The sequence below is a fragment of the Dromiciops gliroides genome, chromosome 2 (assembly GCF_019393635.1).
Source record: "Dromiciops gliroides isolate mDroGli1 chromosome 2, mDroGli1.pri, whole genome shotgun sequence".
Classification (NCBI taxonomy): Eukaryota; Metazoa; Chordata; class Mammalia; order Microbiotheria; family Microbiotheriidae; genus Dromiciops; species Dromiciops gliroides.
Genome location: NC_057862.1, coordinates 254,266,069 through 254,376,183, shown reverse-complemented (window position 1 = coordinate 254,376,183; position 110,115 = coordinate 254,266,069). Strand labels below are relative to the sequence as shown.

The 110,115-nt window shown below is 38.9% G+C and overlaps 1 protein-coding gene across 1 annotated transcript; it reads left to right on the top strand.

The window, feature by feature from the left end:
• Window positions 1–3,951: 3,951 nt before the first annotated feature.
• LOC122739854 (coiled-coil domain-containing protein 170-like) lies at window positions 3,952–57,521 on the top strand. Its single transcript, XM_043981566.1, has 9 exons — window positions 3,952–4,098; window positions 10,489–10,617; window positions 40,297–40,553; window positions 42,343–42,487; window positions 46,987–47,301; window positions 49,055–49,255; window positions 53,088–53,330; window positions 54,573–54,791; window positions 57,345–57,521. The coding sequence occupies exons 1-9, from the start codon at window positions 3,952–3,954 to the stop codon at window positions 57,519–57,521; spliced, it is 1,833 nt and encodes a 610-aa protein (XP_043837501.1).
• Window positions 57,522–110,115: the final 52,594 nt, after the last annotated feature.

The following is a 110,115-nucleotide window of genomic DNA, read 5'->3' as shown; positions in this document are numbered from 1 at the left end:
TGGTGAGTCACACTACTGAATTGTATATATTATACTTCAAAGGCACCCCAAACTGTTCAGTTAATATTTGGGGCCCACTTTATGGCTCAAGGTTTTGGAGATAGGACTAAAACCTGCCATATGGGACAACTGAGTTATATTGAGACTTTTCTGATATATTCAACATATTTAAGGGGACTTAATACATCCATGCCTGGGTTTTTTATCAGAAGCAAAATCGGGGCAGCTAGGTGGCACAGTGGATAGAGCACCGGCCCTGGAGTCAGGAGTACCTGAGTTCAAATCCGGCCTTAGACACTTAACATTTAACTAGCTGTGTGACCCTGGGCAAGTCACTTAACCCCAATTGCCTCACAAAAAAAAAAAAAAAAAGAAGCAAAATCAATGAAACTCTCATTAAGAAAAGTTTGCCTTTGGAGCACAAAAGATTTGTAAAATGGGAACATAGAAAAATGAAAAAGAGTTTCCTCAAAGAATATGTCTCCATTTGTGTGTAGGTCAGGCCTAAGCAGTCAGAGTAGGAAGGTGTCTGCATGATATATAACCTTGGAGAATGTTACAACTTTTGAGCCTCAGTTTCCTCAGCTGAAAAGTGTGTATGTGTGTGGGTAATAATAGCTTCCCTCTCTACTTCATAGAATTATGATGAGGATCAAATTAGACAAGATGAAATATCTTTGAAGGAATTTTGTGAACAGCAAAAGATTAACCAGTAGAAAGGTATTATTAATAAGTCATTGGTAGGGGCAGCTAGATGGCGCAGTGGATAAAGCACCGGCCCTGGATTCAGGAGTACCTGAGTTCAAATCCGACCTTAGACACTTGACACTTACTAGCTGTGTGACCTTGGGCAAGTCACTTAACCCCCATTGCCCCACAAAATTAAAAAAAAAAAAGAATAAGTCATTAGTATTTTTTTCCTTTGGTGAGGCAATTGGGGTTAAGTGACTTGCCCAGGGTCACACAGCTAGTAAGTGTTAAGTGTCTGAGGCCGGATTTGAACTCAGGTCCTCCTGAATCCAAGGCCAGTGCTCTATCCACTACACCAACCTAGCTGCCCCAAGTCATTAGTATTTGAGGGACAGGCACCAGAAGACCCCAAATGTCTCAGTCTTTCACCTTACTCTTACCTTTCACTCATTATATCATACTAGAATCATCCCTATCATGAAAATTCCTTAGGCTGAGAACAGTATTACATTAATGGTCATTAGCATAATGGAACAAATTCGTCTAGCATTTCTCTAGAATACATCAGGGATTTGTTAGAACCTTTGGGACTGAGCAAGGCTTTAAGAAAAGGTTGGAAGAGAGGTGTTTTGGAGATGGTAGGACAAAATGGGGTCTGACAATGAGGGTTGGGGGTATTCTGGGGCACTGGATACCCCAGGGGAGAATGCTAAAAAAGAAATGAGAGGACACCCAAAACATACATTGTTTAGTTACAGCATCAAATTTCCCAGGGATACCTTGCCTGTTTAATCTACTATTTTGCTCTACTTGAGGTCAGTCCCATTAAAGAAACACAACTGTAAATACTTCGCCATTTTGCCTTAATCTAGGATAGTGACTTTGAGGAACACTTAGAGCAAATAATCTTTCTTGGGACCAGTCCAAAGAGGCCAGGACAAAGTCCCCTCCAGAGTTATAATGAAATGCCCCAACTAGAACAATTTTATAATGAAATATACATGGGTACCCACAGCATGTATACATTTTATGTTTTAAAATTTATTTAGAATTCTATTTTTCCCCAATTACGTGTAAAAACAAATTTTTAACATCCATTTAAAAAACATTATATTCCAAATTCTTTTCCTTTCTTTCTTCCCACCCTTCATCCCACTTTAAGGAGGCAAGCAATTCAATATAAGTTATATATTTTTAGTCATGCAAAACATTTTCATGTTAGGTTGTGAAAGAAAACAGACCAAAAAAAAAAAACCCTCAAGAAAAATAAAGTTACAAAAATATGCTTCAATCTGTATTCAGACACCACCAGTTCTTTCTCTGGGGATGGATAGCATTTTTCATCATAAGTCCTTCAGAGTTGTCTTGGATCATTGTATTGCTGAGAATAGCCAAGTCATTCACAGCTGATCATCTTACAATATTGCTGTTACTTTTTACACAGTATATTTCACTTTGCACCAACTCATGTAAGTCTCTCCAGGTTTTTCTGAGACCATCCTGCTCATCATTTTTTATAGCACAATAGCGTTCTATCATAATCACATACTACAATTTGTTCAACCATTCCCCAACTGATGGGCATCCTTTCAATTTCAAATTCTCTGCCATCAGAAAAGAGCTATTATAAATACTTTTTGTACATATAGATCCTTTTCCTTTTTATTTTTTATCTCTTTTTGGATACCAACCTAGTAGTGGTATTGCTAAATCAAAGAGTATGCATGGCTTTATAGCCCTTTGGACATAGTTCCAAATTGCTCTATAGAATGGTTGAATCAGTTCACAACTCCACCAACAATGCATTAATATCTAATTTTCCCCATATCCCTAGATCATTTGTCATTTTCCTCTGCTATCCTATTATCCAATCCAATAGGTATGCAGTACCCCAGAATTGTTTTGACTTGCATCTCTCTAATCAATAGGGCATTTTTTTTCTTATGGCTATAGATTGCTTTGATTATTTCATCTGAAAACTTCATATATTTTATCATTTATCAATTGGGGAATGGCTCTCATTTTAATAAATTTGACTCAGTTTTCTATAGCATGCTTACATTTTAAACAGGAATGATCCTATGCTAAATTGTGAAGAAGGTAAAGTTTGTCTCCAGGAAACTTTTTCCTTCTACCCCTTCCCCCTACTTACATTTCTTTGTAACTTTCCTTCTTTTTGGAGGTGATGACCAGTTGCTCTCTACTAGTTTAGGGATTGTCATTATGTTTCACAACCAAGTCTGCCCTCCCAGTTTGGATTATATAATCCCCAGACTGAATTATGTGTTTCTCCCTTCTCATCCAGGAAATTTTACATGACTGGCAAGATTTTGTTCTCAGGAACTGATTGATTATAGCAAAGATATAAATGACTGATGTTGTTCCTTTCAGGTATCACTTGTTTTAGCTATATAGGCCTACCCTATAGGCATCTTCTGTTCTGGCCAGAAATTCTGAGCATCTTCCCCTCCCAGACAGATTCTTTTGTGAAGATAAAGAAGTCCATCTTTCGCCTCAATCCTTACCTAGCCTTAATTACTGAAAGGGTGTTGCCTCAGATAAACTGAGACCTGGGAAAGGCTTTAGCTTAAAAAAGCCATGGTCTCCCACTGTATCTGGGGCCATCACCAGTCATCCTGACCTATGTCTCGCCACTGGACTCTGATGACTCTGGGGGAGAGTAGGAGGCTAATTACTTTGCACAGCCCTGCCTCACTTAAATCCAATGCATTTGTAAGTCAAAGCATCACCCTCTTGATGTCCCTGTTCCTATTTAAGAATGAAGGATGAATAACAATCAATGCCTATAACCCAATTGTCTAGGTTAATATAATAATGCATATATATAAAGATTGTATTATTTATATTATATATTTTTATACATGGTTGAATTGGTGACATCATATATATGTAAATATATACATATATATGTATATATGTGTGTGTGTATATATATATATAATGTGTATATAAACACAAGTTACTGCAACAATTATGATCTAAACATGGTGTTTTGATGATCTCTTTAGAAACAAAGCCTACCTTCTTGGCTCCAAGCAGCACAGGTAGCACAGTTCAACTGGGACAGCTCCTATGAGAAGTTGCTAAATAGTAAGAAAGAGATTGCAGTGGAACCTCTCTGAAGACATTGTTGTTGACTCTAGACCTTGTGGCCTCATCATCACTGACATATATATTGGCTCCTTCGCAGAACCAGCTGTATCACCAGGAAATCCATCTCGTGCATCTGCTACTGCTGGCATGGCAGATCCTCACCAGTTTTTAAGCCAATCAGATTCAGGAAAGTCTGTTGCTGGCCGAAGCAAAGGGCAACACGAGACCATGGTCCCCAAAGTCAGGCATCCATCATCCCACACATCCCGGAAAAACAGTGCAGTGGTGGGTCAGGTACTCTGACATTTTTTTTTCCACTTACTTTCCACACCCTTACAAAATAAAATATTGTACAATTGTTTTCTGCAAACTTCGTTGGGATTTTAGCTCATTTTTTCATTGAAAAAGAAAAAATGTCCTGTTGGCTATCCATCTCTCCTTATCTGATGAAGCTCCTTTTCTTTACACTTACTAGTAAAAGTCACTAGAGTTAAGAGTCTTGGAATCCTCACCCCTATATAATCCTTGGCTTCATTGCTAGAATCTCTGAAGCAATTAACAAGGAAATATTTTCTTCCAATGAAAAGTAAAGCGGGGTTAATTTTGTTTCAGTACTTATGATGCATTTTATGGTTGCCTCTAACTCTAGAAAAAGTAACCAGTTAATATTGACTCATTCACCTCATCAATATATTTCATGGCTCATATTCTGAACAGAATGGCCTAGAATTCAGTAACGAAATATCCTGTAGGACAAGAGGCAAGGGAAAAGGGAATGAAAAGTCTGAAAATGTTAACTCTATTCCTCACTCTATTGAGGGTAGGGTCAGTGACAATCCTACTTACCAGTTAATCAGAGATACTGTATGCATGTGTGCATTTTAAAAAATAAGACAACTTAAAATGTTCTAGTTCTATTATTTAATCTAGGATTATGCCAGAAGAAATAATACCCAGTATTAATCCAAGTCACTAGGAAGAGATAATATACAGATTTTATTCTCTCCACCTTTAAAAAGAATTGGATTAGGATTCAAGAAGATTGAGGTTTAAGTCCTGGTACTGTTACTAACCTTTTGTGTGACTTTGATTGTTTGTTTGGAGAAGAGATAATTTAGTGGGGCAGCTAGGTGGCACAGTGGATAAAACACCTACCCTGGCTTCAGGAGGACCTGAGTTCAAATCCGGCCTCAGACACCTAACACTTACTAGCTGTGTAACCCTGGGCAAGTAACTTAACTTTCATTGTCCTGCAAAAAAAACCAAAAAACAAAAAAACCCCGAGAAGAGATAATTAAGAAAAATATTTTTGGCTAGTTCAGATATTTAAAGGGTTGTCATCTGGAATTGGTATTCTACTTAGTGTCAAAGGGAAAAATTAGGAAGCTACAAGGAGGCATGTTTTTACTCAATATAAAGAGAATCTTTTTGACAATTAGAACTTTCAAAAGAAGAATAGGCTACCTTTGAGGTAGTGAGCTCTCTTATCACTGGAAATCTATGCAAGTATACATTTAATACCCTCTGAGTTCCTTGCTAACTCAATATTTTTGGATGTTTCTTCATTTAGAGACAGCATTGTATACAAAACTAAAAGACTCTACCAAAAATAAAATCCATAGAGACAGCATTGTATTGTGGAAAGAGTACTAACCAGTCTTAGTCTTAGGAGACTTAGGAGCTAGTTCTGCTACTGTATGACTGTTTTCTTTGTCCACAAAACAGTGATCTCTAAGAAGGGTAAATTGCATATTATTTTTCCCTCTCACTATCAGCCAGAGGCCTCTCAGTAGCCAGGCCCTGACTCACCAACAGAAGACTGAAAGTGCCAATTGATAGTTGGTATCTATCTAATCCAATTTTTCTTTACTATTTCCTCATTTCTTTCCCTCAGAAACATGATGCACATGCCATATTTCTGCTTTTTTCATCATTCACTGCTCAGACCTCAGTTAATTCCAACTCAAGTAATCTTTTGTTACACAAACACAATGATGTCATTTCTAGATCAGTGAGTACCTCAAGAGGACCGATTGCTTGATTTTCAGATACCCTTTTACCTCCTTTCCTATCTACCCTAATTCCACTAAAGGTGATAATGGTTAAAAGTTAAAGCAAATTAAAATGAAATTTTTATGGATTATTTTATTATTTCTCCTGAAGTAATGGTAGCTGAACAACCAGGATACTTACACATAGATAGAGTTAGGCAATTGTATAAGTGGAACAAGTAAAGGGATACTAGCAATATTTCCTATCATCCAGAATCTTTAGTAACAGAAGGTCAAAAAAAAAAAAAAGATCAAGCCTTTTAGAGTAAGTATTGCCCTCAAACTTGCATAAAGGGCTGGAGGGTTTTTTGTGTTTTGTTGTTGTTGTTGTTTGTTTGTTTTTAATTAAAGTGCAAATGCTCTTGGAAGATGTAAAACACCTTAATAAAAACTAGCTCATCAGACCTTCTATCTGAGTAAGAGTCCCTGGGTTCCTTTATATAGGAAAGTCATTGAAAAGGAAAGAGTAAGACTAAGAAAGAAGTGTTTTTCCCTGCTATGTCATATTTACTTGTAATACATTAAAAATCTTCAAATTTTTCCTTTCTAGCTATGACTCCTCCATCATCCTGTACTTGTTTATTTAAAAGTCTTTATTGATGCTTTTTTTTTTTTTTTGCGGGGCAATCGCAGTTAAGTGACTTGCCCAGGGTCACGCAGCTAGTAAGTATCAAGTGTCTGAGGCAGGATTTAAACTCAGGTACTCCTGAATCTTCAAATTTTTCCTTTCTAGCTATGACTCCTCCATCATCCTGTACTTGTTTATTTAAAAGTCTTTATTGATGCTTTTTTTTTTTTTTTGCGGGGCAATCGCAGTTAAGTGACTTGCCCAGGGTCACGCAGCTAGTAAGTATCAAGTGTCTGAGGCAGGATTTAAACTCAGGTACTCCTGAATCCAGGGCTGGTGCTTTATCCACTGAGCCACCTAGCTGCCCGTATTGATTCTTTTAAAAACAACATTGCAATTTCTATTATGTACACCTACCAGAATCCTCTTTCACAGTAAAGGTGAAGGTGGGGTGGGAGTTGGGGTGGGGGTGGGAGTGGTGGTAACTAAAACAAACCAGTTCAGGAACCATGGCTGACAGCATTTTCAAAAATATGGACCTGTGGTCTTATACCATGGTGCAATGTGTTTTGCTATCAGTTCTCTGAAACTAAGATTAGACCTTCTTTCTATAATCTGTAGGATTATAGGAGGTCATTGAGCAAAAAAGTTCTATAATCCAATATACTAGCCGTCCCTCCAGAGTTTCATGTTCATATTTGATTAAACATTCCACTTAAGTCTTATTGAAGATTTAGAGGTCATTGAATCTAATCCCCTCATTTTATAGTCTCTCAGATTCCAAATCCAGCATTCAATTCATTACAGTATATCACAATGTCTGTGTGTCCACCTAATCACGTCACATCTTTACATTATATCTCCTCTCGGGGGACTCACTTTAGCAATCTCTAGGACTGCAGGTACTAGAAGTCAGGGGCCAGCCTCCACATGTCTGTGGCTCCAGAGAGATCTTTCTGTCATTCAAAAAGCCCAAATTTACTTCTCCTGGTTGCCTCTTCCTGGCTGCAGAAATTCTGCCTCTCCTCAGGCAGGTGTTGTAGTTTGGCATTCTCTCAGCCAATCAGGAGGGATCAGCACACAGATCATAGGAAAATAAAAGACAACTCTGTTAAGATGTATAGTTCCTCCTATAACTTGGCCTGAACAGAAAGATTCACCTATAAGACTCTCACTACTTCACCTTCTCTAAGTTATAGACTTTATACATAAAAGGCACACTTTGCTTATTCCAACTATTTCAAATTCTTATTCAGTCTCTAACTCATTTCTCTGCCTTAGTTAAATTTTGAACTAAAGGCACTAAAAAAAGCAAATAATTAATATTTCCGCAAGACCTCTGAAAAATAGTTCTGAGGTATTGTTGTTGAGATCATTTGGGATCCATACTTAATTTCTCTATATTTTTTCAAATAATCTGTCTTTGTGAAATGTTCTATTAGAGTAGTTCATTTTCCTTATCGTTGTTTTTCATTTCAGCATCTCTAATCAGAACACATTGAGAAGCAAGAGGAGTTAGTAACTCAGGACTGAAATGTGCTTGGTCTGAAAATTTTTTCATACTTTAGAATAAAACTTCCATGATAGTCTCAATTGTGCTGCCAGTGTGCCTAGTTGATGGCTCTATAATGTGGGTTCCAAATTCTAACTGCCCAGATAAAACCGATGAGCAGAGAACACTCAGGAGACAAAAGACAAATCCAGCCTCAGATACTTGACACTTACTAGCTCTGTGACCTTGGGCAAATCACTTAATCCTCACTGCCCCACAAAAACAAAAAACCAAAACCGAAACCCAAAGAAACAACAACAAAAAAGAGTTAATGGAAGTTTTCTTTTAAGGTAAGCAGGAATTAAAGTATTGGCTTCATTCCTAGATTTGGTCTAGGAAAAAGGAAGTTCTGGATTTGAGAATTCCTAACTGGGTATTTTACTCTGTAAATAATGATTTCTACTGAAATTATACTACCAGGTAGGGGAATGACAGTTTATTTAATCTGTCACATTGCTTCCACAATGGCTAGTCCCTTACCTATGGCATCAGGTCTTCCTTCCTTCCTTCCTTCTTTCTTTCCTTCTTTCTTTCTTTCTTCCTCCCTCCTCCCCTCTCTCTCTTTCTTTCCTTCCTTCCTTTCTCTTTCTCTTCCTTCTCTTTTTTCCTTCTCTTCCTCCTTCCTCCTCCTTCTCTTCCTCCTTCTAATTCTTCTCCTCCTCCTTTTCTTCCTTCTTCCTTCTCTTCCTCCTCTTCATCTTTTTCTTCCTCTTCCTTCACTCTTTTTTTTTTTTTTTTGGTGAGGCAATTGGGGTTAAGTGATTTGCCCAGGTCACACAGCTAGTAAGTGTCAAGTGTCTGAAGCCAGATTTGAACTCAGGTCCTCCTGAATCCAGGGCCGGTGCTTTATCCACTGTGCCACCTAGCTGCCCCTCCTTCACTCTTTTTTGAAACGTATTCTCTGACTCTTGAGCCATGATCTAACTAGAAGATGTGTGTGTATACACATATATATTTAAAACTTTAATACCACTTTTGGAACATTTTACTGGGAACGTTGAAATTGTTTACATTTCATCTCTTTGTGGTCTTTCAGCTCCTGGAGATTGAGATCAGCCCTTTGAACATTGTCCATATCCTTAACTTTAAAGAAACATTATTGTTGCCTTTTGCTTTTTGCATAAAGGTAATTTCCTCTTGATATAACCCTACTTCTTTTGTTTTGTTTTGTTTTTGTTTTTTTAGTGAGGCAGTTGGGGTTAAGTGACTTGCCCAGGGTCACACAGCTAGTAAGTGTTAAGTGTCTGAGGCCGGATTTGAACTCAGGTCCTCCTGACTCCAGGGCAGGTGCTCTATCCACTGCGCCACCTAGCCGCCCCAAAACCCTACTTCTTTTGAACCCTCCTTTTGTAACAAACAAAACAATTTAAGGAAAATCAACCATAACTGCAACCTAATATGATAATACAGTCTATACTCTGCTTTTATGATGCTCTACCTCTCTGAGAGTAATATTTGATTATCTGTTCTCTAGTACTAATATTGGTCATTACAATTTTATTAGGCTTTAATAGACCTAAAAGCTTGAAAACATAACTTTAGGGAAATATATTTTGGAGTTTGAAATTTCTATTTCATCAAGTTTCATGTGATCAGTTCATCTTCATTTGATGGTTGTTTGAATGATAGTAGAATTTTTTTCTTGTATTTTACTTTTATAATTTTTTTTTAGTTTCATAAACTTTCAACAAAAAGTTAATTTAACTGACAGTTTAGAAATTGTTCTTCCTCTTGTTTGACATTAGGGGGAGCTCTTGTAATAAAGGAAAAATAGGTCTTGGCAAGTTAGCAGACAAAATACCAAATTGTAGCTCATAAGAGATAATGATGATGATGAAGATAACCAATTAAATTAGGTGGAGTTGAACAAAACGAGCAAGCCATGTTATGTTGCTGGGCCTCAGTTTTCTCTCATTTTCTCCCCTAAAGTCCTCTCCAGTTTCAAATTCTATGATCCTGTGGAATTAAATGGTATCTGCCTAGTAACCAAAATAAAAAGAATTCTTCTATAGATAATCCAGTGTGGCTTAAAGTCATTGTAAAACTTTTATCAGATGTTAGATACATTTTCCTTAGGTTTTTTATATAAATTTTCATAGATCTTGTATCCCAGAGATCTATTTAGGTAGGCACATTCACTGGTATAAAGGTCGAGTTAAGTCACCCGACACTTATTAAGCGCTTTGTGTCAGTCACTATGCTAGACATGGGGGATTCCAAGAAAGGCAAAGGACTTTCCCTCTCCTCAAGGAGCTCACATTCTAATGTGTAACTATGTACACACAAGACAAATGTTCAGTCTTGTTTCTCAGAAAGAAGGTTAAGATGCTAATTGATATCAGGTAGGACTGTTCTTTTGGGACCATTAATAACGTGTGTCAGGTCAGCAGGGAAGAACATCGATGTTACTTATTTCCTATTTGAGTTACTGTGATGGGATGGTCAGTTTTTAGTTCAGTCCATAAGGCTGGTGTTAAAGGCTCAAATACTTAGGGTTCAATTTTTCTTTTCAGTCTCCTTTTGACCCGCCCCTTGAAGCAGTTTCCTCTCCAAACCCTATGCTGTACTTCAAAAGGGGAGCTGATCCAGTCCATACTGACTATGCAGGCCTGTTGGTGAAAAACAAGACTCTTCAGACAGAGGTGTGTGGATCATTTACAAACAGTTTTCAGGGGAAATTCTTCCTCAATAAATGTGAAAGAAAAACATGCTGATTAGTGGTTACTCTGCAACTTCCTAACCATTTTTTTTTTTGGGGTGGGGCAATGAGAGTTAAGCAACTTGTTGAGGGTCACACAACTAGTAAGTATAAAGTGTCTGAAGCTGGATTTGAACTTAGGTCCTCCTGAATCCAGGGTCAGTGCTTTATTCACTGTGCGACCTAACTGCCCCCCAACCATTTTTTTTAACAGTACACCACTGGCAGTGTACTATCTGATCATGGTTTTTGTAAGACACAAATTTCTCTTTCTTCTCCAAAAAGCAGCTTTGGGGGCAGCTAGGTAGCATAGTGGATAGAGCACCGGCCCTGGATTCAGGAGGACCTGAGTTCAAATCCGGCCTCAGACACTTGACACTTACTAGCTGTGTGACCCTGGGAAAGTCACTTAACACCAATTGCCTCATTTAAAAAAAAAAAAAAAAGAAGCTTTGGATTTTGTGAGTGGTGAGGTGGCCTTCAGGCAGAATGCCATATATGGGAGAATGAGCAAGCCGATTCTTGGCAGGCATGAACCAAATAAAAACAACTGACGATTACACAGGGCTTTAATTTTTTAGGGTGTCCCAAAAGCTATTAAAGTTTTAAACTGCACTAAGACTTCTGGGACACCCTTTATGGAACACTACATAGCCCTATTACAACTTTGTAAAGTAGGTACTATAACTCCATTGGACACATTAAGACACTGAGTCTCAGAGAGGTTAAATGACTTGCCCATGATCACGCAACTGATTTGTTTTAGATGCCAACTGAACTCAACTTTCCAACTCCATATCTATCACTCAATCATATCAGGATGCCTCTTCTCACCAAACTGAGCAAAGTAACCAACTGAATGTAAGAGAATCAGATGAACTCTTCCCTCTACTTCCTATTGGAAAGGATGAACTCTCCAGTTCAAATTTCACCTGTATATCAAATATCTACTTGCATCAGTGAATGTTTTATTAGATGAAGCAGTAATATAAGCAGATGGAAAATCAATAAAAATTTCTGTAGGAAATAATGTGCCTCTTGTTCCGTGTTGTATAACTATGGGAGCTGTTGATAGCATTTAATTAACCACAATTTGCAAAAGGCTATCTAATACCCGGGCATGTACTCCAAGGAGATCAAAGTCAGGAAGAATAGCTAGGTGGCCCAGTGGATAGAATGCCTGTCCTAAAGTCAGTAATACTAATCTTCCTGAGTTCAAATCTGGCCTCAGACACTTACCAGCTGTGTGACCCTGGGCAAATCATTTAATCCTGTTGGCCTCAGTTTCCTCAAAATGAGCTGGAGAAAAAAATGGCAAACCACTCCAGTATCTCTGCCAAGAAAACCCCAAATGGGGTCAAGAACAGTCAGACACTACTGAACAAGAACAATAAATGCCAAAATATTCACTGCAGAACTTTTATTTTTGTGGTAGTACAGAACTGGAAATAAAGTAGATATTTACTAGTTGGAGAATGATTAAATGGATTTCATAAAATCCAACAAATATGAAGATTGCATATCCACATGGGAAGACTTAAATGAATTGATACAGTATAAAGTAAGTAGAACCAGGAAAACAATATACACAATGACTTAAAACAATGTATGCAGAAAAATAAAACAAAACTGAATGTTATGTGATTGTAACAAACTAAGAAAATTGAGAAAATGTCCTTCACTCCCTTGCAGAGGTGGGTGGGAGACTATGGGGGTAATAATAGCACCTACCTCACAGGGGTATTGTGAGGATCAAATGAGATACCAAGGTGGAGGGCTTTGCAAACCTACAAGTTAGCTGCTGAGCCACTTTTTGCTGTCAACCAGGTAGTTTGACTAGGCCAGCTCTTGGAATGTTACTGCCCAGCTGGTTCCCTGAGCCCCATCCTACCCAGCACATTCACATGATCCTATTTTTCATTCTCACTAATCCAAAACCAGATTTTAGTTTCTATAAGTAATTTCCTTTCTATCTTTATGTGATTTACCTTTTAAAATATTACTCTGAGGTGGCAGCTAGGTGGCGCAGTGGATAAAGCACCAGCCCTGAATTCAGGAGGACCTGAGTTCAAAGCTGGCCTCAGACACTTGACACTTACTAGCTGTGTGACCCTGGGCAAGTCAACCCCCATTGCCCCACAAAAAAAAAACCCAAAAATAAAATATTACTCTGTTTGCTTGGGTAATTAATAGTTGATTATGTTTTATCTAATGCCAGTGAAATGTAACTTGAAAAAGGATAGTAAGTATAATGGACTGGTTACATAAAAGAGAAGTGACTTTTATACATACAGTAATTTTCCTTTTAAAAATCATTGAAGGGGGGGCAGCTAGGTGGCACAGTGGATAAAGCACTGGCCTTGGATTCAGGAGTACCTGAGTTCAAATCCAGCCTCAGACACTTGCCACTTAACTAGCTGCGTGACCCTGGGCAAGTCACTTAACCCTCATTGCCCTGCAAAGCACTGGCCCTGGATTCAAGATGATCTGAGTTCAAATTTGACCTCAGACACTTGACACTAGCTATGTGACCCTGGGCAAGTCACCTAAACCTCATTGCTGGCAAAAAAAAAAGAAAATCTTCACTTCTTCACTTGACCCTCATTGCCCCACCCCCCCAAAAAAAAATCATTGATGGTGATCTCTGGAAATTGTGATATTAATATGATTGATTCACAACTCTGGGAAGAGGGAGGATTGAATAGCATATTTTAATAGTAGTATGGGACATATTTATTTAGGATTTGTCTTAATTTGCACATGAGTTGGGATGTTTGCCTTTGTATTGTCTATGAAGAAAAGAATTACTAATCAAATTAATTATGTATATCAAAGTAATTATGTGCCTTTGGAGAAGATTGTAGGGGATGTGGTTAATCGAATTATTAGAACAGTTTTCATGAGATAATTAATATGTTAATTACAAAGTCATTCTTATTTCTTTATTAAAGCAGGTCCACCAAAGAGATTCAGCCTCTGTGAATAACTTTAAAACACCGCATAATTCAAATTGGTCTTCTCTAGAGTTAATTCCACATTAGTCGGATTTTTATTATACATAGACAAAAAGTCACAAGAAAGTCTATTTTTTACAATATGGCAAAAACCTCCCCTGTCCCCACATTACAATCCTGTAGGAAGTGTACTTAATTGAATAACTTTATGGAAATAAGCTTTGCCATCAGCTACTTTCCCAGCTTATGTAAGGACATTTCAGAAATATTTATGATCAAATACACAGGGAGCTTTGAGAAGAGATGATAAGCTGTGTAACCTTGGACAAATCAGTCAATCAGCGCTGATTAAACACTGACTTTGTGCCAGGCATTGTACTAAACACTGGGGATACAAAAAGAGGCAAAAGTATTTCTGAGCCTTGGTTTCCTTATATGCAAAATTAGGGGTTTGGATTTGTTGATCTCAAAGGGCCCTAAAATTTCATGTGACTCTATAACTATAGTACCTGGAGGGTACAAAGAACATTTGGTCTTCAAATTCAAATGACTGACTCCTGTTGACAAGCTCTATGAAGGATAACCCTGGTACAAGCAACTAGGAGCTACCTGGTGATAGCAAACAATTGTATCTATGTTCAAAAAAAAATTAGGTCTCAAATGCTATGGTAAGTAGGTTTAGTTTTTGAAACCTCAGTAAAATATATTCATTCTGTTCTACTTCAGTGGATCTGTGCCTCAGTAATGTGAATCATCCTTCTAGTAGGGCAAGTCATAATTCATTCTCAGTTCTCATATCTCCTGAAGCATTATCAAAAGGTTAAACTATACCCCAGAACCACCCTGTGTGAGCCAATAGGTCAAATTGGAAGAGTAAGACTGGAAATTTTCCATTGGTTTGTCTTAGACCAAAATCAAGATTTTTTAGTGCTGTTTTTTGTTTTATTGCTTTGAAATTATTATTTTAAAATTATCTTCAACTCTCATGCTTTTAACACTGATGCTTGATCTCCAAATGAATCATCTCTTCCCTTTTCTCCTAACCCTAATCATATATAAATTACATTTTCTTGCCAATGAATTTGTTTTTCTTTTTGGATGCCCTTTTAAATTTTTCCCTGAAATTAACCTAGTCTATTTCTGGAACATAGCAAATGAGCCACTGTGAACTTTTGCGGAAGAATTAAGCAAACAGTGCCCATTGGGAAAAGCCATATGGTAGATGAATGATTCTCTGGGCATTTGGTTGGTGACTGTCATGTCTTAGAATAAGTCAACATTTACCAACAGGCCTGGTATAATGCCAGGTAAATATATATACTACTGAGAAATGTGCAAAAGTAGCTTGAAATAAAAAAACACTATTAACATGCCTTAAAAGCCCAGAGTTGTAAATTGAAATATGTCGCTTAACCACAATTGCCTTAAACATCCAGGGCCATCTCCAGGTGTCCTGATATTTATCTTGCCACTGGACCCAGATGGTTCTGGAGGAAAGAGTAAGGTTGATGACCTTGCACAGCCCTTCCTCACTTAAATCCAATTCACTTCAAGTCATGACATCACCCTGATGTTATGGTCCTCTTCCAGAATGAAGGACAAACAACAACAACTGAAGAGATGCTTTGAGACACTTGCCCAGGGCATAAGACTTCCAAGTTATAACTCTGATTGTAATATCTTTCTTTCAGTCTCTTACATTCAAAACCTTATTTTCTTGGACTCTTTCTTCCCTTTCACTTCTCATTTGAATGAATGAAAAAGTATTGATCAAGCCCTTACTCTGTGCAGAGTTGTGCTAAGTACTGAGGATACAGATAGTCCTTCCTTCCTTCCTTCCTTCCTTCCTTCCTTCCTTCCTTCCTTCCTTCCTTCCTTCCTTCCTTCCTTCCTTCCTTCCTTCCTTCCTTCCTTCCTTCCTTCCTTCCTTCCTTCCTTCCTTCCTTCCTTCCTTCCTTCCTTCCTTCCTTCCTTCCTTCCTTCCTTCCTTCCTTCCTTCCTTCCTTCCTTCCTTCCTTCCTTCCTTCCTTCCTTCCTTCCTTCCTTCCTTCCTTCCTTCCTTCCTTCCTTCCTTCCTTCCTTCCTTCCTTCCTTCCTTCCTTCCTTCCTTCCTTCCTTCCTTCCTTCCTTCCTTCCTTCCTTCCTTCCTTCCTTCCTTCCTTCCTTCCTTCCTTCCTTCCTTCCTTCCTTCCTTCCTTCCTTCCTTCCTTCCTTCCTTCCTTCCTTCCTTCCTTCCTTCCTTCCTTCCTTCCTTCCTTCCTTCCTTCCTTCCTTCCTTCCTTCCTTCCTTCCTTCCTTCCTTCCTTCCTTCCTTCCTTCCTTCCTTCCTTCCTTCCTTCCTTCCTTCCTTCCTTCCTTCCTTCCTTCCTTCCTTCCTTCCTTCCTTCCTTCCTTCCTTCCTTCCTTCCTTCCTTCCTTCCTTCCTTCCTTCCTTCCTTCCTTCCTTCCTTCCTTCCTTCCTTCCTTCCTTCCTTCCTTCCTTCCTTCCTTCCTTCCTTCCTTCCTTCCTTCCTTCCTTCCTTCCTTCCTTCCTTCCTTCCTTCCTTCCTTCCTTCCTTCCTTCCTTCCTTCCTTCCTTCCTTCCTTCCTTCCTTCCTTCCTTCCTTCCTTCCTTCCTTCCTTCCTTCCTTCCTTCCTTCCTTCCTTCCTTCCTTCCTTCCTTCCTTCCTTCCTTCCTTCCTTCCTTCCTTCCTTCCTTCCTTCCTTCCTTCCTTCCTTCCTTCCTTCCTTCCTTCCTTCCTTCCTTCCTTCCTTCCTTCCTTCCTTCCTTTCTTTCTTTCTTTCTTGGTGAGGCTTGGGGTTAAGTGACTTGCCCAGGGTCACACAGCTAGTAAGTGTCAAGTGTCTGAGCCCGGATTTGAGCTCAGGTCCTCCTGACTCCAGGGCTGGTGCTCTATCCACCGTGCCACCTAGCTGCCCCCTAGTCCCTTCTTTCAAGGAGAGAAAAACACATATAAGAAATTTCATCTGTAAATCAATTGTTTATTAACTTGGCTTGACTTGTAAATGATCTATGGGTGCGGTGGCAAAGCATCTATTTTCTGTAATGTTATTTTCATTCATATTCATTTACAATGTTGAACCATTTGACAGTGGCAAAACCTTTGGTGGGGATAACTTTCTTTTCTGGATCTTAAGTAATTGTTATTACTGAGGAGGTGGGGACTTTAGCACTTAAAGAAGTAGATAACAGGTCCCATATTCTACATGGGTTGCTTTCTGGGATGATGACTTCAGGGGCTGGGCTTGAAAGTGGGACTGGTTGGTCTAGGGAGTGTTTCTGCTCTCTGGGTTCTTGGGCTTACCAGTCTATCAGTGGCAGTTGGTCAACTGTTGGTGGTGGTGAGGAAGGTGGGCCCTTTCTTGACAACAATTGCTCCTCTCATTTATGGCTTCAGGGCCTGGGCTAAAAGCAGGACCAGTCTTCTAGGGGACAGTGATACTCCTAAGGGATCTTGGGTTCAGTGTCCTGGGCTGTCTTCATTTGAATCTTGGGGGAGGTTGTGGTCGAGGTTCTGGTGGTGGCTTGATTCTCTCGGCACAGAACACTTTCTGTCTCTCCCTCCAAGTGCCTTGCTGCTTTAGTTAGGCTGGCTTACTTGCCTTCGAGATGTCAGTTGGTTGGCAATTGGTTGAGATGATTTGCCCTATATCAATAGAAGCTGCTTCCCTGGATGATAGGGAACTTTAGGATTTCCAGCCAATTTACAAGTTTTTTAAGTTCTACCTAGGTAGTACCTTTCACACATAGCCATTCCCCTTCTTTCTGTTTCTACTGTCTCCATTCTAGTTCAGACTCTTATGTAGATCAGTAGGATATTTTTCTAAAAGGTCCTGCAACCTCAATTTCACCCCCTTCCAAACTCTCATACCTTTGCCAAGAATCTTCTCTGCCCCATAGATCTGCTCACTCTACTCTTCTCAAAAACCATTAGCATCTTCCTATTACCTACCAAATGAAGGTCAGACTCCTTTCTCTAGCCTTTAAGGTCCTCCATGATCTCACACCACCCAAAATTTTTCAGCCTTATCTCATGTACCTTCTCTCCATGTACATTGTATGAAATCCTAGATATCACATAGATGCTGCAAGCAAGCAGTGAGCTGGGAATGAAGATTGAAGAAGATTAGGATAGACAACACTGGAAGACTAGATAGTGTTCTTAATGATCCTAAGCTTTTCACTGCTGCAAAAGCTCATCTTTTTAACACTACTATTCTTCCCAGTGATGCTCTATGGTCACAAACCATGGAACACAACAATCTTGGAAAAATCAAAATCACAGAAATCTCAAAGAACAATGGAGAGATACAGGGTGGATGTAAGTACTGTCATCTGTAATGGATTACTAACAATGGCTTGTGTGCATGATGTGCCGTGAAAGATGTCATTATACATGTAGAGCAAGAAAAGGAAGTGGGTTAGTCATAGGATGAGAACAAGGGATAACAAACATAGAAAACTCAAGTACAGCACTAGTAACCATGAAATATTAAATTTCAATTCATCATACATTTATTTATTTATTTATTTATTTTTGGAGGGGCAATGAGGGTTAAGTGATGTTAAGGGTTAAAATTCCAGCTAAACTGTCTAAAATATCTAATGAGTGGTCGCCAATAAATTATAAGCTTTAGCAAGAGTTAGACTTTTAAGCATTTATTAAGGAGAATAAGAATTTGGTAAAGAGAGAGAGAAAGGCCTAGATTCCTATCTATTAAAGGGAGAGCACATTTCTAGCTCCGCTCTCCACCAGAGTCCAGAGGAAAGAAAAGCGAGACTGAGCGCCAGTCTCTTCCTTCCTCCTCCCACTAGCCCGCGTCACTTCCTGACTCCTGGTCTTGCCCTCAAAGACCTTCCCTTCATGGGCAGAACTCCTCTACAGTAAGTATCCAGCAGGTGGCGTTATTCCAATCGTTACAGTCCCCCCTGTTGTTCCTCAAGAAACAAAATGTTTCCTTGACGGAACAGTAAAAACAATATGATAACTATTGCTAACTAATAATATGTGAACAACAATATAGAAAAGGAAGAGAGGAAAGTTTTGTCCAGAGGGGCAATTTTTTTTTTGTCCTCATGAACCGACGCTTTGACATTAGTCTTGCAAAGGGAGGGCCTCTGCAGAGAATACATGTTACAGATGGTGTATATTATAACAGAAAGAGAAAAAAACCAACAAAAAGAACAAATCAAAACTGTTCATTTAAAGTCTCTGAAAGTCTTTTCTCAGATGTCCTCTAGGTGTAGTCGTGGAATGGAAGTCTTTTCAGGGGTTGATGTGTGGATGCTGGTAATCAGCCAGGAAAATTTCCTACAAAATTGAGCTTAACACAACTTTAAAATAGCTTTGTCAATAATCAAATCAAACAATGAAAGTTCTCAAAAACATGTCTAAGGGAATTCAGAATCTTAGTTGTTACACATGAAACATATAATAAAACAAAAATTGAACCATTCTTTAAAGTTATAATATTACTATAGTCCCCCCCTTATGGAGGGTAATTGAGAAGACAATTGCTGCGATATTAATTATTAAAAATAATTTTTTATCTTTGTTTCATCACTTTTTGCATCATCTGCCTAATTATCCTCATGCCATTATGAGAAATTAAAAAATCTAATATAATTGGTAACAGGTGTCAAGGCCAAATTCAACACTGTATTTATCATGACACCTGAGATAATTATGGGGGTTACCATAAAAGAACAGAGAAATGATGGGATATGAGCATTCCCACACTTGAGCGATATGTACTGCCCATACAGTATGCCAGGCTTAAAATAGGTGGATGGAATATATGTCCATGCCACCGAACATATTGGAAGAAACTGAGTCAGACTTAATCAGATGCATGGGATTGAGATGTCCATGGCATCAGGCATATAGGAGGGAGCATAGAAGCCAGGTGTAGAAGTGAGATGGGTGGGATGAATACTTCCAGCCATCTGTACAATATTGTGGGGAAAAAGAGAATAAAATATTAAACCAAGAGAATCCAACCTCAACATTTGTCAAAAGCCGTTCCCTCGGCCATACCTTGACTTCATGCATGTCTCCCCTCATGTGACAGTTCAGTGTCTGCTCTTGCATGTATTCCTCTTGTGATTGGATGGCATCTTGGCCAACTGGCATCTGATAACTCAGAATAAAGGCAATTAATGTCTTAAATGATAAGTTCCCATAATCCAAGTCTCATATGGATTTAAAATTGAGGATAATAAATGATTGCAAAAAATGTGAATACATCTTGACTCAAAATATAATATATAATTATGCAACAATTTCAAATAATACCCTTTTTTTTTACTTAGTATACAATTACTTTTGTGAAAAATCAGAACATACTTAAATACAAGTTAAAGCACAACAGAATCTCAAAGAACTTTTTTTTTTTGAAAAAAGAAAACTTTTACAAATGTTCCCCTCTTTTTTTTTTTTTTTTTGGAATATGCTTATCAAAAATAATACTTCTAGAATCAATTTACACTTGCCATGGCAACCAATTTGCCAGGGAAATGCTTTAAAGAGTTTGATCAAATAATCAGTTGAGAAAAAATAACAAAAACAAACAACTCAGAATATGGGAGCACAATACTCCTAGAATTAACATTGTATTATGAAATCAAAACCATCTTGCCATGTTTCAAAATTAGATAGACAAATGAATAGAAGAAAATACAAATGGAACAATAAAAGACAGTGAAATTCAAACTAAGGAAATCTAAATGAATATGAACTTAATATCAATAAGAGTATTATAAAATATAAACTTGATCACATGACTATAAAAAGCTTTTACAAATATTCTCCTTGTTTTAAAAACTAAGTATAAGACACAATCTCAAAAGCATGAAAATCTCTATGAAAATAAACCCATACCATTAATTTCAAAATGTATATATAATAGCATAGAAATCCTATGTAACCTCTGAACTGACATTAATACTCTGAGTGAATTCAGAACACTTTTGATTCCGATATCTAAAATCCCCAACACTCGTATCAATACCTTGCTGCTTACTTCTACATTTCTCTAAAATATATACCCTTCCATGGCAAAAGAAGCAGAGTCTTGAACTATGTTGATGGTTGTCATTCTTATTCAGTTTAAGTTTTTCTTCTTTAACCCCTTTATATTGTCTGTCAGTCTTTTCACCATACAAATGCTTTATAAGATTACTAATTAAAGACAAAAGCAGGTTAGCAAAATTATGAACAAAACAAGCATATCTGGAATTTAAAGAGTTTTCTAAGATTGTCTCAAAAGCACAGCCAGGCCGGGGAAGGGCTGAGCCTGAAGCTGCAAATGCAGGTAGAGAAAGTTGAGCATGCGCATCAGATCTCTGGACTTCCCAGGCAGGGGAAGCAATGGGCTTGGCCATAGGAGGAGTAGAGGGTGGGGTCTGGAGAGGAGGGGAGGGACCAGAGCAATTTGAATCAGACTTGATTTTGAACTCAGGCCTGGATTCCTCTTCCCCCACTTTGCCTCCAGGTGCTAGGGGATTAAAAGCTTCTAGAGGGTGGGTCATTGCCTCCAGGCATGCAAAATTAGAGCAACAATTAGTGTTAGAACTGGGAAAAGCTGCGGGAATCTCTTCAGGTTTCTCTGAAAAAGCATGGTTGGGAGAGGGAGAGATATTTCCTTGTGTGAGTAAGTTGCTGGCTCTTTTAACAAAAATAAAAAGAAAAATAGAAAATCCACAAAAACAAAGCATTAACATGATCTTATCTCCCATTTGTCTGGTTAAACAGACCAAAATCAAAAATAGGATAATTAGGGAGTTTAAAAGGTCCATTCGAAAAAATTCAAAGGAAAAACACAGCCAGTACACCAGTACTTAGCAGTTAAAGGGAGAGGGAGGGGAAATTTCTTACCCAACCAGCAGATCAGAAGAAGACTGAGGGTTAGCTTTCCTCTTCGTGGTCAGCCATCTGTTAAGGGTTAAAATTCCAGCTAAACTGTCTAAAATATCTAATGAGTGGTCGCCAATAAATTATAAGCTTTAGCAAGAGTTAGACTTTTAAGCATTTATTAAGGAGAATAAGAATTTGGTAAAGAGAGAGAGAAAGGCCTAGATTCCTATCTATTAAAGGGAGAGCACATTTCTAGCTCCGCTCTCCACCAGAGTCCAGAGGAAAGAAAAGCGAGACTGAGCGCCAGTCTCTTCCTTCCTCCTCCCACTAGCCCGCGTCACTTCCTGACTCCTGGTCTTGCCCTCAAAGACCTTCCCTTCATGGGCAGAACTCCTCTACAGTAAGTATCCAGCAGGTGGCGTTATTCCAATCGTTACAGTGACTTGCCCAGGGTCACACAGCTGGTAACTGTCAAGTGTCTGAGGCTGGATTTGAACTCAGGTACTCCTGAATCCAAGGCCAGTGCTTTATCCACTGCACCACCTAGCTGCCCCCATCATACATTTATTAAGCCTACTGTGTGTCAGGCATTGTGCTAGGTACTAGGGACACAGAAAAATGAAACTCTCTCTGTCCTCAAGGCATTTATGTTATATTTCACAATACAATGTATTTACTCTTTACAAAATGTAATAAACATTTTTATTTATGGTTTTGGGTTCCAATTTTAATCCCCCCTTCTGTCTCCTCCCCCCTTCCTGAGGTGGCAAGCAATCAGATATGGATTGTACATATGATTATGTAAAACATTACCATATTTGTCATTCTGTATAAGAAAACTTGATTAAAAGAAAAAAATGAAAGTGAAAAATAGCATGCTTCAGTGTGTTCCACCACTATTAGTTCTTTCTTTGGAGGTGGATAGTATGTTTCATCAATAGTCCTTTGATAGTCTTGGATCACTGTATTGTTGAGAATAGTCAAGTCATTCACAGTTCTTCATCAAACAATATTGCTGTCTCTGTGCACAATGTTTTCTGGGTTCTGCTCACTTCACTATACATCATTTCATACATGTACACTCTTAAGGAGTGTTAAGGAGTCCACTGAGTTTGTCTTTTTGCATTGCCATATTTTCATAGGAGGCCCTGAATGTGTCAAGGGCAAAACCTGACCTTGATCTAACAGAGACTGGACCCCACTGTGTGTCCTGGGGACTCAAAACCGGTGCCAGTCAATATGAGCTAGGCTGAAAAACTCCTTGTGTAGCTGGGACCCTTGTAGATAAGCAGACCATCCTGTCCTTATCATCTAGCAGTTCCCAGGGAGGGCAGTTAGGTGGTACAGTGGATAGAGCACTGGTCTTGGAGTCAGGAGGACTGGAGTTCAACTCTGACCTCAGACACTTGACACTACTAGTTGTGTGACCCTGGGCAAATCACTTAACCTGATTGCCTCAAACAATCAGGGCCATCTCCAGTCATCCTGATATATATCTTGCCACTGGATCTAGATCCTCTGGAGGAGAGTGAAGCTGGTGACTTTGCACAGTTCTGCCTCACTTAAATCCAATTCACTGCAAGTTGTATTATTACCTCCTGATGTCATGGCCCTCTTCAAGAATGAAGGACAAACAACAAGTAAGTACCCAAGGGAAAAGAAGGCTGCTTTTGCCATTGCCTTGCTCCCCCATTCTGGAGGGGGAGATTTATGTTATCCCCCCTTCCTTTGTTGTACTGTTATAAAAGGCAAACTTCTGTATGGATTGTGAACTTTTTGAGTTACATATTCATGTTAATTTCTCTTGTGATAAACCTAGTTTTCACAGTAAGTTTTGTGAAGTTGTGATTGCCCATTGATAACACAAGTAAACGCAAAGTAATTTGAGGAAAGTGAATACTACTAGTGAGGTGGGTGGGAGTGGCTTCACATACATAGAACATGGCACTTGAGCTGCCTCTTGAGGGAAACTAGGAATTCTAAGAGACAGAAAGAAGTAAGGAGGGGATATGTTCCAGGCATAAAAGGCAACCAGGCAAAACATGGAGAAGGGAATATAGGGAACAGCTAGTAGGCTAGTTTGCCTGGGATGTAGAATGCATGGGGGAAGGGAAGGGAGAAATATATTGTATAAAATGATTCTGGAATGGTTGATTGGACCCAGGTTGTGGAAAGTTTTAAATATGAGACTGAGAATGTTGTAGTGAAAAGTAATGTGTGATAGTTGAGCTAGGAGTCAGGAAGACCTAGGTATGAACCCTACTTATTATACTTAGTAGTTGTGTCACTATGGGTGAGTCACTTAAACCCTCTGAGTTTAAATTTTCTCATTTGTAAAATGGGGGATGATGATAACTATTTATAGTTCTATGAACCCTTTTTATAGTATTGTTGTGAGACTCAAAGAAGATAAAGATTTTAAAGTGTTTTGAAAATTGCAAATGTTATATAAATGTCTATTGTTTTACTCCAAAGGTAATAGGGAGCCACTGAAGATTTTTGAGCAGGGGAATGACACAATCATATCTGTTTTAGAAATATTATTTTGGTGACTGTGTAGTGGATGCCCTAGAGAGGGAAGAAATTGGAAATAGGTACACCAATTAAGAGACTTTTGGGAGTTCCAGTGAAATGAGATGAGACCCTTCACTAAGCAGTAGTCATGTGAGTAGAGAGAAAAGGGACAAAAGCAGAAGCAAAAATATTTGGTAAATTAATAGATATGGAGCTAGGGGATAGGGGGCAGTGAGGGATGACTCCAAGGTTACAGACTTGGGTGACTTGGAGGATGGTGGTGTCCTGAGTAGAAATAAGGAAGTTTGGAAGAGGAATGTATTTAGGAGGGGGTGACATAAATTTGATTTTGGACATATTGAGTTTGAGATATACATGCAATATCTAGGTATAGCCACCCAATAGGCAGTTAGCAATAGGACTAGAGTTTAGTAGAAAGATTTCAGAACTGATTGTTTGACTCAATGGGTTTTCCTGTCTGTAGATCATAATCTAGGCAATATGCACTTCTAGGTCATGACATGGGCAATATACATTTTGCAGTGAAATGAGCTAAATAGGAAGAAAGCATACAGTTGGCCTAGTCAAGTCACTACGTCCAAACAAACTACAACCCAAGGTACTGAAAGATCTGGCAAATGTGACTGTTTAGCCACTGTCAGGTATAGGATTGTAATTGGGGTAGATGGAACAATGATAATGAAGAAGAAAAAGAAGGCAGAAAATACTCTGGTACTAAAGAAGCACTCTGGCTCTGGAGTAAGAGGAGCTGGGTTCAAATTCATGTTATTTACTATGTGACCTTTGGCAAGTCATTTAACCACATGGGCCATAAAGTGTGGGATTTTAAGCCAAATGCTCCTTGAAATTCTTTCTAACAATTGATCTATGATCTTTTGAAATATCATAGAAAACGAGAAAGACACTATAGGGTCAGTGAAGAAAGCAGTTTACAGGGAATTTTAACAAATCACAATAGCATTTTATTGTCTACCATTTGCTAGGAGTTGAAGATGCAAAAAACCAAAAACCAAACAAATGGTCCCTGCCCTCAAGGAGTTTATAGCCTATTAGGGGAAATGACATATATGCAGATTAAGCGAACATGATGTGGGATGGAATTAGGGTCAGATTGAATTTGAGTCATTCCAAAAGAATTACAAAACTCAGTTTCTCAAGTTTTATTGTAATACTGTTGGTAAACACAGGGAGAGAACCAGAAAAGTGGAAAGGTATCTCTCGAATTAGGAAAGGAAAGATAATTATATTTATAGTATGGATAAATTGATTATCAGTATCATTATAATAATCTCCACTTTAGGGAGGTACAGAAGAGGACCTATCCTAATTTGGAGTTCCTGAGCGCTTAAGCCAACCCCTGAGGCAGGTACCTTTTTCTGTGGAGGTGTGTTTTTGGAGTTTATACATCATAAGGTGAATCTGGGGACAAATTTGGCCTTTTCTGTGCATGTCTCTTTCTGATTCCCATGCTTAGTTTCAAAACATCTTCATTTTTCATTTATTTCTAGTTTGATTTTCTATAGCCTATCAGTATATTATTGTTATAGTTTAAGGTCTTCACGGCCTGCCTCCCTATGTTACCGTTATGAGTACTGAATTAATTCTGTGGGTAAGAGAACCTAGCTTATAAGTTATAAGTTATCCATTAACTGGGGTCTGGATCCCTCTTAGAGCTCATGTCTGAATTAGAGTTTAGGTCTTAGGCTTTTCTGTTAACCCCTTTTTTGCCTCCTACATCAAACACAAGGTAATTTTGAGGTGGGGGAAGCATTAACAATCAGAGGAATTAGGAGAGGACTCACATAGGAGGAGACACAAGCTGGGTTTTGAAGGAAGCTAGACATTCTAAGATGAGGAGATGAGGAAGAAAATCATTATAGGCAGGAGAAACAGACTTAGCAAAGGTGCAGAGGTGGTAGATGAAATATGTATGGTATGTGAGGGTCAGCAAGCCTGCAAGTCTGGCTGGCATATAGAGTGCATGAAGGGGATGTGTAGTAAGCCTGGAGCCAGGTCATAAAGATTTCTGTCAATGTCAGATGCAGAAGTTTGTATTTTAACTAAAAAGCAATAGAACCAATGGAATGTTTGTTTGTTTTAAACAAGTGATTACTGTGGCTGAACGTGTGCTTTAGGAATATTTTTGTGGTTGGGGTAAGAAAAGGGTGGGGAGGCAGGAAGGAAACAAGTGTTTATTAACTACTGTTGAATATTAAAATATAGTTTTTACATCTGCCTGTCTCCTGCAACAGATCAGAGAAATAATGTTTAATTTCTCCTATAAAATTAATAAATAGATCAGAGGAATTATAATATCTTATAATATCTCCTACCAAAACCAGATCAGAGAACATGATATCTTCTAAAAGACAAACCAGATCAGACAGACAGAAAAACATAATATCAATTTAGTATTTTGTCCCAAGAAGAAAGACATAACATATGATGATGTGGAGACTTCAAAGCTCCCCTTCTTTCTAAGGGTTTTTAAGGTTTCTTGCTCACTGGTTACAGGGTGATGTCAGTTTTATTAGTATGATACAAATTAACTTAAAGCAAATACTACAACAGGCAGCTTAAAGACACAGGAAGGATTTACCAAGGACAAGGATGTCTAGATATTTGCTAAGGAGAACAATAAGATCTATTTACTCCCCCCCCTTTTTTTTCCAGGGCAATAGGGATTAAGTGACTTGCCCAGGGTCACACAGCTAGCAAGTGTCAAGTGTCTGAGGTCAAATTTGAACTCAGGTCTTCCTGAATCCAGGGCTGGTGCTTTATCCACTCCACCACCTAGCTGCCCCCAATCTATTTACTCTTTAGGGAAAGAAGATAGTGAATGGGGACTCATTAGTTGAAGTTTAGTCAAAAGGGGCATTTTGATTTGTTTACTCTCTTGGGGAGAGAAGTTAGTAAATAGGGACTTATCTACTAGCTGTCAGGGTTCAGCCTGAAGTTTTAGCCAAAGGGCATTTTCTATTTGGATAGTAAAGTACCTCCATCAAATCCAGGTGATCCATATATTAATTTTTAAAAAAATTTTTAGTGAGGCAATTGGGGTTAAGTGACTTGCCCAGGGTCACACAGCTAGTAAGTGTTAGGTGTCTGAGGCCGGATTTGAACTCAAGTACTCCTGACTCCAGGGCTGGTGCTCTATCCACTGCGCCATCTAGCTGCCCCACCATATATTCATATTAACACCACCAACTATGTGCGAAGCACTACAGATATTATCTCATTTGATTCTCACATAAACCTTGGGAGGTAGGTGCTATTATAATCCCCATTGAGGAAACTGAGGCAGACAACTGACTTGCCCAGGGACACACAACTAGTTTAAGGCTGGATTGGAATTTAGGGATCCCTGACTCCATGCCCAGCCCTTTATCTACTGCCTCTAAACAAGGGGATAGGAGAGCTCTTTAGGAGTAGGTGCTGGCAGGGAAGAATTTGCTGAGTTTGAAAGTTTAACTGTCACTTTAAATATTTAATTGCTATGCTTTTCAGTATACATACATTTAATATTGATGTTGTATTGTCATTTGTGAAGCCATGAAACATGAATGGTTTTCCTCTCTATTTCTTTTGAAGCTTTCAATTTTGAATTAGTCTCCCTTCCCCCAAGATCTCACACACACACACACACACACACACACACATTTCCTTTTCAATAGAATTCATCAGCATTTGACAATCAATTTGTAGCTATGGTTTCCCAAATGGTCCTTTTGCAAAATGTCTAAGAAATAACAGTTTCATGACATATCACACAATTGACCCATATCCATTCTTTATTCTGAAGTTTCTTTACCTTGTTTTGTGGTGTGCTACATTGTTGTTGTATATTTCAAATGCCCTTTCTGGGTCTGGATTTTTCTGTGGGAATGCCTGGAATTCCTATGTTGAGTTGAAATTTTTTTCCTCTCTTGGAAAATGTGTTCAACTTTGCAAGATAGATGAGTAATTTGGGGATAAAAGTCAGTTTCTCTCAAATTCCAGTATATCACAGTCCTGTTCTATTGTTTCTTGTCCTGAATGAGAAATCCTGCACAATTAAAATTGTTTTTGATATGTGACATATTTTTTTTTCTGGATGCCTGCAAGATCCTCTCTCCGTTGATGACATTTTGGAGTTAGATGCTAATATGTGTCCTTTATTTTCACTAAGAGCGTGCCACTGGAACTTCCTAAATATGTGGAAATACCAATTTGGCTAAAAGAATATTTAATCAAACAAGGAATGAAGGAGATTCTCTGTCTCTGTCTCTGTCTCTCCCTCTCTCTGTCTCTGTCCCTCTCCCCCCCCTCCCAATGTCCCCTCTCTCTTTGTCCCTGTCTCCTCTCTCCTTTCTCTTTCTTTTCCATCTGGATTTGGGATTTCCATGATATTGAGGAAATTTGAGAGGTAGAGCTCCCTCCACCAATGCAGATCTGTAATTGTTTTGTAACTTAGTCTTACAGAATTGCCTGAGGCACTGAGGTTAGATGACTTAGTCAGGCTAACATAGCCAGTAAGGTACAACTTAAATTTAGGTTTTCTTGGCTCTGAGGTCAACTCTATATTGTTATGCCACATTACCTCTTACTTTAATTAGTGAACTCATGATCAGTGTTGAAGTATCTTTTGATAGAGACAGATTCATTTCTAGAGCCAAGACTTATTTCATCATTTTTTCCTACTACAATCTTTTTTTTCTTTCAGTTTCCTTTACCCCATGGTGTATATTCATACTTCTGAAGTCTTTTTACCCCTTATCTTGCTCATTTCTTTGTTTTTTCCACTCTTTTCCGTGAGTTGATTTTTTAATTAGAATTTTTCAGTTGTTCTTTTCCCCCTTAATTTGATATATTTGGTTTTGGGTTTTGAGGTATAAAGAGGGAACTATGCTCTCTGGCACATTGTTGAAAATCTCTTGAAAACTGTTTTAAATCCTGATCTGGAGGCATGTATGCTAAGTAAAGATTTCCTTGAAGTGAACTTGTGTCATTAAAAACTTTTAGAAGTCTAAAGCTCAAGTATCCATATTTTGCTCTTTTTTTTTTTTTTTTTTTTGCAGGGCAATGGGGGTTAAGTGACTTGCCCAGGGTCACACAGCTAGTAAGTGTCAAGTGTCTGAGGTTGGATTCGAACTCAGGTCCTCCTGAATCCAGGGCCAGTGCTTTATCTACTGCACCACCTAGCTGCCCCCTGCTCTCTTTTTTAAAAATTAATTTTTCCATGAACAAAAATCCATCTTCACTCCCTTCTATCTTCCTCTCTCCATTGAAAAAGAAAGAAAAAGAAAACCCTTGCCACAAGTATGAATAGTCAAGCAAAACAAACTCTTGTATTGATCATGTCCAAAAATATACCTCTCAGTCTGCACCCTGAGTCCATCATCTCTCTGGCAGTAGGTAGGAAACATGTGTTTTCATGAGTCCCCTGGAATTATGGTGGTTCATTGCATTGATTATAGTTCCTGAGTCTTTCAAAGTTGTCTTTGCAATGTTGTTGTGGTAATATAAATTTCACTCTTTATCATATAGGTCTTCCCAGGTATCTCTGAAACCATCCCCTTTTTTCATTCATTCACATACAAAAACCAGTATAATAGTATTCCATCATATTCGTTTCTTGCTTTCATATAGAATTTGTGGTCCACATGTCTTAAATTCTAAATATCCTAATCTCTTTAAAAATATTTTGTCTTCCTTGAGAAGTCTATTATAATACGGATGGATGTATCTTGCCTGCTATTTCTGTCTTTGCAGCTTAGATTTTTTTTCTTTATCAAAGTGTTAGTTTAAGAAAAATGTATCTAGGAGAGGTAAATTGTTGGTTCTTTCTTGTTGGTATTTTGTGGATTCTTTCTAGTTGTTTATTATCATTTTTTAAAAACCTTGGAAGTTTGCTTGATTATTTCCCAGATAACATTTAAAAAATTATTTTATTTTCTTAATTTTCTGGGATAACAATGATCCTGAGGTTTCACTATCTTGACCTGTGGTCCAGATTTGTCCCTTGATTTTTGATGTTTTCTACTACTCGAATTCTTTTAATAATACAGTAGTTTCTGAGCCTGTTTTCCTAGTTTATTATCTCCATTGTAATTGCTTTCCACTGTACTGAATCTGTTGTTAGTTTATAGTTTTTTAAAGTTTTCCATTATATTCTCTATATTTCTTACTTAAAAAGTAATTTCATTTCATAATATTATAAGATCACAGAATTATAACTTTAGAGTTAGAATGGAGTTTATGGTCATTAAGATCATGGTTCAACTCCCTCATTTTACATATGAGGAAACTGACACCAAAAGAAGTCCTGACTTGGTTAAGATGCAGCAAGCTCATAGTTGGGGATTCACACCCAATACAACCCTAGAACAAAATGTCCCTTCCAGGATAAGCTCAGTCTCCTAAAGTGATCACCATGCTGCCAACTCAAGCCTTGATCACTCCCTTCCCTTAGCCTTCTGATTGGAGGACTGGAATGCTTTCCTTTATAGAGGGTAGAGACTGGCCTCTCAACTCACTTTACTTTTGCATCAGATACCCTGCCTGGTTTCAACTTCAAGGAACAAGATAACCCACAAGAAAACCTCTGGTGTCTGTCCCAATTTCCTGCTTTCCAGCCTCCTCCTTTGTGTTGTCAAACACTTTAAATTGTAAGCTCAGGCACTGTCTTTCTTTTCATTCATTATATTCTTAGCACTTAGCACATTGCCTGGCACATAGTAGTCTCTTTAATAAATATTTATTGGATGGATTAGATTTAAGATAATGAAATAAATATAATGTAATATAAAATGTCTCTTTGTTATTGTTCTGTCATTTTCCAGTCCTGTCTGACTCTTTGTGACCCCATTTAGTGTTTTCTTGGCAAAGATACTGGAATGGTTTGCCATTTCTTTCTCCAACTCATTTTGCAGATGAAGAACTAAGGCAAACAGGGTTAATGACTTGCCCAGGCTCATACAGCTAGAAAGTGCCGCAGGCCAGATTCAAACTTCAGGAAGATAAGTCTTCTGGACCCAGGCCCAGCACTATCCACTGTGTCTCCTTGCTGCCCATTGCTATTCTATTATAATCTATGTAATCTGATGTAGCCTAATTATAATTTGGTATTTTTATAACCTCATTTGTGATTAGAAACATCACAAAGAACCCAGTAGAATGTAAAATCCTTGCAGGAAAGGATTATTATTTTTTTTAATCCTTAGCACCTACCACAGCTTTAAGTATTAGATACTTAATAAATGCTTGTTGAAATGCCTATTAAATAGAAGCAAAAATGTGTATTTTCATTAAATGAATGTAAAATTAATATCAGATTCCTTTGAATGCTAGACTGAGTGGCATTTGACAAGAATGTTATCTCCCAAACTGAATGTTCTGGGGAACTTTCATATCTATTTTAATCTTCCTCCATAATGATATTAACAGAACAAACACAGTATAATGATTTGAGAAATTGACTAAGGATGAATATTTCCTTATAATCTTTCTTTCTTTCTTTTTTCTTTTGGTGAGGCAATTGGGGTTAAGTGACTTGCCCAGGGTCACACGGCTAGTAAGTTTCAAGTGTCTGAGGCCGGATTTGAACTCAGGTCCTCCTGAATCCAGGGCTGGTGCTCTATCCCCTGTGCCACCTAGCTGCCCCGTAATCTTTCAAAAAATCTTTAATTTTAACTATAGCAATTCTCATATTTTTTTATTTTTACAAATCCTTCTTTATTCTGATTTTCATGCCAGTGTTAATTTTGGATTGATTTCCTATTTACTAAATAAATTACTACTAGTAATTTATCTATTTAAGGTTGTGTCTTGGAATGTTCTGTCTTGGTTCTTTTCCCATCTATATTCTTTTTGGTACTCTACTTACTTCCATTGCTGCATTTAAAAAATTGTGTCTGCACTTTTTTTCATTTTCTGTTTTGATTTTTATTTTTTGTAGTGCAATTTTAAAAGCTGCTTTTCTTGTTCTCAGTATTTCTATTGTTGTTGCATTGTTTTTGGAGAGGTTTATGACGACTCTGGCCCTTTTTAAGCCCTTCCCTTCGTCATCTTGACTGGCAAATCCAAAATGGACTACATCTTAACATAAAGAAAATGTCTGGTTGCCAATTCAGGAACTATTTGAGAATCAGCTATCTGTGTTTAGTCATAACATTGATTGTTTAGAGCAAAAGCCAAAATCAATACAAAACTAGGAGAAAGGATAAAGATGAGAATTTATTTAAGCAAGCTATCAAATCTGAGAAAAAAGAAATGGACAAAAATAATAACTTTGACATTATTACCATTTCTTAGAGACAACATATGCAAAAGTGCTGTCTAAGCAAGAAGCCCAAAGGGTCCAGGAATCCCCACAGATAACCCTTGTATGTCCTTCCCATGCAGAAAGATATTGCAGACACATGCAATATCACTTAAGAGTTCAAACTCATTTATAAAACATTATGGAGAAGAATGATAGAAAATTATGAGAAGTATCACCTCACAAAATGATGAAATGCAATAAATGAAAGAATGAAAAAGCATTTATCAAGTGCTTATTATGTGGTAGACACTGGGCTAAGCACTGGAGACAAAAACAAGACAGTCTGTATCATCAAGGAACTTACATTCTAGTGGGAAAGACAAGACAACACATATAAGAGAATGGGCAGCCGGGAGAGCTGTCCCCTCCCAACGATGTGGGGCAGCTAGGTAGTCCTGTGAATAAAGTGCTGAGCCTGATTTCAGAAAGCCCTGAGTTAAAATCTGGCCTCAAACACTTACTAGCTGTGTGACCCTGGACTAATCACTTAACCCTGTTTGCCTCAGTTTCCTCATTTGTAAAATGAGCTGAAGAAGGAAATGGTAAAACCACTCCAGTATCTTTGCCAAGAAAACCCCCTAAAGTTGAACAGGACTCAAAAAGAGTTATCTAATTCTAGGTCACTGCCACAACAGGGAAATTGACCTGCTGCTATTGTTTCAGTCTAGTCTATTCCTAATCTGAGGGTAAAAATTGCTTTGATGTTTTAATTTCTTTCATACATTGCCTTTGTGGTTATTCCATTTTAGCTGATCATTCAACAGCTACTTAAGTATCCTGTCCTTCCTTATAACATTTTTGCTTGCTGTAATTGTTGATAATTCAGTAGCATTACTGAATTCTTTGACCTACACTGCATACCACCCCCAAATGCTCTAATATAATGGCTTTCTATTTGTCATGAAATCTCAAGGTTCTCTGAAAGAGACCTATATGACTCAGTGAATAGAATGCTTGCTGGCTCTGGGGTCAGGAAGACGAGTTCAAATTCTGTCTCAGACACTTACTAGCTTTTGACCCTGGTAAAATCATTTAACCTCTATTTGCCTCAGTTACCTCATCTGTAAAATGGGGATAATAATAACTCCTAGGGATAATAATAGCACCTGTTTTCCAGGATTGTTGTGAGGATAAAATAATGAGATGAATGAAAAGCCTGAGAGACAGAGTTTCTGGGTACTTAATAATCAATTTATTAATTAGGCTAGCTAGTAATCAATACATTGATGTTCAGAGTTTATCTCTATAACCAAAGATACCTAAGGGAGATGCTGAATGCCTTAATATACTTTTAGAAAATGGGGTGTCCCTGACAGGTGAAAATCAACCCTTATTACTGAACAATTAATGAGGGGGTGGACTTTCAAATGAGGAGGTGAGCTGAAAGCCTTCAGCTCCTCCTGCTGAGAACATGGCTTGATCATGAGACTCAGGCATCTCCAGCAATCTAGACAAAAGAATCCATCTCTACCCAGACCACTCTGGTTGGTTTTCCCTTTCATTAGCTGAGTTACGCTAAACCACAGTGGAGGGGTGCAAAGACATGGCCTTAATTCTTTAGGGCTGGGATATACCTAGGTTATATTACAAATAATTTACATTATTTACACTATAAACAAAAGTAGTGTCTCCTAGTTGAATGGTATCTTGCCCCAAATCAGGAAGTATGTATCCTGAGGTATTATCCTTGTTCTTCAGAGATTAGCTGAATGATCTGTAGGGGCTGGTTCCTAAATAAGGATATAGGAAAAATCTTAATCCTAATTTAATAATTGGTTATTAACAATAGAATAATAATATAAAATAATTAAGAAACACTGTCATGAACAAAGAGGATTAAAAACAGAAGCCAGAGAACTAGCATATCCTTTGGGAAGGCTTGTTGATAATATTACACTGTGGAATGTAGGCTAAAGATCTAGGGTAGTGTCCAGCCACAGTAAGATGCAACCATGGAAACCCTACTTGGTTTCTCGAATAGCTTTCATCAGTATCATAGAATATTATATAGCAATGTAGCTTCCCTCCCCTACCCATGACTCCAGACTCACTGTCCCAACTCCCACTTAAATTGGTTGGCCAGGTCCCCAGAGGATGGCCAACGACTTCTGTACTAGAGTCCTAGAGGTAACCCTAAAGGGATGGGGTGGTTTTGTAGTTTAATTTCCCCCATCCAGTCTGCTTCCCCCATTAATTATCAATTAGAAAGCCAGAGTTAGGGGGCAGCTAGGTGGCACAGTGGATAGAGCACCGGCCCTGGAGTCAGGAGGACCTGAGTTCAAATCTGACCTCAGACACTTAACATTTAACTAGCTGTGTGACCCTGGGCAAGTCACTTAACCCCAATTGCCTCACTAAAAAAAAAAAAAGCCAGAGTTAATTAGTTCATAGAAAAGGGTATTTACAAAAAGAAAAAGAAAAAGGTATTTACTAATGTGGTAAATAATAAGAACAGTTGGTACAAAACCATCCTTCTATAAAAGTCTGGGATACACTTTCCAACACAAGTATGTACAAAAACCAGGGGAAAGAGGTAACATACAGTACCTGGTGTCTTTTCTCCCTTTGTGCAGTCCTCATGAAGTTCTCCTTTGGTGAGCTTTGGTCTTTGCTGGGCTCTAAGGGTCGGTGCCCTTGTAGAACCCTGAGGCTATCTTTCCTTGGTGTGTCTTCTTTGTCCTGGCTCCTAGTGCAGATGCAGTCATCAGCCACTGTTGTTCTGGTGATATGGCTACCAACAGCCAATAAGAAGTTAGTCCAACTCCTTCATCTTTTTGTTGTTTTTGTTGTTTTTGTGTTTTGTTTTGTTTTTTGTTTGCAGGGCAATGAGGGTTAAGTAACTTGCCCAGGGTCACACAGCTAGTAAGTGTCAAGTGTCTGAAGTCTGGATTTGAACTCAGCTCCTCCCGAATCCAGGCCTGGTGCCTTATCCACTGTGCCACCCAGCTGCCCCTCCTTCATCTTTTTGAAGCTCCCAAAGACATCCTCTGGTCAAGGGGGAGGGAGAAAATACACAGACTCTCTCCTCTTCTTCCTCTGTCTCCCCTTCCCCCAAGGGATTCCCTCTTAAGGGCTCAGCTGGATGAAGCTTTTTGACCATGAAGCTGGCCTGATATTGGAATATTGGATTCTGAATTATCTTCTTGTTTTATCCAAACTCCATAGAGGATGACTTTTTCTTTCAGCAACTATATTTCCTGTCTCTATTTGTTTCAATGAATCTGAACTTACTTTACACCTTTGATTGATTCAATAGATTTGTCTAGGCATTATTCACACTGAGTTCACACCTTTGATTGATTCTGAAACTCAAGGAGGCATTCTTATCTGTTGAAGGTATCAGGGCATTTTTTAGATACATTACTTGGGGTTGAGGGGTATTGGACACCCCTCTTACAGCAAGGCAAAATAAAATGAGGTCTTGAAGCATAGTTCTTAGTTTGCATTGTATTTGTAAAGCACTTAAAATGTTGAATGTTTCAGGACTGGCATATGTGTTAATGCTCAAAGATGTGACCAGTTGTGACAATGTTGGACTTCATGGTGATTTCCATAGAAACAGGCATGTTTTTTCCCTGATCAAATTGTAGCTCATAGCTCTTATTTAATGCTCTGAATGCACCTTTGTCTCAATCTTCTACAAAGTTATGCTGTTGTAGCTGAGCCCTAAAAAGCACTTGGACTCGGGGCAGCTAGATGGCACAGTGGATAGAGTACCGGACATGGATTCAGGAGGACCTGAGTTCAAATCCGGCCTCAGACACTTAACACTTACTAGCTGTGTGACCCTGGGCAAGTCACTTAACCCCAATTGCCTCACCCCCCCTCCCACCAAAAAAAAGATATCAAAAAGCACTTGGACTAAGTGTTTTTCAGGGAAAAACATATTTTCAAATTAATTTAGGGAAGTACAATCAATATTTTCAAATACTGGGGATTGTAAATTCCTAGAGGACATAAATAATTCATTCTTCCCTATAAACTTTCTTTAGTAGGTTAAGGGATTATAGCATAATAGGTCAAGAAGACCTGTGTTCCAATCCTGCCACTGACACATACCAGCTGGGTGACCCTGGGAATGTTACCTAAACAACTCTGAGCCTTAGTTTTCTCACCTGTTAAATGGGGATAATAATGCCTGTAGTTATCTCCTAGGTTTGTTGTGAGGCTCATATTATATGAGATATGTACAGTCTTTTGTAAAGTTTAAGTACTATACAAATGTCAATTTTTTATGTTGATGGAACATTAATATAAGATCTGTTTTGTGTGTATCACAAGTACACACTAGCTTTTAGCTTGTTTTATTTTTCTACTAGACTTCTTAAGATAGAATAAGGCACCCTCCTTATTCTTTCTCTGAATGCAGTCTAAAGTAGAAATCTGTGGCTCAAAGCACCTAGTCCTTAGGTCATCTTTCCTGTTAGGCATTACAATGCTTGTAATTGATGCAATTTCTTCCAGTAACAAAATGTTCCTGACCTTTTTCTGGTTATAAAGCAAATGTTCTTTTACAATGTCAAGTAAAAGCAAATTTGTCTTTCTTTCTCCTCTCTTACTAGTTCTCGAGATCACACTCAGCCTAATAAAGAAATTTGAACTGGAAAATTAGATTAAGGTTTCATAGTTAAGGGCCAACTAAATGCAGTGGTAGCTCAATTTTCCTTCATTTAGAGGACTTTCTTCACTTGGTCAGACACAAGGAAGCAGAAATTTCAAAATTTTCCCCAAAGATAAGTTCTAATAACCTATTACTCTTTTCAAATGTGGTTTAAGAAAAATGAACAACTCCAAAAGATTTATTAATGCTGTGCTTGGTGAATCTTATATCTCGGGCTAGTGGAGGAGAGGACAGTATAATAGGAAGGGACAGCCTCTGCTATTCACTGTGGGGTTTGATTAGGGACTAAACCTAAGAAAAGGTAGGCAGGAATGGGGGTGGCCATGGAAGAGGAAATTAATTGGGAGATATGTATTAACTACCCTCATCATGGTTATGGAATCTCTTCCAGAGTTTTCAAAGAAGGGTAGGCAAAGAGCTAGTTGTCTGTGATGATCTGAATAAAGCACTTCCCAGATTGAACTAGAGATCTCTTTAGATATATACCATGTTTTTCATCCTCATTTTAGTTCCATATCTACAACTGGACACAAATACCCAAGGGAAGAACTTCTTTGGGTTGGGAAATACCCTTCGGCAAATCCTTTGGAAGGGATTTTCTCTCAACAATGTCACTATTGGGGGGCAGCTAGGTGGTGCAGTGGATAAAGCGCCGGCCCTGGATTCAGGAGGACCTAAGTTCAAATCTGACTTCAGACACTTGACACTTACTAGCTGTGTGACCTTGGGCAAGTCACTTAACCCCCATTGCCCTGGAAAACAAAAACAAAAACCAATGTCACTATTTCCTCTTTGCTTTTTGGAGCTTTGAGAACTTCAGGGGTTTTTACTCCCTTTTCCTAGCATTTAGGAGAGGACAGCTAGGTGGCACAGTGGATAGAGCGCTGGAAATCTGGCCTCAGACCCTGAACAAGTCACTTGACCCTGTTTGCTTCAGTTTCCTCGTGTAAAATGAGCTGAGCTGAAGAAGGAAGTGGCAAAACCACGCCAGTATCTTTGACAAGAAAACCTCAAATGAGGCCACAAAGAGTAAGACAAGACTGAAAAATGACTGAACACCATCAACAACACTTAGGAAATTAGTGTTAAATGGCACTTGACACTTCTAGAATTGGATCTGGAATCGAATCCATAGGTTCTTTAACTCAGAGTACTACCAGTGTGATTAAGAAATGTTGAAAGATACCATTGGCTGACCTGAGACACCAGTTGGGGAGAAGAAAAAAAAGGAAGAGAAAGAAATTGACAGGGAAAAGAAATTGGTGGGAGAAGAGTATGAGAGAGAAGAAGAGAAAAAAAAAGAGAGAAAACAGTGAGAAGTTCTTCAAGGGAAGTACTTTGACTCAGGTTACTGATACTCGGTGGCACCTGAGTTGAGGTCACTGGTAGCTACTGTTCTAGAACAACCCAGGGAAGAGGGAGTTTGCAGTACATGGGTTGCTTGGCTGTTTCCTTTCATTTATTTTACTGAGGCTGCAAGAAATGGCCTGAAATTAAGCCAGCCTACCAATGAGAAAGAGGCAGCTAAGTGGCTCAGTGGATAGAGAGCTCAGCCTGGCATCAGGAAGACCTTGAGTTCAAGTCTGGCCTCAGACACTCACTTGCTGTGTGACCCTGGGAAAGTCACTAAACCTCTGTTTGCTGGAGGCAGCTAGGTGGCTCAGTAGATAAAATACTGGGCTTGGAGTCAGGAAGAACTGAGTTCAAATCTGGCCTCACACTTATTAGCTGTGTGGCCCAGGGCAAGTCACTTAACCTCTGTTTACCTTAATCCACTAGAGAAGGAAATGCCAAACTACTCCAGTATCTTTCCCAAGAAAACCCCAGTCACAAAGAGTTGGACACCACTGAACAAAGGATCAAATGAGATTTGTGGGGATCAAATGAGATAATAATTGTAAAGTGTTTAGCACAGTGCCTGTCAAATAACAAGTGCATATAAATGATATCTATTATTATCAGGGCAAAAAAACACATGCACCATTTCCTTTCCTGTTTATTACAGAAGGAAATGTCCTTGAGATTCAGAACTCTTATATTTTGTATGTCATATCATATCTGATCACAGCCCAAAAGGCCAAAGTTATTGTAGGATACATTAGAAGAGACATAGGGTCCAGAAGGACAGAGCTAATAGCCAGTCCAAATCTGGAGTACTGTGTTCAATTCTAGATGCCACTTTTTAGGAACAACATAGATGAGGTCAAGGTACATCTAGAAGACCGCAACCAGAATGGTAATATCATGCCATGCAAGGAGAAGGGATGACTTAGGAGGCAGGGGGATGGAGGACCTGGTAATTATCTTCAAATATCTTCAAGTATTTGAAAAGTCACCATTGGAAAAGGTGATTAAAGTTGGTTTGGTTGCCCTTTAGAGAGAAAAAAAACTTGGAGTAATGGGTAGAAAATGGTAGGCTGGCATCTTAGGGCTTAATGTACAAAAATGTAAATGTAAAATTACATTTATGTAAAAAAATTAATGTAAAAAAACAAAAACAAATGTAAAACATTAATATATTAAAAAAAAACTTCTTAATAATTACAGTCAGTCAAAAGTGGGATGAGCTTTGTAAGGGGCTAAAATTCTAGCTATACTGTCTAAAACATCTAATGAGCCAATAAATTAGAAGCTTTAGCAAGAGTATTTAAGTATTTATTAAAGAGCATTAGGATCTAATGATCAGAGAGAAAGGTAAAAATCTAACTATTTCTAAGAGACCCCATTATCCGACCTGCCATGGCGAGGTCAGTAACAAAAAGGACCCAACGCTTCCTCCTTCCTTCCAGAAGCCTCCTGTGAAACTGGGAACATCCCATCCACATGCGCACACACATCTCCAAGCTAATTGGCTGGTAGCTTTTATAGACAGTACCCACAAGCAAACGTCACTTCCTGACGCCAAGGAAAAGCCGCATGGATAATGGAACTTTCCTATAGTAACTCTCCAGCAGGTGGCGTCACTCCAATTGTTACAGCTTAATGAAGAGCTTCAAACTGAAGAAGGATGCCCACTTACTGGAGATGCTGGAGAAAGAATTCTTGTTCAGGTCTAGATTGGACTAAATGAGCTCTGGATCTTCCTAACGGAGATTCTGGGATTCTGTTAACTAAAGCTCTATACTAAGTAGTGTTAACATGAACAATTTCATTCATGCTATTGGGTCTCATTGGATGCCATGATTTTATTTTTAAAATGTGGTTAACTTTTTTTAATGCAGGGAGGTTTGATTTTAGTTTATAAAATAATATCTGCTATCTGGTCATGAATTTCTAAAAGTTAACAATCAAAGGCTATTTAAAGTTTTCTGGTATGAAGGCTAATACCATTTTTGTATTTTTTCTCCCTGTATAGGTAAGGAATCTTCAAAACAAGCTTCTCACGAAAGAGTCTTCATTGCAAGAGATTAAATCCGAGCTGGAAAATTACAAAGAAAATAACGCCAGACAGTTCTCCCAGATTATGTCCCTGAAAGATCATATCAGAGATCTAGAGGAAATCAATGCTTCGGCCACCAGAATAAAATCTTTGAAAAATGCCAGCATTCAGAACCTTGAAAAAGGCAACTGGGACTTAAGTGAAAGAGTTGCAGAACTTGAAAGCCGTCTAAGGTAGGATGTTTTCTGATTTGTATGCCTATTGGGTGATGTGGTGATAAATTCACTGGAAAGGTGGAGACCTGGGTCCTGATCCTGCTACTAACTTGCTCGATGACTTTAGGTAAGTCATTTTATCTCTCTGAGGTTTAGTTTCCTCATCTGTAAAAGAAGAGAATTGAACTCTTAAGGTCTCTTCCATCTCTTAAAAATTCCACGATTCTAAAAAACATTTCATCATCAGCTCTGTACTCACTATGGATCATAGAGTTTAAATCAGGTCAAATTGCACATGCTTTTGGATTCAGCATTATGTAAAACATTTATTCCATTTTTTTTTGTTGGGTATAGAGATAAAAGATTTGAAATTGTGCCTTGGGCTTCCTTAGGAGGAGAACCAGAATTCTTTTCTGGGTGTGTGTAGAAGGGTGTGGTTTGGGGGGTGCAGTGGATTATAGTCTACATTATTTACAAGAGATATTTGAAGAAGTTCCAGGAATTACTATCATAGGAAGAGGCCTAGAAATGATTCTGTCCAAAGCAGTCACTTAAACTGTGTCAGTATCCCATTTCTAATTCTATGTTGCTTATAATGTCACGCCATCCAACAATCTGATTTTTCTTCTGACACTTGCATTTCCAAATTGTTTTAGAAGAGAAAGTACTTGGAGCCAAAAATTGAGTTGGGAACCAAACTTTTATGAGGACCAAGAGATGAGTATAAACTTAAGGGCCAGCAGGAGGGAGAAAAGGATAATTCCGTCTGGTTGTCCAGATGCTGTCTGAAATGTGGCATAGTCTAAAAGAAGAACCTATCAAAGGCAACACATCATTAGAATGACCCCTGTGTGGTAGATTATCTCTTGAAAGTAAGTCACATTTTCTGGTAGCTTGCCCTTTGCCTGAGTGCCATGTCTGCCCCTCCATTTGGCATGGAGAAGGCTTCAATACAATTTCTAAATAAAAAAGAATATAAAGTGATTCACCATTCACCTTCTTCACCAAGAACTTAAGAGTGCTCTCTGTGTCAGATTATTGCTCTTCTTTTAGGAGTCTGTCAGCATTTAAATGGAAAAGAAAATGACCAGCTAAAGTTCTTGTAGAGTAGACTTTGGGGGATAGATTTTTGAAGGCATGACAAGTACGTGTTAAGGTGGAAAAGGCACAGAGCTGCCTGAAGTACTAGATTGCCCTCCTGGGGCCCATAAGAGGGAACATCGGGGTGCTTTCTTGATGCTAAGAATTGGTGGAATAGGAATGGTTGGAAGTAGGCCCCTGTGTGTTTGCTAGGACAATGTGTAGAACAGAGTTTGAGTGTATAAAGAATGAAGGGTTAGCATTTGACTTGAGTGGCTTTATTGCCGCAGCAGCCCCACTGAGAAGGCTGCTCTGTGGTCTACTGAGTTGCGTGACTCTGGAAAAGTTACTTAACATCTCTGTGCCTCAGTTTCCTCATCTGTAAAATGGGTGTAATAACAGCATCTACCTCCTAGGGTTGTTGTAAAGATAAAATGAGATAATATTTGTAAAGTCCATTGCAACCCTTAAAGCACTATAAAAATGCTAGCTAATATTTTTCCATCTCTCTCCATCTATTCACATACACACATATCACTTGTAGAGAATTATATATTTTTTGCATTTCCTGTGCTATTTCTAGTTTCTCCCCATAAATGGTTAATTTGCCATAGCAAGGAATCCACATTCTTCTTATGGAAATGTTCTACTTTAAAGAGAAAAACCATTTGTTACACTTAACATGTAAGAAATGTATAAGATTAAGACTTGTTAATATTATATACAGAATACAGTTGGTTGAAAGAGAAAAGGCAGAGCAAAAAGCAGCCAGCTTGGAGAAAAAGTTGGTGGATGCCACACACAAATTGGCCTCTTTTATGAGTCTGGATATGAAAGGCCAAGATGATCCCTTTGCGGTTTTGGTGATGAAGGTAAGAGTATTCTACTCATGAGGAATTTTCAAAGAGATAATAATTTTATTCTCCTATGTTTTTCCTTCCTGTATTCTATTTCTAATGGACTAGTTCTGTAGAAAACTGAGCAAATGCCCAATGACCCTTGGGTTAGTTCATCTTTTTCAAAGTGAAGAACACAAGTAGCTGACTATTGATCCCCACATGTTCCCTACCACGATTTGGGCCCCTAGAATTTCTTCTGTGGCATCAAAGAAATTAATCAGATCTTCTGGGAGAAGGCAGTTGAAAAACATCCCTAGGTAGTCTCTCATCTCTCAGGTACCTTTGGAAACATAAGCAAGTGGTAGAAGGAAGAAACAAAGTGGGGAGTGGGCTAGTGGGAGAAGCTCTGGAATTCAGGAGATTTGGATTATAGTCTTGGCTCTGTGTTTAACTAGTTATATTATTTGCCTTAGTCAAGTCAGTTAATTTGCATAATTCTTTCCTCATCTAGAAAATTAGAATAAAAATACTCATTCTTCCTTCTTTGTTATAGGATTGCTATAAAGGTAAGTGAGATATTAGATGAAAAATCACTTTTACAGTTCAAATATTTTTATTATTCTCTTCACTATCATCATCATCATCATTATTATTATTACTATCATTATCATGAAGTGGTTTAGGAACTAATTTAACAACAGTAGAACATCTGGGTGGTACAGTGGAGAAAGTGCTGGGACTGGAGTCAGGAAGACATCTTTTTTTTTTAAACATACATTTTTTTTTTTTTTGGTGAGGCAATTGGGGTTAAGTGACTTGCCCAGGGTCACACAGCTAGTAAGTGTTAAGTGTCTGAGGCCGGATTTGAACTCAGGTACTCCTGAATCCAGGGCTGGTGCTCTATCCACTAGGAAGACATCTTTTTTTTTTTTTATGAGATATTTTATTTTTTCCATTACATGTAAAGATAGTTCTCAACTTTTGTTTATACATGCTTTACAATTTCAGATTTTTCTCCCTCCCTCCCCTCCCTCCCCCCCTCCCCTAGACAGCAGGTAATCTGATATAGGTTAGATCTATATATCTCTATACATAAACATATATATATATATATACACACACACATATATATACACATAATAGCATTAATCCTATTTCTGCATTAATCCTGTTACAAGAGAAAGAATCAGAGCAGTGATGCAAAACCTCAAAATAGAAAAAAAAAACAACAGCACCCAAAACAAAAGAAATAATATGGTTCAATCAGCATCTATACTCCACAGTTCTTTCTTTCTTTTTTTTTTCTTGGATTTGGAGATCCTCTTCTATCATGAGTTCCCTGGAACTCTTCTGTACCATTGCATTGGTGAGAAGAATATAGTCCATCACAGTAGGTCAACACTCAATGTTGATGATACTGTGTACAATGTTCTTCTGGTTCTGCTCATCTCACTCATCATCAGCTCACGTAAGACCCTCCAGGTTTCTCTGAACTCTTCCTGCTCATCATTGGAAGACATCTTCTTGATGTTTGCAGGGGAATGTTGAGAGAGTTCAGATGGGTACAGTACAGAGTACAGCCTGTACTCTGACATTTTGCCTCCGCTCCCCATCTAGACCGCTCTTAATGAATGTACTTTTTTGGGGGGGGGGCAGGGCAATGAGGGTTAAGTGACTTGCCCAGGGTCACACAGCTAGTAAGTGTCAAGTGTCTGAGGCCAGATTTGAACTCAGGTCCTCCTGAATCCAAGGCTGGTGCTTTATCAACTGTGCCACCTAGTTGCCCCCAACTTCTCTTAATGAAGATTAATATTACAATAACTTTTTTGGGCTACTATATCACCATGTTAACTCATGCTCAAATGGATCTATGATATCATCAAAATTACAACGCATTCACATCTGCCCATCCTGTATGACTCTTTTCCATGTCCCCCTATAAGTTTCTCATGAAGGGTTCCCCACAATGTATTGAAGACCTTCCTTAGTTTCTCTTGACATTATGAGGACATCAGTAGAGTAAGTCACTTGGTTATCTGTCAGATACCCCTCATTCTTATCACACAACCATTCCATCTTATTTTTTGTTTATATATTTCCTTAATGGTATCCTTTACTTGGCTTCTCCTTCACAATTCCTTGTTTGTAATGTGCAGCAGACCAATAAAATGCACCAATGCTCATCTCCATTGCTCTTTGAATAGTCTTTAATTTCAAAACTTTAGAGCCTCTGGTGTTCTGTGACTCGTGACCACATGGAAAGACTTGACATTCATCTCTATGATATTTGTCTGGTGACATTCAATCTAACTTTTTAGCCTGTAAAAATCTTTATGGCTCCCAATGCCATAATTTAGTATGATAGTGTTTTCTCCCAGCTTTATATCTCACCTGCAGATCTCATAAATATGCCGTGCCATCTGTGCCTCTATCTAAGTCATTGATAAAGAATGTTAAACAACATAAGGACAATTGCAGATCACTGGGCTACTCTACTATCTTTTTTTTTTTTTTTAGTGAGGCAACTGGGTTAAGTGACTTGCCCAGGGTCACACAGCTAGTAAGTGTTAAGTGTCTGAGGCCGGATTTGAACTCAGGTCCTCCTGAATCCAGAGCCAGTGCTCTATCCACTGCGCCACCTAGCTGCCCCATAATGTTTTGCACTGAGCAGGGCTCTCAGGAGATGCTGTAGGCTTATCTCCAGCCAAGACTTTGTAAACACATTTGACTGACCATCTCTCTATCCTTTTTTTTTTTTTAACAGTTTTTTTTTTTAATTTAGTGAGGCAATTGGGGTTAAGTGACTTGCCCAGGGTCACACAGCTAGTAAGTGTTAAGTGTCTGAGGCTGGATTTGAACTCAGGTACTCCTGACTCCAGGGCTGGTGCTCTATCCCCTGGGCCACCTAGCTGCCCCACTACTCTACTATCGACTTTCCTAACCTACTATAATCTACTCTTAGTGTCTGGTCATTGAATTGGTTTCAGATTCACACAGTTGTATTTCATTCTATTCTACTTATCTCCATTTTAATCATCAGGATATCCAGAGAGACTTTGTCAAATACTTTGCTGGAATGTATGTTTATGGCATTCTCCTGATCTATTGGTCTAATAATTAGGGGCAGCTAATGGATAGAACTTGAGGAAGACATGAGTTCAAATACAGTCTCAAACACTTATTAGCTGTATTACTCTGTCTGCCTCAGTTTCCTCATCTATAAAATGGATATGATAATGAAACCTGCCTCCCAGGGTGAAAATCTAATGAAATAATGTTGTAAAGTGCTTAGTACAGTGTCTGACACATGGAAGGCTTTTTTTGGGGGGGGGGCAGGGCAATGAGGGTTAAGTGTCTTGCCCAGGGTCACACAGCTAGTAAGTGTCAAGCGTCTGAGGTCACATTTGAATTCATGTCCTCCTGAATCCAGGGCTGGTGCTTTATCCACTGTGCCACCTAGCTGCTCCCACATAGAAGGCTCTAGATAAATGCTTGTTTCTTTGTTTACTTCTAGTAACCATTTCCAAAAAGGTAAACAGAATTAATTCGGGAGATATTTTGCTCTACTATGTTGGTTCCATAGGTCTCCTCATTGATAATAATAGTGATGAGAACAAAAAATGTTTCCATTCATATAGTACTTTGAAAGCATTGAATTTTTCAAAGTGGTTTTATATGTATTGTGTAAGAAGATAGTACAAGTATTCTTATTCCCATTTTACAGATGAGGAAAAGCACGATACAAAGAAATTAATTAATTTGTTTAAGGCAGGTCCTGGACTCAAGACTCTTGGCTCCCAGCCTAGTGGGGTTTTTTGTTTTTTTTTTTTTTTGGTGAGGCAATTGGGGTTAAGTAACTTTCCCAGGGTCACACAGCCAGTAAGTGTTGAGTGTCTGAGGCCAGATTTGAACTCAGGTCCTCCTGACTCCAGGACCGGTGTTCTGCCCCAAGCCTAGTGTTTTTTACTACTCACTTGCACTAGGCTTCTGATTCTTCATCTCTAAAATTAAGGGATTGGACATACTATCCACCTCCAAAGTAAGAACTGATATTGATGGAACAGACTGAAGCATGCTAGTTTTCACTTTCTTTCATTTTTTTCTTTTAATCAAGTTTTCTTGTACAAAAATGACAACTATGATAATGTTTTACCTAATCATACATGTATAACCCATATCTGACTGTTTGCCACCTCAGGGAGGGGGTGGAGAAGGGAGGGAAGGAGGGATAAAAATTGGAACTCAAAACTATAAATAAAAATGTTTATTATTAAAAAATAAAATTAATAAAATAAAATTAAGGGGTTAGATCAGATGATATCTAAGATCCCTTCCAACCCTATAAATGAAGGCTCTAACAACTCTTTATGTATGGTCCATGGCCTTGTACTCCCAAATAAGAGTCTATGGCCTTATTTATATTCAGAAAAAAAGATAAGGAACATCCTTTAACCTTAAAGAGCATATTAGAATGACTGTGAAATCACTCAATTTGAAAGACAGAGATTTAATGTATATATTGGCATGTTTAGGACAACGATGAAGCTACCCTGGCCAAGAACTTGGAAAGAGAAAATATTTTTCTCTTAGAGAGACTGAAAGAAGGGCAGAAGGTTTGGGATAAATGTCAATATGATTTGTTCCACAAGGAAAAGCAAATGTCTACAATAGATCAAACCCCATTCAACCTCAACTGGGAAACAAAAACTACCCAGACCCAGTACCAGAACTTCATCAATCAACTTGCTACTCTTTTAAGCAACACCCTTATCACTGTACCAGCTACAGAGGAAGCTGTGAGAGAAAGGATACAAGAAATTAGTACTAATGAACAGTCTTGGAAATATGTAAGTATTGTGGCAGAAAAGTTGTCATTTTAAAATTTGGGGCTTATGAGGTTGGTTCCTCATTTCCTAATACTTTGCCTCATTTTACACATTGAAAGCCCATTTTTGTTGTTGGGCTTTCACTACAGTAAGGCAAGTGAAGGACTAAGAATTTATTTTGTCTTTGTTTTGTGGGGCAATGAGGGTTAAGTAACTTGCCCAGGATCACACAGCTAGTAAAGGACTAAGAATTTATAAAGCCAATTTTTCCTATCATGATGGTTTCAGTTGCTAAAACCCTACAATGCTGCTTATATCATTTCTGAGGAAGATCTCCCAAAGTCACTTGGAAGCATATCTAGTGAATATGTGATGACTGTCAAACTTTTGCTCCCTGTAGAAGCAGCTACTGTATTTATTTATTTATTTATTTTTTGGAGAGGCAATGGGGATTAAGTGACTTGCCCAGGGTCACACAGCTAGTAAGTGTTAAGTGTCTGAGGCCAGCTTTGAACTCAGGTCCTCCTGAATCCAGGGCCGATGCTTTATCCACTGCGCCACCTAGCTGCCCCTTGCAGCTACTGTATTTAAAACCAAAAAGGTATCAAACAGATTTTTTTAACAAGTCAAACCAATTGTTCAATTTCATCAGAATAGTTGAACCAATAGACTCATGTAGATAATTCACAACCCTGAAATTATAGTAGCAAGAATTGTTTCTTCCTCCCCTCCACCTCCAATTCACAGAAATGTTGATGTTTATTTTGGATTGAGTATGTGTTGCAGAGGCTTTCTACATAAAAATCTTGGTTTTGCTTAATATTCTAGGTCCTTTCATTGTGGAGGGTTCTCTGGTGTTTTGAAAATTTATTAGATGGTTCCATTATTATTATTATTATTGGGTGGGGCAATGGGGGTTAAGTGACTTGCCCAGGGTCACACAGATAGTAAGTGTCAAGTATTTGAGTCAGATTTGAACTCAGGTCCTCCTGAATCCAGGGCCGGTGCTTTATCCACTGTTCCACTTAGCTGCCTCCCAGATGGTTCCATTACTAAATTTAAACTGAAGTATTCTATTTTCATACACCAGCCTCCCTTCTCTTCTTTTTTTTTTTTTTTCAGGGCAATGGGGATTAAGTGACTTGCCCAGGGTCACACAGCTAGTAAGTGTCAAGTGTCTGAGGCCGGATTTAAACTCAGGTACTCCTAAATCCAGGGCCGGTGCTTTATCCACTGTTCCATCTAGCTGCACCCCCCGCCCTTCTCTTCTATTAATTTCTTTTTGTTTGTTTGTTTGTTTTAGTGAGGCAATTGGGGTTAAGTGACTCACCCAGGGTCACATAGCTAGTAAGTGTTAAGTGTCTGAGGCTGGATTTGAACTCAGGTACTCCCGACTCCAGGGTCGGTGCTCTATCCACTGCGCCACCTAGCTGCCCTCTTCTATTCATTTCAACCAATAATCTACACTGCAAATTTCCTTGAGGGAGTGTCTTGGCAGCATAATGAAATCCATATTTTGACTATAATAATTAGACTTGGGGCAACTAGGTGGCGCAGTGGATAAAGCACTGGCTCTGGATTCAGGAGGACCTGAGTTCAAATGCAGCCTCAGACACTTGACATTTACTAGCTGTGTGACCCTGGGCAAGTCACTTAACCCTAATTGCCTCACCAAAAAAACCCCAATAATAATTAGACTTGCATGTTTGGCTTTGAAAGGAAGGCACAACCATAGAATATAGAAACAAACACCAGTTTTGTAATTTACCTGCAGAAAACTGATGTCCTTCAGCAGGAGGTCCAGTTGCTAACTCGTCAGGTTGAGCAGTTGCATCAGCTGTATCAAGAAGCTGTGTGTGACTCATCCCAAACTGAAGAAAAGCCTCTGGAACAAAAGAAAGCCACGAAGCTCTCAGAAGGGACAATTGCCACTGATGACTTCTTTCAAGGGAAATGGGATTTAGACAAGAAGAAAGTAAGATTTCACTGAAGTACATGGCAAGGAAAATGAATATTTAATAGTCCCAATTCTGCCCAATGAGCATAAAATATAATATCATTATTAGCATTCTTTATTTTTGCATTATTAGCATTCTTGAGGGTTTTTTTTGGGGGGGGACAACAAATCTATTATTCCTATGCTCCTTTATTGTGCAGAAGTTAATGAAAAGTCCATACTCCCTCTTCATCACTAAAAACATATTTGATTTGTGGAGTAAGGAAATTTGTTATGTAATTTTATTTTATTTTTATTTTTTGGTCATGTAATTTTAAAAGAAGATCCTATAAAAATGATTATGTAATGGTGGAATTTCAGGTGTAATAACAACTAGATGGGAGAGGTATTTTTGAACAGGGAGCATTCCTGGTGAAATTATGGACTGTCAGTCAATAAGTGCCTGTCGCTAGAAGCATGCACAATATACTCTGGCTGATGCAATTTCCTTCATGGATATTTGGTGAGCCTGTTTCTGGGCACACCCTGAAGAGGAGAGTAGGGGCCTCTATCACTCCATACTTAGAAACAGGTTCCCTCAGCTTACCCATGAGGGATAGTTAGCATCAGACCAAGCACACTACACATGCTTCCTAAGGATTGAGCTCTCATTGGCCAGTCATGTTACGCTGCTACTATGCTCCATGAATTCATAATCTAATGGGGGACTCAGCTTACAAATAACTTAGGGCCACTTCAAACCAAACCACAAACAGTCACAGGTCATCCACTTTACAGTGTTGTTGTTTTTTATACCATTCATGAGAGGCAGCATGGTGGAGCTCTATAGATGCAGTACTTAGGATAAGATCTGAATTTGGATCTCAGCTCCACCCATTAGTTGTTGGGTGACCTTGAATAAACAGCTTCAACTTTTAGGGTTTGTTTACTCATTTATACAATGGGGGTGATAAGACCTAACCTATAGGATTGTAGTGAGGCTCAAATGAACCTACGGATCTGTCAATGGATCTAAAATGCTTCATAAATCTTTGCAAGTGCCTTGCAAATGGAAAGCATTATTATACCTAACAAAATTCTGTGCCACTCCAAAAAAGTGATTGACCTGTGGGTAACACACTAGCAATAAATTTTGTGAATTCAGTTTTTTTGGTGAAGCAATTGGGGTTAAGTGACTTGCCCAAGGTCACACAACTAGTAAGTGTCAAATGTCTGAGGCTGGATTTGAACTCAGGTCCTCCTGACTCTAGGGCCTGTGCTCTATTCACTGTACCACCTAGCTGCCCCATGAATTCATTTAAAAAATAACCTATGTGTATAACTAAACAATTTGGTTGCGATTGATGAAAATTAATGTGGAGTAATGTTTTGGAAATCAGATGATCTGGTTTGAAAATTTTTAGTTTTACCAAATTAAAAAAAAATTTTTTTTGAATGTGAACTTATCTGAGGAGCTAGTAGCTAGTAAAGTTTTTTTTCATTGTGAAAGAAAGTTGGCCTGTGCTATACTTTAAGAGTGTCAGTATACAGGGTGGGTCAAAAGTCACCAATATTTAATAACTCCTTTATTTTTTGTTTTTAATTTACAATATCATATCATCATATACAGTATACATAGGAAATGAATTTACATTACATGTGAACAATCACATCTTTTAAGTGGCAAAAAAAGAAAGAAAAATAATTTTCAAAAAGTTACTAAAACATTAGATCCCTTTGTGACTTTTGCCCCACCTTGTATATTCTTTTCTTCTTCCTCTTCCCCTTCCCTCCCCAAACCAGGTAGATTTAGCATCAACAAAGGCTTCATCAAAAATAATTATTTTAGGGTCCATTCTAGTATGGTTACATAATTAAATGTTTGGGCTATTTTTTGTCTCATAAGGTAATATGTGTACAGCTCTTTGCAAACCTTAAAACACTATATAAATGTCAGCTCTCTTACTCAACTTGGTGAGTGCACAGGGTGATAAATAAGCCTTTGTTTGGGGCCGATTATCTTTTATGGAAGGTGTGAGTATGCCCACTGGCAACACTCTACCGCCATCTAGTGGTTTGGATTCTCCTAGAGTCCTGTTGAGAGGATTGGATGCTTACCAATCAGGAACCATGGTTCCAAGGATCAGTGGGATCCCATTGCGTTAACCTTTAAAGGGAGTCTTCCATCTCATATTTAATCTTTTCTTTGTTTTTTCTCCTTTCCAGAGAATAGGCTGGCATAATAGAGAGAATCCCAATCCTGTAGGTGGCCGGAGAGGGGTAAAGGTGGGGTGGGAGAGAGGATATATTACTCTCCCAGGAATCCAGTAATGTCTCTCTTGAGGCAAAGGCCCATGAGCCCCTTGAATTCTCAACCATGTGGCTGGAGAATAAAGCCCCAGACCACAAGGTAAAATAGAGAAGAAGGAATTCTCTGGACCGCATGATCCCACAATCCATAGATTTTTATCTAGAGAAGGTGACTTCCTGGCTTTGGGATTGTCTTGATAGGAGAAGAGAGTCACGCAGATGGCAGCAGTGGAAGCTGTGCCACAATAGAGGGGAGCAAAAGACCTGAACTTTCACCCCTAAAAGTTACATTGGCCTGTTACTGGCCAATGTAGACAGGTCTGTCTGTCTAGAAGCCCCTTCCAAGAGAGTGAAACCCTCAGATAGTACCATAACTATGAAGTTCAGTCTGCATTTCTGGGGCTGAAAAAGGAATATGAGTTTGTTTCCTCCTTATTAATTCCAAATTAATTTTCTCCTACAGGAAATCCAAACAACAGAGTTTCTCTTCCATGAATCTGGAGGGCATTATAAGCCTGAGGAAAAGGTGAAACTCATTAGAAGGGGAGGAGAATTGTGGAGCTTGTTGATGGACTATGTTCTGTGTTTTCTGAGGGGTGGAACAAAGGTTATCCTGTGTCTAAAGTGCACATTTCTTTTCTTAAGGGCCTTTATCCACATCTGTAGGCACTTAGATGTGTGTTATATTCAAATACCATGCTGACATTTTCCTTGGAGGCAACACGGGAGAGGCAATGTAAACCAAAGAGAAAATTATTTTTGATGTTCCCTAGATTGAATCTGGTCTATTTAAGCCCAGACAGAGCTTGGGGCTCAGATTCATGAGTCTGGACCTAGTTGGGCTCCTTGATTTGTCTCTGTCATAGTGATCCAATTAAAAAAAAAGAACACAACAAAAACTAATGTCACATAGGTAGTGAGAGCCAGAATTTGAACCCAGTTCCTCTTTCTACAACTCTAGGGCCCTTTCCACTGTCTTTGAATCAACAATAAAGTTAATAATAATAGTAATAAAAGTTGGAGCTAACATAACATCCTATCCCAACCAAGCCAGAGGTTGATTTCATGGTAATGTTACCAATTCTTGGGTGCATAAATGGAACTCAAAACATCAACAAGAAAGTTACAGCTTATACAAATATGACTTTTCTGTTATAAAGCACTTCACATATATTGTCCAATCTGACCCTCACAATAAATCTGTGGGGTAGGAAGTACAAGGATTATGAGTCCCATTTTACAGATGAAGAAACTGAAGCCTAGGGAGGAGAGACAAAAATCTGGGACTCAAAACACAAGGCTACTTTATTCCTTCTCTAGGACTCTGTATGGCTTGCTTCTGAAGTGGATGTTGGTTGTATTTGTTAATGAATTTAACCTTGAGTTAAAAGAATGACTTACTAATCAACCATGGCTCTAGTGTGGGTAACCCCAGAAACATTAAGTATTTTTTACTTTTTACTTCTCTCTCTCTTTCTCTCTCTCTCTTTGGATTTGCCCAGGGTCAAACATTAAGTATTTTAAGACACTCTTAAGGACCCACTCCTTTGTTCCAATGCAGGGAGAAGCTCAAAGGGAAAAAAATGAATTGAAGACTTCCCAGACAGAAGAGTTGGACAAGAAGTTCAGGAAGCTAGAAAAAGAAAAAAGACAACAGATTCGGTTGCATATTGAACAGAGCTTGCAGAACCTAACAACTCTAAGACTGGAGGGCAAGATGGAGAAACTTGAGAAAGAGCTCAGTGAAATGAAATTGTCAAATCAAAACATGAAAACTCAACTGACAAGAGTCAACGACCTCAAAGTAAGTTGAGATGGGGGCAGCTAGGTGGTGCAGTGGATAAAGTCCTGGATTCAGGACGACCTGAGTTCAAATCCAGCCTCAGACACTTGACACTAGCTGTGTGACCCTGGACAAGTCACTTAACCCTCACTGCCCCGCAAAAACCAAAAAAACAAAGTAAGTTGAAATAAGCAAAGTTGTTTCAGAAACTCAACCAGGGTCTTTGACTCTCACTATTTCATGAAGCCCCTCTATTTCATTTAAACAAACAGGTCCCCTTTTAGCTCTTCACTTAAGGGAAATTTTCCAAACTATTAGTCATCTTATTGTTTTCCTCCAGACCTTCTCCAAGTAAGTTCTCCACTGAGTGTTCCAGTGGTGGGGTCCCCAAAATAAATTTCTAGATTACACCAGTTATTGTCATTCAATTCAGAGACAGTTGGCACAATCCATAGAGGGCTAGACTTGTAGTCAGCCAACCTGAGTTGGGATAATAAGCTCTTTGACCCTGGCAAAGACTCCAAGCCTCAGTTCCTTCACCTGTAAAATGGGACAACCAGACCTGTATTATTTATCTAATAGTGTTGTTGTGAGGTTTAATTATAAATAGCAAGTTCTATATAAATGGTGGCTGTTATTACACACTTATGGATCAACCAATGAAATTTTCAGCTTACTGGCAACAGTCTGGCCAGACTTTCCCTCTTGTTTCTCTGTGTGTGGTTAGCACAGACTATAAGCTTCTTGAAGTCAGGAACTCACCTTCTACTTGATATTGAATTTCTGGTATGAGACACAACATCCTGTATACTTCACTGTGAGTAGACTCTTAATGATTATTTTTTTTATTTGTCAAGAATGATGATATTTATGATTGTGTATTCTTCCTCCTCAATTATGAGCAACTAGGTAGACCAGTGGTTAGGTCCTTGGCCTTAGAGTCAGGAAGACCTGACGTGTTCAAATCCAGTCTTAGACAATTACTAGCTATGTGACTTACAGTGCTAACCTCTCTTCCTCTGTTTCCTCAACTGTAAAATGGAGATAATAGTCAAACCTACTTCCCAGGATTGTTGTGAGGATCAACTGAGATGATATTTGTAAAGTGCTTAGCTCAGTGCCTTGCTCTTAGTAGGCACTTAATAAATACTTGTTCCCTTCCCCCTTTTATATTTGCCCAGCATTTTGCAGGGAAGATACGCAAATTTGCCTAGCATATAAAGGAGAAATAGAATCTTAGTCATTTTCTCCCTGCCCCCACAGGACAAAACCATTGAAAAGCTCCAGAAATCTTTAAAAAAGGTTGAAACGATTAAAGAGAAAGCAACCAAAAAAGTGATTAATTTGAAAACAACATTAAACTGCACTGAGCAAGAAGCCAGAGAGGACAAAGAAAGGGCCTATCAGATGCTTGAAGCTGTCACTAATGAGCTATACACAGTAAAAAGAGCACTTGAAGAAGTTGTAAGACGAGAAAAACAGGTACTTTTTTTTTCTACTTCCTAATAAGAACCATTTAAAAGAAAGGAATGTCTAAAGGGTTACTCATAATTTAGCATTGTTTCAATTAAAAGTCAGTTTCTCATATTTGCTGTGTGTAATTTAAGATTCTAAATGTGGATTCTAATCTCTTCCCCCAGTTTTGGGGGAAACTGACTAAAATCACTGATAAAATGAGTTTAGGTTTTTAAGGGTTTATTGAAAAATAGAAAGAAAAAGATTGAGAACAGAATTCCAGCAGCCTGGCATTCCTATCTTTCCTCAAATTTCCTGTGAAGTCCTCTGCCGCCACCACCACCATCAAGTCAGGAACCCAAAAGAGCGAGAGCTCTCTGTGCAGGCCCTCTTTCCTCCTTCCTGTCTCCTCCCAGAAAATAGGAGGCTCCTCAAGTTGATTGGCTGATAGCCTTGATAGACAGCACCCATGAGCAAACGTCACTTCCTGACGCCAAGGAAAAGCCACATGGTCTTGCCCTCTGAGGCATTTTCCTCATGGCGGAGTTTTCCCACAGCAAGTCTCCAGTAGGTGGCATCATTCCAATCATTACAGCTACTTAGGAAGTTATAGTCTTATTCAATTACTATGGAAATCCCTTTTTATTTTTTGGTCAAGGATTCTTTATCTCTCAGATGACCAAGTTTCCTAGAAGATTGTTATTTTCTAGTATGAAAGGTCTCCATAAAATATTTCATTTTCAAATGTTTCTTAATATCTAATTCAAAATTTAGTAGGTGCCTAATAGTTTCACAACAGCAATGAAGTTAAGTCCATTTTATATTAAAATATTTCATTATATTTTGTGTTCTTCATATGTACTCATTATGTACTACATAGTATTATTCAATTCAACAAACATTAATCAATTATTTTATGTGGTCACACTGCATTTTTTTTTTTGGTGGGGCAATGAGGGTTAAGTGACTTGTCCAGGGTCACACAGTGAGATAAGCATCAAGTGTCTGAGGCCAAATTTGAACTCAGGTCCTCCTGAATCCAGTGCCGGTGTTTTATTCACAGGGCCACCTAGCTGCCCCAGTCACACTGCATTTTATTAGGGGTATTCAATATAAGGCAGCTAAGTGGTAAAATGGATAGAAAGCTGGACCTGAAGTCAGGAAGACTCATCTTTCTGCATTCAAATCTAGTCTCAGACACTTACTAGCAGTGTGACCCTGGGCAAATTGCTTTAACCCTGTTTACCTCATAGGATAGGTGAGCAAATATAAGGTAATTTGAAGAGGGAGTGTGCATTAAAAAATAGGAACAGAAGTTTTTTGTAGGAGGTGTCATACAAGAATGTAATAAGGAACCTGAAGATTTTTGAGAGCAAGAGCGATAGGGACAGTTTCTGGTCTTAGGAAGACTATTTTGGCATGTACATCAAGGGTTGATTGGAGATAGAAGGAAATGGAAGCCAGGAGAACAATTAGGAATCTTTTATGGGGGGGCAGCTAGGTGGCTCAGTGGATAAAGCACCAGCACTGGATTTAGGAGGACCTGAGTTCAAATCCAGCCTCAGACACTTGATAGTTACTAGCTGTGTGACCCTGGGCAAGTCACTTAACCCTCATTGCCCCGCCAAAAAAAAAGACTCTTTTACCATATTGAAGGTTAGAGGTAATGAGGGCAGTAACCACTGAATATAGAGAAGAGGATGCAAAAGAAATTTTGAGGCTAGACTTAACAAAACTTGGTGAAGGATTGGATTACAGCTGCTTGGGTGTGTTTACTAGACTGTAAACTCCATGAGGACAGGCTCTACCCAGGGGTCCCAAAAGTCTGAATGTAGTTTTAAGATATTGAAGCTTATTCTCAGCAATACATTGATCCAAGTTAATTCCAAAGGACTCAATGAAAAATGCTACTTATCTCCAGAGAAAGAATTGATGGAGTCAGAATCCAGGCTGAAGCATACTATTTTTCTTTATTTTTTTACTCTCATGTTTTTTTTCCTTTGGATCTGTGTCTTTTTTCACAACATAACTAATATGGTAATGTGCTTTGCATGATTAAACATGTATAACCTATATCAAATTGTTTACTGTCTCAGAGAGGGGGGAGGTAAGGAAGGAAGGGAAGGAAGGAGAGAAGGAAGAAATTTGGAACTCAAAATTTTTAAAAAATGTTAAAAATTATCTTCACATGTAATTAGGGGGAAAATATTAATTTAAAAGGTATTGAAGCTTTTGTTATTATTCTTATGATTAAAACTTTAAAATGCTCTAAGATCTTTGGGATAGACTGTATTTATTCTAGTAAAAACTCTACTTTTGGGCTTAGAGGGTAGATGCCTAATAAATTTTGAATTAAATATTAAGAAATATATTTGAAAATGCAATATCATTCATGGAGACCATACCAGAAAAGAAAACTTCTCTAGGAAATTGTTTAAAAACCTTGTTTGATGCTCTATGTTACCACTGTTCATTTAAAAAGTGGTTCTTTTTAGGAGTTGTGTTAAACAAGTGAATATCAAAAATCCTGTGCCACTGATACTATTTTTTCTTTTCTTTTTCTGTGTGACTTTTTTGTAGCTCATGGATTTTAGAGAATCTGTTTTGAAGATGATGGGCTTTAACATCAAAATTCCAGACAAGGAAGTCATTAATCAACTCAAGCCCATCATACAAGCTTATGAAATTTCTTTAATTACATCTAACAGCAGACCAAAGGTTGCTGGTGATTGTAAGACCAGCCAAGAGAATGAATGACAAAGAAGACATTTGGCATTTTCCCCACTTTGTTGCCACCAACCAGACCTAAAATGACAGACTGTTTTCTGTTACAGTTTGAATATAAGACCTGTGGAAGATGGCTAGAGAATGAATAAATATGTTTGGCATTTTAATTTATTCAGTCTGTAATGTTTGTCATTTGATTCCTTCCCACTTTCTCATATTTCACTCTTTTACTTTATTTCTCTCAGCTTTTGCTATGGTTTATTCTTGACTTGTCATCTGTAATTTGTTTGAGGTAGTTTGAACCTAAGATTTCATCAGTGTGGGAACTCCACTAATGCATATCAACAATTCTGTAATTTATAGTATTGACCTATATTTATATTTTATCCTGTAACTTATTGTCTTAATTACTCGAAATGCTGACAGGTTAGATCGCAAACCCAGAGTAACATAGCTAGTATGTGGAAGAGGTAGGGTTTGAACCTATTTCTGTCTCTAAGGCTAATTCTTATTCCACTAAAAGTTATTAAAAACAGGATACTTATTCTATAATATTTTTGTCCTCTTTGTGCATAGTTTGATTATTTTTAACCCATAGTTAGAGATGTATGTATTGCCAAGATGAAAATTTATTGTTATGCTAATCTCTCTAGTAAAGATCAAATACAGGGGGCAGCTAGGTGGCACAGTGGATAAAGCACTGGCCCTGGATTCAGGAGGACCTAAATTCAAATGCAGCTTCAGACACTTGACACTAGCTGTGTGACTCTGGGCAAGTCACTTAACCCTCATTGCCCCGCAAAAAAGAAAATTAAAAAATTAAACATTTAAAAATTAAAAAGAACAAATACAGATGAGAATTGTAGGGGTTTTTTTTAGTTGATATTTCTCTTTTGACAAAGATGAGCATTTGTGTTTCAAAAACTGATTATCTCCTTTGTAAGGGGCTAAAATCCTAGCTATATTATCTAAAATATCTAATGAGTGGTCGCCAATAAATTATAAGCTTTAGCAAGAGTAAGTTTTTAAGTATTTATTAAAGAGTATTAGGGTCTAATGATCGGAGAGAAAGGTAAAAATATAACTATTTCTAAGAGACCCCATCATCCGACCTACCATGGCAAGGTCAGGAACCAAAAAGATCCAACGTTTCCTTCTTTCTCCCAGAAGCCTCCTGTGAAACTGGGAACATCCTGTCCACATGTGCACACACAACTCCAAGCTAATTGGCTGGTAGCTTTGATAGACAGTACCCACAAGCAAACGTCACTTCCTGACGCCAAGGAAAAGTCACATGGCTTGCCCTTAGACACCTTCTCCTCATGGCAGAGCTTTAGGTGGCGTCACTCCAATTGTTACACCTTAATACCAATATAGCATGGTTGTACTGGCCGTAAGGGAGCCGGTTCTTGGAACATGCATGGGTATTCCCTACCTGCTTCTAGTCCAAGTGACCACATGGAAAATTGTGGATAGCCTGTTTCTTCTGGCTGTGCCTAAGGGGCTTGTGCTATGTATTGAAGAAGAATCTTCTAACTGGCCCTGAGAACTGATGACTAGAGTTTCCAAGTTGAACTCAGTGTGCATATAAAGGGAATGACCGAACTCTCTGGTTCTCTCTCTGTGTCTCTGTCTCTGTGTCTCTGCGTCTCTGTCTCTGTCTCTTTCTGTCTCTGTCTCTGTCTCTGTCTCTGTCTCTGTCTCTGTCTCTGTCTCTCTGTCTCTCTCTCTCTCTCTCTCTCTCTCTCTCTCTCACACACACACACACACACCCTCCCTCCCTCTTGGTTTTGAAGCAAGAAGGCTTCCTGAAGACCTAGCTGGAAGAAGAGTGGCTTCCTGGTCTCTTTGTGTACCACTCGGACACGGTAACTGTGAGCATATGTCTACTTCTGTCTTTTTTTTTTATTGTTCTTTCCTGATCTTAGGCAAATAAGCCTTTTAAGATAGAAGTATTTGTATAACCTGATGATCTCAGAAGATCCAGAAAGAAAGTAGAAAGGGATAAACTCTCAGGATCTAGGCAAAAGCTATATGGGAAGCTTTATGAGGATTCTCCACAGGAAGAAAAAGACTTACACTGCAGGAGTTTATAAGTTATCCCTTTGCCATGTGTTCTCCTCACACGTGCCTCATTGCCATTGTTAGAGCTCTCTTTTCACTGGACATAGTATTTTTTTTGAGGGACAATGTGACCCAGGTTTTTTTTGGGGGGGGATATGTTATACCAACTCTTCTTACTTAGAATTTATTTGATGATTGCCTTTTCTAAAAGCTAATTAAATCTGGCTGACTTGATTGTTAATAAGGAGCATGTATGTCAATAGGGACTCATGAACAGTAATGCTAGGAGAAACAGCCCCTCTCAGTTTTTTGTCAGACATTCAATAAACATTTATTTTTCTTTTTAATTTTTTCTTGCAGGGCAATGAGGGTTAAGTGATTTGCCCAAGGTCTCACAGCTAGTGTCAAATGTCTGAGGCTGGATTTGAACTCAGGTCCTCCTGAATCCAGGGCTAGGGCTTTATCCACTGCACCACCTAGCTGCTCCTCAGTAAACATTTATTAAGCACCCACTACTTGCCAGGCACTATGCTAAGCCCTGTGGATACAAAAAAAAAAAAAGTCAAAAGACAGTTTCTATCCTCATAGGCCTCACAATGTAATTGGGGAGACAACAAATAAACAAATATGTATGAACAAGCTACATACAGGATAAATAGGAAATAAAGGAAGGAAGGCACTACTATTAAGAGATATTAGAAGGAGCAGTTAGGTGGTACAGTGGATAGAGCACTGGCCCTGGATTCAGGAGGACCTGAGTTTAAATCTAACCTCAGTTGTTTACTTAGCTGTGTGACCCTGGACAAGTTACCTAACCTGGGTTGCCTTTTAAAAAAAAAAGAAGAGGTGGCATTGGAAAATGCTTCCTGTAGAAAAGATGGGGTTTCAGTTGGGATTTAAAGAAAGCCAGGAGGCAGAGATGAGGAAGGAGAGTTGTTTGTCCTTTATTCTTTTTTTAATTTTTAAAAAATTTTTTAGTGAGGCAAGTGGGGTTAAGTGATTTGCCCAGAGTCACACAGCTAGGAAGTATTAAGTGTCTGAGGCCGGATTTGAACTCAGGTACTCCTGACTCCAGGGCCAGTGCTGTATCCACTACGCCACCTAGCTGCCCCATTTGTCCTTTATTCTTGAAGAGATCCATGACTTCTGGAGGTGTTGTCATGACTTGCAATGAATTGGATTTAAGTGAGGGAGGGCTGTGCAAAGACACCAGCCTCACTCTTTCCTCCAGACCCATCTGGGTCCAGTAGCAAGATATACATCAGGATAATTGCAGATGGCCCTGGATGTTTGAGGTAATCAGGGTTAAGTGACTTACCCAGGGTCACTCAGCTAGTAACTGTCAAGTGTCTGAGGCCAGATTTGAACTCAGGTCCTTCTGACTCCAGGGCCAATGTTCTATCCTCCTGTGCAACCTAGCTGCACCAGAAGGGAGAGTATTCCAGGTATGGAGGACAGACAGAGAAAATGTCTGAAGTTGAGAGATGGGAATGTCTTGTTTGTGGAATAGCCAGGAGGCCAGTGTCAATGGATAGACTTATGTAGGGGATAAGAAGACTGGAAGGTAAGGGGACAAGATTGTGAAGGGTTTTGAATACCAAATAAAGAATTTTGTATTTGATCCTGGAGGTAATAGGGAACTACTGGAGTTTATTGAATAAGGAAAATCACCTTGGTTACCTCTAGAAACCTAGGAAGAGTAGTCACCTCTTAGCGGACCCAGCCTGCCAGTGCTGATGTGAGTTGGGAGAGTGAGTCCAGAAGAAATAATATGTCACTGTGTCCTTTGTATGTCTCTGCTCCCGATGCGGATGCCTCCAATGCCACCACTGATTATTGCTTTGAGGATGTTATGATTGTCTCCATTCAGTCACCATGGGAAATCACCAGGTCACTTAGATGGTTTCATCACAGAGAAAGAGGAGGCCATATGCTACTAGCCACCATGACCAAGTGGGAGATAAGGCATCCAACCCTTCTTCTTCTGTTAGGGCTAAAATTCTAGCTAGTCTGTCTAAAATATCTAATGAGTGGTCGCCAATAAATTATAAGCTTTAGCAAGAGTTAGACTTTTAAGCATTTATTAAGGAGAATAAGAATTTGGTAAAGAGAGAGAGAAAGGCCTAGATTCTATCTATTAAAGGGAGAGAGAATTCCTAGCTCTGCTTTCCGCCAGAGTCCACACGAAAGAGAGTGAGTCAGAGCGCCAGCCTCCCCCTTCTTCCTCCCACAAGCAAACGTCACTTCCTGACGCCAAAGAAAAGCCACATTGTCTTGCCCTCAGAGACCTTCTCCTCATGGTGGAGCTTTCCTACAGTAAGTCTCCAGCAGGTGGTGTCATTCTAATCATTACACTACTAAGAACTTGAAGAGGCAACTCAGCAAAGCTCTCTCACTTCAAAGCCAAGTGAGGTGCCCTGCTAAAACACTACACAAGGGGGCAGCTAGGTGGCGCAATGGATAAAGCACAGGCCCTGGATTCAGGAGGACCTGAGTTCAAATCTGGCCTCAGACACTTACACTTACTAGCTGTGTGACCCTGGGCAAGTCACTTAACCCTCATTGTCCCACAAAAACCCCCAAAAAACAAAAACACTACACAAGGGGATGCCTACTTTACTTCTCCTCATTGTTGTTGTTCAATCATTTTTCAGTTGTGTTTGACTCTTCATGACCCCATTTGAGGTTTTCTTGGCAAACTGACTCTTCGTGACTTCATTTGGGGTTTTCTTGGCCAAGACACTGCAGTGGTTTGCCAATATTTTCTCCTGCTCATTTTACAGATGAGGAAACTGAGGCAAACAGGGTTAAGTGACTTGCCCAGGGTCACATAATATCTGAGGCCAGATTTGAACTCAGGAAGATGAGTCTTTCTGAATTTAAGCCTGGCACTCTCTTTACTGTACCACCTATTTGCTTCTACTGCCCCTTATATTCTTTAAATGTGGTAACCTCAAACTCAAAATATGGGAGCCCTGTCCCCAGTATTTGTTATAGTTAGGCAACCACTCCATCAATGCATAATACAACCCTATATGCCTGAACAGATTTACATGTGAGGAACCTTTTTATGAGACATAAATAACTTATGTGAGAACCCAAGGTAGCAGCTGCCCTTTGGGTACTCTGAATGTAAGTAGGGCAAGTAAGCCCCATCATGGGTGCAACTCATGGGTTCTTCATCTGGGATATATTTGGGTGCCCATTAAAGAGGCCAGGACACATTGGAGACAGTCTCCACACAGGACATGACAGGGCTATCTGTATGGACTACTTAAAAGAAAAATCACAGCATTATTTAAGCATTCAGGACCCTGCCCCACACCCCCTAAGTCCCAGGGTAGTTGGGAGACACTTATGATGTATGCTTTTATAGTGGTAAAAAAACAGGTAAGTCCTGTGGTAAGCAATTTGAGGCTATAATCATTCTAGATGGTCTTGTGTGCATTAGTTCTAGAGAATCCCTGGGGTAGGAGGGGTCAAGTTAGACTAGACCCTAGAGGAATAGCAGGTGGAAGAAAACAATCTTCTTGATTACTCATTCAAGAAGGAAATAAGAACCACCTACTTGCAAAAGCAGAAATTTCCCAAGTAATTGAATGTTATCCTGAGTAACTTTATTCATCCTCAAATTGTGATGTTTTGTGTAGTTGTGTCTTATTAAGGTGTTGTGGCCCAATCATTTTTTTGACAAGATAAAATGTCACTATTACAATGAGACTATTTTCCTGTCAGAGGAATCCATTTATCAAATTAGAGTCTGAATCACATTGAGTGATCAAAAATACCCAGAATGTACTGAGTGTGTGTATGTTAGAAAGAAAATTTAAAGTCTTGACTTGGAGCAGAGTACCCCCAGATACCAATTTTACATATGCTGTGTCTCTTAATGAATACAAAAATTAAAATATTAAATACCATCCTTTTAAAACAGTTTAACTCCTTGTGGAAAGTTAACAGTCACACTTATTTTTGGCTCCAAATAGATATTTTAGCCTTGAATATTATTCCATAGATAGAATGAGTCATGAAGTTTCTTGTTTTTTTGTTTTTGTTTTTGTTTTTATTGGCGGGGCAAAGGGGGTTAAGTGACTTGCCCAGGGTCACACAGCTAGTAAGTGTCAAGTGTCTGAGATTGGATTTGAACTCAGGTTGTCCTGAATCCAGGGCTGGTACTTTATCTATCGCGCCACCCAGCTGCCCCCGAGCGATGAGTTTTGCGAGCAAAAGAACCGATGAAGTGTTCAGAGCTATACCTTTAATAATGACCTTACATTCCCTTACTCTTTCTGGGAGGCAGAATCAGTCTGGTTTCCAATTAGGTCAATTCTGCCAGTTAGTTAGCCTGAGAGCAATTTAGTTGATTATCTGGATGGTCTTCAAATACATTCCATTTAGGAAAGCTGCCACCAGTTGTGACAAGAACTGTAATTATCAGTTTTTGCAGTGAGAGAAGGATTGCAAAAGCACCCTCAGATGTTGCTTGAGAGGTTGCCATGAGATTAAGGAGTGGGTAAGAAAAAGCTCAGGGTGAGGGGTGCCTGCCTTTGGTAAAAGATCTAATTATTTATTAATTATGCTGGCTAAATGAATGCTAAGTGCAGCTGTTTCTATGCTTCCAAAGGACTGGAAGAGCTTAGTGGGGGTGGGTGGAAATAACTATTTTATTGAGCATGTGCCAAGCACTGTGCTAAGAACTTTTTACAAATACTATCTAATTTCATCCTTACATTTCATCCTTACATTTTAGAGTTGAAGAAACTGAGGCAAACAGAGGTTAAGTGACTTAACTGAGGCTAGATTTGAAATGAGGTCTTCATGACTTTAGGCCCAGTGCTCTATTCACTGTGTCACCAACTGCTTCAAAATTTAGTAGCCATTAAATTTTTGGACATGGGATAAATCCCAAACACCTCGCCCTAGTTTTGGTTCTTTCTTGGGCTATGACAATAGCGTGGAATGAACAGGCAGAAACTGTACAGACAAGGAAGGAAGAACTCTTGTAAGAATTGTCTTGGCAAGGTTGCTTTATCCCAAATCTAAATTGCAACTCAAGTTTCTTATACTTCTTCTAGTGTGTCTCTTTTACCCCATAATGCAAAGTGAAGTGATTTTCTTGAGCATCATTTAATCCTTCACAATCACTGAAATAATTTGATAACAGATCTGCATTGGTTAAGATTTGCTTACTTTCCCCCTGGACTATGGGAAGCAAGGTGGCGCAGAGGATAGAGTGCTAGGCCTTGAATCAGGAAATCTGAGTTAAAATCTGACTTCAGATACTTACTAGCTATGTAGCCCTGGGCAAGTTACTTAACCTTGTTTGCCTCAGTTTCCTCATCTGTAAAATGACCTAGAGAAGGACACGAGAAACAACTCTAGTATCTTTGCCATGAAATCCCCAAATGGGGTGACAAAGAGTCAGAAATGATTGAACAATATACATTCAAAGTTTCTCTTTGTTATATTTTTTTAACCTTTTATTTATTTATTTTAAATTTTAATTTAATTTTATTTTTTGGTGAGGCAATTGGGGTTAAATGACTTGCCCAGGGTCACACAGCTAGTAAGTGTTAAGTGTCTGAGGCTGGATTTGAACTCAGGTCCTCCTGAATCCAGGGCTGTTGCTCAATCCACTGCGCCACCTAGCTGCCCCTCTTTTTTTGTTATCTTAAAAATAGCACCTAAACCAATGTTCTTTTCCCTTCCTAGATTTCAAATCCAGCTCTAAGTTGATATAAATTCAGGAGAATAGTGAGTAAAACCTCATAAAAAAATGGCTCCATTTGCTGGGAGGGTGCATTGGGTAATTGACAGAGAATGACCAGGAACAGAAGGCACGAGTAGGTCAGACAGATTGTATTGTTAAGTATTTCGAATGCTCTGTAAATGAGAGCTTGAAATCAATATGCCATTTGAGCTGTATCTAATGGGGACTTTTGAAGAGAGGAGAAGCACAGGAAAGATATAATGACATAACATGATTTAAACTGCCCTGTTCAGACCTCCTGAAGCTAGTGAATGTAAGTCTCTGGATGGTCTCAGAAAGAGAATGCAGTCAGGTTGAGATAGTAAGAGCTGGTTTATATGGTGCTTTAAAGTTTGCAAAGCACTTTCTATATGTTTAGTCATTTGGTCCTCACAATACCCTTTGAGGTGGGTGCTATTATTAAAACCATTTTACAGCTAAGGAAACAGAATCACAGAGATTCTAAGGGACTTCCTCAGGGTGCCGAAACTAGTGTCTGAGGTACAACTGCAACTCAAATCTTCCTGACTCCACTTCCCATACTCTGTCCACTGTATTACCTAGCTGCTTCTGACAAGCTGGTTGGTTGATTGGAGTCCTTTGTGCTCAAAGGGGACCAAAATGACATCACTATGTCGGGTTCAAGGTACAGTATGTCCAATTGTGACTGATCAGATCAATACGCGCTCAGAAGGCTCTATCCCAGTGGGGCATAAATAGTCCATGGGAAAATTTGGAGTGGGGGTGTCTTTAAAATTGGGCATCTCACGTTTCTTTTGAACCACTGCAGTTCTGCTTTGCTCACAGAGCACAGTGCATTCTTTAATGAGGGTATGCCATGCTGGGCAATACTGTGTGAGCATCCCTGGAAAGGACACTGCCAAGGCAAGTGAATTTATCTAGAGCATTCAACATTTCTCCATTTGCTGTAACTGATGGTAAACTTTTGGGATAAGGATGTCTGTGAGAAGTTAGTAAAGATTTATTATGAAAAGCTTTGCTGTACTATGTATAACAATGAAGGATTTTTGTTCTTTTAAAAAAATTATTATTTATCTAGTTTAGATTCCAAATTCTCTCTCTCCTTCCAGCCCCTCCCCCACATACTGAGAATACAAGCAATATGATATCAATTATACATGTGAAATAATGCAAAACATATTTACCATGTTGCAAAAAAACCCCAAGAAAAATAAAGTGAAAAAAGTATACTTTAATCTGCACTTAGAGTTCATCAGTTCTCTTTCTGGAGACATAGCATTTTTCATCTTGAGTCCTTTGGAATTGTCATGAGTCATTGTATTAACCAGAGTAGCTAAATCTTTCACAGTTGATCATCTTTACAATATTGCTGTTAATATATACAGTAATTTCCTGGTTCTGTTCACTTCACTTTGCATCAGTTCATATAGATTTTCCCACATTTTTTTCTGAAATTATCACCCATATACTACAGATTTCTTCAGTCATTCCCCAGTTGATGAGCATCTCCATAATTTCCAATTCTTTGCTCCCACAAAAAGAATTGCTATAAATATTTGTGTATATATAGGTCCCTTCCCTTTTGATGAAGGATCTATTAAAATTTCTATGGTAATAAAATTTTTTTAATTAAAAAAATTGCTATGGTATCTTTGATTAATTATGACACTAAACTGAAACCTTTGCCAAATCTAGAATCTGGGATACCTGCAAGAGCATTCCCAGCAATTACTGTGAAGCCCTATATAAGTAACTATCATTGTATGTTAATTCTCTGATTATTTCTGAAGCCATTTGGGGGGAAAAAGTCTCTTTCTACTAATACTGAGCTGGCAAATCTCCGTTCATCCAAAAAATGTAAGGGAGGGGGCAGCTAGGTGGCACAGTGGATAAAGTACTGGCCCTGGATTCAGGAGGACCTGAGTTCAAATTCAGCCTCAGACACTTGACATTTATTAGCTGTGTGGCCCTGGGCAAGTCATTTAACCCCCATTGCCCAGCCAAAAATAAATAAATAAATTTTTTAAAAGAGATAACCAGGAAAAAAATGTAAGGGAAAGGGAAACTAGAATCAGGCTAGATAAATGTTAATTACACTTCACTAGAGACTAATCCAAACTGAGAAAACTAGTTCTTAATACTTTCCCTACTCCCCCAAAAAAGGATAACCCTAAGAATATCTTTATTTCTCTGCCCTCCTGGCCCCCCACAAAAGAGATAACCCTGTCTGCAGGATATCTTTGTTTTTCTCTTTTCCTTTAAACCAAGGTGTCTTAACCTTGGGTCCATAGTCCCCCAAGGATTGGTTTCAGGAGGTCTCTGAACTTGAAAGGGAAAACAATGACATTTTTATTTTCATTAACCTCTAACTGAAATTTAGCATTTCCTTGTACAAACCACAGTAGTACCTGTGACTTTGTCACCAAAAGAAACAAGAAGCATTTTCTTATCATGTAGATGTTGGAGATATCTCAAAATATTGTTCACATTCATCATTACTTTGAAATTGCTGCACTAGCTATATTATAGTATCACAAATTTGTTTTTTAATGTTTTGCAATTTCAATATGATTGGTTCCCTTCGTAGTCCTCTGTATTTTATTGTATGAATTTAAAAACATTATACTTGAGAAGGGGTCCATGGTCTTCACCAGATTACCAAAGGAGAGTCCATGACACAGAAAGGGTTTAAATGGAATTAAATGAGGAGAATTTATGATCAATGAGAATTTTCTATTTAATAATAACAATAATAATAGCCAATATTTACATAGTTCTTACTATGTGCTAGGTACTGTGCTAAGCACTTTACAAATATTATCTCATTTGATCCTCACAACAAACCTAGGAGGTAGGTCCTATCATTAGCCCCATTTTACAGATGGGGAATCTGAGGCAAACAGAAATAAAGTAGTGTTTGCTGTTGAACTCAGGTCTATCCTGACTTTAGGCCCAGAACTCTGTCTACTGTGCCACCTAGCTGCCCCATAACTGTTGAGGAAAGAATATGGAGAAATACTTATTTACTTTAAAGATAAGGGTCTGCTACTTTCATTAAGTGAGATTGACTCTATTCACTAGGTTGTTCCCCATAGGCAGAAGAATTCCTCTGCCTGATGATCCATGAGCTGAAGGAGAAGCTGTATCAGAACTCTGGAGAGAGCAATCAGCAGCATCGTTAATTAGGATCTAGCTCAAATCCCTTTCTTTATCCGAGTGTATTTCTTTTTTCTTTTCTTTCTTTTCTTTTTTTTTTTTTCAGGGCAATGAATGTTAAGTGACTTGCCCAGGGTCACACAGCTAGCAAGTGTCAAGTGTCCAAGGCCAGATTTGAACTCAGGTCCTCCTGAATCCAGGGCCAGTGCTTTATCCACTATGCCACCTAGCTGCCCCCGAGTGTATTTTTGAGAAGCATTGCTCAAAGGCAAAAAAGAGCAAATAATGACAGACTAGTTGTGAAAGTGCCAAAGTGAAAGTGGGTTTTGTGATGCAACAAGAAAGGGGGTGAGAAGCAAGTGGGGGAAGAGTTTCAGTTACTGACCTTTACATTTCACATTTTCTTTCCATTTCAGACTTACAGCTAAAAGAAGAATATGGCAGCTGTTGCATTTCCAGTTCTCTCTTCAGGTACCCAATGGAGCCAACACCAAACCTATTTCTTTATTGAAGCTGCTGATGGACTGTCACCACAGTGAAACAGGCAAACAAACTAGCTGAGTTAAGATAGATAAGAAAGAAGAGAGAGGTAAGGAGAAAAAAGTGACTGTTGACTATCTTTCCTCTATTCTTCATTCCTCAAAATGATGATAATAATAATAATGAACTTATTTATATTTATATTTGTTCTTTTCTTTTCTTTTTTTTAAGTGAGGCAATTGGGGTTAAGTGACTTGCCCAGGGTCACACAGCTAGTAAGTGTTAAGTGTCTGAGGCCGGATTTGAGCTCAGGTACTCCTGACTCCAGGGCCGGTGCTCTATCCACTGCGCCATCTAGCTGCCCCTATATTTATATTTGTTGCTCCGTCGTTTCAGTCATGTCCCACCCCCTAATTTTGGTTGTCCCCCGAGGCTCTGTCCTGGGGTTTTGTCACTTCTCTACACATTTTCTTACTTGGTAACTCCATCAATTTCTTTCAAGTTGATATTGGTTCATTAATGACAACTTTTTGGTTCTGGTTATTCACCCAATTCCAGACCAAGATAGTAAGGGGAATACAAAACATGTCCTTCAAGAGACTGCTTGAATAAATATTCCCCCTAGAAAAGAGAAGACTTAGGGGGTACGTGAAACCTGAGTTCAAGTATTTGACATATCCAGCCTTACACTGATAAGGGATTATACTGCTTCTGCTTGGCCCCATAGGGTTAAAAATAAGAGCCACTGGTAAAAGCTGCAGGAAGTAAATTCTGCTAAAAATAATGGAAAGGAAAGATTTATTGATTAGTGCTATTCCAGAATGGAATAAACTGCCTCAAAGAATAGTGAGTTCTCTGACACTATAAGTATTCTAGCAAAATCTTGGTGACTAGTTGTCAGGGATGTTGTAGAAGAGATTAATGCTTCAGGTGTGGGTTGGACTAAGACATCATTTGAGGCCTTTTCCTATTCTGTGATTCTGATAATATTTTTAAAAGTGGTCCCCAAGCTTTTCCTTATGAGCTAACTAAAAAAAAAAAAATCTTAGGAGTTTTACTGATGGCCTGTGTTGAAAATGCTGACACTTCAGGGGAATACAGTTACCTACCATTGGTTGTTTTTCCCTCCCCAGTGGAAATCTTTATGAGTCAATGATAAGCAGTGCATGGCACTCATACAGGCTCGGAGATCACCTAGATGATTTGAATTTAAGGCTTGTACCCTGCTTAACTGCAAAAGTCTCATGGGATCATGGCTTTAGAGCTGGGAGGAAGCTCTTAATCTGACTGATGCATTTTGCCCAGTTGCTCACCTTCTCTTGAAGACTTTCTTGTCTTTGGGTTTTCATAATACTGCTCTATTGGTTCTCCTCCTGTCTGTCAGTTCTTTCCCAGTCTCCTTTGCTGGATTTCCATCCATGTCACAGCCACTGACTGCTGATGCACCACAAAGCTTTGTTCTGGGTCTTCTTTCTTATCTGTATAGAGGTTCTTAGTCTGGGATCTATGAACTTGGTTTAAAAAATTATTTTCAATCTTATCTAAACAAATGTTGAAAACTAAAAGAAAGAAAGAAAGAAAGAAAAGAAAAAAATTTTTCATAATTGTATTTCAACATAGTTGGTTTCCTGTGTCTATGTATCTTTCTACATATCTTATTTTATGAATTTTAAAAGTACAGGAACATATTAGGAACTATTCCTGGCAATGCTTAGGAATACTATTCAGTGAGGGTAATGTTTCTACTCTGAATGAAAAGAATTCCTACTTATAGCCTAGATGGATGCCGTCCTAGGAAGATTGGTTAGTTTTTTCAATGCCCCTGAGAAATTTTCTGGTTGGATTACTAATTTCCATGGGTTCAGCTGAAATTAACTCAGTTGAAAATATTTTGGGGTATCTGTGCCTGAGTGTTCCACTCTGACTATATCAAAGTAGCCTTCCTACTCTCACTACAGACCTGATGGACAACTACCAGATGCACAGACTTTTTAAAAAAAGATTTTATTTTTATTTATTTTTTGTTACATTCTAAATTCCAAACTGTCTCTCTCCCTTCTTCCCTACTCCACTTTAGAGGCCACCATTTCTCACACACACACACACACACACACACACACACACACACACACACACACACACACACACACAAAAGAAATGAGACTGAGTCAGAAGGACTTTAGAACCCTAGTGGAAATAGAAGTCCCAGGATAACTGAAGGCACAGGACATATGGCTAAGTGGGAAGACCAGGGTTGAAAACTGGGACCAGGGATCTGAGATGTAGAAGTCACATGAAGATCAAGTGATATGGGAGCAAGAACCAAGTAAATAGTAGTACAGTGCAATTAAAGAGGAGAAAGGGTTGTGGAGAGAGGGGAGAGGAGTATAAGCTGCCTAGCCTGGTGCTATGACACTTGGTCAGAATCATATATGGTAAGGTCCACTCTTAAAAACTGCAGAATTAAAAGCACATGTGTATGTCATGAAATCCAGCCTTCAAATGACAAAGAACTAAAGGTGCCGAAACTAGTTCCATTGGATGCCAACTGGTCAGTGTCAGACATTGAATCATCCTAGTGTCAGTAGGACACATAACGTCCTGTTAGAAAAGGAAATCAAGGGGCAGCTAGGTGGCTCAGTGGATAAAGCACTGTCCCTGGATTCAGGAGTACCTGAGTTAAAATCTGGTCTCAGACACTTGACACTTACTAGCTGTGTGACCCTGGGCAAGTCACTTAACCACCCCATTGCCCCACAAAAAAAAAAATAAAGAAAAGGAAACCAAATAAAAATGAATGCTTGGCTCTCTTAATTTTCATATCACTGTCAAAAAAGCCAGTATGGTAGAATTTCAGATATAGAGACATAGACCCTCAAAATCCAATCACTTAAAAGTAAGCCTTAGGGGCAGCTAGGTGGCGCAGTAGATAGAGCACCGGCCCTAGATTCAGGAGTACCTGAGTCCAAATCCGGCCTCAGACACTTGACACTTACTGGCTGTGTGACCCTGGGCAAGTCACTTAACCCCCATTGCCCCACCCAAAAAAAAAAAAGTAAGCCTTAGGCACGCGCATGTTTAATAGAATGGTCATCATACATCTCATCTACTATAGTCTCTTTGCAGAGACTCCCAGATCTATATACCCAGTCCAGTTTTTCTCCTGAGCTCCAGTCTCAAATCACCAAATGCCTCTAGGATATTTCAAACTACAGTCCTATAGACTTACCAAACTCAACATGTCCAAAATAGAACTCATTATCTTCTCACACCCCACTTCTGAACTCTATGTTGAGGGCACCACCCATCCTACCAAGTCTTCCAGGTTTGCATCCTTGGTACCGTCCTTAAATATCTAGCTCTCTCTTATTAGAAAATCCAATCAGTTGCCAAATCTTGCCATTTCCCCCTCCACAACATCTCATTTTCCCCCTCTCCACAACATGACCTTTTCTTACTATTCACACAGCTACTACCTTAATTCAACTCTCATCACCTTTTACCTGGACTATTGAAGTGGCTGCCTAATTGGTCTCCTTGCTGCCTTTCCTTCTTCATTCTCCATTCATCAGCCAAAGTGATTTTCCTTAAGTTCAGGCCTAACCCTATTGCCTCTAAGATAAAATATAAAGTCCTTTGTTTGGTTTTTAAAACCCTTCACAACCTGATCCTCATCTATTTTTCCAGTCTCATTATACAAGTGCCCTTCCCTTTCTGCTTGATCCAAACAAACTGGTCTTCTTGCTGTGTCTTTTTTGACATCCCATATTCCATCTCTGTTCCTTTTCACTGTCCATCCCTCAAGTATAGAATTCAGTCCTTCCTCACTTCTTAGATTCTCTTACTTTAATATTTAGATTAAGCCCCATCTTCTACAAGAAGTTTTCCTGATCTCCTCTCCCCAGCTGCTAGGGCTACCTTCCTTCCCCAAACGACTTTGCATTTATTTCACATTCCATATATGCTAATGTGTGTATATTTGAGGGTGGTATTGATGTAGGATGGAATTTGGGGTCTAATTGATTGTGAGTTGTCCCAAAAGAATTACAAGGCTCAGTGACTCAATTTCCTAAGTTTTATTGAAATAAATGTGGGTGACCACAGGGAGAGAACCAGAATATTGGAAAGGTATCTCTCAAATAAGGAAAGGAAAGACAGTTATATTTATAGTATGGATAAATTATCAGTCTCATTATAATAATCTCCACCTCTGGGAGGTACAGGGGAGGGCTTATCCTAATTTGGAGTTCTTGAGGGTCCTAAGCCAACCCCTGAGCCTGGTACCTTTTTCAGTGGAGGTGTGTTTTGGGGGTTTACATGTCATAAGGTGAATCTGGGGACAAATTTGGCCTTTTCTGCACATGTCTCTTTCTGATTCCCATGGCTAGTTTCAAAATATAATAATTTTTCATTAGAATTTCTATAGGTTGTCTTTTTTTTTCTTCCTTTTTTTGGCAGGGCAATGAAGGTTAAGTGACTTGCCCAAGGTCACACAGCTAGTAAGTATCAAGTGTCTGAGACTGGATTTGAACTCAGGTCCTCTTGAATTCAGGGCCAGTGCTTTCACCTAGCTGCCCCCTATAGGTTGTCTTTTTCCTTTATTGTTATTTCGACCTGACCCATTCTGGTCCATTATGGATGTTGATCACTATGGGTATGAGAACCTAACATAAGTTATCCATTTACTGAGATCTGACTCCCTTTTAGAGCTAATATCTGTACTAGAGCTTGGGTCTTAGATTTTTCTATTAACCCTTTTTTGCCTTCTACATCAGTATGATCAAGGTGATGTAGGAGGCAAAAAAAAGGTTAATAGAAAAACTTAAGACCCAAGCTTTAATTCAGATATTAGCTCCAAAAGGGAGTTAGACCCCAGTTAATGGATAACTTACAAGTCAGGATGCTAGGTTCTTTTACCCACAGAAATCAGTGCTCATAACAGAACAGAGGGAGCTAGGCCGTGAAGGCCTAAGACTACAACAATAAAGGAATTGACAGGCTATAGAAACTTAGACTAGAAATAAAAGAAAAATGAAGATATTTTTTAACTAGTCATGGGAAACAGAAAGACATGAGCAGAAAAGGTCAAATTTGTCCCCAGATTCACCTTATGACGTGTAAACCCCCAAAACACACCTCCACTTAAAAAGGTACCCCCCTTGGGGGTTGGCTTAGGACTCCAGGAACTCCAAATTAGGATAAGCCCTCTCCTGTACCTCCCAAAGGTGGAGATTATTATAATGAGACTGATAATCAATTTATCCATACTATAAATATAACTGTCTTTCCTTTCCCTATTCGAGAGATACCTTTCCAGTATTCTGGTTCTCTCCCTGTGGTCACCCACAGTATTGCAATAAAACTTGGGAAACTGAGTCACTGAGTCTTGTAATTCTTTTGGGATGACTCACTATCAATTTGACCCCAAATTCTATCCCACATCAAAGGGATGCCTGATCAATTGAGCCACCCCAATCTACTTGATTAGGTGACTGGGTTCATGGAGCAGTAACAGACAACAAGAAGGCCTATCTTTTCAGACTTTGATCAAATTTGCAAGTTGTAAGGGTGGGCCTTTTTTGAGTGCACTTGAACACCAACATCTTTCAGGTTTTAAATAGCTCAGCTGGAATTCCTTACTTTATTGTTAGAAATGCTTTCTAACCTGGAGGGTCTTACTGAGCTGATGATGAGTGAGATGAGCAGAACCAGAAGAACATTGTACACAGTATCATCAACATTGAGTGTTGACCTACTGTGATGGACTATATTCTCACCAATGCAATGGTACAGAAGAGTTCCAGGGAACTCATGATAGAAGAGGATCTCCAAATCCAAGAAAAAAAAAAGAACTGTGGAGTATAGATGCTGAATGAACCATACTATTTCTTTTGTTTTTGGTGCTGTTGTTTTTTTTTCTATTTTGAGGTTTTGCATCATTGCTCTGATTTTTTCTCTTATAACAGGACTAATGCAGAAATAGGATTAATGTTATTATGTGTATATATATATATGTGTGTGTGTATATCTATATCTATATGTCTATGTATATAGCTATATAGCTATATAGATATAACCTATATCAGATTATCTGCTGTCTGGGGGGGGGAGGGAGGGAAGGGAGGGAGAAAAATCTGAAATTGTAAAGCTTGTATAAACAAAAGTTGAGAACTATCTTTACATGTAACGGAAAAAATAAAATACATTATACGTTAAAAAAAAAAAAAAGAAATGCTTTCTAAGGCCCTCTTGACTTCATTCTCCAGGTTGTCTGGCTCTAGATCAGTGACTTCATCATCAGTTTACAGGTGATGTTAACATCTTTCTTGTATAGTTCTTTAGTGTATTCTTGCCTTCTGCTTTGGTTAAAGTCCTACTATTTTGTCTTTTATCATGCCCATTTTTGCATGAAACTTCCTACATATCTCTAAAATAGCATTTAGGGCCTCTTTTAGACTGTAAGCGGTCAATTTGCATATAAAAGGATCTGAAGCTCACAAGAGAAAATGCAAAGAAAATGGATCTGTGTGATTTGATCCGTATCTACAATTTCCCTTCCCTCTCCTAGGTTAAGATAGTTCTTTCCCTGCAAGGCAAGGAAGCTCTCTCCTAGACTTGATTCATTCTGGGGACCAACACTCAAACCATATTGATACAGCTTCCTGGTAGCCTCAGTGTGTTAACTCATTTTCCTTGTCATTTATTGCCATAAAAAGATGGGGTCTATTTGTTGTGGGAATGTAGAGGACCCCAAGAAACGTAAAGATCTCAACCCCCAAGGAATCCTTGAACTTTCCCAGCAGGGAGGGGCAGCTCTGTCTCCCATCTCAGGAATGGGTGTTGCCTAAATCCTGACACACTGATAAGCAATACCAAGGTCTGCAAAATGGTATGCAAGATATGGATGGATGCTGCATATCCTACTGATACCCCATTATTCAAAGATCACCTCCCAGTTATCTTGCCCTTCCCTCCCCTTTGTTTTGTAAACATTTCTTACTTCAGTGGGACAGTTTTCCAGAGTGATCTATCCCAGGGCCATGTATTCCTCTCTCCTAATAAATCTTTTTATTTTACAAGATTCATGATGAGCCTCCAATTCTTTGGGTGAGCTAGTTTGTCAGATCCAGGTCGCAAATCCCCCCAACATTTTGTCAGGATCTTATAGACTAGGCTCATGTGGCTGGGTGACCAGAATAGTTTCCTTAAGCCCAAGAAAGGGACTGTCTACTTGAATTGAGTGCTGTTTCCTTGTTGAGTATCCTTTCTATACTATGGCTAATGACCTAAGAGTGTATCCAGGGGTGTACTAGAACTAGCTTGAAATGACTCTAGAAGAGCCCTTGTTAAATTTTCAGTGTGAACATTTATACCTTTGAAATCTGCAACAAATCAGGTGCTGGTTTGTTACTTTTTTGATTGTCTATACTTAAATGTTATTTATCCTTCATTTTGAAGAGGACCAATGACATCTCCAAGTGATGTCTTGACTCATGGGTGAATTGGTTTTATGTGAGGCAGAGTTGCAAAGTCATCAACCTCACACTCTCTTCCTGAGTCATTGAAGTCCAGTGGCAAGACAAAAGTCAAGATGACTAGTAATGGCCCAGGATGGGGTAGATGACCTTGGTGTCTTTCATGCCTTGTGAAAGCCCCGAAAGCTCCACAGTGCGTCAGCTTCCTTCTTGGCTGTTGGAACAAATTGTTCTCATCTGTTCATTCCACTGGGGGAAGGAAGTATTCACATGCTTGGGGGTAGACATCCCCCTAACTCACTAATGGGTTTGAAGTCTGTCAGTTAGCCTAATCTGGTTTAGCCTGTCTGCCAAGATGGTTTTATCAGGGTGTGGCCACTGAACATGTTACAGCTTCTTGGATAATAGACTATAAACATAATAGAGGCAGCTAGATATCTCAGTGGATAGAGCCCTGAGCCTAGAGTCAGTAATACCTGAATTCAAATCCTGCCTGAGACACTTCCTAGCTGTGTGACCACTTAACCTCTGTTTGCCTTAATCTACTGGAAGAGGAAATGGTAAATCACTCCAGTGTCTTTGCCAAGGGTCCAGGAGTCCACAGGCCATGACGAGTTGGACGTGACTGAACAAAAAAACAACACAAATAAACATAATGTCATCAGTGTGACATGGGGATCAAAAAAGCTAATGAAACCATAGGGAGATAAAACATTCAAGGTAACATATCTGATGAGTGATCTTTTAGCTTGAGAAATGATAACTGCAAATTTACTGAGAACTGACTGATCCCCTCCTACTCCCCATTCCCAGGCCAATGAATTGCCTGGGGCTAATCAATCTTTGACAGTTCCACACTCTTGATCAACTTATGGGCCTTCCCCCAAGCAAAATCACCCCCCCCCCTTACTTCCTAGACTTTATGTTATTTATTTAAAGGGGTCCACCTACATTGAGTAATTTCTATTTAGAGTTAAGTAGCACCCACAATTAACTCTGGAGCAGTGCTATAGTTTCTTTTGTTAAAGGTTCATTTACATTAAGTAGTTAGTAGTTTCTGTACCCAACTCTGGAGCAGTCTTTTGGTTCTCTTTGTTCCATTACCCCATAAAAACCCTGTCCTTGGTTCCCATCTTTGGGTATTCCTAGCTTTTTGCTTTGGAGTACCACGAACTATAGTTCCTCTGCCCTGACTAAAGACCTTATTTTCTCCTATATTGATTTTCATTAATTTACAGGTTAACAGAACATTCAATGAGAGGGAAACCACTGCTTTTCAAGGCAACCCACTCTGTTCCTTTAGTTTATGGATAACCGAAAATGTTACTCATTTTTTCCTTAAATCAAGCCTAAATTGTTCACTGCAGTTTATACTGTGTACCCTGTGGGGTCAAATGAACAAGTTCAATTCCTCTTCCATGTGGCAGTCCTTTAAAAGCTTGAAGAAAACTTTCAGGGTCTTCACATGGTTTTTCATCTGTAGAACAAATATCCCCATTCTATCAATCATGATGATGATTATGGAGATGATGATGATATAATAGTTAACATTTATGTGGTATTTACCATGTTCTGAGAAATCAAGAACCTTTGCCCACCAGCTGCTTCCCTCTTTGATTTCTCTCCAGTTGGTCAATGTGCTTCCTAAAATGTGGCATTCTAGAGTTGGTCTGAACAGTATTAAAGACAGTGGAATTGCCACCTGTACTTAAGAAAGTGATAGAGAAAATGTTAATAATATAGATTAAATTTTAAAATGTTTTGTACATACATCCTTTGAGAATGGGTCATCAAATATTTACCAATATACCCCTGAATGTATCTTTCATTCTAATAGTAAACTTAAATTAATTGGGGATCTGTCTGAATCAGCATAGTGTGAGTAACTTATTTACATTATGAATTCATAATTTCAGTGTTAATTTAGGATGTTAATGTTAATTTAGGATGAACAGCTTCATTTTGTTTTAAGCCTCCATTTTGTGACTGAATAGTTGCTATGTAAATTGTTTTTCTGTAATAAGATAAAAGGACTTGAGTAGTATAGTTTGTTGATTACATGTATGGCCCCCAACTTTAGCAAACAACTTGTAATAACATTTGTAAGTTCCCCAAATTTGGTAAGCAACTATCCCCCAAATTTGGTAAATTGCTAATGAAATGATGTTAGGAAACTAATATTGTTTCTTTATAAGCTTAGGTAATTGATCACCAAACAAAACTTAGAGGCATTCTGTAAACATTCTTGTCCAAAATCCTAACAACCCAGTGGTGGCCCCAGCCTTCAATCTGCTTCTGGGTAGCCATGAGAACTGACTCCTGTATTTTCCCCACTCAGAGATTTGAGCATTCTGTGTTCACTTGTGAGCAGTGCTAATTGATGGAGATTTTACAGAATGATAGCTTGCAGACAAATAGCTTTCAGCTGGGCAGAGAAGAAACCTTATCATAAGCTCTTGTATATGAAACACTCACCTCTGGGAATCTCTTTGGTGGTTTGCTTCTAAAAGGGTGATGTTTGCATGCATTGATTAAGAATCTTGATTATATGCATTGAGAATTGTAAGCCTCATTGATGTTTCCATTGCACTAGTTAGTATAGGTCATGGCAAATTGGTTTTAAGTGCACCACATGTTACACTCAGGCTTAGACTACAATTAGCAGTCTGTGTTGGAATAAGATGACATAATGGCTAACATAATGGTTGAATGGGGTGAAAGGTGGGGCAAATACAAAGATGGAGTGATCATTTGGCCAGGTACTGTACCTTGGCATCCTGTAAATAAAGCCTTTCATGTGGTAGATGGAGAGTCCTTTCAATGGACTAGAGATCAGGCTCCTTACTAATATAGAACAATTAGCTCATCTGGTGCTGGAAGAATGTGCCAGGGGGATTAAGAAGGAAGGAGGTACAGCAGTTCCTGGTTGTTGTTGACTGTTCTGTAGAAGTTGAATTGCCCACATAAGAAAACTGAAAGTAATTGGCTCAGCTAACAATTAGAGACAGAATTTTCTGTTGTAAAGAACTGTGCAATGAAAGCTGAGGGACAGCTAAGTTGAATGAGTAGATCAAATGCTGATATTTGAGTAGAAGATTGGGACAGTCAGTGGTGCTCTGGGGATGTAGTGGCCTCCTCCTCAGAGCCTGGGGGTTAATGACACTTTCTCTTGGAGGAAGATTTGGGTGTGACTCCCTAGGAAGAAGTACTTCATAAGAAAATTATTGCCAGCTATAGGCATTCTAGTAAAATCATAGCATGAGGGGCAGCTAGGTGGCACAGTGGATAAAGCACTGGTCTTGGATTCAGGAGGACCTGAGTTCAAATCCAGCCTCAGACACTTGACACTTACTAGCTGTGTGACCTTGGGCAAGTCACTTAACCCTCATTGCCCCACCAAAAAAAAACAACATTTAAAAAAATCATACCATGAAATGATCAGTAAAGATCCTTCAGTCCCACCTAAGCCTAAGGCATCAACAGAAGTCCCTTCCCTATTTGGATACAAGGAGCTATTGAGCACTGGCATCAAGGCCACTGTCATACCAGAAAACCCTCCAATGTGCATCAGGGCACTCCAGTTTCTCTAGAGGGCAGACCAGAAGGGGTATCACAAGCTCTTGGAAATTGATGTTAGAATGTATCCTTTAGTCTATCAGTTTGCCAATTGTTGTGGATAAGGCTGAAGGAAACCTCAGAAATTCCTAAACCATTCCATGTAGTTAAGACCAAACAATATCTAGTCTCTAGAGATGTGAAAGACTCTCTAGTGATGAAGGAAGTCAAAGTACTTCAATGTCAACTTCCCTTGCAACAACCCTATATGACCCGTGAAGAAGACAGATGGTAACTGATAACTTCTAGTAGTCAACATGGAGTTAAACAAAGTCATTAACCTCATCATTGCAGCTATTCTTTTTTTTTTTTTTTTTAGTGAGGCAATGGGGGTTAAGTGACTTGCCCAGGGTCACACAGCTAGTAAGTGTCAAGTGTCTGAGGCCGGATTTGAACTCAGGTACTCCTGAATCCAGGGCCAGTGCTTTATCCTGTGAAATTTAAAATTGGATATTAGATCATAAATCTCCCCTACTTAACTTTTCCCTTAATTTATCTCCCAGACTAGTAAATGGAAGAAGCTTCTGGTTTTCTAGATAGAGCCTTTATTGTATATAAGGTGTTGTTGATTAGAAGGATAGGAAAGTAGAAATACAGTAGAAATCGTCTTAAATCTAGGCTTAGTCTATATTTCTTATAAAAACTCACCAAACCAAAAAAGGCCACCTTTGGAGTGAGGGAGACCGTCTGTGCTGCGCCGCCAGGAGTCCCGCCAAGCAGGCAAAAAGGCCTACTCTGCTTCTCTCCACCCCGGAAGTCAAAAAACCCGGCAGGCAGTCTGACATGCGCAGCAGGCGGACTGTACCCGGCAGGCAGTCTGACATGCGCAGCAGGCAGACTGTTCATCTCCTCCCCAAAAGGGTGGTCCTTGAAAAACTGGCGTCTTTCAGTTATCCTAACCGACTGTTAAAAACTTTCATATTTTACCACAATCCACTGCACCACCTAGCCGCTCCCACCACCTAGCCGCCCCCATTGCAGCTATTCTTAACATTGGCATGGTAGTGGACCAGGTAGCCCAAGCTCAAGGTGAGTGGTATGGGGTTATTGGCCTAATACTTGTTTCTTTATTCTTGTGGCTGATACCAGTCAGATGCATTTCTCTTTCACCTGGAAAGGAGTTGAGCATAACCTCAGCATCAGTTCCAAGGCCTACTTGAACTTTCCTTCATACTACTTCAGTGTGGTGGGCAGAGAGACCTGAAAGATGCTTCCCTTCTTGAGGGCATTGTTGTTTACCACCACATTTATGATATAATGTAGTTCAGGCCTGATAAAGCCATGATTGCCGAGGCTCTAGATTAGATGGCAGTCCATGTGAGGTATGTAGAAATATTTTACTGAGTAGGACTAATTTGGGGGCTAATCTGACTGGAGGACTAATCTGGGGACTTTTGACTAACTGGCTATCTTACTGCTATTCTTTTTTTTTTTTTTTTTTTTTGAGGGGCAATTGGGGTTAAGTGACTTGCCCAGGGTCACACAGCTAGTAAGTGTTAAGTGTCTGAAGCCGGATTTGAACTCAGGTCCTTCTGAATCCAGGGCTGGTGCTCTATCCACTGCGCCATCTAGCTGCCCCTTACTGCTATTATTTTAACATGGGCTGTTTATAAAGTTCCACCACACTGCTCCCAAATTTATAAGCAAAATATTAAGAAGCCTCTTAACTAAATAATCAAAGCAGAGTTCATTTATGAGATACAATTTAAAATTATGAATACAGGGATAGAAAATGTACAACCTGACTGCTTTCCAGCCTTTCCACCTGAAAGCACTGGCACTTTTTTTAATACAATAAGGGCTGTTGCTGCCTCTTGCCTTAGGGTATGTTCTACTTTCTCTGCTCAGCTACTTTCTAACTCCATCCCCCTTTCACTTTGTAAATCCCCCTGCTTCTAACTTTCCTCTCCCTACTGCCACTGCTGAACCCCTGTGTTTCTCTCTCACCGACCTCTCCTTCCATTCTCCTAATTCTCTCCAGTGTCCTTCTGTTCTCTTAATCTTCGCTTTCTCCAACCTGTACACTGTGCTGACCGCTTCTGTGCTCTCTTCTGCCTCCTGTTCGGTCTGTCTGTCTGTCTGCTCCGGCAGTCTGCCCTCTGCCGCCTTTGCCGGCCCTCTCCTTCTCCATTCTTCCAATCTTGTCAACCTCCTTTAAACTTGTCCGCTGGCCCCCCACCCCCACCTCAAGTCTAACTTCCAGGTCTCTATATATTTTCCTTTTCTCCGCTCAAATCTCAGGGTTTTTTTGTTTTTGTTTTTTACCCCCACAGACCCCAAGCTAATCTGCCAGCCAGGGCTGCGGCTGGGGTTGGGGGGACGCTTGAGTATCAAGTGGCTCAGCACAGGTTACACCAGAGCCCAGCCTGGACAAGCCCAGGATCTCTGGGATAGATTTGCCCAGGTTGGAGGGAGCTGGGGGCTTTCTCCCCCAAGCTGTCTGACCTGGCATCTCATACAGCCCATGGGGCTTTTTGGCTCAGCTGAAGGAGGGGGAGGGGCACCAGCACCTCCCACACAGAAAAGACCCTGAGGGCCTAAGGCTTTTTAATCTCAGTCCAAAGGTAGGGTCTCCAAATCAAAATAAATTTCCACAGGTATAGGGTTGGGAAATCGATGCTAAGAAAATCTGGGGTGTAGTGAGGGGTGTGCTGGAGCCAACTTGAACCAGTTTATGAGAGCTAATGATAAAATTTTCAGTGTGATTAGTTAAACCATGGAAATTGGCAAACACTAAGAATCAGGGCTTGATTTTGTTTATTGTTTAGTTTTTAGAAAATGATGGGGAAAATATTAATAATACAGATTAAATTTTAAAAATGTGTTGTTAGTTAAAAGTTTTTTGTTTGGTTGGGTTTTTTTTTGGTGGACTATTTGTTAGACATTTGCCAGAAAGCTCCTGGGTCCAGTCACTTTGTCAAGTATTGGGGAATAGTCCAGAATCTGCTATTGACACCCGCTTCCACACAATCTTTTTTTTTTTTTTTGGTGAGGCAATTGGGGTTAAGTGACTTGCCCAGGGTCACACAGCTAGTAAGTGTTAAGTGTCTGAGGCCGGATTTGAACTCAGGTCCTCCTGACTCCAGGGCAGGTGCTCTATCCACTGTGCCACCTAGCTACCCCCTCCCCACAATCTTAAAAGGAAGATCAGGGGCTTACTAAACTTTTCAAGTTTTGGCTAACCCACCTCACCTTCAAGCCAGTCTCCCTAGCATGGAGTTCAAAACAGGCTGTAGCCTTGGAAAATCTAAAATGGGCTAGTCAGTAGCCTCTCTTCCTAGGTTCTTATGACCCTGTGGGGCCCATATTTTTGGAAGTCTCTGTCCATAATGACCAGATGGAGAGGAGGTCTTTGATAAGATAGACAGCCTTTAAGTACAAGGTTCTCAATGCAGCTACTCTATTCCACTTAAAAAAAAAAAAAGTTGCTTTCCTTTTATTGGGCCCTAGTTACGATTAAACAGATGATACATATACAGCCTGCATTGAGAGTTGTCTATTATGAATTGGGTGATGTAAGATGGCCTCTCCAACAAGATGGGTGGGGAACTGGAGACTTCTATCATTAAACAGAAATGCCTCATTCAAAATCATGCTGTTATGCTCATCCAGAGCCCTAGTATTGGTAGTACCCTTCACAAACAGGTTGAAATTGCTAGAGAGTGAGGCCTCCAGTTCAAGCCTTGACATTTTATCTGATCTCTAAGGAGCTCCTGCCTAGGAGGATTTGACTTCTGTGTACTGTTATTTTTCCTAGTTTGCCAGGTTCTGCCTGCTATGCAAGAGAAGCATGCACAACTAGACTTCAGTGACCATTAATCTAGTAATAAGAAATATCATGCAGAAAGAAGGGTCCTGACAAAGAGAACTGTGTGGAGTGGGTCAGATAAGATCTTCATCTAGACTGATTACTAGGTCCATGGCCATGGGCCTGGGGTCTGTGGGGAAAAAAACACTACAGAATGGGGTCAAGAACAATGGAAGAACTTTGCTGGTGGCTCCCAACCACATTGTGAGACATATTAACTTCTATAAGAGATATCATACACCCTCTGAAGAATTAAGTAATGAGGTAGCAGCCTTTATGAGAATGGGAGAGGTTGGAGAGTGAGTCTATTGCCAATCTGAATGTAGGGGCTGTGATGCCAAGTTGTGCTGATCAATGATCCTCTAAGGACAAGGTCAGCTCCTGCTCAACTGGACTCCTTATGACAATCAGTGCCCACCCAATCTATTTGACTAGCAAATTGGCCCTGTTACTCCATCTTAGAACAAGAAAAAAAAAAGGAAGAAATAAAGAAAGGAGGGAAGGAAAAAGGAAAATAATATGCTTTTGTCCATATTCAGATTCAATCAGTTCTTTCTCTGGAGGCTGATAGCATTTTTCTTTGTGTGTGTGTGTGTGTGTGTGTGTGTGTGAGGCAATTGGGGTTAAGTGACTTGCCCAGGGTCACACAGCTAGTAAATGTCAAGTGTTTGAGGTCAGATTTGAACTCAGGTCCTCCTGAATCCAGGGCCAGTGCTTTATCCACTGTGCCACCTAGCTGTCCCTGGTAGCATTTTTCATCATGAGTCCTTTGGGATTATCTTGGATCATTGTGTTGCTGAGAATAGCTAAATCATTCACAGTTGTTCATGATACAATATTGCTGTAACTATATAATGTTCTCCTGGTTCTGCTCATGTCACTCTGCATCAGTTCATGTAAGTCTGGGTTTGTTTGTTTTTTTCCAAAATCATCTTGCTTATTATTTCTTAAAGCATACTAATGCTCCATTCCCAATTGATGGGCATCCCCTCAGTTCCTAAGCCTTGAATAATTTTTTTTTCTAGAATTGACCTTACTATAGACTGATTCTTACTGCCTCATTGATACTGAATTTTGTATTTTCTCCCCTTCACTATTTTTGTTTTTATCATTGAGAGAAGTAGGGAGCAAGAAACATCTGTTTCTTTGCCAAATATGTTCATCACATCTTTTGTTTTTGTTTTTTTTTTGGTGAGGCAATTGGGGTTAAGTGACTTACCCAAGGTCACACAGCTAGTAAGTGTTAAGTGTCTGAGGTCAGATTTGAACTCAGGTACTCCTGAATCCAGGGCCGGTGCTTTATCCACTGTGCCATCTAACTGCCCACTATAGACTGATTCTAATTGCAAGTTTCAGGATGAAGAATCAAAGAATATATATTAAAATATTGTGAACTCAATGCCAAATCATTTGAAAACAAGAGTATATCAAAATGCCATACTAAATATTAAATTGTATAAAGGTCTTAAAATCTTAGGGTTTCTTACATATGGGAATACATTTTATTATTTTACTTTGTCCCAAGTAATTCACACATTGAAGTAACTTGAAATTTTGACCCAAGTTGAAGTATAAATATCCCCGGGAAAGATGACACTCTCAGCTGTAATCATATGTACCTTAGATGAATGAAAGATCTGAGAGTAGGTTTGTCATGGTGGGACATGGAAGCACTGCAGTATAGTATAGAAAGACTGAGATTATTGGAAGTCAGCTTTCCCTAGGACTGATCCTTCATGGGGATGGGAGGGAAAGTAAGGAAAGACTGCAAACAAAAAATTATAGGCATGGGAAGGAACTAAGGGTTCTTTCACTTTAGAAAAAACCCCAACAACTTGAAGCTGAGGTTTTTATTTTTTCTCCTTGTGATTGAAAATAAAGTCCAAACCATCTGGCTGTGGACAGACATAATAGCCTAAATAGGTTCCATAAAACAGTGTCAAGTGATGGTTAATTCAAATCTGTCCTCATGTCCTTCTTTTAAATCAGTTCATCATAGATGGGAAATCTTAGAATCAAGCAAGGAAACTTCTCTGAATTCCATGGGAATCTCTGGTATGTTCAGCAAAGGGAGACTGAACACTGCAGTATTAAATGTATCATCTCATGGTAAGTTAAGGTTAGACATGGCATGTGTATTGGAGCCAATCTATCGTGTCATAAGATGTTGTATAGCTAATATAACAAAGCTATGAAAACAGACATTGAAAGGACTACCCAACCAATGCCAAAGATTAGTACCTTTAAATGAGCAGGAGGTTAAAAACTTTAGAGTCTTGAACAAATGGATTGCGATCCCATATGGGGTCGTGTAACTGAATGTGGGGGTTATGAAAAATTTGGCAACAATAAAAGGTTATGTGTACCTATTTTATATACCCATATACCCAGGATTGTGCAAAAATTTCTTGGGCAGAAAAGGGCTGCGAGTGGAAAAAGTTTAAGAAGCCCTGGTCTACAGTACAGTTGAAATCTTTGAATAGAATTGGAAATAATAATCATAGAACTACCAATCCTAGTGTTCAGGGGACTTAAGTATTTATCTTGATGAGTTAGGGTAGATTTAAATAGGATTGTGAATTCGTGATTCAAACATCCTATGTGGAAAAACACCTTATGAAAAAATTCCTTGATCTTCTCCTTTGAATGGTCAACCACTAGAGGGAGACATTATTCCATTGAGTACGGTATATCTAATATACAATTTTCTTGATCTAGGCCAAAAGATGGAGAACTGGCAGTTTCTATTAAATTTTACGTTAGTCAAAATGCTAAGCCCTAAAATAAAAAATTGAAACAAAGGTCCAATATATGCCAAAATATTTATAGCAGCACTTTTTGTGGGAGCAAAGAATAGAAAACAAAGTAGTTGCTCATTGATTGGGGGAATAACTGTGAAAACTATGATATGGATGTAACAGAATATTATTGTGTGGTGAGGAATTTGGGGAAACATGGGAAGATTCATATGAACTGTCACAGAGCATAATGAAGAGAAGTGAGGGAACTACATATATTCACCACAACAATGAAAATGAAAAGATTGATAAAATAACATATCTCTGAAATAAACTCTAAGTAATATCTAATTAATGAACACCCAAGTAATGAAGGTCTTGAAGAGAGATAATGAAATGTTCTTCTTCCTCCTTATCAGAGATGTTTGGGAGTGGGGTGTACTGGGTCAGAATATTATAGATATCGTCAGGCACAATCTCTGTTTTAGATATTTTTGTTTAATTACTTTTCTTTTCACAAAGGAGGTTTTAATCCAGAGGGAAGAGAAATAGCTGTGATGTTAAGACAAGTCATCAATGAAGCATACTAAAAAGAGATGGTAAGCCTTAGAACCTAGCTCTAAATAGTGCCACATGTGGCACTTGTCTTGAGCCTATGGTAGCTCTGCTTTACTCTGGAGCGTAATTCCAATGAAGATACATTGAAGTTAAATACAGGACTGGTCTTAGGCTTGTTTGTAGATGAATCCTTTCTTTGTTTCACCCCACAAACTCAGCTCCAAAATTCAGCCAGACTATACAAACAGGTTTCTAAAGAGGGTGCCAACATTTAAAAAAAATTAATTGTCTCACCTACAGCATAGACACAAAAGTATATCTATCCACATATACTTTTGGGTATGTGTATATATATATATATATATGATATGTAATAAATTTTAATATTTAGATGAATATACATATATGTAATTTATGTTTTTATATTATATGATATATTTACTTTTTATAGTTGTGAAACTAGGAATCTATTTACCATAAAAAATTATCTCCTGTTTGATTTACAGGACATTAACACAATTATCTAGAGCAGTGGTGTCAAACTCAAATAGAAACAGATCCCTGCGGGTCTCATCTTGACTTAGAAAACCACGAATTAATATTATCTATGTTGCATTATATATTTATTTTGTTAAACAATTATATTTTAATCTGGTTCATCCCTACTAGGGAGTTTTTCATGATTTTGACACCTCTGCTGGAGTAACACTTTGCTTTCAATGGGCTATCTTTCCTAATAAGGATGTCCTTTTTTTTTTTTTTGGGTGGGGCAATGAGGGTTAAGTGACTTGCCCAGGGTCACACAGCTAGTAAGTGTCAAGTGTCAGAGGCCGGATTTGAACTCAGGTCCTCCTGAATTCAGAGCCAGTGCCCTGTGCCACCTAGCTGCCCCCTAAGGATGTCCTTTTAAAATCTGCTCTTCTTGTTGTCCCTTGGTCTAGGGATTAATTAATTAATTTTATTTTGTTTTGTTCCAGGTTCTGGGGATAGAAATATAAAAGGAAAACAATCCTTGATCTTAAGGAATTTACGTTCTCCTTAGGAGATACATCTTCACCAATGAATAAACACAGTATTCATACATGCAACAGATTTTGATGCACACCTAGATCACCCAAGAGAGAGGCAACCATGTAGCTAATGCCAGCGACTTGCTTTTGGGAGAAGACATTTCTCTAGCATCTCCCCTGCTGGTGCCATTCCGAATGATGCAAATACACAGGGAACAGGGACTCTAATAACAGGGAAATCAGAAAAAGTCTCTTGAAGATGGTGGCTCTTGAGTTGATCCTTGGGGCTTGAACCAGGGGACCCAAGGGGTGGAGATAAGGGAAAACATTCCAGGCACAAGGGACAACCTGGGCAAAGGCAAGGAGATGAGATGGAATCTCGTGCATGAGAAGAAGAATATATTGTGTATGAAGGGGAATTAATGTGTCATGAGCCTAGCAGGATAGGTTAGAATCACTTTGTGAAGGGTTTTAAATACCAAACAGAAAAATTGTATTTTATTCTAGAGTCATTGAAGAACTCTTAGAATTTCTTGAGTAGAGGAGTGACATGGTCAGGCCTCTGCTTTAAGAGTATCAATTTGACAGCTCTGTGGATTGCAGAAAGGAGAAACTGCATCTAGGGAAATCAATAGGAAGCTACTATAGCAAGCAAGAGGTGATTAGGACTTGGAACAAGGTGTGTCTTAGATTTGTCTGGGGCATGAAGTGACTTGCCCATGGTTATAGCTAGTATGTCAGAAGCAGGACTTGAACCCAGATCACAACATGCTTTCTCTCATTTTCTTATACATACCTTTTATAAAAACTATTTTCTTTCTCATTACTTTATGATACCTTTGATAGCCAGAAGAGAGAATGCTTTCAAATTGTGAAATTCAGCCCTCCAGGGAAACCCCTTTCCTTCTTCTGAGTGCCTAGAGGATTATGGTCTATATTAATCATGCAGTGCTTGTTTACTACTTAGGTATTTTTTGTTTTGGTCTGTTTTTTTGTTTTTGTTTTTGTTTTTTTTTGGGAGCAATGAGGGTTAAGTGACTTGCCCAAGATCACACAGCTAGTAAGTGTCAAGTGTCTGAGGCCAGATTTGAACTCAGGTCTTCCTGAATCCAGGGCCAGTGCTTTATCCACTGTGCCATCTACCTGCCCCACTACTTAGGACTTTTAGTCCTTTCAATCATACACATCATCTCTCCCTTTTGTTTATTGGTCATTTCAATCATGTTTGTTAATTTTCTTATCTGAAGTCAAATAGTTGTATGGTATTAAGGGGACACAGGAAAAAGGAGGTCAAGAGAATAGGCTAATTTTTGCTCTAGGTAATTTTGCTGGCTTTTGTTTGCTGTTTGGTTGAGGGTGATGGCTCATTTGTTGATCAGTTGTTTCAGTCACATCCAACTCTTTGTGACCCCATTTGGTGTTTTCTTGACAGAGATACTGGAGTGGTTTGCCATTTCCTTCTCCAGCTCATTTTACAGAAGGAGACTGAGGCAAAGAGGGTTGACTTGCCCAGGGACACACATCTAGTAAGTATCTGAGGCCAGATTTGACCTCAGGAAGATGAGTCTTCCTGATTCTAGACTGGGCACTTTATCCACCATACCACCTAGCTACACTTGATGGCTCATAACTCCCAGCAATCAAAGGATTGCAGGTCTTCCTGCCAGGAGGAAGTTTTCTAGCTATTGTACCCAGAAGATGGTAGCAGAGAGAAAAGCAATTGATTGTGAAAAAATGAAATACCCCAAACCCAGAAAATGGTAGCATATTTGGTGACTATGAGACCAACGGATGACACGATGAAGAACAGAGATATAATACTTAGCACAGATCCCAAGAAAGAGGAATGGCTACATCACTATGGCATTAGCGATGTAATGCACTTTGACTACATATGCACCCAGGCTACATGTGTCCTTATGTATAATGCTTTCTACAAGCTAGTTGACTTGGCTTCTGGTATGTACTCTGATGCACATAGATAATATTTTTTTCTTTTTCATGTTCCCTAGTCACATGTGTTCTCTAAATGTGTGTTCTCCCTTGGTAACCCATGGGAAAAGATATCTAATGTATACATCTTGTCACTTTGTTATACTTTCTAATGGAATTTTTTTTTTTTTAATTTTGAACTAATTCACTCTCTGAATGGTTGCTAAATGTTTGCCTTGTGAGCTGTGGAACTCATGAATGGCTTCTAACCCAAAGAATGCCTTGAGCCTCTGTGTGTGTGTGTGTCTGAGAGAGACAGACAGACAGACAGACATGAAGGCAGAGACAGAGACAGTGAGGGGGAGAGAAGAGGGCAAATCCTACACTGAAATATCTTTAAAAATCAATTCTTTAGTGCCATTTCTGTCATAGATTTCTTTTGTATGAGATCTTGTCCAGCTGTTTTTTCTCATCTTTTTTTTTTCTTAAGTACAAACATTACTTCCTTACAATAGTACATTGTATACTAAGCTATTAGTCCAAATATGGTGGTTCCATTATCTTTACCGAGGAGCACAGGTTACAATAGATAATACCAGAAGTTCTGTTCCATTTTGTGTTTACTTGTTCTCCCAGTTTCATCTCCAAGTTCTCTCAGAAGGACTGAATTTAGCTGGATCTCATGCCAAACTCTCTATAGGTTGGCTTTCTCTTCACTTGCTTTAGACTCTGTGTGTGTGTGTGCGTGTGTGTATGAGATGATACTTGTAATCTTTTGTCTTCTACCTCTATACTGTTTTGCAAATTATTTTCTAAATTGCTATTATCATGGCTGCCATGCCATGCCATTTGACCAGAAGAGCAAATGTTTGCTGCATGCAATGGTCTTAAATGAGAGATGACATGATTTAGTGAAAGGCGTCTTTTGTTTTGGAGTCTGAAGAGATCCAAGTTCAGATCTTGGTTTTGCTATTTTCTAGCTATATAACATGAGATTCCTGGGAGGAAGGTCTGTATTTTGAAAACAGGAACAGTTTATGTAAAAATAACAACAACAACATTGGCTTACAGAGTATTTATGTTTATCTGATTTCATCCTCACTACTCTGTGAGGTAGTGTACTCAGGGTAAATATTTTTATTCACATTTGACAAATGAGAAAACCAAGGGTTGATGAAATTAAGTGTCTTTCCCTAAATCGTAAGTTGTAGTACCTGGACTAAAGGACATTATCAAGCATTTTCAGTAACTATAAGTCAAGAGAGAGGCAGCATTATGTTGTGGATGGCCAGTTAGTGAACTAACATTTATTAAACAATTAACATATGCTGGACACTATGCTAATCCAATGGAATACAAAGAAAGGCAAAAACATGGCCTGTGATCTCAAGCAGCTCACATTCTATCTAATAAGAGAGAGAATATAATACAATGCAACTGCAAAGTGGATACATTTAGTAAGAGCTGAGTTCAAGTCCTGTCTCGGACACTTATTACCTGTGTGAATTAACTGTGTATGGGTTACAATCTGTCTCCATGTGGGGACTCACAGGAATAAAGTCTGATGTATGCATCAGAGGCGTCTAAATATCAATTCCTTTATAGAGGAAAATAGAAAAAAATTCATACACTATTTTCTCTTAACACTAAGCTACAAAGGGAATTGTATAGTCTTGTTAGTAATCCTGGCCTCTTAAACTATGCCTGCATACATTTCAATCTTTTTTCTGGCCTCATTACTAGGAGTACGATGTTCTGCTTGGCCTGTTATTTTATGTTATCTTATTCCAAAAGGATGTAAGAGAGCTACGTTTTTAGAATGCATTTGAGACATTTACAAAATTGCAGATTACAATTTGATGCCATAGCCAACAATTCTTTAGCATTTTCTACTTTTTCTGACTGCATCTTCAGATTCATTTTTGCATCTTCTTGTTGCTTATCTCAGTCTAGCTCAGTAGAGGACAGCATGAATCACTGCTTTCAAAGAATATCAATTCTGCATGCTATTTGGTTTAAAATAGTCAACAATCTAGGCCCATGGGTAAATTGACAGGTAAATTTTACATGTACTCTCTCAAGGAGCATGGTTATACCACCTCAGTTATAAAATTAAGCAGAAGTCAGCCCTAAAAAATAATCAGATATTAAAAATTAATTCTAGGGTCAATACAGATGAAGACAGGGTTGTTTACCAAAATAAAGGCTAGGTGGCTTCATAGTATCAATTTCCCAGTGCCCTGTGCTCATTTCATCTGCTAGTTGTGATTGATTTAACTGTACCTATACAATGGGGAACTGGAGGCAGAGAGGTGGCAGCCAATGCCTATTCTATTACTTATTTCATCAGCTTCTCCAAAAAAGACACTGGTTAGACAGAGTACCTGTGGGAAAAAAAAGTCCCAGGTGATCTTCCCTGTAGAATGTTATACAAATTGAAGGCCTTTGTAATATTTCATTTAAAGACGGCCAGGTTCTACAGGTAGAACTCAACTTGAGGGATAGCATACTTCACTTTGCACCAAGATTATGCTACAGAAAAGCTGCACTTAAGTTTGTTTTGTGTAAATCAAGTAGACCAGGGAATTTTCTATTTTAAAGAAACTTTGATATATAATTGTTTAGTAATACAAAAAAACCCGGAAATAATAATTGATTACTTGATTCTCTGGATCTGCATGTAGGACAGAATTGTCAATCCTTCTTTCCACTCTCCATGCAGAAAGTCTTGTACAAATATACTAGGCTTGAACCCTGGATTATGTAAGTATGAAATAATTTATTAGTTTCTCTTGAAGCAGGACACAGCTATATTCAAATAATTGTAGGAGAGGGTTTTAGGGTATGATGGGGTATGAGGGGGCATGATAGGGCAAGTACAGTGTTCTGTTAGAAAATCTGTTATGTTGAATCAGTCTCTTGCTTGAGAAAAAGGGAAGCCATTTCTAGAGGGTTCACAGTTTTATACTTATTGATTATTATGGTTATGAATAGAACAAATCCATTTCTATTTCTTTTCTCCTATAGGCTTCCAAACTTGTGGACATAATGGGGTGGAGAGGGGAGGAGATACTGTTTATTGTTTTTGTTTTACTTCAGTAAATCCATAAGTCTTATCTATGAGGACACACAGTAGATAGAGTGCCAGGTCTGGAGTCACAAAGACCTGAGTTCAAATCCAGTCGCAGACACTTACTAACTGTGTAACCTTGGGCAAGTCATTTAACCCTGTTTGCCTCAATTTCCTCACGTGTAAATGAGTAGGAGAAGGAAATGGCAAACAAATCCAATATCTTTACCAAGAAAATCCTAAATGAAGATATGACTGAAAAATGAAACATGAAACAGAGAAACTAACTTGGGAAATATCTGAATAGACCAGAAAGCACAAGAATTGGCTCAAGGATAATGAGTCAACTAGTTTTAGTTGAGTGGAGGGTTAATACAGGGTGTTCCAAAACCATAAAACTTTTTTTTTTTTTTTTAGTGAGGAAATTGGGGTTAAGTGATTTGCCCAGAGTCGCACAGCTAGTAAGTGTTAAGTGTCTGAGGTCGGATTTGAACTCAGGGACTCCTGACTCCAGGGCCAGTGCTCTATCCACTGCGCCACCTAGCTGCCCACCATAAAACTTCTTTAAAACTTTTGGGGCATCCTGGATAAAGAATCGAAAGGTATGAGGACTACATTGTGGAGGGCTTTGAAAACTGGGCTAGGGATGTTAGATTGTATTCTTTAGGTACTAGGGAACCATTTCATAGTTTGCAAATATTCTGAGACAGTTAAATAGCCTGAATTCAGGTGATTTAATGATTATTTCTCATTAAAGAGATAATCCTTTCAATTCTTTTATTTGTCATAAAAACAGTGTAGTGTAGTGACTCTAATAGATTCAATGCTTGGCTTAGAGTTGAGAAGCCCTGGGTTCAAATCCCACATCTAAATTCTTTGTGCCTGAGTCCCTTGGACTCATCTAGGCAGTAGTCTGGAAGAGTTGAGGAGGTTCCTCCCTTGGAGTTCCCCATACTCATGAAATCACAGATCTCTTCTGTGTTTGAAGGTACCTATCTCAAAGCCACAAGGCCAGTTGGAACCTGGTTCCAACTTTCTTCCAGTTCCATGAGCTAGACCTTACTCCTTTCTGTCTTGGTCCTTTTCATCAGGTAGTGCAATAAGCTCCTTGTTTTTATTTATTTATTTTTTTTGAAGAAATGACTGCTATTGTGAGGCTCTATTTTAATTGTAGGGGACTAATCAGCCAGTGTACTGGCAAGGGTGCTGGGATAAGAGGCAAGGGGGATGGGTTTTAGTTGTTGCTGTTGTTGCTGTTCATTCTTCATTTGTTGAAGAGGACCGATGACATCATGGGGCAGAGTTGCCCAAAGTTGTCAGCCTCACTCTCTCTTCAGGACAACTGGCAAAGGCCTAGGGGGGGAAGTGGATGATTTTGGCATCTTTGTTGTCTGACCAAGCTCTAAGTGCCCCCACAGCGCTTGCTTCAGCCGCCTTCGTGGCCATTGGAACAGATTGTTCTCATCCACCTGTTCTACTAGGGGAAGTAAGTCTTCATATGCTTTGGGTAGACATCCCCCATAACTCACTGACTGGTCTGAGGCCTATCGGTTACCCTCAGCCTGCTTTAGCCTGTTTACTGAAACATTTTTACCAGGGTTTGGCTGCTGTTCATGCTACAGCTTCCTAGAGCCACAGGTGAGAGCTGGGTGAATGGTAGACACCAAAGGTGAATGAACAGTCCTGAAAAGGATTTGCCAAGGTCTCACACCAGAGGTGCTAGTCCTCCTTGAACACCCCATACACTTCTGCCTAATAACCAGCTTTGTGCCCTTGGGCCAATTCACTTGCCCTTTTTATGCCTTAGTAAAATGAGGGTATTAAATAAGGTCATCTCTAAGGCTTCTACCTCTATATTTGATTTTCTGAATCTATCAACAAAGGTCCCCAAAGGTCTAGATATACTCTTTCCTCAGCAATTGCAATGCCAGCAGGCCAGAACCACAGCTAGAGCGGGGCAACTTGACCTTGGTCCTAGAGTGTTGAAAGTTGGAGGGTGCTGACAACACTACAGAGCAAGCAGAAACAACTAAACTCAAAACCTAGTTAATAAGGATTATTTGTGTAACCCCGGCTTCTCTGAGTAATCATGTCAGCTTCTTCCTAGTCTTTCCCTTCAGTAATCTGAAGTGAAGTTGGCACCTTCCATCGTCTCTCTTGAAGCTGGAAGCCAGAAGTACCCAAAGCCAGACACTGAAGAGACTGGAGCTTTCTTCTCTCCTGCTTTCACTGACTCTGCCCTGTCCATCACACAGGTATGGGGTATTGATCTCCACCAATAAGGAGAAAGTCCCATACCAATGGGCTTTGTTTGGGACCTGGCTTATGTTCATGAAAATTGGAAGCTACCCTTCTGGTGCCCTTCTGGTGACCATACATAAGGTGACCTTTTCCCTGACCTGGTCCTGGCCCCTTTTTCTCTCTAGTTACAGGCTCCCTGGTCGCTTGTATACTCTTTGTCCTAAACTCTGAGATTTCTCCCTTCCCCTTTAATTGAACGAGTCTTAGAAAGTCGATTTGAGAGGGCTTTTAGACTCCCTGCCCTTGGTGCTCTTTGCAGTGCTAGTTCCAAGTACAGTTATCCCTTCCACATTGCAACTTTCCCCATCCTAGTTTTGATATATTGTGGGTCAGCATAGGAAATTAAATGGAAATTTTAGGGGAGTTCCGTGGAAGCTACAGATGACATAGAAAAAGTTTAGAAACTCAGAAATGCACAAAATATATGTGTAGTATTATATAATATCAACACATTTTATCTTTTTTTTTTTTTTAGTGAGGCAATTGGGGTTAAGCGACTTGCCCAGGGTCACACAGCTAGTAAGTATTAAGTATCTGAGGCCGGATTTGAACTCAGGTACTCCTGAATCCAGGGCCGGTGCTCTATCCACTGTGCCATCTAGCTGTCCCTACATTTTATCTTTTAATACGACAATAGTTCAGACTTCTTCTCTGTTACAAAGGGAGGGCCAGGGCAGGTAGGTGACACTTACTAGCTATGTTACTCTGGGCAAGTCACTTAACCCTCATTGCCCCGTTAAAAAAAACCACAAAAAGGGGCAGCTAGGTGGCGCAGTGGATAGAGCACCGGCCCTGGAGTCAGGAGTACCTGAGTTCAAATCTGGCCTCAGACACTTAACACTTACTAGCTGTGTGACCCTGGGCAAGTCACTTAACCCCAATTGCCTCACTAAAAAAACCCCAAAAAACAAAAAAAAAACCCCAAACCCCTCAAAAAACAAACAAAAAAACAAAACAAAGGGAGGGCCAAAAATTTTTACGAGGATATTACAGATTAAGGGAGCCCCTAACCCCTGTGATGTGGAAGATATAACTGTATAAGAATTGCTAATTAAGGCTCTGTGGCATGGTAGTCGATGATGATGATGGTGGCGATGATGGCTAGTATTCCATAGGGCTTTAAGATTTTCTAAGGGGGCAGCTAGGTGGCGCAGTGGATAGAGCACCGGCTCTGGAGTCAGGAGTACCTGAGTTCAAATCTGGCCTCAGACACTTAACACTTACTAGCTGTGTGACCCTGGGCAAGTCACTTAACCCCAATTGCCTCACTATAAATAAATATATATTTAAAAAAAAAAAGATTTTCTAAGTACTCTACAAATATTGTCTCATTGGAAAGATCACAAACCTTGGAGCTAGAGGGTCTGCTACTTGATTGTCTTCTGACCTAGACCAAGTCACTTCCTCTTTTTGGGCTTCAGTCTTTTCATCTGTAAAGTGAGGAGATCAGAACTAGTTGATTTTGAAGATCTCTTCCAGTTTTAAAGTCTATACTAATTGTCCTTACCACTCTATGTGGTTGCTCTTTTTAGGATGGTATTAACTGTCCTAGGAAGAGTTTAATGCCTGCTCAGTTTTGGCCACAGTGAAAGAAGGTGAGGGCAGAGGCTTTGCAGGAATTACCATTTTCCCTTGAGCTATAATAGGGTGAGTGAAAATGATGTGTGCCTACATTGTCTCTTGTTTAATGTTTCCTGGAGTGAGTTTTTCACAACTTATTAAACAGATTTCATGACTCTTGGAGGGGTTTAAAGAAAGAACAGCTTGTTCTTATGGGTGGGAGACATTTTGAGGAAAAAAATCCCACATACCCACAGCACCCAGGGAGCTTCCCTAGCTGTACTGACTCGGCTGGCAAAAGATCTGGTTGGTGACTGACAACACCAGGTCATAGAACAGGCCTTACTCCTAGATGGACTAGGCGGCAGCCGACCAGCTTAGTTTAGTAATTTGTACATATTAGGTGCTGGATAAATATTTGCTAATGACTGGTCTGGCTTTAGGAGTTTATTCCCTTCCTTCATTCTCCTCCAGCTGCCAAGCTTGTCTTTAGAATTCTAGGACCAGAGCTGCTCCTCTTTGAGCATAAAGGCTTCCATCCATGCTTAAATATAAAAATCACTAGTAAGGGTAATCACCAAAGTTATTGTTTGTTCTTTGTTTTTGAAGAGAACCAGTGACATCATGGGGTGATGTCTTGACTCATGGGTGAATTGGATTTAAGTGAGGCAGAGTTGCACAAAGTTGTCTGTCTTTCAGAGTCATTGAAGTCCAGTGGCAAGATGACAGGTGATGGTTTGGGATGAAGTAGATGCCTTGCATAATCTCTAATTGCTCCACCATGCCTTCTTCAGCTTTCTTCATGGCTGTTGGAAAAAATTGTTCTCATCTGCACATTTCACCAGGGAAAGTCTTCACATGCTTAGGGCAGACATCCCCCTAAACTCACCTACAGGTTTGAGGCCTGTTGGTTATCTTCAACCTGATTTATCTGTTCTTCCAAGACGGTTTTACCAGGGTGTGCCACAGCTTTTTTGGGGCCACAGGTGAGAGTTGAGTGCCAGATGGACACCAAAGGTGGGTGAATAGCCCTGAAAAGGTCTCTCACCAGAGTTGCTAGTTCTCCTGAACAACCCCATACACCCCTGACGGTGTAGGTACCAACCTTCTGAAATAAACAAGGCAGAGTTATTATTTACATTTTTTTTTTTGGTGAGGCAATTGGGGTTAAGTGACTTGCCCAGGGTCACACAGCCAGCAAGTGTCAAATGTCTGAGGCCAGATTTGAACTCAGGTCCTCCTGACTCCAGGGCTGGTGCTCTATCCACTGTGCCAACTGCTGCCCCTATTATTTACATTTTAAAGATAGAAAACTGAGGCATAGGGTAATTAAAGGATTAGCCCACATAGCTGTTTGGTGGTAAGGTCAGAGGCTGAAATCTAAGTGTTGTAATCTTATTCATTCAGTATTGATCTCCTCTCCCCCATCCCTCCTCTCTGAATTCAGAGAATCCAGAGGAAGCTCTAGGTGAATCTTTCTTCTCCAAATAAATAGACATTTATTTTCTTTTAGTTTAGTAATTTGGAGGATCATAGGTGAAGAAGAAGACTAGAAAGGGTCATATAGTTGTTGGCATGGTTTTCCTTCTGGCATGGCAGAATACTCAGGTGTTTATGTGGAGGGAAGGTCTCATTGTTCTTCCTCCTCTTAAAAAATCTCAACTATATGCCAGGTTGTGGAAATCTCCCAGGAATTCCTTCCTTTAAGTTAAATTATTGTCTTTCCCATCATCATCATCATCATCATCTTTTTTTTTTTTTTGGGTCAGGGCAATGAGGGTTAAGTGACTTGCCCAGGGTCACACATCTAGTGTCAAGTATCTGAGGTTAAATTTGAACTCAGGTCCCCCTAAATCCAGGGCCAGTGCTTTATCCACTGCGCCACCTAGCTACCCCTCTCCCAGCATCTTCTAAAATTCAAATACTGATCAATTCCCAATTTTTTTGCATTCTCTACCCTCTGTGTCTCTCCTGTGATAGACTTTTCTCTGATATTAGGTCTCCTTCCTCACTACTAGACTTAAGCTCCTAGACCTAGAGGGAAAGGATGCATGCTAGTCTTTGTAACTCTGTCAGGCCTGGCACAGGCTCTTGCACACAGAAGAGTTCAACAAACATTTGTCGAATTGATTTGAAAAAACAAGTTGCATTTGTGTCTCCTTTCAAGCTTATGTCTTGTATGACCTTTGAACAACCATTGTGAAGGCAGGGAGGGCAGATATTATCTCCATTATATAGACAGTCTCAGACAAGTGGGATGGATTGTCCAGGGTCACACAGATGGTAAAAGTGGTGAGGCCAGGGCTCCTGCTCCATTTCTCAGATAGTTCCCTGAAATAGGGCCACTGAAAGCAAAGGAGTTTTCAGTGGGGCAGTTTTGGAGCATAGGGAGGGTATACCTAATTAAGGCATTTACTTAGTGTTTGTATGGGGGGGGGTGTTAAGGCAGCCTGGTGGCAGGAGGCAAGCACAGGGCACAGAATCAGAATTGCAATGGAATGGGAGGGTGTGGAAGACAAGCTTTGGCTTTCACCTTGATCATTGTCATTTGTAAATGTAGTCAACGCCACTGCAAATTTGGCAGCCCCAGTGGATTGTTCCTCTTGGCTTAAAACTTTTTAAGACTTATTTACAAGGTTGGGCAGGGCCTCTCTGTGTTACAATTTTATTTATAGGTTGATCTGACAGCAGACCTAGAAAACTCCTGATTCTTTTTTTTTTTTACATTTATATGTATATTTTTCTTTTTATTCTATAGGTTTCAACATTCTTTGTGTGTGTGTGTGTGTGTGTGTGTGTGTGTGTGTGTGTGTGAGGGGGCAATGAGGGTTAAGTGACTTGCCCAGGGTCACACAGGTAGTATCAAGTGTCTGAGGCCAGAATTGAACTCAGGTCCTCCTGAATTCAGGGCCAGTGCTCTATCTACTGTGCCACCTACCTGCCCCTGCAACATTAATTTTTAATAGTATTTTTTCCAGTTACATATAAAGATAGTTTTCTTTTTCTTTATTGTTTTCTTTCTTTCTTTTTTTTTGTGGGGCAATGAGTGTTAAGTGACTTGCCCAGGGCCACACAGCTAGCAAGTGTCAAGTGTTTGAGGTGGGATTTGGACTCAGGTCCTCCTGAATCTAGGGCCAATGCTTTATCCACAAGGATAGTTTTCAACATTCATTTTGGTAAGATTTTTGAGTTCTGAATTTTTCTCCCTCCTTCCCTTCCCACCTCACTTCCCAAGACAGCAAGCAATCTGATATAGGTTATACAGTACAATCATGTTAAACATTTCCACATTACTCATCAACATTCATTTAAAAAAGATTTTTAGTTCCAAATTCTTCTCCCTTCTTCCCTCCCTTTTCCCCTCCACAAGTCAGCAAACAATCTCATTTAGGTTATACATATGCAATCATGTAAACATATTCCCACATTAGTCAGGTTATGATAAAATAATCAGCACAAAGGCAAAAACCATGAGAGAAAAAAACAAACAAAACAAAAGTGAAAATAATATGCTTCATCGATCTGCATTAAGATTCCATAGTTCTTTCTCTAGATGAAGATAGCATTTTCCATCACAAGTCTTTTGGAATTATCTTTGACCACTGTATTGCTGAGAAAAGCTAAGTCTATCACAGTTGATCATCATATAATGTTGCTGTTATTGTATAGAATGTTCTTCTGGTTCTGCTCACTTCACTCAGCATCAGTTAATCTAAATCTTTCCAGATTTTTTGAAATCTGCCTGCTCATCATTTCTTATAACACAGTAGTCTTCTATTACATTCATATATCACAACTTGTTCAATTGATATGCATCCCCTCAATGTCCAATTCTTTGCCACCATAAAAAGAACTGCTATAAATACTTTTGTATATGTAGGTCCTTTTCCATTTTTTATGATCTCTTTGGGATATAGACCTAGTAGTGGTATTGTTGGGTCAAAGGGTATGCACAGTTCTGTAGCCTTTGAACATAGTTCCAAATTGCTCTCCAGGATGGTTGGGTCAGTTCACAATTCTACCAACAATTCCTTAGTGTTCCATTTTTCCCACCTCTTTTCCAAAATTTGTCATTTTCATTTTTTGTCATATTAGCCAATCTGATAGGTATGAGGTGATACCTCAGAGTTGTTTTCATTTGCATTTCTCTAGTCAATAGTGATTTAGAGAATTTTTGCACATGGTTATAGATAGCTTTAATTTCTTCATCTGAAAACTGCCTGTTCATATCCTTTGATCATTTCTCAATTGGGGAATGGCTTGTATTCTTATAAATTTCACTCAGTTCTCTCTATAGTTGAGACATGAGGTCTTTATCAGAACCACTGGCTTTAAAAATTATTTCTCAGCTTTCTGCTTTCTTTCTAGTCTTGGTTCCATTGGTTTTGTTTGTGTAACCCTTTTTAAATTTAATGTAATCAAAATTATCCATTTTGCATTTCAAAATGTTCTCTATCTCTTGTTTGGCCATAAATTCCTCCCTTCTCCATAGATCTGACAGGTAAACTATTATTTGTTCTCTTAATTTGCTTATGGTATCACCCTTTATGTATATATCATGTACCCATTTTGACCTTATCTTGGTATATGATGTGAGATGTTATATGTGTCTAGTTTCTGCCACACTATTTTCCAGTTTTCCCAGCAGTTTTTGTCAAATAGTGAGTTCTTATCCCAAATTCTGGAGTGTTTGGTTTTATCAAATAGTAGATTACTATAGTCATTTACTACTGTGTCTTGTGTACCTTACTTATTCCATGATCCATCACTCTATTTCTTAGTCAGCACCAAGTAATTTTGATGATTACTGCTTTATAGTATAGTTTTAGATCTGGTACGGCCAGATCACCTTCCTTTGCATTAAAAAAAAATTAATTCCCTCAATATTCTTGACCTTTTGTTCTTTCAGATGAAGCTTACTATTATTTTTTCTAGCTCTGTAAAAATAATTTTTTTTGTAGTTTGATTGGTAGCGCACTGAATAAGTAAATTAATTTAAGTAGAATTGCCATTTTTATTCTGTTAGCTTGACCTACCCATTTATTCATATGCATTTTAGTGTTTTTAATAGGAATGGGTGCTGTATTTTTTAAAAAGCTTTTTTTCTGCATCTGTTGAAATAATCATCTGATTTCTGTTAGTTTTATTATTGATATGGTCAATATGCTGGTAGTTTTCCTAATATTGAATCAGCCCTGCATTCCTGGTATAAATCCCATCTGGTCACGGTACATTATCCTGGTGATAAATTGGTATAATCTCTTTGCTAATATTTTATTTAAAATTTTTGTATCAAAATTCCTTAGGGAAATAATTTTCTTTTTCTTTTTTTGTCTCTTCCTGATTTAGGTATCAGCACCATATTTGTGTCATAAAAAGAATTTGGTAGGACTCCACTCATTTTTCCAAATAGTTTATATAGTATTGGAATTAATTGTTCTTTAAATGTTTGGTAGAATTCACTTGTAAATCCATCTGGTCCTAGAGATTTTTTCTTAGGGAAGTTCATTGATGGTTTGTTCAATTTCTTTTTTCTAAAATGGGGTTAAGTATTTTATTTCCTTTTCTGTTAATCTGGGCAATTTATATTTTTATAAATATTCATCCATTTCACTTAGATTGTCAGATTTATTGGCATACAGTTGGTCAAAATAGCTTCTTATTATTGCTTTAATTTCCTCTTCAATGGTGGTAAATTCACCTTTTTTTTGATACTGGTGATTTGGTTTTCTTCTTTTTAAAAAAAATTAAATTAACCTAAGGTTTATCTGTTTTATTGTGTTTTTTTTTCATAAAACCAGATGTTAGTTTTATTTATTAGTTCCATAGTTTTCTTACTTTCAATTTTATTAGCTTCTTCTTTGATTTTCAGAATTTCTAACTTGGTATCTAATTGGGAATTTTTAAATTGTTCTTTTTCTAGCTTTTAAAATTGCATGCCCAATTCATTGATCTGCTCTTTCTCTTTTTTATTCATGAAGTATTTAGAGATATAAAATTTCCCTAAGAAGTGCTTTGGATGCATCCCATAAATTTTGGTATGTTTTCTCATTATGGTTGTTCTCATTGATAAAATTATTGATTGTGTCTATAATTTGTTGTTTGACCCACTCATTCTTTAGCATTATATTATTTAGTTTCCAATTAATTTTTTTTTTTTGGTGAGGCAATTGGGTTAAGTGACTTGCCCAGGGTCACACAGCCAGTAAGTGTTAAGTGTCTGAGGTCGGATTTGAACTCAGGTTCTCCTGACTCCAGGGCGGGTACACTATCCACTGTGCCACCTAGCTGCCCCCCAATTAATTTTTAATGTCTTTCCATGGCCCTTGATTACACACCATTTTTATTGCATCATGCTCTTTAAAAAGATGCATTGAATATTTCTGCCTTTCTGCATTTGATTGTGAGGTTTTTATGGCCAAATACATGGTCAGTTTTTGCATAAGTGTCATGTACTGCTAAACAAAAAGGCATATTCCTTTTTATCCTCATTCAGTTTTCTCCAGAGATCTACCATATCTAACTTTTCTAAAATTCTATTCACCTCCTTAACTTCTTTCTTATTTATTTTTGTGGTTAGATTTATCTAGTTCTAAGAGGGGGAGGTTGAGGTCCCCCATTATTACAGTTTTGCTGTCTGTTTCTTGCTGTAACTCATTTAACTTCTCTTCTAAGAATTTGGACGCTATACCATTTGGTGCATATATGTTTAGTATTGATATGACTTCATTGTCTATGATACCTTTTAGCAATATGTAGTTTCCTTCCTTATCTTTTTGTTTGTTTGTGTATTTGTTTTAGAATTTTTTTTTTTAGGCAATTGGGGTTAAGTAACTTGCTCAGGGTCACACAGCTAGTAAGTGTCAAGTGTCTGAGGCTGGATTTGAACTCAGGTCCTCCTGAATCCAGGGCCAGTGCTCTATCCACTGAACCACCTAGCTGCCCCCCTTCCTTATCTTTTAAAATTAGATCTATTTTTGTTTTTGTTTTGTTTGAGGTCAGGATTGCTACTCCTGATTTTTTTTTTTCTTCTGCTGAAGTATAATATATTCTGCTCCAGCCTTTTACTTTTACTCTATGTGTCTTTCTGCTTCAAATGTGTTTCCTGTAAACAACATATTGCAGGATTGTGGTTTTTAATCCACTCTCCTAGATATTTTCTCATTTTATGGGAGTTCATCCCATTCCCATTCCCATTCCCAGTTATGATTACTGTGTATTTCCCTCCATCCTATTGTTCTCCCTGTTTATACTTTTTTCTCTCCTTTCACCCTGTTCAGACTTAGCAGTGTTTTGCTTCTGACCAATGCCTCCCTCAATCTACTCTCCCTTCTGTCAGCACCCCTTCCCTTTTCTTTTTCCTTTCCTCTCCTACTTCTGCCAACCCTTCTATCAGCTCCCCCCTATTTCTCCCTTTCCCTCCCATTTCCCTATGGGTAAGATAAATTTCTATATCCATCAGAGTGTGTGTTATTTCCTCTTTGAGTCAAATCTGATGAGAGTAAGGCTCAAACAATGTATCTTCTCCCTTATTTCCCTGGATTGTAATAGGTCTGTTGAACCTCTTCATGTGATGTAATATACCCTATTTTGCCTCCCTCTTTCCTCTTCTCCCATCATCATTGAATTTAATGTATACCAACACTCTCTATGTATACTTCTTCGGGGGGCAGCTAGGTGGCGCAGTGGATAAAGCACTGGCACTGGATTCAGGAGTACTCGAGTTCAAATCTGGCCTCAGACATTTGACACTTATTAGCTGTGTGACACTGGGCAAGTCACTTAACCCCCATTGCCCCGCAAAAACAAACAAAAACCTTATTATACTTCTTCAAACTGGCCCAATAGAGATGCAGTTCACAAGAGTTTCAAGTATCTTCTTCCCATGTAGGAATATAAACATTTTAACCTTATTGAATAACATGTTGTTGTTTTTCTTTCCTGTTTACCTTTTTATGTCTCTCTTGAGTTTTATATTTGAAGATCTAACTTTCTGTTCAACTCTGGTCTTGTCATCAGTAATTTTTGAAAGTCCCCTATTTCATTGTATGTTCAGCTTTTCCCCTGAAAGATTATAATCAATTTTGCTGGGTAGTTGATTCTTGGTTACAATCCAAGCTCCTTTGCCTTCCAGAATATTACATTCCAAGTACTCTGATCCTTTAATGTTGAAATTGCTAAATCCTGTGTAATCCTAACTGTGGCTCCTTGAGATGTGAATTGTTTATTTCTGGCTGCTTGCAGTATTTTTTTTCTTGACCTGATGATTCTGGAATTTAGTGATAATATTTCTTGGAGTTTTCATTTTGGGATCTCTTTCAGGAGACGATTGGTATAGTCTTTCAATTACTATTTTACCCTCTAGTTTTAGGATATCAGGGCTACTTTCCTTGATAATTTCTTGAAAGATGCCTTCCAGGTTTGTTCATTTTTTTTAGTTCATGGCTTTAAGGCAGTCCAATAATTCTTAAATTATCTCTCCTGGATCTTTTTTCCAAGCAAGTTATTTTTCCGGTGAGGTATTTTACATTTTCTTCTATTTTTTCATTCTTTTGATTTTGTTTGACTGATTCTTGATGTCTCATAGAGTCATTAGCTTCCACTTTCCCAATTATAATTTTTAAGAAATTATTTTCTTTAGTTAGTTTTTGTACCTCTTTTTCCATTTTGCCAATTCTAGTTTTTAAGGAGTTGTTTTCTTCAGTGGATTTTCCCCCCATTTGACCAATTGTATTTTTTAAGGAATTGTTTTCTTCAGTCAATTTTTGTCCTTCCTTTTCTAAGCTATTGACTCTTTTGCATCACTCTCATTTATTTTACTAATTTTTCTTGTACCTCTCTTATTTGATTTTTAAAATCCCTTTTTAACTCTTCCAAGAAAGCTTTTTGGTCTTCAGACCAATTCACCTTTCCCTTTGAATCTTCATATATATGCATTTTGACAGTGTTGTCCTCTTGTGACTTTGCATTTTCATCTTTCCTGTTGCCACAGTAGCTTCCTATGGTCAGGACTCTTTTCTGTTTTTTACTCATTTTAAGCCAATTTTGTGACATTTAAAGCTGAGCTCTGCTCCTGGGGCACAGGGGGCACTGTCCCAAACTTCTTGTGATGGGAGCTAGAGGTGTGGTCACTGCCTTTCTGCTCTGGGACTGTGGGTACTGATATCTTGCCCACAGTATGTCTAGCTGTACCTGTTTTGTATGTTTGAGCATGTGTGTGTGTGTGTGTGTGTGTGTGTGTGTGTGTGTATCCTGGGCTGGCAGTTTGCTTTCTGTGCTGGGACTGGAGGGCTCATAGCTGCCCTGCTGAGCTAGGACCAAGGGGCCTTAGTTGCTGATTTGTGCTGTCACTAAGAGCATCTTTGTTGAGCTGTACTTCCCTTTTATCCAAATGATACAAACCTTTCCCAAAGTCTTTCTTAGTTATCTGAAGCTGGAAAATTATTTCACTCCTTCTTTTTGGAGGTTCTGTAGCTCCAGAATCCATTTAGAGGCTTGTTTTAATATTATTTCTGAGGGAAACTAGGGAGTGCTCAGACAGCTTCTTGGCTTCTCTCCACCATTTTGGCTGTGCCCTACTGTTTTTTTTTTTTTAATTAATAGCTTTGAGTTAATGGGTTGTTTTTTTGGTTTTTGTTTTTGGTGGGGCAATGAGGGTTAAATGACTTTCCCAGGGTCACACAGCTAGTATTTGTCAAGTGTCTGAGGCTGGATTTGAACTCAGATCCTCCTAAATCCAGGACTGGTGCTTTATCCATTGTACCACCTAGCTACCCAAGTTACTGTGTTTTATATATATATATATATATATAATTTTTAATTAATGGAATAAAACAATAATTTCTGTAATGTAGTATAATAAAAAAATACTGTGGCATCTGATTCTTTTGCATAATGATGGCCTGTTATACATGGTATTGGACTTGGGTAAAATGGTAAAGTTATGATTATAGGATGGGATTGTTTTTAGTACCCATATTCTTTTCTGCCATTAGGGATACTCTTTCTATGGAGATACTTAGGAATTAGATCTATAAGGTGCCTTAGAGACCATTTAGCCCAATACTCTAATTTGACATATAAGGCTCAACGTCACACAGTTAGAATTTGAACCCAATTTTCTGAGTTCAAATCCAGTTTTTTCCATTCCACATTTGTTTTCTTGATTTTGTCCCTAATAGCTAATATTTTTTAAAATGTAATATATAGTATTCTATATTTATAAAATACTTTGTATACTACTAAGTGCTATATTTACTAAAGGCATTAGATCCTCAAGGCCCAATGTGTCAGAGCAGGGCAGGCATTATTTCCATTTTATGACAAGAAAATTAAGACTGAGAGACAATAAGTAATCCATCCAAGGTCTCATAGCTACTGAGTGACAGACTCACAAATTGAAGTCAGGCCTTCTGATAAGGCCAGTGCTCTTTTTACCATATGACACTACTTCATAGGAGAACATAGATCAGGTGCCAGCCCATTCTCTATTTGAATCTTTGCTCACATTAGTGCTGTGGCAAGCCACAAGTAAAACGACAGCTAGAAAATTGGTAGGTGGGCTGTCAACAGTACTGGCCTTAAGTTTAGACAAATTTGAGAGTCATCCATTGCCTAGAATGTGCCCCACATTCCCAACCCAGTGCTGCCCCAAGTTATCTTTCCCTACCCACTAAGTGCCTTACATTACTTGTCCACATCCTTTTTGGGCCACTTAGGACTTGTCATTCTTCTAGTCTTTAAAAATTATGAAGAAACATGGATAGGATAAGTATAAATTTTGTGTACCAAATCTTAGACTATTAGAACTAGTGATTGCCCCTTGATGCTCTTAAAAAAAATTAGACCCAAAGACCCAATTTATGTTAAAGATACTTTTCTTCAAGTTTCTCAACACAGAAACTTAGGAGTTATTATTTTACATCTCTTCCTGTCCATCTCCACTACCATCACCCAAATTCAGATCCTCATTATCTTGTAGTTCTTCCGGCCTCAGGTCTATGTCCCCTGTAATCTAGTATCTATCTACCTATCTACCTATCTATCTATCTATCTATCTATCTATCTATCTATCTATCTATCTATCTATCTATCTATCTATCTATCTATCTATCTATCATCTATCTATCTGTCTGTCATCTCCTGAGAGCAAGAGTGTGCTGGTAAATGTTTAACAACTAGCTCTCCAAAAACAAGGAAACAAACAAAAACAATGCATAGGACAAAATTCTAAGTTTAATTTGCATTATTAATATTTTTTCATCAGTTCTCTAAATTTAGACAATCAACAAATCAACAAATCAAGCCCTGATTTGTTAGCATTTGCTGATTTCTAAGGTGTAAATGCTGAAAATTTCACACTCCAATATAAGCTATCTTCAACACACTGATCATGATATCTCCCACTCAAAAAATTTATAGATTACTTTAAGTTTTGCAAAAGAGTTTCCTCATAACAATCCTGTGAGGTAGGTAATATAAGAATTATTGCCATCTTATAGATGAGGAAATTGAGACTCTCAAAGGTGTTAAGGGTTAAAATTCTAGCTAATCTGTCTAAAATATCTAATGAGTGGTCGCCAATAAATTATAAGCTTTAGCAAGAGTTAGACTTTTAAGCATTTATTAAGGAGAATAAGAATTTGGTAAAGAGAGAGAGAGAAAGGCCTAGATTCCTATCTATTAAAGGGAGAGCACATTTCTAGCTCCGCTCTCCACCCGAGTCCAGAGGAAAAAGAAAATGAGACTGAGCGCCAGTCTCTTCCTTCCTCCTCCCACTAGCCCGCATCACTTCCTGACTCCTGGTCTTGCCCTCAAAGACCTTCCCTTCATGGGCAGAACTCCTCTACAGTAAGTATCCAGCAGGTGGCGTTATTCCAATCGTTACAAAGGATAAGTTATTGTTCAGTTGTTTCAGGTTCTCTGTGATCCCATTTTGGGGTTTTCTTGGCAAAGATACTGGAATAGTTTGACATTTCCTTCCCCAGCTCATTTTGCCAATTAGGAAACTGAGGCAAACAGGGTTATATAACTTGCCCAGGTTTAGCACAGCTGGTAAGTATTAGAGGTCAGATTTGAACTCACGAAGATGAGTCTTCCTGATTCCAAGCCCACTGCTCTATATACTATGCTACCCAGTGGCCTCAAAGTATAAGTATCAGGAAGCAAAACTGGTTCTACTGACTCCAGGTCTAACATTCTTTCTACTGTGTCATATAACCTTTCCAAACAAACAAACTATCCAAAAACTATTGTTAAGAAACCCAAATTCCCTAGCCTTATCACTGAAGGCCTTCCATCTTCTGGCTTCAAGCTATTTTTCCAGGCTTATATTACTCCCATACATATACCCTGTGTTTCAGCCAAGACACACTACTCGTTGTTGAAGGAAGTTCTGTGCTTTCCTTCCTCAGTGTCCTTTTCTCCTGGCATCCTCTTTCTTTGGAATGCCTGCACCCTCCTCTCTTCTTCACCTATTCAAATTCTACCAGATCCTTCACCATTCCATCTCAAAAGGCTATACCTGTCTCCTCCTCTATCACCTCCAACCTTCCGGTCCCTCCTTTACTTTCTCATAATACTATGTGCTTTGTTCACGTACTCACTGAATTCTGTTGTGTATTTAATTTATCTGCATTATTAGGCTGTTAGATCTTTGAGAAGAGTAACCCTATCATGAACTTGGTTGGCACTTAGTTGGAAATGAATCAAGGGAAAGGAAAGACAACTCTGTGTTAAGTAGTAAATTAAAACTAATTGAAAATTTCACATCAAAAGATAGATTTACTCTAAAGTTATATGTTTACTTAAGAAAGGGCTTAGTGGGGGCAGCTAGATGGCGCAGTGGATAGAGCACCGGCCCTGGAGTCAGGAGTCCCTGAGTTCAAATCCGACCTCAGACACTTAACACTTACTACCTGTGTGACCCTGGGCAAGTCACTTAACCCCTATTGCCTCACTAAAAAAAAAAAAAAAAGAAAGGGCTTAGTTAAATAATAGTTCCATATTGGGTAAGGGAAATAGGCTGCTTTAGAGTTGATGCCTAATGTCTTAGGATCTGGTGCTACAAGGGACTTGATTGCCTTCATTTTGCAGTGGAGAAGTTGAGGCCCAGAGAGGGATCTCT

Coding starts and splice junctions, on each gene's coding strand:
- LOC122739854 (XM_043981566.1), top strand. CDS start 3,952: ATGGCAGATCCTCACCAGTTTTTAAGCCAATCAGATTCAGGAAAGTCT. Junction 10,618..40,296: donor ACAAGACTCTTCAGACAGAG/GTGTGTGGATCA, acceptor CTCCCTGTATAG/GTAAGGAATCTTCAAAACAA. Junction 49,256..53,087: donor GGGATTTAGACAAGAAGAAA/GTAAGATTTCAC, acceptor GTTCCAATGCAG/GGAGAAGCTCAAAGGGAAAA.